The sequence below is a fragment of the Pinus tabuliformis genome, chromosome 9 (assembly GCF_031772625.1).
Source record: "Pinus tabuliformis cultivar Carrire ecotype Pingquan chromosome 9, CPIR1, whole genome shotgun sequence".
Classification (NCBI taxonomy): Eukaryota; Viridiplantae; Streptophyta; class Pinopsida; order Pinales; family Pinaceae; genus Pinus; species Pinus tabuliformis.
Window position 1 is genome coordinate 1,352,627,933 of NC_142307.1, and position 144,179 is coordinate 1,352,772,111.

Genomic DNA, 144,179 nt, shown 5'->3' on the forward strand with positions numbered 1-144,179 from the left:
AGGACCTAAGTCTAGGGTGCTTGGTCTGGCAAGCATTTCTTACTTGCTTAACAATAAGCTCTGAATTAGTAAAAACACTCAGGTTTTGAACTTTTAAGCTTTTGGCTAATTGCAATCCTAAAAGGAAAGCTTCATATTGGTAACTTCAAAATCTAATTTACATGATTGAGTTATATTTTCTTTTTCAGGTGAAATTAAAACTACTCCATCTCCTGCCCCATCTTTCGTGCAAGAGCCATCAAAGAACAGTTTCCAAATATCAGTTTGGTTTGGTTCAAGACTTTCAACTACCTCTTCAATTTTAACTTGAGTTTTATGTTGGTTTGAAGTGAGTTGAAAACAACCAAAGTCTTGATCTATTGCATAAATTGGATGGTTCCTTGGTTGGTCAGTTTTACAAACAGTATGTATAAATCTCACCTCTCTATATAATCTTAATTGCTCTCCTCCATAAACAGGGATAGTAGCATATGACATATCCATCCGCAGAGTTCCCCCTAATTTGGCACAACAAGGAGCATTCCAAACTTGGGAGGGATATCTGTGACAACAATATCAAGTACTACACTTTTCACTGGAATTTGGGCAAGGATAACCACCAGATCCTTGATCAATCCTAAACAGGGCACCTTTTTAGAATCAAAGGTGTACAGGTCATGATAGGATCTAGGTATGTCGAGTTTCAAATGGTCCATGATAGATTTTGGCATAAGGTTGTGTGATGCTCCTGAATCAAGCATACAATTATACAACATGGAGTAATTTGTTTTAAGAGTTACATAGAAAGGAGGCACTATCTCATCTATCATGTCTGAACTAGGGCCAAAAACTACTACTGGTTTTTCATCTTGTAAACTTATGACATCACCTTCTGCATCAATCGAGGTATTTTGAATCCATTTTGTGACTTGGCTTTTGTAACCAGGGTTTTTAGAAAGTTCTGATAGTGGAATGGGGATCTTAACCCTCTCTAATTCTTTTTCAACATTAAATGTAGTCAAAATGTTTTTACCAGCTTGGGTAGTATCAATTGACTGATCTAAGGGCTGAATAAGAGTTGTTTGAGCTTCAACAGTTTTGGTACGTGGTTCAATTATTGGAGTTTCCTTTGGAGGTCTCCCAAGACCAGGCCTAGGCCTAATATCATACCTCTTGTTTAATTCTGCAATTAAAAATTCAGAGAAAGCATGATATTTAGAGACTTGTGAAGCTTCCTGATCTTCTTGTACCTGATTCTGTTGTGAGATAGGAATGATGGTTGTTTGATTGGAAGATGAATCCATACTATTAATATCTTCAGTAATTGTCATAGTATTATCATCAGGTTGTTGGTCATCTATTAGTAGAGGAGTAGGAACCTGTTGGTCATTGCTAGGTCTCTGAAGAATTTGTAGTGGTGGATTTCTTTTATACTGACCTTGATTTTGATTTTGGGGTCTTGTAACTATTTGTTGTATTGTCCTAGATTGGGTCTCAATCTTTGAAATCCTATTGGATAGGTTTCTAAGAAGAGATGGTATTTCATCTATTTTTGAGTCTTCTGACTTAGTCTTAGAGGAACTAGAGGCTTCTTGAACATATTTGAGTTTTATTTGGGCCTTTTCTTCCTTAAGTTTTAAAGAAGTTGAGGTTTCTCTATTTGCTTCTACTTCTATAGCGTTTGTTTGCATATCTTCAAGAGTTCTTGAATTTCTCTCTCGTAGCATAACAACAAAGTCATCATCAAAAGCTTTAGAAAATCTAGACTTAGCTGTTGCTACAGGAGGCTTACAATCAACAAGCATTTTGTGATATAGTTTATTGAATCTTTTGTTAGAAAATTATATATTACGGAGCAATAGAACACATAAAATACTGCAGAAATATAAACACAAAAAACGCATAAAACAAGAGAGACACAGATATACGTGGTTCACCCAGTTTGGGCTACATCCACGGAGAAACAACTAGTCCTTCCTTTTATATTACCTAGCAAACTGAAGAGATACAACCTACAGCAGAACCGCTGTAACACCCTCTTCGCTCTCAATCTCCTCTCTCTTTCTCACTCAGAATACAAATATATGTAGACGCAATAAAATTCCCTCATACATAGTGAGGGGTTGCCTTCTAGGGCAAAAAACCGTAAATTAGACATAACTTCTACCGTCAGATCATCCACCTAATGAACGGCCCAAATTGACTAGAAATTACTAGAATTTTACAAGGTAACTTTACATCTATTTTTAGCTTTGGGGGCGCTGCCCCCGAACCCTCACCGGGGGACCGCTGGCCTCTAGATCCCCATGGGGGGGACAAGTCCCCCCACGTGGAGGGGTGTACAGTCTTCCTGGGGTATACATCCAGCTGAAACCTTTGAATACAGAAGATAATCAGGCTCCACACCCAACATCTTTTGATAAAATCTGATACTAGTTCACCAAAGTTCCTTTTAAGCTCTTCAAATTCTGTGAGGAAGTAAAGAGGATCCTTTTTCACACCCCATTGATTTTTAAATATGTTTGTAAGCTCTTCCCAATTTCTAATGGTAGCTGCTGGTAACTGTCTAAACCAAATCCTCACATTTCCTTCAAGTGACTGTACAAACAATCTCATATAAACATTTTCTTTTTTAATATTCATGTTGTCTGCAAAGTCAAGGAAAGCTTAAAGATGGTCCTCAACTAAGGGACCACTTTCTCCATTGTACTTGGGAAGGTATTTTAAGTATCCAGCTGGGAATGCATCAAGGTTATTAGGTAAGACTAAGGCAACATATCTAGCCTATACAATAGGTCGGAAAGCCATGACAGCAGGTGGTGTATGAGGTGCTTGAGGTATATGAGATGCTTGAGGTGTATGAGGTTGTCCAAGTGGAGTATGAGGTGTTTGTGTGGATGTAGAGGATGAAGAAGAAGTAGAGGAAGAAGATGGTGATTTAGGGGTTGATAAACTAGTTGGAGGTGAAGGAGGAGGAGATCTCCTGAAAGACTTCAAAGGAGTCTTAAGAACTACCTTTGGGACCTATAAAGGAATAACTTCTTTTGTTTCAAAGAGAGGATTGGTATATATAGAGAAAGTATCCTCAGATTGTTTAGAAGAAGAAGCTTCAGGTCGGTTAAAAATGGAAGGAAATGGATAGGTGGTAGGGGATATGAAATTTGTGGGTTTATATTCTGGTAAATCAACACCCAAGTCAGATTTAGTTTTAGGTGATCCTGGTGGTAATGTGGGTATCAGGTGAGATTCTAATGAATGAATAAGGTAGGCTGACTTAAAATCAACTCCTCTATTTAGAAGTTCAGCAACCCTAGGTGATAAATGGGAGTAATTAGGATCATATGGGATATTACTATAGGGGTCAAATGATTCTACTTCTTCAGACTGTAGGACTGAAGAGGAAGAAGAAGATGATCGATGTCCCCTTTTAGAACTGGCTTTTCTTGGAAGCCTTTCAGGATCTGACAAAGGACTAACTATGTCAGCTTCTGAACGAGATCTGGTAGGTTTAAAAGGTTCCAGCTTGGGAGTGTGGAGTCGCCAAGGTGAATGATTTTAACCTTTCTAAACCTTTAATCACCTTTAAAGGAAAATAATGAATGAATATCGTTGTCCCAAGGGAAACTTTAATGAAATTCAAATCCCTGACAACGGCGCCAGTCGTTGTACCTATTTCCCGTGGGCAGTCCTTAGCTGCAAAAACTACGCCAGGAAACCAACTCAACCAGCCTTTAGGTTCAAGCTGGCCCTTGAACCAGAGGGGGCTCCCTTAGTTGTTACGAGGTTTTGTTTAACGCTATTCACCTGTCACTGAACAACAGCCTTTGAAGCACAATGACCAGATTTATGGTTTTAATTGGGGGTGGTTGGCGATCAATGACAATCCATAATCATGATTAAAGGCCTCTCTCATAGGGTCCCTTCTGAAAGTGTCAGCTTCCAGCCTGACAAAATGACTTAGCTTTTTCAAGAATTATGGTAGAAGAATATAAGGGGATTCCTAATAATTGAGTAGTCAAACTAACTACTTAACAACTAGGGAAATTTGGATGCGTGTAGAATATTTCTACAGCCCAACAAAACATATTCAGAGTATTCAAGAAGGTCAAACTGAAACCAATTCTAAGAGGAGCTATTTTAGACAGATAGTCCAGTAAGCTAATCTCTTTTAATGGCTGTCAGAAAGCAAAAAACAAAACCAGTCAAAGAGGAGTTATCTTGGACAAACAATCCAATAAGCTAATCTCTTTCTAAAGATAATGATTTTGCAGACCTTCCTATAAACACTTTTATCATGTGTAGAAATAAGATATGAAAAACTGGAAAAACATACTCGAAGCACAAAATTTTGTCAAAACTAGAGCCGCAGGGCTTTCATTAGAAAAACTACAACAGAAGCCTTATTACAGAGTGAAGAGTCTTGGCATCAAAAGCCAACCCATATTACTTCAATTGATGAAGTATTTATACAATTTCCTCACAAAATATCTTGATAAAAATATCAAGAGCTATTACAAATATCTGAAAACTGTATTACAAAAATAGAACACAAATAAATGTAACTAAAACTATTTGAAGAGTTCTTGTACTATCCTTGAGGATTTCTGTTGATAAAGAAGAGAAATTCGAATTTGATTGCAACTCATATTTGATGAGGTGGCCTCCAAGTCACTAACTCTCTTGAGCTTTTTCCTCCCGAAATCCTGCAAAATAGGGTCCAGTAATGCCTTTGTATATCTCAATCCAAGATAGTTATGTAAAAATTGAGAGAGGTTATTGTAGATGAATATGTTCTTGAGATAAAACTCTCTCCGTTTCCCAAAATTCGGCTCCAACTGTTCACAATACTTTCTGCAAAAAGATGTCTAAAAAGGAATTTACACAGTCCGAAAAATAGGCTGTGAAGATGTACTTGTATCTCTGATTATGTAATAGATGAGTAAAATCTGAAGTAGGTTATTGTACTTGAACATCTTAGGAACACAAACCTCCTTCAGTTTCTCAAGAATCATATCTGATTATCCACAATAGTTTCTACAAAAAGGTGGCTTAAACAGGACATTGTACAGTCAGAAAAATAGGTTAAACATGATGAGAGTGTATATACCAACCCCTGCCACATTTGTGAAAAGTGAGATAGGTTTTTGTATTCTGAAATCTTATGAACCAAAACCTCTTCTAGTTTCCAAATATTAATCTTTGTTTAGTCACACTATCCTCTGCAAAAAGGTGACTAAAACAGGAAATTTCTGGAAAACATTCCTTCAAAGATGCATTTGCATCTCCCAATCCATAATAGATGTTACAAAACTGAGAGAGGTTTTTGTACATGAGGATTTTATAAACAAAAACCTCTTTAATTTTTTGAAAATTCGTTCTCATAGGTTTGTAAACCATGTTTGAATTTACTTTATTACATCATTTTAATCATGTTTAAATGCATGATTAACTAAATCAACTAGCTAATGAAACTTAAATTTACATTTTGAGGGCGCATTTACTCTTGCAGACCCATTTATTATTTCTAAACTACTAAAACCTATTATATCAACAAATTTAAATTATCAAAACTAATCATGTTACAACAAGCGCCATGTAAGTGTCGACACCTATGGAGCACTTTGTTGCACAATCAACACTTATCCAACTTAATAAGAGGTAAATGAACGACCTATTAGATAGTGCCATGAGGCACTTCAGACTCTTTGGGGGATTCACATCTATGTTTTAGAATTTTTTTGAAACAACCATAACTTTACCATGCATATTCGAAATTGAGTGTCATTTTTTTTAGGGTGTGTATCTTTTCAAGCTCTTTATAATGCACATGTGATTTTAATTTATTTTGTAATATGATGCAGTGAAGATTGATTAATTGACAAATATGAAAGGTTCAACTTCATTTTTATAGCTTTCTAGGGCCGTGACTTCATCATATGAGCTCCTTTTTTAGTCCCTTATTAAAAACAAAAACAAAAAAAGACAAAAAACATTGGCTAACTTTTTGAGATCTACGTAGTGGTACATGTTATTTTGGCTAATTGTGTGTTGTTTTTTCCAATTTTGCAAGAATGTGTTTTTATGGGGTTCAAGTAACCAACACAAACCATTTTTCTTGGAAATCATACATGGAGCACCTACTTAGGAGTAAAGGGTTGTATTGAATCACTAAATGTAACAACACTGGGTGATGACAAATGTGCAAAATGGCTAAATCATAATGACAAAGCCAAAGGTCTTATTGGCATTTCAATCTTCGGAGATCTCGAATTCCATATTGAGTCCCATAACACACCATAAGAAGCATGGTTAGAGTTTGAAAAACTATTTAGGAAAACAAGTTTGATATGTGCTCTCAACTAGAAATCAACTCATTGCTCTTGATTCGATAGAATTTTCTCAAACTAGAAACCATATCATGAACTTCAAGCTCTTAAGAATTCAACTTAGTGATTGTGGAGTCAGTAAGCCATATGATAAGGCAATCATGGCTATTATTTTGAAGCTCAAAGCTCATTTTGATATTTTTTTCTCTCCATTTTATTGCACTAGACATGCATTAGGAGCAAACTTATAAAATGGTTACTTTTGAGCTTTTTTTATGAACATTCAACACTTGAGCAAAATTGACTCTTGCATATGGATGTGTTTGAGATAATTACTAATCAGAAAGCCTTGTTTTCTCACAATAAGGAATCCAAAACCTCTAAGTAGTGATTCAAAAGACTGAAACCATAACCATGAAGTCACCCATAATGACTCCTACAAAATTTTAGCATGGGAATAGGTTAGAGGAGAAGAAGCCACTCAAGTCTTTTTCCTTTCATCAAAAGCAATGGCATTTTCATACACATTACTCGAAGAATATGCAAGCATTGGAAATAGCCATTAAGAAGCATAATATTTGATTAGATACCTCCTCCTCATCTACTTCTTCTAGATCACATGCTCTTTTTGCAATGACATGTTAGCCAAATAATGAGCGGATTTTAGACTCAAGGGCCTCTCATCATATGGCTAATAACAAGGATTTTTTTTTTTCTCTAGACTTGATGGTTGTACAACTTGGAATATTTTTTATGATGCTCTAGTTCTCTTTTATATGTTCTAGGAGTAGGAACAATAGATCTATTTGATGAGAAAGTTAATAATGTATTCTATGTTACCAATCTCTTATCTAATGTTTTTTCATTTTTTCAAATTACTCATTCTAGTGATGGCAAAAATGTCGAGTTTTCACCTCACGATGTTGTTATTAGAGATCTAAAGAATCTACTTATTGTAATAACTTTAGTATGTTTTGATGATTCCTCAAGGCTATACAAATTTGACAACTTTGAACCCTCATCATCTACCACCATCTTCATTACACATGTTGATGATTTGGACAAGCTTTGGCATGAATGGAGTGGTATTTTGAACTACCATTGCTTGCAACAACTCTTGAAGCATCAAAAGGTGCATAAATCCCCCCTATCTCATGTGATAATGGGGCTCATCATGGTTGTTTCTTGGGTAAACATCACATAAATCCATTTCCATTTGGTCAATCATGGCAAGCTTAAGCGCCACTTGAACAGGTTCACAGTGACATAAGTGGGCCTTTTCTTGTTCCATCATTTTCAAGTATATAATACATTCTCACTTTTGTTGATGATCACACTTGATGCACATGGGTTTAAAACTCAAAAGTGAAGTTTTCAATCTCTTCATTATTTTTAAAATTGGTGGAAAAGCAATCAAAACATCAAATCAAGAGAATTCACATTGATAATTGTAGAGAATATGTTAATAAACACTTGATTACATTTTTCTTTTAAAATGGCATTCGAATGCAACATATTATGCCCTACACTCCACACCATATTGGAGTTCTAAATGCAAGAAACAAACAAATAAAATTTCATGGTTCAATTAAAAAACTTAGCACCATAGTTTTAGGTAAAAATAATAAATTATGCTAACTATATATTGAAGTGTACTCCTACAAAAATGGTAGTGAATATAACTCCATTAGAAACTTAGTCTAAGATCAAGTTTGATGCAGGTTAGTTTAAAGTGTTTGGTAGAGAGGCATGGGCTCACATTCCTAATGAAAATTAAAAGACAATGCAACCTAAAAGTGAACAATGTATTTATGTTGGCTACATTGAAGATGTACAATCCTATTGGCTCTTTGTACCTTTCTCTTCGAAGTTTATCTTTCAGAAAGATGTTTGACTTGATAAACTTATGCATGCATATTTTTATTTGCCTCTTCTTCTTTAGAACTTGTAACTCTTTTGAATGTTCTCCTTTTCTTCAACTATTTAACATGAACCAGAACATTTGAATCTTCCTATAGTTTAGTTTGTTGATCCTACACCTTTAACTCCTCCTCTTATAGTTGAATTTGTCAATATTGTACCTTCAACTACTCTTATAGTTCAATCTACATATGTTGCACCTCCATCCATTCCACTTTGAAATGGATCCAAAAACAAGAGAAGTTGCTAGTACTTTAGTTGGCAATCTAATAGATCCTCACAATGCACACTTTTAGTTTTAGGTAGTTGGTTAATCTCTTATGGTGGAGAAAATTGATATAGAAGATCCTCAAGCTTATAAGGAAGCAAGTGGTATACTTTAATGGGAATAATAAGAAATTAACTTATCGAAACATGGTACTTGGGATCTTTTTCCTCTTCCTAAACATCATAAGATTGTTCATTGCAACGTACCAAGATTTTATAGATAGAGACATGGATAAGTTTAAAGCTTGCCTTGTTGATAAAGGTTCAAAAGTTGAAAGTATTGATTACTTAGATACCTTTTCCCTAGTTACATAGATGGATTAGTTTGACTCATTCTTTTGCTTGCTATTTCTGAAGGTTGGGAAGTACATAAGATGGACATCAATAGTGGCTTTCTACTTGGGGCCTTAAATGAAGAAATTTACATGGAACAACCTTTTAGTGTTTGCCACCTCAAAAAGACACTTATAGTCTAAAGCAAGCTCCTCAATCTTGATATGAAAGGATGGACATCTTCCTTCCTATTTTTTCTATGTGTCAATCTGATCCTGATTTCACCAAACATGTAAATGTTGATCTCCTCGTACTTGATTTCTATGTTGATGATCTACTTATCACTAAGAGTAATTACCCATAGATTAATCATGTGAAGTCTAGTATTATGAGTTAGTTTGAGATGTTTGAATTTGGCCTCCTTCATTATTTCCTTCGTCTTCAAATTTAACAATTTGACAATGGAATCTTTACCTCTCAGCCTAAGTATGCTCTTAACCTTATCCATTGATTTCACATAGAAAATTGCAAGTTTGTCCATACTCCTTTATAGCGAGAGTGTCAAAAATTTATGCGAAGTGTTCAACTCCTTAGGTTGATCCTACTTTGTATAGGCTATTGGTAGGAAATATTTTGCATTTGATGCATATCCAACTAGACCTTTCCTTTACTGTTGATTTAGTCTCTTGCTTCATGCAAGATCTTTGCGAGAGCATTGGAAGGTAGGAAAACATATTATTTGTTACATCAAGGGTACTTATTAATTTGGCATCAAGTATACTTTAGGGGGCTCCTCTTCTTTAGTGGGATTTACATATTTAGATTGGGTAGCTTTTGATAATGATTAGAAGTCTACTTCTAGTTACATTGTCAACCTTGGTTTAGGACCTATCATTTGGTGTAGCTTAAAATAACTTGCAATCACTCTGTCTATTAGAAGGGTAGATTATTGAGGCACTATCAACATTAGCTGATAATTTTGTTTGGATTAGAAAATTGCTCATAGAGTTTAGTTTTACTCATGATCAACCTACCACTCTTTGGTGTGATAGTCAAAGTACCATCTACATTACATGGAATCTAGTTGGGCACAAACATAAAAAACATATTAAGGTCCATATACATTACATACATAAACTCCTTCATGAGTTTTTGATTTGCGATTTCGTTGTTCAGAAGACTAGGTTGCCAATATTTTCACCAAGCCACTTAATGAAGTCAAGTTCCTCCATCTTCAATCCTTTCTAGGAGTGAAGGAAGTTGCCTTTACTCTGGGATAACTTGCATGCACATCCTCCTTCCTTTCCCTTAACCCAAAGCCAATCCTAGAAGGGGATGTTAGTGCGTAATTATGTGCATGTTATTAAATCAATTTTCAACATACAAATAAATAAATTATGTAGAATAAATAACTTGTAATTATCCATTGCGTGGATAGATCCCAAGTTTAAGTAATCTTAACTTGAAGAATCCTTTAATTATTAGATTAGAAAATTAGAAATAAAAGATTAGCTTGCTTGTAGTTTTCATGCGAGCATCTGCTTTATAAATAAAGGTCTTGGGTCCTTAATATTGTACAAGAAGAAAATTAATGAGAAATATTTGACACAACCCATTGCTCCATGAATGTTCATCTTTCAAGGGTTTTACTACGTACACGGTTAGTTAGTATGCTTGTTGTTATGCTATGATACTGTGCCCATTTTGCATTTTCTCACAACGAGAAGTATGTGTAGAAGAACATTACTTTTGTAAAAGAAGTAGGTGGATTTGAAAATTTATTTCAAACAACAAAAGCCCTAACAAGAATATCAAAAGCTTGAAGGTGAAGAAATAACATTGATTTTGAGGAACATGGAAAGGGTCATGCTACTAAGAAAAACATATAATAAAATAGGTAAGCAAACATGAAGAAAGTTGTTAAGAGTGTATATCTTCTTATTGTAAATGTTTGTAGGAATTTACAGGGTAAGTTCCTCAGACAGAACACCAAAGGACACTGCTCACAAACAGATCGCAGATCAATACACCAGTACTTTTGACGTGGTTAAAACCCTCAAAGAGGGAAACAGTCCACGGCCTGAGCCAACGCGGCCACTTCAGGGAATTTATTAATAAAATAATGAAAATTTACATAAGCTTCTCTCATGAACAGTTAACCTACAAATGACCCTCCATGCTCTTTAAATAGAGATCATGGACCAATCGGGTGTTAAGCCATGGATCAAGTGTCGATAATACCGAGGAGAGAATGAACCGTCGGATCACTACATATCGTGACCGTCGGATTGTAAGTTACAAAATATACATAGTAAATAAACACACTTTACCTAACTCTATACTAGACCAAGTTATACTTAACTATTTCCTATGTGTCGGAATATCCTAACATCCCCCCTTAAGAACAACTTGGGATAGGATTGAAGGATTTACAAATATGATACAATAGGAGAAGGAAGGAGGCACTAGAGCCTATCCCCCCTTAGTGACAACTTCCTGAACTCCAACCATAAATCGAAGTTTAGTGAACTTCACCTCTGTGAGAGCCTTTGTAAAGATGTCTGCAACTTGATCATCTGTTGAACAATATTGCACTTCAAGAACATGGTCGTGAATGAGCTTTCTGATGAAGTGCATGTGCAGTTCAATGTGTTTGTTGCACTGATGTTGGACTGGATCTTTGCATAGTTGAATGGCACTTTGATTATCACACCAAAGTGTAGTCGGATGTTGCTGCTGAAAGCCAAACTCTGACAGGATCTGACGAAGCCACAAGGCTTCCTTACTAGCTTCTACGGCACCACGATACTCTGCCTCTGCTGAAGAAAGAGAAATGGCACCTTGTTTCTTGCAAACCCATGTAATAGGTCTTGAACCAAGAGTGAACACATAACCTGCAATAGACTTCTGATCATCAGGGTCACCAGCCCAATCAGAATTAGTGAAACCAACCAATAGAGGCTCTCTCGAACTAAGAACGTGTACGTCGCTGATCTTTAGGATAACCGGCAAGATCACCTGCTGCTTTCCGAGTAGCACGGACCCATTTTGGAAGCTGAGGAGCTGAAGGAGGATCCTGAGAAGGTGGGGGAGGATTTTCATCCTCGCTTTCATCATCTGAAGAAGAAATATTTTCAAAAGTAGAAGAGATAGGGAGAGGTGGCACATCCGTCGAACTAAGCTCATAGGCCGATATATTTTCAGCACACTTTACATCTCTTCTAATGATAACATTTTTGGACTTAAGTGGAATAAGTCTATATCCTTTGACATCTTCAGAATATCCAACAAAAATACATTTTTCACTCTTAGGTTCTAAAGCTTTATGTTTCTCATCTGGAATATGGGCCCATGCTTCACTTCCAAAAACACGAAAGTGACTTTCTGGTTTGATTGAGCTCCATGCTTCTTCTAGAGTGATATTCTTTAAAACCTTAGTAGGAGTGCGATTTATTATGTAATTTGCACAGTTAATTGCTTCTGCCCAATAATTAAGACTAAGTCCTTTAGATTGAAGCATACAATTAGCCATTTCCTTTAAGGTGAGATTCTTCCTTTCAGCTACACCATTTTGTTGTGGAGTATATGGAACAGTATGATGCATTTGAATTCCATTGTCAGTGAAAAAGTTGATGAATTTGTTGTTAACATATTCTCTGCCATTATCAGATCTTAGCTTAAGAATTTGATGTCCAGATTGTTTTTCAACAAAGGCCTTAAAGGCTAAGAACATGTTAAATACTTCACTCTTGAGTTTTAAGAAGTATACCCAAGTGCGTCTGGAGAAATCATCAATGAAAGTTAAGAAATACTTGCAGCCAGAGAATGAAACAACTGGAAGTGGACCACATAAATCACTATGCACGAGCTGTAAAGGGGCTGAGGCGTGCCAAGAGGCACGTTTTTCAAAACTGTCCCGATGATGTTTTCCGAGTACACATCCGGAACAAACACCATCTCTGCAAGATACCATTGGAAGACCTGTCACCATATTTTCTTTACATAGATTATGAAGAGAGCGATAGTTTAAGTGACCAAATCGCTCATGCCAAAGTTTGCTCACTTCATCGTTATGAGCAACAAATACTGAGGGAAGATTTGATGACCCAAAGTTGTGAAACTTATACAACCTTGTAGAATCATCAGCAATGCCAGTAGCTAAAATCTGTCTAGGATCTCTTAGGTCCTTAATTAGAACATCGTGAGGTGAAAATTCAACAATTTTTACCTTCACCTGAATGAGTTATCTGATATACAGATAGAAGGTTGCAGGATAAGGTTGGAACACATAATACATCATTAAACTGACCATTGTCTATATGAACAGTTCCGGTCCCTACAACACTAAGAGATCTATCATCACCAACATATATATTTTTGGTGTTACAATCATTTAAAGAAGAAAACATGGCTTTGTTTTTGGCCATGTGATAAGAAGCTCCAGAATCAATGAGCCACTCATGAGAATGAGAAGAAGAAGATACATTTAGTGCATAGCCAGACCGAGATGCTTGACAACCACATGCAGGAAGTGCCATTCCTGAAGATGAAGTCGAAGTTGAAGAGTGCTCCAAATGGATGTTATGCTTCTTCATTGCTACTTCCAAGGCTTCCATCTTCTTAAAGCATTTGGATTCTAAGTGGCCATCTTGATTACAAAAGTTGCAATGTCTATCAGTCTTCTTCCCTTTGTTTTTATTTGTCTTATCACTTTGTTGAAATGATTTTTCATTTTGAGGCTGAGATTGCTTAGGACCCTTGTTTGGTTTAGGACCATTCCTTTTAGGATACAACTTCTTAGGATTCTTTGGAATTGGTTGCTGCTGGGTGGCTAACGCTTTCTTAGAAGAATTTCCAAGATTAAGAAGACCAAGGTGTAAGAGTTTTTCTTGTTCTCTTATTAAGGAATCACAAAAAGAATCAAAGGAAGGGGACTTGTAGTCTTGTCCTTGAGAAATGAAGGCTTCTCTTGTAGAATGGAGGGTGGAAACAAACACAGAGTAGGCTGGTCCCAACTTAGTAAGAATGGAATAGAGAAGGTTACTATCTTCTTTCTTAACCTTAACACCTTCCAAGAGAAGTCTAAGGGTCTTGAACTTGGACAAAAAATCTTCAATGCAAGAAAAATTATTGGGGTCCAATGTAAGCAACTCATTTTCAAGTTGATGGGCTCTAAGTTCATTTTTTATTCCAAAAACTTTAGTAATCTGTTTCAATGCTTCATCAAGAGTATCAAGTTCTGCAATATGGAATCTAAGATCTGGAGAAATAGACATCCTTATCAACCCACGTGCTTCATCTTGCCTATTTTCCCATTTAGCTGCCTTATCTTCATCTTTCGGTTTGGTTTCTTGGCCTGTGGCTATTCTGTAGAGACCTTTACTTCTAAGTAAATCCACAATGTAGGACCACCATTGGAAGTAGTTGGTGCTGTCAAGAATAACTTGGCGTGGACTTTCCATTTTAATAAAAATTGAAGCTATAGATGCTGAAACTAAGTGTTCCAATGGAAAGATCTTGAAAAATTAGGCTGTTTAAAAAAAACGGTTTTGAAAACAGCTTCCGGATGAAGAAGTTATGGCTTTTTGAAGAAAATTTGATGAAGATGCCGACGAAGTGCGGGAATGTGCGGAAATGAAAAATCTGCCCCCACAAAAAGGAGACTTGAACTCAAGACCTCTACTCTCATAAATTAGCTTTGGACCAAGTGAGCTATACAAAAAGTTTGAGAGAGAGAGGTGGGGGGGGGGGGAAGCTTTGGGTTGCGTGCTTGCTTTGAGAAAGCTCTTTTTCCCTACAAAACAAAAAACACAAAACCCAACACGGACATACAAAAAAAAATGAACCTTACGGCTCGAAGTTAGCTTTAGCCAGAAACTAAATATTTTCCTCAATGTTTCTGATTTTCCGAGATCACACTAAGGCGCAGCAGAAAAGAGCATACGCATGAGAAAAATCCTTCCTTTCTGTTTCTGATTTGCCCAGATCACACAGAGTCACAGGGCAAAGAGCATACGCAGAAATGAAAGGTATAGATCCGGTAATAAAAAAAGCTAAATAAACCAAAACCGAAATAAACAGAGAGAAAATAACTGTAAACTGCAAATAAACACTATATACCTCCAGATCTTAAAAATGACGTAGCTAGGGTTACCGGAAACCTTTTCGCGTGAAACGAAAGGGGTTCCTCACTGAGACAGATGCTCCCAACAAAATAGAGCAGTCTTCTCGGCCCGAAAGTAGTCAGAAACAGTAGATCTAGGAAACGACAGTCGGATGCAGTTCTACCGGCTTCAGATTTGGATCACCAATGGACGCGACCCTCAAATAGCTCTGATACCATGTAGGAATTTAAAGGGTAAGTTCCTCAGACAGAACACCAAAGGACACCGGTCACAAACAGATCGCAGATCAATACACCAGTACTTTTGACGTGGTTAAAACCCTCAAAGAGGGAAACAGTCCACGGCCTGAGCCAATGCGGCCACTTCAGGCAATTTTTTAATAGAAGAATGAAAATTTGCATAAGCTTCTCTCATGAACGGTTAACCTACAAATGACCCTCCATGCTCTTTAAATAGAGATCATGGACCAATCGGGTGTTAAGCCGCGGATCAAGTGTCGATAATACCGAGGAGAGAATGAACCGTCGGATCACTACATATCGTGACCGTCGGATTGTAAGTTACAAAATGTACATAGTAAAGAAACACACTTTACTTAACTCTATACTAGACCAAGTTATACTTAACTATTTCCTATGTGTCGGAATATCCTAACAATGTTTGTTTTGTTATGACTAGTGGAATTAACAATTGGGACAATCTTTTACTCGTGTGATAGGGTTGATTATGTTCGCTATCACTATAACTGCTAAGTGCACCGCGCCGCCCCTAACGTGGACACAGGTTAATCAAAGGGATTGAAATAAAGATTTCATAATATTTTACATAATACATTTTACTTCTTTGCCAAGAAAGCTACACCCCACAGTTTCTTATTATTTTGTTTACAGATAAATATTAATTATTCCATATTGGGAATATACATGTTCTAGGCCATTATATCAAAGTTCATCATGTCACTTGCAGGAATGGAACCTAGGTGGGGAGGATCCTAATCATTCCTCCCAACTACCCGAAATGAACCCAATTGACAAAGAGTTTTTTTTATTATTATTATAAATACCAATGAAAATAAATAAACCAATTTCTTAAATCTTAAAATATCCCACCCACGTTCAATTCCCCAATTTCTAATCTTACATATATAAAATATTTATCATATGAAGTGTACATCGATTGGTTTCTATAGAGTTTAATCCCCACTAGGTAATAAATTCAAATCTCATGGACAAAAGTTAATGATAAAAACCCCTTTTAAATGAATTCATTTAAAATATCCCACGAAACATCTTTCCACTTAAATAAAATAAAACAAGTGGACAAGTAATTCTTTGGAATATGAATAATATTTGATATTTCCATTCCCATAATATCCTAGTCGGTTGAAAGCCCACTTGACGAGCAAGGCATTGACAGTTGACAAAGCATTTGAAGAGAAAGACTTGAGAGGGTTTTGTCATCATTTCTATGTTTGACGAGTCCACAAGGTTCGCTGAAACAAAACACCTTTCGTTCCATGGAGGTGGTAACCGTCACCAATTACTGATAGATATCCACCGCTATGTTAAATTAAGTACACTTGTCTCATCTCCACGAGGCAAGCTTGCTCCACTTGTACTAGAAATACAGATCCGTGTCTGCATCTAAAAAAAATTGCACATTTGAATTTAGGTGTCTGCATGTAAAGCAAATTGAACATCTGAATTTCAGGTTTTCATATATTTGGGAAAATTTAGGTGGCTAGTTGAGAGAAACCTCGAACTTTGAAGTGGGCAAAAGCGCCTAATTTTTGATAATTTGTTTGGAGGAAATGGGGGGTTTCATGGGTTTGGTGTGCATCAGACAGGCGAATGTTGGGATTATTGAGAAGTGGGGTCGTTTCTTGAAGATTGCAGAGCCGGGCTTGCACTTCGTCAACCCTTGTTTTGGCGAATGGGTGGCTGGCACTCTCTCTACTCGGCTCCAATACCTCGACGTCCGTGTTGAGACCAAAACGAAGGTTTAAAATTTGATCTCATCATCATGCTCTGCCGCGTTTTACCTTTACCATTTAATTCAATCGAATCAAATTAGCGTTAACATATCCAGATTACGTTTTATCACCCTCGATCTGGGTTTTATCTTTGTAATTCTTCATGGATTTATTTGGTATTATCATATGAATATCAGAATATGGCATTATCATGTTTGCATCATCTTCGAACTTGATACTTTATGCTTATTTGGGTTATCTTCACATCCTGTTTGTGGGTATTCTCGTGCTTGAATTGGGTCTTGTAATGCTTGAACTTCAATTTTTCGGGTACAAAACGGGCAGACAGGGCAATAGTATAGTTTTTATTGGAGATATCGATCAGTATCCTTTATAATAGTTCCATATGGAATTTATCAGGCTCTAGGTCGTGATTTCTTCTCACTTTTTCCGTCTTATCTTGAGTTTTTGTGAACTATGTTCATCATAAGTTGGGTTTAAAGTTTTCAAAGATCCCTTTTTGTGGTACGTTAGAGAAATAATACATTTTTAAAAATCTAGAACTTCAATTGTAGTAGATTAATGATGATCTTTACCATCAACCATTTAGTACACAAACAACATTAGCAATTTAACAATTATAATTTTGTTATCAAATGATGAATGACAACATCAACTTCCAAGATACAAATAACATCAGTCATGAAATGGAATCAGCCATCATGACCAAATAATTATGGACATTGGAATCAGGTATTATGACCAAATAATTCAACTGTCATATAAAAGTTTACAAAATACATATTCAACAAAAAGTATACAGACTGTCCAATTAGTTGCAGAAGAGTATAGGACATCCCTTTTTGTGGTACGCTAGACAAATAATACATTTTTAAAAAGCTAGAACTTCAATTGCAGTAGATTAATGATGATCTTTAGCATCAACCATTTAGTACACAAACAACATTAGCAATTTAACAGTTATAATTTTGTTATCAAATGATCAATGACAACATCAACTTCCAAGATACAAATAACATCAGTCATGAAATGGAATCAGGCATCATGACCAAATAATTATGGACATTGGAATCATGCATTATGACCAAATAATTCAACTGCCATATAAAAGTTTACAAAATAGGCCATAATCAAAGACAAATAATTCTAAGTTCTAGAATCTGAACTGAACAAATAATTCTACTATTTGCTAAGATCTCCACTTGCCATAAACAAGGTCTGATTTCTTGCTAACAACATGAGTAGTAGGATCTGGTCGATGAACAATGGGATGAGCACCATTACGAGCTACAAATCCCTAATAGTTTCAAGTTTTGTAGTTTCCATAAATCCCATATATGTATATATATATATATATATATATATATATATATATATATATATATCTATATCTATATATATATATATATAATTTGATTTGATTTTTCAATGAAATATATATCCTGATAAAACCACTAAGCACTTTCCTTTATTCTGAGGATGGTAGCAGGGTAGACTGGCAATTGCAGTTTTGCAACCTAACAGGGCAGGTGTGTTGCAGGGCAGGTGTTGATTTTTCAAGTGCAATAGATACAAGAAGTAATTTCTGAAAACTGATAATTACTTCTAGTGATGTAGATATTCTTTTAATAATTCCATATTATCATTAAGCAATTATACTTCAGAAATTCAACCATAAATGCATAAAGACAGTAGAGATCACAATGAACACAGATAAGACAAGATTTACCCTGGGAAAACCCACTTGGGGAAAAACCCAACAACCTTTTCTTAGAGAATTTTTTTAGTTCAACAAGAGATACACCTAATTCTTCTAGTTAAATATGATGGTCAAATTGACCAACAATACAATGGTCAAACCTGGTCAAATTGCCCACAAAATTTGGCCCCTGCAAATCATTTGAACTTATAGTTACTCATGCGCACTCCCTGTTACTCATGCGAACTTCTTGTGCACGTCCAAATTGTGTCTTGTGGAGGAGGACGAGTGATGTATATATAGTGTTCTGGGAGGCCGAATGGGAGTCTCTCTGCCTGCCGACTTGACTTGAAGGCCGACTTGACTTGAAGGATAGCTGACTTGACCGGGCCAAAATTCAAATTTTTTCTTTTGAAATCAACATGAAGAACATGTCTTATATTTGTTATTGCATATACATCAAGGGCTAAAATATCAATCATGAAGACCGACCATAGCTACAAAAGTCAAGACTCCCTCTTAGCTAGGGACTCGGGAGGGATGCATAATGACTATCCAAATGTTATCTTGTTGACAAATTTCTCTAAGAAAACTAAAAGGTTATAACAATTCATCACCAGCATCAACATCATCCAATTACCATAATCTTGGTCAACAACTCTGACCCATGGTAAATCAACAACATCAACTAGTCACCATAAATTTGGTCAGTGCTTTTGACCATAATTCTGGTTGGTATCTTTGACCCATGGTGCATTATTAGCATTAACTAGTCACCATAATTTAGGTTGGCTCCTTTGACCCATGGTATATAGACTAGTCCTAGTTCACCATCATCCAGGTCAACATCTTTGACCCATGATGAATCTCCAAAGGCCTCACTCTAGGCAGGAGGCTAAATGTGCTCACTCAATCTGTCTAGAGAGTTTGAACCTGATGCTGAAAGGCACCTACTCAACTGAGTAATTCTGGGCCTCTAGGACCATTCTTTTGGTCAACATCTTAACCCAAGAAGAATGACTGCCCTCTTCCGGACCATTCTCCCTAATCCTGGTCAACGTACTTGACCCATGGAGAATGTCTGTCCCTGACGCTGTCACATCAACACTCCCTCTCACTGAGGGAGGCATTCTTAATAAGTCTAAGCTTGTCCTTGGAGTATACAAACTTTGTTCTTGACAGAGGCTTTGTGAGGATGTCAATTATATGCTCATATGTAGAGATGTACTGGAGCCTCACTGCTCCCTTCTGTACAATGTCATGAATATAATGGTGCTTGATCTCGATATGCTTCGACTTGTCATGGTCCATGGAAAAATGGATTTTTTGAAAGCTTCACACATCTTTGATTGTCACAATATATCATGGTCGGTTCTAACACCTGATCAAATAGTCCCGCAAGTGGCTTCCAAAGCCACACTGCTTCACAACTCGCTAAACAGGCTGCAATATACTCGGCCTCAGCAATGTTGAGTGCAACAGATGTTTGCTTCCTGCTCATCCACGAAATTATAGTAGAGCCCAAACTAAAGCAACTTCCAAATGTACTCTTTCTGTCTTTTGCACTCCCTACCCAATCAGAATCTGTATATCCTTGCAGCTGTATGTCACCATTTGAGACGTATCTCAAACCATAATTAATTGTACTAGGTAGATATCTCAATATATGCTTTGCTGCAATCCAATGACCATGTCGTGGTTCCACCTGGAACTGGCTCAGAGTGTTCACTGCAAAGCAAATGTCCGACCTGGTATTAACCAAATACATCAAGGAGCCAATCAAATTTCGGTACATATATGGATCCACTAAATCTGACTTAGAGTCTCTCAACTTCCTTAGATTAGTCACCATGGGAGTTGCCATATATTTACAGTTCATTATTCCAAACTTTTGGAGGATCTTGATAATATACTTTCCTTGACCAAGGAACATTTCACCAGGCTTCCGCCATACTTCTAGTCCTAAATAGTAGTGCACCAAGCCAAGATCTTTCATATCAAATTCAGAGGCCAACTTCCTCTTACACTGAATAATGTGATGCTCTACACCTATTAGAAATAAGTCATCAACATATAACAACAAAGTCACAAGTTCATTTTTCTTAACCTTGATATATAGGTTTGGATCAACATCAGTTTTTGAGAAACTGAGTCTTGTCAGGTAGCCATCAATTTGAGAATACAAGGCTCTAGGTGCCTACTTAAGTCCATACAAGGCTTTCTTCAATCTGCAAATGTGAGACTCCTTCCCATGAATCTCAAAACCTTGAGGTTGTTCTATGTACACTTCTTCCTTAATCGCACCATTGAGGAAAGCAGTCTTTACATCCATCTGATGTAAATTTTAACTCATAGAAAAAGTAATAGAAATAATAGATCTAATAGTAATGTACCTGGCAATTGGAGCAAAAGTTTCATTGTAATCCTCTCCCTCTTTCTGGGAGAATCCTCTAGCCACAAATCTTGCCTTGTACTTGTCAATACTGCCATCCACTGCATGCTTAATCTTGTATATCCATTTGGAGGTCACCACTGACTTCCCTTCAGGTCTTGGCACAATCTCCCATACATCATTCTTCATAATAGATTGATATTCTTCCATCATAGCATCCTTCCAAACTTGTTGACTAGCTGCTTTCTCATAGTTGGAAGGTTCATAATCAATGAGATTAGTCATCAATGTTGCATATCTAGAATACCTCTTAGGTCTTTTGCTTTCCCTGAAGGTGCCACGTGGAGTTGCATGTCCTTCTGCTTCCTGCAAGGTAGATCTAAGCCAAGCTGGCCTCTTCTTGATTTCAGGAACAACAACTGGATCCATTGGTTCACTAGGCCCTTATGGCTCTTCTTGATGATCTATGAGATGTTCTGTAGAATTAGGACCTGAACCCTCTTCCTTGGGAGCTTCATGTTCTTCATCATCATCATAATCCATCGGAGATTCTTTGGACTTCCAATAGGCATATTCTCATCAAAGGTAAAGTCCCTACTGACTTCAACTTGTTGTTGTCCTAGAACGTAAATTCGATAGGCCTTTGATGACTCACTATATCCAACAAATATTGATTTCTTTCCTGAAGGCTCTAATTTCATCCTCTTATCTTTGGGTACATGTATGTAAGTTGGACAACCAAAGATTCTCAAATGTAGAACCTTTGGCTTTTGTCTGGTGAATGCTTCTTCAGGAGTCTTATCTTCCAAGATTCGACGAAGACTTCTATTTTGAATATAGACTATTGTTATGGATACTTTGCTCCATAAGAACATGGGCAAGCCTTGATCATGCATCATTGCTTTGGCAGATTCTTCAATGGACTTGTTCTTTCTTTTAACAACTCCATTTTGTTGAGGATTGTGAGAGACTAATAACTCCCTCTTAATCCCAGTACAGAAGGCAATGAGTTCCTTGGAAGTGTATTCTCCTCCATTATCTGATCTTAAAATCTTGATTTTTTGTCCTGTCAAGTTCTCCACTTCAACCTTGGATTCTTGAAATTTGTTGAAGACTCCAACCTTGGTCTTCACAAAGTAAATCCATGTCTCGTGAGATAAGTCATCAATAAAAGTTACATAGTATAGAGAGCCTCCTAGAGATTTATCTAGCATTGGACCGCAGACATCAGAGTGAATTAGATCCAAAATTTCCTTGTACCTACTGTCACTACTTGGAAAAGACTTCTTGACATTTTCCCCAAGCACACAACCTTTGCATACTCCTTCATGCCCCATCTACAATTCTGGAACTCCTGAAACCATTTGACTTAATGCTGGCAAAGCTTTGTAGTGAAGGTGAACATATCTTGTATGCCATAGTTCACATGGATTGATATCATTATGCACTAATGCTTGAGCTGGTTGTTTCGAGAGTCTATACAACCTTCCTTTGCGAACTCCAATTATTCTAGCAGAGTTTATACTTGAGCCCCCATACAAGGATTTGACCATCAACAAATGCTACTCTAGATCCTTTTTCTTCCAAACATGAAATAGAAACCAAATTCTTTTTCAAACCTGGTACATATAGTATGTTGCTAAAATGAACATTTTCACCTGATTCCAGCTCAACAAATGTTGACCCAAACGCCTTTGACTCCATAACTATTGTTGTCTCCAAGCTCTACCTTTTGTGATGATCTCCTTTCCATCATACTTGTGAGATTGTCACGATATCCTGTCATATGTCTTGAGGCACCACTATCTACCAACCATATGTCATTGCTATCTACAACAGAACCTGTAAGAGCAGAGAAATAGAAGAAATCTTTGTCACCTGGATTTTCATTCTTGGGTTTCTTTGGATGTTCATCAATGTCTGTTGTGGTAGCATGTTGCTTTCCCTTTCTCTTTCTATCATTCAATCCTTCAGGACATTGTTTTCTATAATGACCAAATTTGTTACAACAAAAGCATTGAATCTTTGACCTATCTTTCTACCCTTGAGGAGCAGGTCTTCTACCTTCATTTCTTCTTTGGAAGCCAAACTTCTTTCTTCCTTCATCCTTCTTGGAATGTGCTGCAAATGCTTGAGAGTCAACTTCTTCAGATCTCTGAATCCTTCCTTTTGATATAAGTCTAGAGTCTTTTTGGGTACACGAGGTCCATAGTTCTTCAAAGCTTGGAATATTTTCTCTACCACAAATACTAGATGCAAACGAGTCCTATGAGCCTAGAAAACCATTAAGTGTTGTAGTCACAAGTTCTTTATCAGAAATGATTTCTTCAATTGCTTGAAGTTGATCTCTTAATTGAGAGATCCTCATGAAATATGAGGCCACAATATCACTCCTTGTCATTTTAACACCACGAAGCTCATTCTTCAAACTCATTGCTTGACCATTGTTGTTGATGGTGTATAATCCAACTAGGGCATCATACATCTTCTTTGAGGTGTCAAGATTTGAGACATATGGAATCAAACGATCTCTGATAGAGTCCACAATAAGATTCATGGCATTGATGTCATCCTTCTTGTATTTTGTTTTCCCTTCATTATCTATAGGTACAATAACCTTTCCCTTCACAAGATTCCAAACATCATTCTTTGCAAGAATGAGGTCAATCCTTGTATTCCAAGCCTTGAAATTTGTAGCTCCTTCTAACTTGTTCTCTGACTTCATAGAGGAACCCATGGTTATAGATAAACAATTAGATTGTAGATGTAGGTCTCTTCAAGAGTGATCTCAATGCTCTTTCTTTCACCAAAACTCTGATACCATGTTGATTTTTCAAGTGCAATAGATACAAGCACTAATTTCTGAAAACTGATAATTACTTCTAATGATGTAGTTATTTTTTTAGCACTTCGAGTTTATCATTAAGCAATTATACTTCAGAAATTCAACCATAAATGCATAAGGACAATAGAGATCACAATGCACAAAGATAATACAAGATTTACCTTAGGAAAACCCACTTGGGGGAAAACCAACAACCTTTTTCTTAGAGAAATTCTTCAGTTCAACAAGAGATACACCTAATTCTTCTAGTCAAATATGATCGTCAAATTAACCAACAATACAATGGTCAAACCTGGTCAAACTTCCCACAAAATTCGGTTCGTGTTGATTTTTCCACGACACTTTAGAATCAGGTTTATGTCTAAGATCACAATCACAAACACACTGAAATACCACAACACTAGCACTTTGCACAGCGGAATACGTACAACAGTGAATCAATGTAGTACACAAGACAATTTTTAACCCAAAACTTGTTATATTACAAACTTTAATACAACAAACATAGGGTTCTCGTACCAAGGATCATGGCCCTTACAATTAGCCTTGATACAAGAACAACTAGGGCTTGATGTCAACTTATGACTATCAAACTTCCCTTGAACAAAGTACACTTGACTTACTTGTTGAAGGAGCGCTCAACTCAGCCCTTTCGGTTCACGTACCTTGAACACATCTGGCAAGTCCTTTGCCACCTCTTCTGCTGCTCACAAGACTTCTACAACTTCAGAATGCTTGCGTCCAATCTGCCTCTATTCAACCCTCATGCTGCTCCAAGAGTCACTGATCTTAGGCTAACCAATCTGCCCTCTAGCTGCTCTCCTGCTCCTCCAAGATAGCCAACTCTTAGGTCTCGCAGGTCCTTTGCCACCTCTTCTACTGCTCACAAGACTTCTGCAACTTTAGAATGCTTGCGTCTCCAACTGACCAATCTGCCTCTATACAACCCTCATGCTGCTCCAAGAGTCACTGACCTTAGGCTAACCAATCTGCCCTCTAGCTGCTCTCCTGCTCCTCAAGATAGCCAACTCTTAGGGTCTTCAAAATTGCTCTCTTTCTATCTCTCTGTTGCTCTAAAGAAGACAAGAAATAGGGTTTCAAGCACAACTCACATAACAATGAATGACCTCCTACACAACAGTGATTGATCTCTTGGACTCACTGTACTTAGGGCTTCGTACAATCAACCCACATAACAATAAAACCCCACTGGGTTCACTGTACTTAGGGCATACAATTCATCCCACACACAGTCCCTTAGCAACATATAAGGTGACTGAACCAGGGCACACTTTAACTTTTGTTCAAATCCTATGAACAGACCCTCCACTTAGCAACAATACTCCACAGATATTATCCCACACATCGTAGCTCTCCCACAACCCTGTCAAACTTTGGCCTCCATGTTTTACCCTTGCAATATTAGAGCAAATCTCGTCCTACTCAACAGACCTGCGACCACCTTAAACCAGCTGGTAACCACCCTTAAACTCGACCTACAAACACTTCTTCCCCTGCGCTGTCACTTGAGGCAACTCGGGCCTCACTTCTGCAAGCACACATGCCTTACGACCTCCTTTCCAAACAGAATAGGGGCTTGATCCTTCTCCTACAAACCTGCGGCACAAAACAAAAAACTCGGCCTATTTCAGACCTCTTTCACTGAGATTGTCAGGTGCCCAAACAAGGAAACCCTCCTCAAACTCAGTTGCAAAAACCTTAAACAGAGAAGCCATGAACTTGACCAAATCTCCATGGCTAGACCAGAACACAAGAAGGATAAGTCGAATCTCTTCTTCAAGTCCAACTGCTCCTTGAGAAATTCGGTAACTTGGCTAATTATCTTCTTGAGATGTTGCACTTGGATGGTGATCAAATGAGGTCTCATCCATTTCTACTTAGTCTTCCATGAGAGCAACGATTAGCCCTCAAGGGGCACCACTGAAGCCTATGCTGACTTGAACATGTTGTCAAAACCCCAACTAACTTAAGAAAATATATTTCCTTCATTTGATCAAGACACCTCATTGTTGCCTTAGGTCCCCCTTGGTCCATTAAGGGCGCCCACATCCAAACAATGAATAAACAATTATTTCTTCACTTGGTTTTGTGCCGACAACTTTGGGTACAAAACCCACTGCTTGGGCTGCTCGGCACACTGCCCACAAACCGCTTTTATGGGTAAACTCCTCACAAACCCAGTACCCCAGGGGTTGTGTGAGTACCTCCCAAGCTACACAAATCAACTCCCTGCAAATTGCGAACTTCCTGTTACTCATGCACACTTCCTGTTACTCATGTGAACTTCCTGTTACTCACACGAACTTCTTGTGCATGTCTGAAATGTGTCTTGTGGAGGAGGACGAGTGATGTATATATTGTGTTCTGGGAGGCTGAATGGGTGTCTCTCTGCTGGGGCCAACTTGACTTAAAGGAGAGCCGACTTGACCATTTTTGGAGCTAAAATTCAAATTTGAAAATTCAAAATTTTTCTTTTGAAACCGAGATGAAGAATAAGCCTTATATTTGTTATTACATATACATCATGGGCAAAAATATTCATTATGAAGACCGACCATGGCTACAAATTTCAACAGCAAGGACATTGAATGAGGTCCTTAATATCCACCGAGGCAGCCAGCCCATGCACTTCGCCTTGTAACCTCCTGCTTGTACTTCACAGCAATCAATCAACCACTTGAGCCAAACCACCAGGCTGAACGTTTTTAATATAATATATATCTTAAGTGTATTTTTATGCATATATATTCAACAAAGGCATGCAGACTGTCAAATTAGTTGCAGAAAGTATAGGACATTCCTTTTTGTAGTACTAGTAGAGACATACTACATTTTTAAAAAGCTAGAACTTTAATCTGTATTTCATAGTAGATTAATGATAATCTTTGGCATCAACTGTTTAGTACTCAAACAACATTAGCAATTTAGCGGTTATAATTTTGCTATCAAATGATCCATGATAACGTTAACTTCCAAAATTCAAGTTTCAATAGACAGTATAAACTGTGACAAATAACATCAATCATGAAATGGAATCAGACATCATGACCAAAGAGTTTTATATGCAGTGAATAATTTAACTGTTATATAAAGTTTACAAAATAGGTCATAATCAAAGACAAATATTCTAAGTTCTGGAATCTGAATTGAGAACAAATAATTTTCTTATCTGCTAAGCTTTCCTCTTGCCATGAGCAAGGTTTAATTTCTTGTCCAGTGGTCTAATAACATGAGTAGGGTCTAATTTCTTGTCTGGTGGTCTAATAACATGAGTAGTAGGAACTGGTCATTCGACAATGGGATGAGCACCATTACGAGCTACAAATCCCCAATAATTTCATGCTTTGTAGTTTCCAAAAATCCCCAATAGCTCTTAGCATTTTTTTCCTCTGGGGAGAAAGTTCGTAATTTCCATTAACTTGTTGAAAATTACATGCTGTAGATGCCCATAGGCATATGCAAATACTGTGACCGTAGTCAGCTGTTACAGTTCCAAAATTTGTAATAGGTAGACCCAGTTGGGTGTGTTGTACATCTATAATAATTACATATTCAAAAAATCACCAGTGGGTGATCACTGCTCAGTAGCCCAAAGTTGCTAATTACAAGATAATAAAAAAGCTGTAATAAAGAGACAAAATATATGCTGCTGATCTTATGGGCTATCTGCCCGCCGAAGTTCCTGGTCTATGTATGGCCTGTGGAAGTACTGGTAGGTCCTCTCCGGTGTATGCTCTGTGATCAGCCATTCTCCTTGAGGATGATGCGTTGCCTCTTTCGATAGCTTGTCCGCACTTTCATTACGCTCCCTGTAGATGTGAGTGTATGAAATGTGATCAAAATGTGTTTTAAGAAAAACAATATCATCCAAAATAGTTCTTAGAGTATATGCATGGCATGAAGCTGTGTTGTTAAACCAATTCATGACTATTTTGGAGTCCCCAAATATTTGAATGTATCTGCATTGTTTGAGAATGGCAAAATGTATCAAATGTCGAAGGGTGATCAGCTCTGCATAATTATTTGTACCCTCGCCCAGACCCATGCATATGTGAAAAAAGTGGGTGTTTGATAGATGAAATATTATGCCTCCCCCACATCCTTGAGCTTGTGCAGCCCCATCCCATCAAAATAAGCCCAGGGGCGGGTTTTATCAATCTGTTCCTGTGTGATGTACCTGGGTCTGTTGACATATTCCTCGGCTGGGAGTTCCTCGTAGCCCGAACAGATTTTTGGTGGTATCAGGGCCCAATTTATGATCCAGTCACGAAAGATGATATTGTTGCGACCCATCCATATGTGCCATGATCCGGATTTAAACAGGAACGCAACAAATTACAGAGATAACCATATACACAAAGATGCAGCGGAAATAATACTTCATTTCATTAATGGAAAATACTCAAATATGCTTACAACAGAAATGGAAATAAACTAGCTAGGGCGATGGTAGCTTATCTCTGAGAAGAGATGTGATGGCTACATGCCTCTGAACTGTCTTACAATGAGGCTCGGAGGCCTATTTATTGTTGAGAAACAATAGAAAACCCTTCACATTCCAAAACCTAACCCTAGAAGATGAAACGCCAAATTGAGGGCCCCGTTTTTGGGTAAGTTGGTACATCAACTTCCCGGGGTCGCGAATTGGTCATACTATCTCCGTTTGACGTGCATGATAGTCCGTTGGAAAGATCTCTCCGAGGACTACGACGGAAAAGACGATTTTTATCAAAAAAATCGCTGGCGGTAGATTTCCCAAAAAACGTCGTTTAGGGCCTCAAAACGGCTCCGGAAGTTCAGGACCCGAAAAAATGCTAAAATAGTAAGTTGTGCTACAATTAAGGAAACTGAAAATGCTGAGAAAGACAATGGTGGGGGTCCAGGTGGACTTGGCAGGTGGCCACCAATATCCACCTGGATCATTCCTCCCCCCTTAGGAAGCAATGGTCCCCATTGCGTTGAGATCCTCCATGAGATGAGGAAACTTCTGCTGAACTTGTTCCCTGGTGAGCCACTTGCCCTGCTGAAGGAGTTGGCCTGCTTTGACAACTCGATACAGTTGGATATTCTGTTGGCGAGTGTTCTTGATCTGTGTGTCCATGATCCGATCAGTTGCAGCTTGTTCCATGCAATCTGGATTTAATTCTGTGGGTTTGAGCTGTTCTGCAATGTCGGATGTGTCTAGCAATGGTGGAAAGTATGGCCGAAGGCGGTCCACATTGAACACTGGGTGCAGGCCAAGGAATGGGGGAATGCTGAGCTCAAATGCATTGTCTCCCATAGCCTTAGTAATGGTGTAAGGACCATATCGGAGTGGTCTCAATTTCCGATAGGCTCCAGTAAGGCGTTCCTTTTGCAAATGCAACCAGACTTTGTCGCCCACCTGAAACTTGTGTGGCACCCGATGTTGATCATGTCGCTGCTTGTACTTGGCATTGGATTTCTCAAGAATTTCATGGACCTGCTGGCGAATATGTTGGATGCGCTCAATGAAGCTGGTGGCCTTATCTGTTTCGGACTGGACATGAGCTGAATTCATGTGAGTAGCTGCAAGTGGCATGGCCACATCAATGGGGCATAGTGGCTGGAATCCCAAACCCACCTGAAAAGGGCTATGGCCAGTGGAGCTGTGAAGAGCTCGGTTGTAGCTATGCTGAACATAGGGGAGGCTCTCGTCCCATGTGCGTGGATGCTTTGAGTTATACATGCGCAGAATGTGCACAATCATCCTATTGACAACCTCTGTCTGGCCATCAGTTTGAGGATGGAAGGCTGTGGACTTCGTGAGTTTGGTGTCCATCATTGACCAGAGACTGGACCAAAATGTGCTGAGAAACCGACTGTCCCGATCTGAGATGATAGACTGTGGGATCCCAAAGTGCACCCACACTCGTTCAAAGAAGAGTTTAGCAGTGGCTTCTGCTGTGATATTCTTCTTGCAGGCCATCATAATGGCCATCTTTGAGAACCTGTCGACGACCACAAAAACACAGTCATTTCCATGCTTAGTGGAAGGAAGGCCTGACATGTAATCCATGGAGATGGATTCCCAAGGTCGACTAGGGGTAGGCAACGGGGTGTAGAGGCCTTGCTTCTTAATGGTCGGTTTGGCAATGGCACAGGCAGTACATGATCGGATGTACTTCCCAACATCCTGTCGAAGATTCGGCCAATAGAAATAATTTTGTAGTACTGCCACTGTTTTCTCGACCCCGAAATGCCCAGCAGCCCGACTGTAGTGTGCTTCCCAAATCATCTTGGCACGCTCGCTTGAAGGAACACAAAGGTGACCCAGGTGGCATAATAGGGCATCCTGGAGGTGAAAATCTGCAACCTGCCGACCCTCCAAGAGTGTCTGGTATGTGTGGCCGAATTCTGGGTCGCTTTTGTAGAGAAGTGGCCAATCAGAAGTCTCGTGCCCGCAGGAGTTGAGCACGGTGGTTAGCGCCATGATCGGTGGTCGACTGAGGCAATCTGCAACATTATTGGTGCTGCCCTTTTTGTACTTGATATTCAAGTGAAACTGTTGCAGGTATGTAGACCACTTCTGATGGCGATCATTTTGCAATTTCCCTTGGGTCTGTATGAACTGCAGAGGTCGGTGGTCTGTGTGGATGACCGTTTCCTTCCCCAAAATGTAATGCTTCCATTGTCGGCAGGCCTGTACAATGGAATACATCTCTTTATCATAAGTGGGGTACTTCCGGACTGTGTCTGAAAGTGTTTCACTGTGATATGCCACTGGATGTCCATGTTGAGTAAGGACTGCCCCAATAGCATAGTCAGAGGCATCTGTCTCAACCTCAAATGGTTGTTGTAAATCTGGTAACGCGAGCACTGGTGCCGTGCAGAGGCGATCCTTCAACTCCCTGAATGCCTTCTGTTGAGATTCAGACCAAAAGAATTTTGCTTTCGCCCCGCCCTTGGTGACTTGACTCAAGGGCCAAGAAATATGAGAAAACCCCAACACAAACCTGCGGTAGAAGTTGGCAAGACCTAGAAAGCTGCGTAGCTCTGTTAGAGTGGTTGGAGAGGGCCAATCCCGAATGACTTGGACCTTGGCTGGATCGACATGCACCCCCTGTTCATCAATGATGTATCCCAGATACTGAACCTCGGTCATGCCAAAAGTGCATTTCTCCAAATTGGCACATAGCTTGTGTTGCCGCAGTGTTTGGAGAACCTGTCGGATGTGGTGGAGGTGCTCTTCCCAACTCTGGCTGAAGATCAGAATGTCATCCAAGTATACTACTACAAAGGAGTTGGTGAATGGCCGCAAGATGTCATCCATTAGCCTCATAAAGGTTGCAGGAGCATTCGTCAATCCGAAAGGCATGACCAACCATTCGAAGAGGCCCTCCTTGGATTTGAAGGCAGTCTTCCACACATCTGAGGGTTCGATTGGTACCTGGTGATATCCTGACTTCAGATCGATCTTGCTGAAATATTTCGCCCCCTTTAGTTGGTCTAGGAGGTCATCAATCCGTGGGATCGGGTACCTATTACGGACAGTGATTTTGTTCAGCGCCCGATAGTCAATACAGAGTCTCCACGTCCCATCCTTCTTCTGTACCAACACGATCGGGCTCCCACAGGGCGATGAACTCGGACGGATGTGACCTTTCTGCAGGAGCTCCTGAATCTGCCTCTTGATTTCATCGTTCTCCAGAACGGAGCGCCGATAAATTGGTCCATTGGGTAGCGGTGCACCTGGGGTCAGATCGATGGAGTGCTTGACTTGACAGTGCAGAGGAACCCCTGCCGGGGAGGTGAAGATGTCCTCGTACTCCTCCACCATCTTGTCCATCTGTAGTTGTCGTGCAGAGGGGCCCCGTTTGGAGGCCGCGGCCACTGTCTTCTTCTTTCCTTGAGGGCGTATCATCAGGAAAACAAATTTCCTGGTTTTGGAAATGATCTTACTGCATTGTTTTGCAGTAATCAAAGAGAGGGCGGCAGGTGGTGCTACCTCTGGTATCCTGAACAACTTATTTCCCAATGTAATAATAACTGCACGGGGCCTTGATTCATACACAGCATGTCGCTTCCACAAGTATGGTTGTCCTAGTAATACATCACAAACTTCAAGGGGAGCAATGTCACACAATACCTCATCCGTGAAGGGCTTGATGTTGTATGGAAGGCGACACTGCTGGCTCACGCGAAGATCTCGTCCTTGGTGAAGCCACCCAATGGTGTATGGTTGTGGATGTGATGTGGTCGGTAAGCCCAACCGCTTCACGACCTCTGCCGAAATGAGGTTCTTTTGACTCCCGCTATCAACAATGAACTGTATCGGGGAGCCCTTTACCCACATCTGGTAGTGGAAGAGACGCTCCTCCTCCTCTGGATCTTCGGGTTCATTTTTCTGGATCTTTGCGGTAGCAACAGTGGCGCTGGGGTCCGCATCAATGATCTGCTTCCCTTTTTCATACCCCTTATCGGGTTCTGACTCCGTGTCGGAACATGCATCTGATTCTGAAACCTTTAGCTCAGACACCAGTGACTGCTTGGCCCGACACTCACTTGTGTTGTGAGTGGAGCTCTTATGGAACTCGCACCATTTTCCAGTGTCCTTTCTCGGCTTCGCGGCGCTGTTCTTTGCTTGCAGCTTCGGCTGGTTGTCTTGGGCTGTCCCGCCTTGGATTTGTCCTTTGTTCTGTGGTTTAGGGGCACCTTTCCCCTGCTTTGGATTCGCAGATCCAAAGTCTCGCTTCTTTTGTTTAAACTTCTGCTCGACCTTGACGGCATACCGGTATGCTGCGCCGAGCGAGGGGATGTTTAGGAATTGTATTTCTTCCTGGATGTACTTGTGCAGGCAGCCACGGTATTTGAGTATCAAATGTTGCTCCGAATCCTTGATACCCAACTTTGTGCGAAGGGTATGGAAAAGATTGGTGAACTCCGGCACGTCTTGGTCCCTTCCCTGCCGCAGCGTGGTCCACTTTATGTATTCATCCTCATAGCTCCCGACAGGGTAGTACTGCTCCTTGATAGCATCCCGGAACGAATCCCAGGTGGGTGCGGCTGAAAATAGTGAGCCAGTACTTTCATCCTTCTGCTCGCAGTAGGTTTCCCACCAGTCCTTGACGTGGGGGGCTGCTTTGAGGAGAGCAAAAACAATCTTTTCCCGACTCGAAAATTCATGAACAGAAAAATAACCCTCTAGCAGATTTAACCATTTATCTACGGCATCTGCGTCTATCTGACCTTCGAATATGGGGATTTCAAAATTAACTTGTACCTTAAAGGGTGTGGCGTTTCCAGAGTAGCTGCTGGAAGCCGATGCGTTGCTTCTCGGTAGCCGCTGAAGGATCTGGGCAAAACTGTCCATCATCGCGTTCCGTTGTCGCTCGAGGGCTTCTTCGAGCAAGATTTTGATGGGATCTCCTGCCCCCTCGTCTTTCTTCTCGTCCGCCATGGGAGGCCGTCGGGATTTGCGAGGCTGGTCTTGCAAAGGTTCAACCAGTTCAAGCCCTAACTCCTTATATCCCGACCTTGTTGGGGACATGCAAAGAAAAACAGAGAAAAAGCAGACCGCTCTGATACCACTGATCCGGATTTAAACAGGAACGCAACAAATTACAGAGATAACCATATACACAAAGATGCAGCGGAAATAATACTTCATTTCATTAATGGAAAATACTCAAATATGCTTACAACAGAAATGGAAATAAACTAGCTAGGGCGATGGTAGCTTATCTCTGAGAAGAGATGTGATGGCTACATGCCTCTGAACTGTCTTACAATGAGGCTCGGAGGCCTATTTATTGTTGAGAAACAATAGAAAACCCTTCACATTCCAAAACCTAACCCTAGAAGATGAAACGCCAAATTGAGGGCCCCGTTTTTGGGTAAGTTGGTACATCAACTTCCCGGGGTCGCGAATTGGTCATACTATCTCCGTTTGACGTGCATGATAGCCCGTTGGAAAGATCTCTCCAAGGACTACGACGGAAAAGACGATTTTTATCAGAAAAATCGCTGGCGGTAGATTTCCCAAAAAACGTCGTTTAGGGCCTCAAAACGGCTCCGGAAGTTCAGGACCCGAAAAACTGCTAAAAATAGTAAGTTGTGCTACAATTAAGGAAACTGAAAATGCTGAGAAAGACAATGGTGGGGGTCCAGGTGGACTTGGCAGGTGGCCACCAATATCCACCTGGATCATGCCAAGAGACTAGTAGCAGCAGATTTCTAATTTTTGGATCAGTTGCAACTCCCCACCAACTCTCCCAGGCACTTGGGATATCTGCACCATGCCAGATTTGGTTAATACTAAGAGTATGCAATACTTGTGTCCATAGCAGTTTGGTTGTAGAACATGTGAGGAATAAGTGTTGGTTTGATTGCTCCTCTTGATGGCAAAGTACACACCAAGTTGGTCCTGTGAAAGCCCTTTTTCTGAGATTAGCTCCTGCGGGGGTTTTATCCTCAATAATATTCCAAATTAATAATTTTGTGCGCGAGAGAGCATTTAACTTCCATAGTTGACTCCACCAGCCCATCAGTGTGTTCGGTTTAAGCTCAATTTGTATGAGGTCATACCCTTGCTTGGAGGAGTAATGACCATTTTTAGATAGACCCTAAATTAGTTCATCCTCGTCATCATTGAGGCAAACATGGGATTCTGATAGAGCTTGCAGGAAGATTTTCCACTGTCTTTCCCGTTGAATCGGGATATTCCATTCCTCACTTGTGTTCCAGGCTTGCTGAAGAAAAGTTGTGTTTCGATGGTCTCCTAGTTGAGATATGTACACGACACCGATATTGTTGAGGTGTGTGATCAAATCTGGTGGTAGTTTATATACATTCCCACTACTGGTCTAGGGATCAATCCCGATACGCACTGATGCCTCATTCCCAATCTTCCAGATAAGTCCTCTTTTGATGATGGGCAGGGTATTTAGTATGGCCCTCCAAATGATTGAAATTCCTTTTCTGTTCCAAGAAGGTCATCTTATCCAATCAAATATGGAGCTGGGCCAAATGTATTTATGGGTGACCACCTCCGACTAGAGACTCTTATGCTTCAGAAGTAACCATCCTTGCTTTGTAGCCAGTGCTTGTGCAAAAGCCAGGAGATGCTTTAAATGCCATCCTCCCATTTTTTGGGGGTCGCAATATTGCTCCATTTGACCCAAGCATATGGCTTCCCATCCTTTTGTCCCTTCCACAGGAAATGGTTGCAAATTTTTTGGATCCTATGTAGAATCCCCAAGGGAATCCAGGCCAAAGACATCCAAAAGGCAGGGGTAGCTTCTATTACTGCTTTGATGAGTATCAGTCTTGCAGCCTTGGATAGGTAGCAATGACACCAGATATTTTTTCTTTTCTCCACTTTTCTGATCAACCATTTCCAATCTGCTATTTTGTATCCATCCGCTTTGATCCTAAAGCCCAGATACTTCAGTCCGTCTTGTAGATCCAACACTTGATAGGGAAAATTTTGTAGGGAGAGGTAAATTTCTTGTTGGGAGCATTCAGAGAAATATACAGTGGACTTTTCCCTATTAATTTCCATTCCTGTAGCATCACTGAAGAGTTTTAATGACTCCTTTAGAGTAATAATATCCTATATGCTCCCATTGAGGAAGATAAGGATGTCATCCACAAAGAGAAGATGGGTCAATAGGAAATGATCAGTAATCTTTAGTCCCCTGAGTCTCCCAGCTCGCTTCTCCGAATCTAACAGTTTACTCAGGCCTTCCATGAATAAAAGGAATAGCAGGGGGGATAAGGGGCATCCCTGCCTGATTCCCCTTTCCGACTGAAATGGATGGGAGGCTGACCCATTTATAAGAATTGCGAAGGATACAGATGTTATACAACCCATTATCCATCTAATGAGCTCTAGGGGAAACCCAGGTGAGTGAGAATCATTCTTAGATATAACCAACTTACTTTATCAAAAGCTTTGGATAGGTCAATTTTGAGTGCCATCCCTTTGAGCTTTCTCAATTTAATAGAGTGGAGGGCTTCTTGGGCAGAGCCAATGGCTTCATGAATATGTCTATTGTGGAGGAAGGTGAATTGTTCTTAAGAGATGTGTTTAGAGAGGATAGGCTTAATTCAATTGGCTGTAATCTTGGCTATAATTTTGTAGAGACAATTGCAGAGTGAAATAGGGCGGAAATCATGGAAGGAGGAGGGGGAGTCAGTCTTTGGAATGAGGGCTATGAAGGTGGAGTTTAAGGGGGCATATATACGACCAAGAGTCCATTTTCCTTCGATCACTCCTAGCAAATCCAGTCCAATAATGTCCAAGAAAGCAATATAAAATTCCACCGGCCAGCGATCCGGGCCTGGGCTTTTGTCTTTCTTGAACCATTTGAGAGTGCTTTCAAGTTCCCCCATAGAAACAGGTTTAATAAGGTCCTCAATTCCATCCGGTTCCAAGTACCCAGGGAAGTGGCCAGCAAGGTTGATGATTTGAGGTAGAGAGGGGGCCGAGGGGGCTTTGAAGAGCTGCTTGAAGTGGGAGATACCTAGATGGGCGCGCTGTGAGTGAGTGGTAGCCAACTGATCTTGTTCCATGGGCATCTGCCAAATAGTATTGCTGGCTTTCCTTCCATTGGCAAAGTTGTAGGAAAATTTTGTATTGCCATCTCCTGCTTGCAGCCAAATTGCTCTGCGTCTGAACCTCGTTAATTCTTCCCTATCCAGTAGGATCTTGGATCGCTGAGATTCCAAGTCCACAAGGCGAAGCTTTGTTTCATTGGATAAGTGGCCAAGCCCACGATCATTAGTTAAGGAGGCCAATTGTTCTTCGATATCCAGAATGGATTGTTCATCCCTTTCTTTTTTCCTTTTAGACTAGTCAATGGTTAATCCCTTGAGCTGATTCAAGTTTCTGCAGAAATCCACAGCCTTTCTCTGATCTCTGAGGGGTGGCTGGGCTTGCCAGAAGTCCGAGACCATCTTGACATAGTCCGGGTATTTTAAACAAGATGAATTAAATTTTAAAGGGGCCCTTGGCTTCCTGAATGGACCGGCCACTTCCAAGAAGATGGGGGAATGGTCCGAGATTTCCCCCGAACCAACCCATTGTCTGTATAGGGCTAGGGTTCGGAGTAGCTCTTCATGTATGAGGTATCTGTCCAACCTTCTTCCAAGAGCAGCTTCGCCAGTGCGCCTGTTATGCCATGTGGGCATCTTCTTGTTCATGGGGACATCTATAAGGCCATATTGGTCCAAGGGAGAGCTCAGCTGGTCTGAGAGAGGGTCAATCTGTGAGTGATGACCCCAGGATTCCTCATTCCCAATGGAGAAATTTAGGTCTCCCCCTATAATGGTGGAACTATTGATCAAGGGGTTGTCCAGTAGGGATTGCCAGAAGGCAAGTCTGTTTTGGTTGGGGGCATAGATATTGATGATGCGGATGTGTTTGCCTAATTCAGCAGATAGAATGTCCATGCCCAAGAATCCCAGGCCACCCCAAGAGGATATCACCTTGATAGTTTTTGGATTGATACCCATGGCTAAACCCCCAGATCTGCCCACAACATCCAGGCCTTGAAAGTGCCAACCTAGAAATAAAGCATGTAGGATCTTAATGATCTGATCAGAGGGCCTTAGGGTTTCTTGTAGAAGTAATATGTCACAGGGGGAATGGTTTAAGAGATGCTTGAGAGCCAGTTTTTTCTTAGGGTTGGCCAAACCCCTACAATTGAAGGAGAGCCAAATCATTTGGGAACAGAGTCAAGGGGTTCAGATGCTCTAAGTGCCCTTTCAATGGTGGTCTGTCGACCCTGCGCCACATCTGCCACCGCAGATTTGATGGCTTTTGCAATCTTTGAAGGTCTGCCTCTGGTGGGTTTAATCTCTGCAGGTTGGAGGGGGATGCCAAGTCCAAGCGGGGGGGTATTGTTCAATGGACGATATCGGAGATTGTAGGAGTGCGAGCTCGATGCAGAGGGGGAGGGAGAAGGTTGAAGGAGAGGGTTAAGTGCTTGTAGGGACGGTGGGGTAGTGGAGAATATGGGGGAGGGGGGCTCAAAACCACAGTTAATGGGGGGATGTGTACTCGATAGGGATGCAGAGTGAGACACAGGAATATGTAAAGATGAATTTAAATGATTGAAAAGAAGAGCAGAGAAACAAGAAGTAGGAGCATTACCCAATGTAGGAGCAGCTTCCACCGCAAACCGAGATCGAGTCAATGGAGGGGATGTAGGTGGTATCCTTGGAGCACTGGTTTGCTGAGCAATGACTCCATCTGCATCCTTTGAGTGATCCTGACCTGAGGGTTGATCGTCCACAATCGGGTCTTCAGACAGTGAATGTTTCACACCCCTTGCAGTCTCCTGTGCAGAAGTAGTGAGCAATGGGCAATCCTTGTATAGATGTCCGACCTTGTGGCATCTTCGGCACCGAAAGGGCACTCCTTCATAATCCAGATTTTGACGGGGCGAGAAGTGCCTCTAGTGGAGGGTTATCTTTTCCTCTAGCCCCTCCTCGGTATCCAGGTGAACCAGGATTCGCGCCGTTGTCACAATCCTAGATTTTTCAAATGATTGGTCATGTTTTAAATATGTACCTAGCGCATTTCCTATACGTTTGAACACAACAGGGGTCCAGAACTACATTGGGAGGCCCGACAATCAGACCTAGATCGACCCTGCACCCAATTGTTCCTGCTCTGGATCAAATAAAGGGTCCCATATTTTTAGCAGTACTGGTGCAAGCTCAATGTGCCAGAAGCGGGAAAGAATCTAATTAGTGTATTCTTTCCTATGGAAGTGAAGGGCAAACCATCCATGAGCCAAGACCCTGATAATGTGTAATTCTTTGAGTAAGGAGCCCTATATCTTCGAGGTCCAGAGGCGAAGACGTTCCACTGAGTAGTTTCTGCCCCTTACTCGGCCCACCAAAACCTTTTTTGCCGTATTTGCAACTTCTCCCATCGGAATGTCCTCGTCAAGGGTTAGGTTGATGTCCCTACCCACCGCTTTTAGGCACCTTCCTTTCTTGGGTTTATTTGTACGCCGGGCAGTCGGATGCTCCTTGAGAAGACCTTTGCAACCCTGGTTGACAGTTTGGGGAGTGGACGGGGTAGATTTAGGGTTTGGGATCGGGGAGCTGAAGCAGCCATAACGAATAGGGGTGTTAGGGTTTGAACCTTCAAGAGCTAGGGTTGCATTGGTGAAGGCAAGGGTGGAGAAGGGAGGGGGTCCGGACGGGGGAATACGGGAGGAAGAGGGTGCACAAGAGGGCACTGAGGTCTGAGGAGGGTGTACTAGGGGAGCATCGAATGTAGGAGAGGGTTGAAGACAGGTACCCAGCAGGTTTAAGGTCGCTGGAGAGAGCGGGGGGCAATCTAAACCAGGTGCATCATCAATGTGGACTGAGGGTGGGGGATGTATATCAGACAAACTCGGACGAAACGGAACGGTCTGGGCAGCTGTCAACGGTCGTAGAGTGGCAGCAAAGGGGCCAGATCCCATCACTGTTCGGTGGTGCACCCAGATAACTTGGTCGGGGTGGGGGTCCGCCTTGTAGTCTACGTCCAACTCCATCGGAACTGACAGTCACGGTTAGCGGAGCTATAGTTGTCGAGGAAGCAACGAAACAGGATGATAGGTAACCAGCAGTGCTTTGCGGTGAGTCTCGAATGCTAAGGACCGCGGCTGAGTGAGGGTGAAGTCAGGCAAGAAGGGAGATAGATGGTAAATCAGGCCAGCCCAATGTGAGCAGTGGCTATCAATCCCCGGGGTTATGGCCCCCGAGGCCTCCATGGTTACCCGCTGTGGTCTTGCAGAGCTCCATCCTCCTCTATCATCACACGATGCGTGTGATGGTAATGCAATCTTCAAAAAAAAAAACATGAGTAGTTATTAAGTAGAAGATATATTTTTTTTTTATATTTTAAGTAGAAGATTAGCTATTAGCATTATATATATGTCTATATTATTTTATTTTATTTTCCGTTGAAATTTACATATAGAGAACCTACTAGGTACTTCCTGTTGGAAATTCGATTGAAAGATTGAGTTTCTAATCATGATAATTATTTGTGACTTTTTCTGTATGTTTTTCTATTTAGCATTTACTTCATTGATTAGGTCATCAAGCAATTATACAAATACAATGCACAAAAGACAAGAAACACCAGAAATTAGGCCAGAGGCCAGGGCAAAACCCATCAATCCTTTCCTTATAGATTCTTTGTCAACAAGAGAAATCCAAGTCAAGCTAATCAGTGATTTGAGTGCCAAGTCAGCCCTCCAAACTCTGCCATGTTTTGTCCACAAGATAGTCAACAAATCTGCCACATGTCTTTCCTTTAGATGCCTCGTCCCACACAGATAGTAGTCTTCCTGTAGCTCGCATTACACATAAATCACAGTGTTCCTGTAGCTTGTACTTCACAGAGATTACAGTCCTCTTGTAGCTCACACTTCACAGAAATTACAGTCCTCCTTTAGCTCGCACTTCACAGAAATTACAGTCCTCCTTTAGCTCGCATTCTTCAGAGATTATGGTGCTTTAGTAAGTTCGTATACCACAGAAAAATATGCCTCAGACATCTGAATTCACACCACAGATGAGCACTGAATTAGTTGCCAAAAGCTGGAGAATATATGCCAATATATAGTTGTTAGTTCATGCGAAAGGACACGTCCTTTGGGCAGTCCGACTTGTCTTCTGGAGGGCCGACTTGGCAAATTGGATGGACTAATGACAGTTTTTTAAAATTCAAGTTTTCTTCTTTTACAAGGGTCACGAAGAACATGCCTTTTTACATTTTCTTTTGACCAAAACAAAGCATGCAGATAAAATAATTTTCTTCTTTTTGTTTTTACATAAAATACATATTGATACAATGGCAATTATGAAGACTGAACCTAGTTACAATTCCAACACTTTCCTTCATTTTGAGGATGGTACCCAGGGTAAACTGGTCAATTGCAGTTTTGGTAGCCTAACAGGATGGGGAAATCGAGTGAGGTCCTTAATATCCACAGAGACAGCCAGCCCATGGACTTTGTCCCCCTGACCTTTTACTTGTACTTCACAGCAATCAACCACTTGAGCTGACCCAGCAGGCTGAGGGCATTTTTAATATAATATATATTTTAGTATATTTTTATGCGTAGATATTCAACAAAAGCATGCAGACTGTCAAATTAGTTGCAGAGAATATAGGACATCCCTTTTTATGGTACTTGTAGAGAAATACTACATTTTTAAAAAGCCAAAACTTTAATCCGTACTAGATTAATGATGATCTTTAGCATCAACCATTTAGCACACAAATAATATTAGCAATTTAGCTGTTGTAATTTTGTTATCAAATGATCAACGATAACTTCAACTTGCAAGATTCAAGTTTCAACGCAGTATAAACTGTGACAAATAACATCAATCATGAAATGGAATCAGGGATCATGACCAAAAAGTTTTAAATATGCAGTGAATATTGTTGGAAATAATACTGAGAGGGGGGGGGGGGTGAATCAGTATTATCAACTCAGATACTTTTCAATTTCATACTCAGATTCATATACGCGGCTTCAGTTCAGTATATCAGCGTATATACGCGACTGTGTTAAATGCAACTAGCGTATATGCAGTAATCTTATGAATCAGTTAGCTTATCTTCAGTAAATTTATCAGAACATTATTAACCATAATAACAGTAATCAGGTGCAGTAAAATAGAACAGATCATCACACATAAGAAGCACACATGAACACAAGATATAAGGTGGAAACCCAATGTGGGTGAAAACCACTTGCTGCAATTCGTCTCTTTCTTCCTTTAATAAGAAACTTCTTTTACAATGTACTGGTGCAGTCCTTTACCAGCACGCAGGCTTCAACCTGCAGAGGGCTACAACCCTCTTAGCTCTTGTACTAGCTAATATACTAGTACGTAGGTGTTGACCTACAGAAGGCTACAACCTTCTTTTCTTCAGGGACCACGTTTCATTAATTTTCAGACTGGATCCATGAGTACAAAACAATCACTGCTGCAATACAATCATCAACTTATACTTGCATCATAAATCTCTAAATCACCCAATTCTGAATCACTGAAAACCCTGTCATCAAAGACACAGAACCCAAACCAGAGCCCAGAACTCTGCAACAACCACTAGAATCAACAGCAACCTGAAACACCAAATCTCATAATGCATACGCTACTTGACTATATCAAAACCGCGTGTGTACGCGCTTTTACCAGAGACAACCCGCGTACAGATCTAAAGATAATTACTTATACCTTCGCTGTCAGATCCAACCTTAGCCAAGCGTCACAAACAGATAACCAGCAATACTAGATCTTCCCACTTCGTCAGACATCCATTCCTTGCTCCTCCTACTTGCCTAATGATCTTCTCCTCCTTTTATAGTCTTAGGCCTTGCTCAATACCACGGTCCAAAACCATAATAAATCAATACCAAGAGCCCAATACTTGGGTTCAACACACTTGTTGAGATACCATGGTCCAAAACCATAGGTTCAAATACCGAGGACTAACTAACACGGACCAAGACATAAGTTTTCCCACCTGTACGCGCTTTTCCTTGCGTTAAAGTGCGTGTATACGCATACGCGTCTTCGGCACGTCCAACCCGCGTGTATACACTGATTTGTCACAATGAACCTGCGTATATCTCTTTCTTGACTTGCTGTACTAAGATATGTCCTCTGATTAAGTTGCCATCACTTGTATCAACCTCTGAGTGAGTTGCCATCAAGGACAACACTTGTATCATAATGCCAACAAATATTTCAACTGTCTTATAAAGTTTACAAAATAGGCCATAATCAAAGACAAATAATTCCAAGTTCTAGAATCCAAACTGAAAACAAATAATTCTCCTATCTGCTAAGCTTTCCTCTTGCCATGAGCAAGGTTTAATTTCTTGTCCCGCAGTCTAACAACACAAGTAGTAGGAACTTGTCATTGAACAATGGGATGAACACCATTACAAGCTACAAATCCCCAATAGTTTCATGTTTTGTAGTTTCCAAAAATCACCCATAAAATTGTATATATATATATAATTTTATTTCTCAATGAATGTACATCCTGAGAAACCCACTAGGCACTTCCCTTCATTTTGAGGACAGATGAAGCTATATTGAAGGAAGCTCCCACAGATTCAGGCAAAAATTCATCCGTTCATAATGTGAAGGAAGTGAAGGAGCAGTTAAAGCTTACTGATCAAAGGCAATAGATGGAGGTCAATGCCGATTTGGATGTGACCAGTGAAGCTTTGGAAGCAAGGTTGAAGGATGACCATCAGGAGGAGGAAGTGCATCTTCAAGTTGACAGTCCTGGTAACTTGAATCCCCTAACATAAAATTTATTCATGAACTCAAATAATGACAATTTTGATGTTGGGGATAAGGGAACTAGGTCTCCACTTACATAGGATACCTAAAAGGCCTAACGAAAATAAAAATCACAAGGGGGGGGGGGTGAGCGAATATAAATATCTGTTAGACAGAGGAGAAAGATCATCAAAGGGGGAGGTTGTAAATCGATTCTTGTGCTTAGAATTTTGACTCCTGTGAATCCCTATGCAATAAGTCCAATCCTAAATATCTTTTAAGGCCTAGGGAGGGAGAAAGGGACTTGAGTGAATAAGTTAAAGAGATCAAACAAGGGAGACAAAAATAAATTACAGGGATCCTTAGAGCAGGACATAGCCCCTCAAAGCATTCCATATGCTTTGCCTTTCATTAAATGTGAGAGATCTGGGTAGCCCCTCCAAAAGGCTAACCTTTGCTAGGCTTGTGGAGTTTCATAGGCCAACAATCATCCTATTACAAGAAAGCCTCAGGGAAATTGCTGAAGGATTGGAAATTTCTTGCAATTGATTTAAATGGAAACTCTTGGGGATTAATTAGTGGATGGAAGAGTAACATGTACTTAATGAATTCTACGTTTTTTTGCAGCAGGTATATGTACAAAGTTCATTTCTCAACAAATAGGGCAGAGTATTTTGGTGATTGATTATTATGGGCCTAATGACGACAGGAAGATATTTGAGGAGGCAGTTTGTGCATAGGGTACTTTAAACTGCCAAAGGATTATAATAAGGGGAGATTTAAATTTCACTCTCTGTAGATTTGAGGCCTGGGATAAGGCTACCAGGCTGGACAGTTTGTCTAACTTGCTAAGGTACAAGATAGAGGAGTCTGGTTTAGTGGACATTGAACTTGTCAAGCTTGTCCCAAAATGGAGGAATAATATAAATGCAGGAGTATCTGAAAGGTTGGGTAGATTTTTGGTCTCGGAAACTCTTTTGATGGAAGTTGAAAAGATCAGAACTTGGGTGGAAACAGGAGGGGGATCTGTCCACTCATGTATCATTCTGCAGAAGAAAGAAAAGACTCAATGCTAGCAGTCCTTTTCAAGTTTAACCTTGAATGGTTAAAAGATGAAGAGTATTTGAAAATAGCAAATGAAAAATGGACAGGATATGATGCAAGCTCAAGGGATTCAACCAATTTTCAATTTATTGAAGCATTAAAAAAGATGAAAAAGGCAGTAGCTGCATGTCTTCAAAAAAAATCTTAGATATGGACAAACCTCTTAAAGGGGGTTGAGAATAAGCTTTCAGAATTGTATGCACAGAACAAGGAAGAAGCTTTTGATGATGAAGAGAGGGAAAGAATTAGGAATCTGGAAATCACTAAACAAAAATTGCTGGAAAGAAGGGAGGCTGACTGGAGGATGAAGAGCAGGGCAGTATAGCTGGAAAAAGGAGATGAAAATACTTCATTTTTCCACAATTATGCAAATCACAGGAAATAATAAATACCATATGGGAAATGGGAAAACCTGATGGCAGCTGCAGAGCCTAACAGAGCAAATATTGCTAAGATTCTGAAAATAGAAGAAAACCAAATCTTAATGGAGGATGTGTAAAAAGAAGGGACAAAATCAGTCCCAGTTTTTTAGAAGTGATAAGAGTCATTGGCTAGTTGTGTAATATTCCTAGTGGAAATATTAAATGATAACAACAGTGAAATCTCAAACATGCAACCAAAAATTAAAACACATGCAGAAATATTAGCACACCAGAAATTCACACCAAGAATGCTGAGCCATTTTATTAACTTTGATCAAATGGAGTACAATGGATAGGAACAGGTGAACCTGGCCTTGCTACAACAAGCTAGACAAAATCCAGGTGAGAAGAGTGCTGCCCAAGTGCTAGGAAAGTGTCTCCTCCAACCCCTGCGTTGGCCCAGTAAATTTTGCTACTTCTGGCTAGAATGGAACTAGTGTTTGACCCCTCTAGAGTGCTCAGAAAATTCTGCAATTTTGGCTGTAGACTCCTCACAATAGACCCACAAAAACCCAGGAAGGGTTTGAGCTCCTTCCAACCACCTTCGGGACCCCTCTTCTAGAGCGAATTCCTCTTCAGCTTGGCAATTCACACTCCCTGGAAATTCTGCTCTGATTGGGTGCCAAAATATCAAGAAATCCTCCCTAAATTTCCCCTAATGACTCCTTGCAAAAAGCAACCCAAAAATTCCCTGGCTTGTTCACCCACTTCAATTCAACTCCCTCATTGTCTGCGCAGGCCTTGCCGGTCAACCTCTGCGCACTAGCTGGAAATCAGAAATTCGGCCTGTGTGATACCCTCAAGCTCAGCCCTGCTATCCATTGAAAATATCCTGCAATAAACTTGTAGAATGATTCTCCAAAAGCCCGGAACTTGACCTGCATCGTCGCTGCCTCTCCAGTCAGTGCGAGTTTCTCTCTCTGTGCCCAATCTGCTCAGAAAACTTGTTCATACCACCTATGAACTACTCTGGACAGCTCCAAAATGGCGATGAATCTCTCCTAGGGTGGCACTCTAGGTTCACCGAAGGCAGAGTTGGAAATTTCCGCCTGGAAAGTCCCTTGTGCTAGCAACACCTTTGTTGACTTGGCTCAATAGCTCAAGCAAACAGTGATATAATTTTCAGATTGACAAAAAGCCCCAAAATGAGGTAGCTCTCTCCTATTTATCTTGGCTGCCTCCCTTCCCTTGTGGACTCCACCAATTTGACACCCTTTGCCTTCTTTCTCCCTCCAATTCGACTTGCCTCCAAGGGAGCTCAAATTTCTCTCTCTTGGGGTGGCCCCCACACTCTACTAACTTCTAAATTTTCTTCCATCCTTCTAATGTTTGCCCAAAATTTCGCCTAACTTCCCAAAATTGCGAAACTGTGTGGCTGCCTTGATAAAATTTAATTGGAGGAAATATAGTGCTGGGTGCTGTAATTTGTGTTCTCCCTCCCATGTAGCGTCCTCCTCTGGCAACCCATTCCACCGAACAAGATACTCCTTGATGACCTTGCTCCGAAGTCTCCTCTCTCTCACCTCCGAGATGGCCTCTAGCTCTAGATCCAAATGCCCCTCATCATCCAGTGGTGGAAACTTGGTGGCTGCTGTGACCTGTTGTCCCAATGCCTTTTTTAGGGAAGAGATGTGGAATACATTGTGCACTTTGCTCCCTGGTGGGAGCTCCAACTCATATGCCACCTCTCTAACTCGTCTAATTACTCTATAGGATCCATAAAAGCGCAACTTCGATTTCTCTACTTCCTCTTGCTTAAGAGTGGATTGCATGTAGGGTTGGAGTCTTAGAAAGACTAAGTCCCCAACCTCAAAGTGTCTCTCTACTCTACCCCTGTCTGCATATAACTTTTGTTGGTTCTGGGTTGTTTGCAAATTGTCCTTGAGAGCTCTAAGGATGTCTTGGCTCTCTTGGATCCAATCTTTGGCCCCTGGGGCCCTGCTATCTCCAAAAACCATGTCAGCAAAAGTCAAAGCATCGTAACCATACAAGGCACAAAATGGAGACATACCTATAGACATGTGGTGGGTGGTGTTGTAACAATGCTCTCTTAGATGAAGCCACTTCACCCACGCATGCCGCTGCGTGGTCACATAATTGCGTAGGTAACCCTCCAACCCAACGTTGCACGAAGCGGGGACGTTTTTTGGAAGCGGGGACGCGGAAGCATCATTTTCCAAAAATCTAGGAAGCTAAGCGTCTCAGAAGCGTCTACTATATATATATATATATTTTGCATTGATATTCAAAACAAACTTCCCAAATACCAAATTAGTTGTAGAAGACATGAAAGCATGCATATTTTTACATAAATCAAGATAGATATGGCATCCATGATTCCATTGTACATCAATGATTAATTATTCAAGCATCAACCATCAATATTCTAGTAATTACAAACATACATCAATAATTTAAGCATATTATAAAACATAAAACATTTAAGCATATTATAAAACATAAAACATAAAGCATATTATCTAGCAAGTGAGCAACTGTTAACATTAGTCATGTCCAAAATTCAAATAATAATGTTTACAAAATAGGCCACTTGGCCACCACCAAGACAAAAAAGGTTCAAATTCACAACAAGCCAACAAGTCTAATCTATAACAAAAGTAGTATATTGTGAATATATCTACTAATCTCTCCTCCTTCCACAACGAAGAGTACGTGGCGGTGGGCCTCCATGTGGTGGCAATGAAGAAGATGATGGCTGTGGAAATTATGGCACTGAAAGTAATGAAGACGAAGCCCCTGCTGTTGGTGTTGAACCATGGAACCTAGGAACCAAGGAGATGGGGGTTGCATGATGCATCTTAACTCGATCATCATCGTCCTGGATAAGAGCATCCTCTAATTGCTCTAATCGTAACACTCCATCCTCCAAATTGGGCTCCTTTGGATTCCTGTCCCAAACCTTAAGGTCTTTATTAGTCTTTGCATCATCACAGTAATGGGACAACAATTGCAAGTTGTAATGAATATAAACCAAGCTCTCTGCCCGGTCTAAACTCAACCTGTTCCTTTTAACACTGTGGCTGAAGGAATAAGAACTCCAACACCTCTCTGCAGAAGAAGTGTTTACCACCTGTGATAGCACCCGCAATGCCAAAGTCTGTAGAAGTGGAGTAGCACCTTCATGCATGTTCCACCACTCAGGGGAAGAAAAAGTCTCTCAATCTCTAATTACATGCATGCTCCCAAATGGACTAGTGCTAAGCGTAGAGTTGCTCAACTGTTTTCGTACCATTGTAGCCTCCTACTCATTAGGGACTAATTTATCTAATGCGATCATATATTTTTCTAGAACCTCTGGATCTAGGTGTGGTTTTCTCCTACTTTCCCCCCTAGGTGTTGGTGTTGAAAGCCCATGATGGATGATAGTATTTAGGTGTCAAAACATATGCTAATGCATGCAATGGAACTTTTAGCATATCCCATCGTTTTTCCACCTCTACACAAATGTAATTGTACAAGGTGATATCTCGAGGCTCAACAATGTCTTTAATCTGCCCCAACATGCTATCCATTTACTCATACACCTCCCCAATTATTGGCCGATCTGAATATGCAAACTTGATCATGTAATAAATTGGTTTGGTAAATTGCAAAACATATTTAACCTGTGACCAAAAGAACATGTCAAGAATAGTGTCCTTGGCTACATTAGCACCATCTCTATCAGTGTTAATTTCCTCCCATGATTCAAAGGACACCATATTAGTTAAAGCTTGTCTCACCTTCACTAGTTGCCTAAAGGTGAGGTAATAACTTGCAAATCTTGTTTTTGCAAGTTTAAGCAACTGCAACTTGGAGTAAGTAACATAGAATTAGTTTACCCCTGTATGCCGTGTGATAAATTTAATGAGTTGCTTCCCTTTCTTGTAAAGCTCATTAATCCAGCCACATTCTTTATGCTTCACAATATCATGCATCAAAAGGTTCAATGTGTGCACCAAGCACCCAAACCAAAAGATGTGTGGATGAGTATGACCAATAACTTTTCCTGTTGCTTTACAATTTGCTGCATTATCTGTGATCACTTGAACCACATTATTAGGAATGACATCTTTGATTGATTGCAATAGGAGATTTGCAATGTTTTGGGGAGTTGCACTGATGGAGGAGTCATGACATGTAATAAATACTGCACCACTAGCAGAAACACCAACAATATTTATCAAATGTTGGTTTCTAATATTTGTCCACCCATCTGATACAATGGATACCCCACATTCCACCCACTCATTTGTAAAACGTGTCAAAGCTCTTTGAACCTTTGCTTTTTATCTTTCTAATAACACTGTTCTAGCTTTCTCATAGTTGGGGGCCTTGTATCCTTTTGGGGCTTCATTGATGGCCTTTACCATTTCATGCCAATAGGGAGAGCGAAGCACATTGAATGGTACACCGCAAGCACAGAAATCAGACTATCTTTCCATCCAGATTCCACATCATCCCTCCTGAAAACATTCAGGAAATACCATATTGTTCTTTTACCTCCAGAGCTTGCAGAAGTACCATGAGGAGATGAGCTACCAAATCTAGAGGTTGCACTTGATTCATATTGAGTTTTTTGTTTCTTGTTTTTTTGTTGTGCAACCTCCTCTATTTGGATGTATTTTCTTCTTTGTTCAACTGAAACCTTTGGGCAAATTGCTATCCCCATGACACCCTTTTTATCATCACTGTCCATCACCCCACAAAGATGCCTCCTCACATGGGTATATGAACCACTATATGGTTTTCCTCCATGAAAACCATGAGGGCACAAAAACTTTTTGCTTCCACCACCTTTTCCCCTTCAAGTTTGGTCACATAGTTCACGAGGGTGTCAATGCAGCTTCGCCCTTTAATGTTTCAATGTTTTCATCATGTTCATCCCCTTCCTCCTCATCATACATTGGGTCACTCAAATGGGAACTACTATTCTCTTCTTCTTCTTCTTTCCTTCCCTTCCTACTCCCCCTTGCCATCATGAAAACCAAAAGTGGAACGATACGTATAAGCCAAAAAAACACCATCTTGGAATATGAATATAGGTGGTGGACAGCCTGCAAATAAATGAGCAAGAAGAAAGAATGGGAAAGAATAGGAGAGGGAGGAGAGAAAATACAAAAAACAATGACAAAAAAATGAGGGAGTTTGGTGTTTGCACTTACCTCTTTAGCTCTTGTAGATGGAAGCCCTTATTTACTCCTCCAAGCTCCTCTTTCAATGTTGCTAGCCCCTCCTTCACTCCTTCAAGCTCTCATTAACTCTCTTCTCCAAGCTCTCCAAAAACATAAGAGTGAGCAAATGAGAGGTGAAAAGGACTTTTATCCTTTTCATTCCATCCCTAACCCAACACTAACCCACCCCCCAACCCAACTTAAGCCAAAAAAAGAAAAAAAATAGTTTAAGTGGGCTGCATGGCGAGCCCACGAAAGTGGTCAGGATCTGCCCGGAAGCAGCTCCGATCCGTGGTAGATCCACGGGCCGATCTGCCCTCCGAAATGCAGATCCGGCGTACGGAGACGTGGATCGGGCCTGCACAGTTCCCACAGGCCAGGAATCGGCTGGCCCGACCCGATCCGCATTTTGATTTTTTGGACTGCATTTCGGAGGGCGGAGAGACCATATTTCCATACGGGACGCGGATCGGGCTTTGGAGCTAGGAGGGGGGGGGTTGGGAGAGACGTTTCTCGCAACACTGCTCCAACCACTTGTTCACGATCTTGGTCTGATCGTCTGTCTGCGAATGGTAGCTGGTGCTAGGTGTGAGAGCTCAGTCCCCACAAGGCGAAACAACTCCTACCAAATCCTCCCATGAACCTACTATCTCTGTCACTAACTATGGCCTTGGGGAGACCATGTAGCTGGAACACCTCCCTGAAAAACAACTCGACCACTTGTGAGGTCGAATACTGAGAGGGTATGGCAAAGAAATGGTTGTACTTGGTTAGCTTGTCAATCACCACATAAATGCAATCTTGCCCATGCACTATCGACAACCCTGTGATAAAATCCATAGACATGCTCTCCCATTTCCTCTCATGAATAGGGAGGGGCTCTAGTAAACTGGCCAGGTGTGTCAGCTCCCCCTTGTTTTTTTAACAAGTGTCACACTCCTAAACGTGCCTCAATACGTCCTCCTTGAGGCCCTTCTTGGTGAAGCGCTCTCTGATGGTCCTGTATGTCTCGGTGGACCCTTGATGTCCTGCTAGTGGGTGATCAAGTGCAACTTGCATAATCTTCTCCCGCAATTGAGAGTCGGGCATTGAGTAAATCTTGTCCTTGTAGTAGATCAAGTCGTTCATCACCCTGTATCTGTCATCATCTGCTACTCCTCATCACCCTGTAAACTGGCCGGGTGTGTCAGCTCCCCCTTGTTTTTTTGACAAGTGTCACACTCTCAAACATGCCTCAATACGTACTCCTTGAGGCCCTTCCTGGTGAAGCGCTCTTTGATGGTCTTGTATGTCTTGGTGGACCCTTGATGTCTTGCTAGTGGGTGATCAAGTGCAACTTGCATAATCTTCTCCCGCAATTGAGAGCCGGGCACTGAGTAAACCCTGTCTTTGTAGTAGATCACGTTGTTCATCACCCTATATCTGTCATCATCTGCTACTCCTTATCACCCTGTATCTGCTAATCCGTGGAGTACTCGACCAATCACTGCTCTCTCCAATCTGAAGCAATGCTCATGAGTGAGACTGTTGCAGGCCTCCTGGATAATGCGTCATCCACCACGTTTTGCTTGCCCTTGAGTCAATGTTTTAAAACCCCGACTCCGATTCCGACTCGGCCGAGGGTCGACTCCGACTCCGACTCCGACTCGGTATCGACTCGGCCGGCTCGATTTCAATGACTCGGTCATTGTAAAAAATACATTAAATATTTATTTTTTATAAAAACATATAATTTTAAAGATTTTCATTCATGTTTCCAAACACACAACATTAGAATATAGATAGAAGACAACATATGATCAAAGTAGGCTCATGAATATATCCATTATATCAAAATGGCACCCAGTGCATTGTCCAATACATACACGATGATGATATAGAGATCAAAACAAAAACACATAACCAAGGAGGCTATAAATGGCCTCTACAACAAAAGTCTATGACTAGTACTATTGGCTACTGCTAGAGTTGCCAACATCAACTGCCTCAGTATTACTTGGGAGTAGGAGCGAAAGTGGGGAGCGAGAGCGAAAACGGGAGCGGGAGCGACATTTTAAGAAGCTCCTGGTTTGGGAGCGAATCCCAGAGGAGTTCGACAACCAATGTCACTAACATAAAAGTACATAGAGGGATTGGTGCTCTTGATTAAATACAAGTTCCATACCCTAATACATGACAAAAGTCAATGGAAACATTGCAATCCTGAAATCCTGAAAAATTGATAAGTATGCTGGATTTTGAATGAAATCTAAAATTCTACTTTCTCCGTATGAAATCCAATGAGGCCGAAACCACTCTCAAACATCCTGAGTCATTTCATGGTAATGTTAAAAATTTAAGTAAAAGGATGAAAATGAAGATTAAGGAGAATGTCACTTTTACTTTAAGAATTTAACATTACCATGAAATTTGAATAGCATATCAATAGTACAGAGCATTTCAGTGTGTTAAATAGGTTTTGGAGGGGGAAATGGACCCTAAATAACATTTAACTAATTCATACAACACATTGGAGTCCAAACCAATCAGCAAACACCTTAAAAAATCACTAAAAAATTGTTAAATTGCTGTTTTACTAGTGTTACAGGCCACTATTTGTGACTCGGCCGAGTTAGTATGGAAACGGCCGAGTTGGCCGAGTCAGCCATGACTCGGCCGAGTCATTCAATGACTCGGCCGAGTCATGGCTGACTCGGCCGACCGGACCGTTCCAAAGGCCGTTTCAATGTTTGAGGTGCCGGCTCGGATCAACCCGGCCGTTTCGGTTTCGAAATGGCCGTTTCTTAAAACCATGCCTTGAGTAATATATGTCAAAATCATACGCCTGGATCTCTTATTTACCCACTTTTGCTGCCTCTCATTCAACCCCTTCTGCTCCAGGAAGAACTGAAGGCTGTTGTGGTCGGTTTTCACCTTAAACCTATTGCCCACCAGATACTGCCGCAACTTGGCCAACGCATGCATGATGACCAACATCTCCTTGTCGTATATAGAGCACAATCTCTCTTGCTTCTCCAACTTCCCGCTCTCAAATACGATGTGGTGCCAATACTGCATTAAAACTGCCCCAAGTCCCTCTCTAGATGCATTGCACTCTGGGAAAAAGGGCTGCGAGAAATCGACAAAGCTAACACCGAGCAACTGCTCATCACTCCCTTGAGGCGCTCAAAAGCCTCCTTTTCCCCCTTATACCACTCAAATGCCCCTTTCTTCGTCAAATTGGTAAGGGGTGCTGCTAGCTATGAGAATCCCCTCATAAATCTCCTGTAATAATTGCACATGCCCAGGAATCTCCTCAACTCTGTCACATTCCTGGGTGTAGGCCAATCCAAAATGGCCCGAATCTTCTCTTGGTGTGCTCACACTCTATCCTCCCCAATGACATGGCCAAGGTATAACATCTCTGTTATCCAAACTCACATTTGGACATCTTGTCATACAACTGATGCTCCTCTAGGATGCTTAGTACCTCCTCCACATGCTGCATGTGCTCCTCCCATGTCCTGTTGTAGATTAGGATCTCGTCATAGAAAACCAAGACGCATTTATGCAGCTACTTGCGAGACACATGGTTCATGCAAGATTGGAAGGTAGCCGGTATGTTGGTTAGCCCAAAGGGCATCACCAAAACCTTGAAGTGTCCATAGTGACACCTGAATGCTGTCTTCAGGATATCCTGCTCTCTCACTCGAATCTGATGGTACCTCGAACATAGGTCTATCTTGGTGAAGAACTTGGCCCCTCTGAGCTCATCCATCAACTCATGTATGCGCGGAATCGAGTACCTATTCTTCAGGGTCCTCTTGTTGAGAGCTCTGTAATCAATACACATACGGAGGGTCCTGTCCTTCTTCTTCACTAACACCACTGAAGAAACAAAAGGACTAGAACTGGGGTTGATGTGCCCCAACCTTAGTAGCTCCTGTATAGCCCGCTCTATCTCATCCTTGTAAGCCTTGGGATGTCGGTACGGTGTGGTGATCATTGCATGCACGCCCTCCTCTAGCTCAATTGTGTGCTCAAATCCCCTGTCGGGTGGACGACTTGGTGGGATGTCTCCAAAAACAACGGGGTATCTGTCTAATATCGCCTGAATACTTGGGTGAGGTGGTTGTGGCTAAGCCCTCGCCTTTGAAATCCTGAGCTCCACAACCCACGTATATTGCCATTTCTCAAATTAGCCTCCATCTTGTGAGTTGACACTGTCTCTGGCGGGTACAAGTATATGCCCCTCAACACAACTAGTTTCCCATCTGGACCGAGGAACTCCATCTCCAACTTCCTCCAATATGTAGTGACACACTCAAGGGAGTAGAGCCACTGGACACCTAGATAACCGGATTCGTCCTATAGGCCCCACGAATCCCGAATCCAGCGTGTCCGATGCGATTTTGTCCAAATTCGTGTCCAAAACCAATGACACGTCGTGTCCTTTTCTGACACGTCGAATCCGACTGCGTGTCGCAATTTTCATCTGCATGTCACGATTTTGGGAATCATGTCCTGTTTCCAGGACTCTCTAAGCTCAAAAAGCGACCTGCGTGGGTATGAAAAGGGCGTGTTTGCTCATTACAGCCACGCATATTTTCATTTGGCAAGTGTTTTGTGAGTTGTTGGCAAGTGGAGAAGGGTTTGCAGCAAGGAGTTAAGGGAGTAGAGCATTCAGCAAGGAGAATCGACCACCAGGTAAGTGCATTTCTGATCTCACTGTTTCACTGTGTTCTGTATTTGGCACTATTTGGTTTCTCTCATATAGGTTGTGGACTATGTTAACTGCTTTTATAGCTATGTCTGTCCAACTGTGTTTTCTTGATTAAAATTTATCACATCTACTCCCATCATGTATGTCTTTTTTCCGTGCTTTTTGTGGAGTTGTGGTTGTCCTGAGCAAGTATAACTGCTGCTATGGTGGTCTGAATATGTGGTTTGAGTTATCAAATATTATCCAACTGTGCTTTCTTGATATGGTCAACCATATCTAGTCTTGTCATGTATGTCTTTCTTCCATGCTTTTTCTGGCAGCTGTTGCTGTCCTGAGCGAGTAGCACTGTAAATTGTTTCCATTATTTCCCCGTGTTTAAAATACCCCCCGCAAGAGAGTAATTTTGTTCTAAATAGTTCCATCTCTATTCACAGCGATTGCTTATGATTGCAAGGTGACCAATACAGGGGGTTTTGTGAGTTTGTGTGTTAAATGTGACTGGCATTTCACCTCCATTTTTTTGCATTTCTTACAGCAGTTTGTATATGATTTTTTATTTACAAATTTGTGCATGCTTTGTTCATTTCTTTTACAGTATTCATGGCTCAATCAAAGGCAGTAGTTAGGGGGCAAAGGAAGGGCAAGAATGTCATGGGTGGAAATGCCCCTCCTCCCCCAATATCATCAGAATCTGCTGCAAGTAATGTTGAGGGAAGAGGACCTAAAGACAATGATAAATATTCATTGTGGAAATATGTTACAAGAAAGGATGGGCCAAAAACCAAGGGAAAGGGAGGAGGAAATGTGCAATGGAAATGCAACTTTTGTAACATTTCTTTCAAAAGCACATATTACCGTGTGAAATCACATTTGTTGGCTTTACCTGGTTGTGGGATTGGAGCTTGTAGAGCTATTTCTGCACAAAAGAGAAAAGAATTGGAAAAGGAGGCCAATGTTGGTATGGAACATGTGGCTTCAAAATAAAAAAACCCAAGAATGAAGACCCCCTTCCATTTTTGAGGAAAACCACCACCAAATTTCCATTTGAGAGTTCTACTTCTACTGGGGGACAAGCATAAAAAAGAAGAGCACTTGGTCCAATGGACAAGATTTTCCAAAAAGAGAGACGGGAAGAGCTTGATCTCACCATTGCCTTCTATCAAAACTTCATATCATTTAATGTTGCACGTTCACCTCTATTTATTGAGATGTGCCGAGCTCTAACTCAAGGGGCTTCAGCAAGGTATGTGCCTCCTGGGTCAGAGAAGCTGAGAACCACATTGTTGACGAAGGCAAAAAAAGAGGTGCAACAAATGCTTGAGCCTATTGTAACATCATGGCCAACATCTGGGGTTACCATTGTTTCTGATGGATGGACAAATCCAACACGACACCCAATCATCAATGTCATGGTGTCTTCCTTGAGTGGTCCTGTTTTCATGAAGGATACACTTGGCGAATACAAGGATGCACAATTTATGGGTGATTTATTTATTAAAGTTATTGAAGATGTAGGTGTTGATTCTTGTGTGCAAATCATTATAGATAATGCACCTGTTTGTAAGGCTGCTGGCATGATTGTGGAAGCTAAATATCCACAAGTGTTTTGGACACCTTGCATTGGCCATTCATTGAACTTAGCATTGAAATCCATTGCTTCTGATGTGCTTTGGATTGGAAGCATTATTGAAGATGCAAGACATATCCGTAACTTTGTGCAAAATCATACAAAAGCCCTCACTATCTACAAGGAGTACAACAATCTATCATTGTTGAAGATTGGTGATACACGGTTTGCATCTTCATTCATGATGTTGAAGAGGTTGAGGGAGGTCAAGACCGCTCTTAGGTCCATGGTTATTTCTGAGTTTTGGTATTTTTGGAGAAAGATAGATCAGGTAGCCTCTAAAAGAGTGAAGGACAGTGCTAGATGATGCTTGGTGGGAGAGGGTAGATCTAATTATTCAGATCATGGACCCTATCATTTCTTTGCTTCGAGTCGCAGATACAGACAGATCCATCCTAGGAGAGGTTTATGAGGGATGGGATTCCATGATTGAGTCTGTGAGGAGCATTATTCTACAGAGTGAGTGCCCCGAGTATAAGACATCACCAGAGGCCTTCTGTGATACCATACATGATATTCTTGTCAGCAGATGGGACAAGAATTGTACACCTTTACATTGTTTGGCTCACTCATTGAACTCCAAATACTACAACCATGAGTGGCTGAATGGTGGACCTTCCCGCAGATTCCCTCCTCACATGGATGGTGAAATCTCACAGGGGAGGAAAGAGGCATTCAGGCGGATTTATCAGGATAGTGCATTGCCCGTTGAGGTGGAGGATGCCTTTGCAGAGTTTTCCACTGGCAGTGGTTGATTTGGAGGTTATGATGTGATTAGAGATAGGGGGGCTAAGAAGCCCTATTCTTGGTGGGCAAATCATGGGGCAACAATCCCTCCTCTTCAGTAGTTAGCCATGAGGCTCCTCTCTCAGGTGACTTCATCCTCTTGTTGCGAGAGGAATTGGAGCACATATGGGAATTGTCATAGTGTGAAGAAGAGCAAGCTTGAGCAGTCCAGGGCAGAGACAATGGTGTATGTGCACACCAACCTTCGTCTTATTTACAGGCAGAGGGAAGAGTGGTTGAGGGGAAAGACAAAGATGTGGGATGTCTTTCCTGATGATATGGGTCTGGACACCATTGTTGAGTTGGCATTGGCCAACATGGATCTCAATGATCCAGTGCTAGAGCCTGTTAGATTTGATGACTTAGAGGGGTCAACCTCCACACCAGTAGATGCAGAGTCGACTATGGATACAGGGGAGGAGGAGGATGCAGAGGAGAGCAGTGGGGACCATGATGATGAGGACAGTGATGCTGATTCTAATGCTGATTGATGCCTTGAGGCTTGTATACCTGTAGTTGTTTTATATTTTCTATTTCTATTTGCCATTGGCATTTGCACCAGCACTACCTATGTAACGCATTTTGAATTGATGACTTAATGAGAAAACTACAGTTGTTAGTGTGTTTATCTTACTATCTTGTAGTTGTAAGTTGTCTTTAGTTATGAATTATGAATCATGATTTAAATTTTTCATAGATTTATCATTTATGTGACTAGTACCACTGACATTTATTTGAATTTTGTATGTACTATGCATGCTAATAGATATAGATGAAGATCTATGTTTGAAATCAATAAATTTGTATCATTAATTAAAATTTGTGTAAGAAATATCTAATATATATATATATATATATATATATATATATATTTTTTAAATATATATGTATATATATTTTTAATAAAATAATATATAACGAATCCTACGTGTCCTGTTCCGGGGGGTCAACGTGTCCGAATCCAACACCACGAATCTCGAATCCTATGAATCCTGAATCCCCGTGTCAGGTGACTTCGTTGGACACCCATCATTACATTGGTGTTTGGAACGTCGACTACAAAGAAGTGATTTGCCATGGAATAGTTACCCATTGTCACAGTCATGCTTGGGACATATTTGGTGCACTGCATGGTTCTGTCCCCAAGTATCAAAACTGAAAAAATCTCTAAGGTCTTCGTGTGTATACCTCTCCTTTCCACCATCCGAGCATCAACAAAGTTGTGGGTAGCCCCACTATCACCCAACACTAACACACGCTGCCCTTGCATGGTGGCCCTAATCCTCAGCGTCAAATACTTCGACACTCCCTGAAGTGAAGCAATAACTCCTCCTGTGGGTAAGAAAGGGCCTCTTCCTCCTGTGGCTTGTGGCTAGCTGTCTCCTCCTGCTACCCCCTACTTGTCCTCATCCTTAGGCTCACTGTTTGAGAACACCTCTATGTAGCCATTAATGCATTTGTGTCCAGGGGCCCATGGCTCCTGGCATGTGAAACACAACTTCCTCCTCCTGAGGTCCCTCATTGTCTCATCATCCCACTGCCTATGCCTCGATGTCTCCCTTGGTTGCTGGAATCTAGTGTCTCTACCTTTTTGTGGAAAGGTGGGTCTCGTGGGTACTGGTGCTCTAGTCTTGGGGTGGCACCCTACGAATCCCGTGCCTTACTCATTGCATCCTGGAGTGTAATAGGTTTATTCGACCTCACGAGCACATGCAAAGTCTCAACTAAGCCCTCCACAAAGCCCTCCACAAATAAGAAAACCCTCCTAGCCTTCGACAAGTCCAACACCATCAATGACAACCTTAAAAACTCCAATATGTATTGCTCTGCGCTGCCTGTCTGCTTGAGATGCGTTAGCTCCCTGAAGTGCATCTCAGGGTCTCTCTAGTCAAAATGCTCCATCACCCTCCTAGTAAACACTTCATATGATGTCACACCGCCATGACCCAACGTGGATAACCCATGGAACCACTAGTCATGCGCATTGCCCTCAAGGTGCAAGGTAGCCATCTTTAATTGCCTCCACTTCTGTCAGTTGCTTGAGGTGGACATAGGTGTCAAGTTTCTCCACCCATGCCCTTGCTGTGCACTTAGAAGTACCATCAAAAGTGGGAAGGTATAGTCTACCAACTGTGCGCTGCAAATCTAAACTCTGCGCAGTGGATCCACCTACTCCCTTACACTCTGTTCTGCTTGAGTTGGAAAATATATTTGAAATTCAAGGCAACTTGGAAATCCACCCCCATGGATTGCCATTCACGAAAGTAACCACCCATAGGCATCACCTCCTGCTTTGATTGCTCTCCAAACCCTGCAGCTAAAAATGTGGGTGTGGTAGACCTGGGTGGTCCACTGTAGATGTGGGGGTGGCTCATAGTGGTAGCGTACTTCGTCTGATGAGATGCTTCTGAACTCTTTCCTCCACCCATGAAATCCCTATGGTTGTCCCTTATGTGCTGTTGTTTCATCTCGTCCATCACTTCCTTCTATCCTCTCACCAGGTCATTTAAAGTGCTCAAAATGCTTTTGAATGTGGTAGCTATGTCCTCGTTGTGGCTATCCCCCATGTTAGCACCCACTACTTCTCACTTAGGGACCTATGAGTTTGGTGTGATTGGCAGTTCACGCTCTCTACTTCTGTACCTGTACCTCTAGTAAGTATTATATTGCTAGTCTTTTGGTGTCATAGACTAGTTCACTTCCCACAGTTGGCCAGATCACAACTCTGATACCACTGTAATATTCCTAGTGGAAATATTAAGCGATAACAATAGTGAAATCTCAAATGTGTAACCAAAAATTAAAACAAATGCAAAAATATTAGCACACCAAAAATTCACACCAAGAACATTGAGCCATTTTATTAACTTGATCAAATGGAGTACAATGAGTAGGAACAGGTGAACCTAGGCTTGCTACAACAAGCTAGACAAAAACCAGGTGAGAAGAGTGCTGCCCAAGTGCTAGGAAAGTGTCTCCTCCAATTGCTGCGCTGGCCCAGTAAATTCTGCTACTACTAGCTGGAATGGATCCAGTGTTTGACCTCTCTAGAGTGCTAATTTTTTTTTGCAATTTTCACTGTAGACTCCTCACATAGACCCACAAAAACCTAGGAAGGGTTCGAGCTCCTTCTGACCACCTCTGGGACCCCTCTTCTAGATCGAATTCCTACTTAGCCTAGCAATTCGCACTCCCTGGAAATTCTGCTCTAATTGGGTGCCAAAATCTCAAGAAATCCTCCTTAAATTACCCTTGATGACTCCTTGAAAAGATCAGCCCAAAAATTCCCTGGCTCTTCAACCACTTCAATTCAACGTCGTTACTGCCTATGCAGGCCCTGCCAAACCTCTTCTCACTAGCTGGAAATGAGAAATTCAGCCTGTGTCATACCCTCAAGCTCAGCCTTGTAATCCACTAAAATATCCTGCAATAAACCTGTAGAATGATTCCCTAGAAGCCCGAAACTCGACCTGCACTGTAGCTGCCTCTCCAAGCAATGCAGGTTTCTCTCTCTGTGCCCAGTCTGCTTCGAAAACCGGTTTGAGTTACCTGTGAATTGCTCTAGACAACTCCAAAATGGCGATGAATCTCTCCTAGGGTGACACTCTAGGTTCATTGAAGGTAGAGCTAGAAATTTCTGCTTGGAAATTCCCTTGTACTAGCAACACTTTTGTTGACTTGGCTCAACAACTCAAGTGAACAGTGATATAATTTTCAGATTGGCAAAAGCCCCAAAATGAGGTAGCTCTCTCCTATTTATCTTGGGCCTTGGCTGCCTCCCTTCCCTTGTGGGTCCCACCAATTCAAGCCCCTTTGCCTTCTTTCTCCCTCCAATTCGACTTGCCTCCAAAGTAGTTCGAATTTCTCTCTCTTGGGGTCACCCCCACACTCCACTAACTTGTAAATTTTCTCCCATCCTCCCAATGTTGCCCAAAATTTCGCCTAACTCCCCAAAATTGCAAAACTGTGTGGCTGCCTTGATAAAATTTAATTCGAGGGAACATTACAAGATGGATGACAAGTGGAGTTTTATCTAGGGTTTATGAATCTCTTAAGAGTGATTGAGGAAGTAAATTCATCAGGGAAAGTGCTTGGAGTTTTCAATGCTACTATTTTAACACTAATTCTTAAAATGAAATTACCCCAGGAGTTTTGATGTGTTTAGATAAATGTCTTTATGCAATTGTATTATTCCTTATAGAAGATATTGGCTAGAATCCTATTATTCCTTATCAAATTTTTCTTTCAGCGGCAATCTTTCAAGAGCAATTTGGCTTTTCTGGAAGGGAGACAAATGCATGATGCAATAGGTTTAGCCCAAGAGGGATTACACTCTATCAAGCACAAAAACTCCCAGAGATGGTAATGAACTTATATTTATCAAAGGCTTATAACAAGTCAAGTTGGTTGTACATTAGATTACTACTTTCACATGTTGATTTATTGTTGTAAAATGTATAATGGGATGTAATTAGTTCACCCCTCAAGGGGTTCAAGACAAGGATTTCCCTCATTCTCTTTGTTGTTCCCCCCAAAAGCAGAAATATTAAGTAGAGTAAGAGCTAAGAGAGTAAGTATAATATTTGGAGTGCATTTGGGAAGAGAGAGAAATTAGACCGATCTTTTGTTTGTTGATGATGTTTTATTGTTTATCAATGGATAAGGGAAGCTAAAAAGCTAAAAGAGATCTTGCATGTCTACTGCCAAGGTATATGTATGGACATATGTGTCTCTAAAATGCAATATGATTTGGTCGTATGGAAGCAAGTAAAGTTAGATGCTACAAAATAACAAAACGGATTGAGTATAGTGATTCTAGGCGCAAAGAGAGCAAGGGAAATCACCAGTGTAGTTGGAAAGAGAGAAAGTCTAGCCCATGTTTTGTTTGTTATTGGCATTTTATAAGTCATCAATGGATCTTTGAGGGAAGCTCAAAGGCTAAAGAGACCTTGGATCACTATTACGAAGCTATAGGTATGGAGGAAAATGTCTCTAAATTTGCAAAATCGGTAAATGGTATGGAAACAAGTTAGGAAAGGCAAATGTTATGATTGTTCTTGTTTCATTGGGAGTTTCAAGCATGATTTAAATATTTGAGGTTTCCCCTTAAGGCAAATGGTTATGGTAAAAAGGATTAGGAGTGGCTTGTTACCCACCACCAGTGGGTGACCTCTATAGGAGAATTTTTCTCCTAGATTTGTCTTCGACCAACAACCCCTTGCAGCCACTTGATAGTTCACTGTGCTACTATTCTCTGCCACCTGAGCCAGTCATTGTGTGCCCTTGCTCATTTGTTATGATCGTATGTTTGAAGGTGGGCCATCCAACCCCGAAGGTATGATTTTTCATTATGTGATTGGGTGCTTACACTTGCTTTTCTTGAGCATATTTGGCCATGGATTAGTGGGGGGATTTGACGGAAAGAAAGGGCTTTGATTGTACTCTTGTTCTCTGACCTCAATTGGGGGGGGGGGGGTTAATACTGTATCCTAGTCTCATGGGATCTCCTTTATTGGCTACTAGCTTTAGGAGTTGCACTACATGGGAAACCCTGATTTTGGTTGCGTGGTCTCGCTTCCCGATACCATATATCTCACTTCTCTCCACTCATTACAATCCCTTTTCACATTTTCCCCATCCGGGTCCACATTTGTGCATTAGCTCCACAAAGTGTTAGCGTCCCCCTCGTCCACACCTTGGGTTGGGCTTGGAACGATGCCCTGGAGGTTGATGCAACTAAAAGGAAACATAAAAACATAATATGGCCACATACAACAAGAAATGTACCACAAAATGCAAAAGATGGCCAGAACAATAAATTTAGCACGTGGGCAAAAGGTAAGCATGAACTCTATCCCCTATCATTATGGCCATCATCCTGGTTCCTAGGTTCCCTATGAAGCCCCTTTCATCATCAAGGAACCCATGATTGTCCCAAACCCTTGTGGGCGATGAATTGCCCCACCTTAAGGGGTTACTCACTGTTATATCTTACACATCATGTTCTCATCCCCTCAAGCCTCAAGCAGTAAAATGAAGAAAAATCAATAAAAGGCAAAAGGCATATGAAGAAAGGGGAAAAACAAAGGGCGGGGTAACTGTTAATTTTAGTTAACAATGGTATGTTCTATGCTTAGCACAATTACTTCAATGTTCCTCTAACAACATTTCCAATTTAGATTTCCAGTAGCAATCACATTAACCATTAATCACATTGACAGTAAAAGTAGATAGAACATGAAACAAAATGCAAAAGACAAGCCAAGACAAGAGGACACCAGATTTCGCGGATGCTAGGGAAAAACCCCAATGTGGGGAAAACCCTTTGATCAATTCTTCTTATTATTATATCAAAATGTTCAACAGAGAGAGAGTACAATAGTCAAAACTGACTTGCCAAATTCAAGTCAAAACAATGCTGTCAAAATATGTAGTCAACTGCAGTCAAACTTCAACCCCAACCAGATCTCACAGATGGTCAATGCAATAGTCAAACTCCTCCTTTGAATCTTGGTCAAAGGCAGTCAAACTCGTCCTCTAGCAATGGTCAAATTCGGCCTAAAACAATCATAGAATCTGTGGTCAAACTTGGTCAACCTGTGGTCAAACAGGGCTATGGTCAACACAGATCAAAGTCCTCATTTTCCTCGGTTTTTGTGCCCAAGAATGTGGCTTGTTGACCCAGAGAATCAAAGTCAAATGATGCCCAAAAAGTCAAAGTCAACATTGGTCAAACTGCAAATTTTTTTGAAATTTTTGGCCCTACAATTCTGTCTTGTAATTTCGTCCTCCTTGTGCCACACGTGGGAGAGAGAGAATGCCCAATGTTGTACGAACCAATGAGAGGAGAGAGAATGTGTGAGTGATGAAGATGCCAAATGAGGTGAGTGGTCAGTTGTATTTACACAATTCGTTGTGAGTGAAGAGTCACTTCCATTGGGCTTCATGAGCCTACATGTTGATGTCGCTGACCTGAACAATTTACACGTGTGGGCATAAATTCAAAAATGCACTTCCACTTGTCCAAATTGGATGATCTTTATATCAATTTTGATCCTCTCAAAAAGTGGAATTTAATGCAATCATCATCTCCATCAAATGAGTTGTCCCAAGGTGGAATTTGGCCCTAGTTTCCAATTTTAACACTCTCTCTCAACTAGGGAGAATTCCACTTGCCAATCCATGCATCATCATCGTCGATCATTTTGCCATCTTGTCGTCATGTACCATCTTTGTCATCTCATCTCTGCTCTGCTAAACCATGATGTAATAATGAAGAAGAATTGATCGAGAGTGAGTCACAAGACCTTACCACTTTCCACTGACAAAAGTCAGTCCAGAGGTAGAACCTCAATTGATCCTAGATCAAGTTGTTGAACACAAGCATCCTAGACATAGGGAATACGACAATACACGTTGCATCCATCGGTAGTGCTATGGTCCCTATCCACTTTTCCCAACTCATTGGCTAGATGAGAGGTACTTCCCACAAGTCCCAAACTACATGGGTAGGATGTATGCTGGGGCATTAGCAGGAGAAGATGAACCACTCATCTTGCGCATATGCCATAGGAGAAGGTGAACCACTCATCTTGCGCATATGCCATAGGAGAAGGTGAACCACTCATCCTATGCATATGTCAATCATAGGGTAAGGTTAACCACTTAACCCTACACACGTGTCATCATACGTAGGGGAAGGTGAACCACTCACCCTACACACATGTCAACCATCATGGGGTATCACAGGGGAAGGTGAACCACTCACCCTGTACATAGCACACCAATAGGGGAAGGTGAACCACTCACCCTATGGTCGCTCATAGCTCCAAGAAGTACCCCAAGCCCCCAGGAGCTCCCAGAGCTTAGTGTCCAACTCAAGCGAGACCCTCATAGGAGGGTCTTTCCACGACTCCAAGTCTCTCTCGGAAGGCTAAGAATTTGACCTTCCCTAAGGGCTTCGTGAGGATGTCTGCGACCTGCTCATCAGTCTTGATGTGTTGGAGCCTTATTGCTCCTCGTTGTACCATATCCCAGATAAAGTGGTACTTGATATCAATGTGCTTGGAGCGGTCGTGGAACACAAGATTCTCTGAAAGGCGAATCCCACTTTGGTTGTCGCAGAAGATTACGGTGGTATCCAACACGTGCTAAAATATCTCACTAAAGAACTTCCTCAACCAAATAGCTTCACAACAGGCCATACTAGCGGCAATGTATTCAGCCTCGACGGTGCTTAAAGAAATCGATTTCTGCTTCCTTCTTATCCAAGAAATTGAAGTAGACCCCAATGAGAAGCAACATCCAAACGTGATTTTACGATCCAACACATTGCCAACCCAGTTAGCATCAATATATGCATGTAGCCTAAAATTCCCGACAGCGTATCTCAGACCATAGTTGGTTGTGCCATGAATATATCTCGAGATTCCAAGCAACAATCCAATGCATGTGATGAGGCTTGACTATAAATTGTCTCAATGTATTCACGACGAAGCATATGTTTAGACGAGAGTTTACTAAGAACATCAGGGCCCCCACAATACTCGGAAGGGTTTGCCAATTCGGGCCTATTAGCACTTCCACATAGCTTCTTGAAGTTGAGTTCCATTGGAGTAGACACAAACTTGCAATCCATCATCCCATATCTCTCAAGCAGCTTCACAATGTATTTTTCTTGAGAAAGGAAAATCTTACCTGGCTTTTTGTAGACCTCTAGGCCTAGGAAGTAATACATCAGACCTAGGCATTTCATCTCGAATTCAGAAGCCAACTCCCTCTTGCATTGATAAATGAGAGGGTCTGTACCTATTAGAAAGAGATCGTCTACATAAAGGACCAGAATGAGAGGCATGTCTTAATCAACCTTGAAATATAGATTAGGATCAGTGTCCCTCCTTGTAAATCCCAGCTTCATAAGATAGCTATCAATCCTCTCATACCAAGCCCTGGGGGTTTGCTTCAACCCATAGAGGGATTTCTTTAACCTGCATATGTGTGTCCTTCGATCTTGTACTCCGAACCCCTCAGGTTGTTCCACGTAGACTTCCTCCTTAAGCGAGCCATGTAAGAAAGTAGTCTTAACGTCCATTTGGTGTAGGCTCCATCCTTGAGAGGCAGCAAGAGCAATAATAGATTAGATAGTGGTATATCGGGCAATCGGTGCAAATATCTCGTCATAGTCAACTCCTTCCTTTTGAGAGAAGCCTCAAGCAACGAACCTGGCCTTGTATTTTTCAGCACTCCCATCAGTTCCATGCTTGATTTTGTAAACACATTTAGAAGTGACCACATACTTGTCCTTGGGTCTAGGGACCACATATCAGACATCATTCTTCATGATTGATTCGTACTCCTAATTCATTGCATCCTTCCATACTTGGTGTTTCATAACTTCTTCGAACATACATGGCTCAAATTGAACAATAGTACTCATAGCAGCTAAGTACCCTTGATACTTGTTCGACTTCTTACTTTCATGAAATGTCCCTCTTAGAGCAATATGTCTTTCAGCATCTTTGAGAGTGTCTTTGAGTGAGAAAGGTTTTTTCCTTGAGGTAGAGGGATTACCAGGAGGTGGATCAATGGGATCCATTGGGCCTTCAACATCGAGCATCGGTTCATTTGTCGGAGGTTCGTCTTGCTTTCTTGGAACATCATCATTATCCTTCCTTGGGATAGTGAGATCTATGGCTTTTCCAAGGGCATAATCTTCATTGAAAGTGGCATCATGACTTATTTCCACTTCTCTTTGACCAGGCACATAGATTTTATATGTCTTTGAATTTTCACTATAGCCCATAAATGTTCATTTCTTCCCAGATGCTTCTAACTTGTTTATTTTCTCTTTAGGCACATGAAAATACATGGGATATCCAAATATTCTAAAATGAGAAACATTAGGTTTCTTACCAGTGAAGACTTCTTCGAGTGTCTTGAAATCCAATGCTTGATGTAGGCTCCTATTTTGAACATATACGACAATGTTTGTAGCTTCTCCCCATAAGAACTTCGGTAGGCCTTGGTCATGAAGCATAGCATGAGTGGCTTCTATGATTGTTCGATTCTTCCTTTCAAAAACTCCATTTTGCTCAAGAGTACATGGAGTGGTGGTCTCCCTCTGAATGCCAGCCTCTCTACAATATTCATTGAATTCATTTGATTCATATTCGTTCCATTGTTGGTCCTCAATATTTTGATCTTCTTCTCTGTCTGATTTTAAACCTAGGCTTTGAAAGAATGGAACTATTTGAACACTTCATCCTTCTTCTTCAAGAAATATATCCACGTTTTGCGAGAGAAGTCATCCACAAAAATTGCATAGTATAAGTATCCTCCTAGTGATGTTACAGGGAACATACCAGATAGAATTTCTGCAACTTGAATCATAGTTACAAAGAGATGAGTTACAACAACATAAGCATCATGACACCCATCAGCAACCAACAAGTGGTCAAATCAGTAACATTGAGGTTGACTCCTATCATATGCCCATTCCAACAACAGATTTGCATACAGATGTAAATGTTTAGTTTACACTTCCCAAGTCCATCATCAGACCTTGGGAAGAGCTTTTCCACAACAAGCACAGAATAGGTCTTCGATATGATAAGGAGGTTTCCTTTCATATTCCAGATTACTCAAAGCCCATTCAATTTCAAAGTGCTGGATTCCTTCATGACAAGTCACCTTCACCTGTTCCAGATTCTGGTCCTCTTCCACAGCAACAACAACAGAATGTTAAATGCCAACATTGTGATCGAGTTGGCCATGTGAAAGATCACTGTTTTAATCTTCATCTGTGCAAGCATTGTGGTTAACGTACTCATTCTTCACGTAGATGCTTCAGAAACAAGCCTCTTGCAAGAACAAAGATTCATCTTGGATGGATCGCTTCTTGGCAATGGGTTTCAACAACCAATAAGATATTTCAGTCATATGTCAAAACTTGTTCTAGAGTATTGAACAGTCTTGCAGTTGAGTTTTCTCCATCATCTCACCTTGTATCTGATAGGGGGGGAAGTGATGATCATCTATAAACTTCAAAGCCACATCAAGCGAGCCTGAGCCACAACCTGCCATACCAGATTCAGAGTTGTAGCCATAGACAAAGATGCCCCTGAGCATGCCTTCGGTTGATGATCAATCTTAAACCGTCTATGCGGCATTGAGACATCTCTTCAAAGAATTGGGGACAATTCCTCTAGCAGAAGGCTTCAGCTCCTTGCTAGTTTTGGAAGAGTTCCAGGAATTGCATTAAGCATTCCAGAGTTGGTGGTCATCCTTAAACCATCAAAGGTTGAGACTTCCCTTTTCGGGTTGAGATTCTCCCTTTTTATGTGGGGTGAGACCTCTCTTTCAAGGTTGAAGGTTTCCCTCTTCAAAACATCAGGAGCACTTCCTCTAGCAGAAGACCTTAACATCATGCCAGACTTGGAAGAGTTTCGGGAATTGCACTAAGTGTTCCAGTGTTGGTGGTCATCCTTAAACCACCCCCCTTATACCAACATTTCAGAGAGCACATTTAGCCTAGTGTTGCCATGCATTTTTGCACATTTTGTATTACAACTCTCTTCTTGGACTCATACATACCCCTTCGGATTAGGGGGGGGGGAATGCTGGACACTTAATCCTCTAAGGGTGTGTGGAAGATAAATAGTCAAGGGGAGTCCAAGAGACTTTGGAATATGGAATCCAATGGTCACTCCCATGTATTATAAATATGTATCATTTGTTAATAGAAAAGGTATTCACGCTTTACCTTATTTGGCTGTCCACATTCCATGTGCATCTGACATAATGGACTAATTTAAGAATGTCGGTAGTTTAATTTTCACTTGAAGGGAATGGTTCCATTGTAAGCTTTCCAGCTGCACAACCCTGACAAACACCTTCATGATTTATGTTGAACTCGGGCATACCTGTGACCATCTTCCTTACTTTGGGTAAGGCTTTGTAATGAAGGTGGGCAAATCTTCGGTGCCATAATTCAGATTGAAGAGAAGTATCACAAGTCAAAGCTCCCAAGGACTTCCTCCAACTTAATAAAGACCTTCAACCCTAAATCCAAGTGTAAATGCATCTTTCGGGTTTCTTTGCCAAATACGTACCTTCCCATCAATGAATGCTACCTTGAAGCCTTTATCTTCCATCGTAGAAATAGACACCAGGTTCTTTTTCAAATTGGGTACATACAATACTTCTTGTAGATGAAGGGTTTGACCTTGATTTAAGTGAAGAGTGACAGTCCCTATCCCTTTCACGGGGTAGGTGGCATTGTCTCCAAGTATGATCTCCAGATTAGCCTTCTTTTCAATTAGATTTGAGAGGGCCTCCTTGTACCCAGTGAAGTGCCTTGAGGCACCACTAGCAATCAACCAATGATCCAAACTATCCAAAGGAGAAGCAGTAGTGAGGTTGGAAATAAGATAAAATTCCTTTTGTTTTTCTACAACATCACTTTCCTTATACTTGGAGTTTTTTGTCCTTTTGGGAGGTTGACCATTACCAAATCGAGCAACGAGAGCATTTTGTTTTCCTTTATTGTTGAACTTGTTGTTCCTTTGATTGCCATTGCCTTTGAAATTGTTGTGGTTGTTGTTGTCGTCGTCGTCATCCCGTGGAGTATCCTTCTTGTGAAGACACTATCTAGCACAATGGCCAAACTTGTTGCAATTGTAGCACCTTCCTTTTCTTCCTAGTTTGAATTCCTGCTTGAACCCTCGACCTTGTCTTTTTGGACCAGCATTGTTCTTCCTCTTTGCATGAGCGGAGAAAGCAGTAGGTTCATTTCCATTTGAAGGCTTGTCTCTATCCATCATCCTCATCTCTTCTTGAGTGCATCTAGCCAATAATTCATCGAAACTAGGAATCTTGTCATTGTTAAGAATGGTGGTGTTAAACACATCCCATGCTCTTGTGAGACCTCCAAGAGTGTTCAGAGTGAGCTCCCTGTCAACAAAAACTTCTTTAATAGATAGAAGATCATTCTTGATTTCTGTAATCGTCATGAAGTAGGACTGGATAGACTTCCCTCTATCCATTTTGATGCTCTTCAACTTGTTCTTGGGAAAGAGGATTTGATTTGCATTGTTTAATTTGAACATCCCAATCAACTTATCATACATCTCTTTAGATGTTCCCATATCAGAAATATAGGCAACCAAATGATTTTGAATGGAATCAATGATAATTCTTTTAGCTTTGACCTCACCTTTCTTTTACTTTGTCTTTGCAGCAGCAGGTGGCATTTGAAGGAGGCTCCACCACTTTTCCCTGCACATAGTCCATAAGCATCATTCTTTTCCAAAGTCATCTTCCATGCATGATAGTCGGATTTGTCTTTGAGCTTATCCTCGGATTTGAAGTATTATGTAGTCGCCATTGAAGCTAGACCAATATTCTTGTCCAATAACTCTTTCTTAGTGATTTCTTTTCTCTCTCTTGCTTAGGCTTTGTCTTCACTTGGCCTCTGATACCATGTTAGTTTAGTTAACAATGGTATGTTCTATGCTTAACACAATTACCTCAATGTTCCTTTAGCAGCGCAATATTTCCAATTTATATTTCCAGTAGCAATCACATTAACCATTAATCACATTGACAGTAAAAGTAGATAGAACATGAAACAAAATGCAGAAGAGAAGCCAAGACAAGAGGACACCAGATTTGGCGGATGCCAGGGAAAAACCCCAATGTGGGGAAAACCCTTTGATCAATTCTTCTTATTATTATATCAAAATGTTCAGCAGAGAGAGAGTACAATAGTCAAAATTGATCCAACAAATCAAGGATAACCAATCTTTATCAATAAAATTGATTGGTAACCAACGTGCTATTAAAATCCTTCGAAAGATTCACCTGTACAAACACAACCCCAATCAATAATATACTTTCACATGTACATAATTAAATACAAATCTCTGGCGGTCTTCCAAACAACTGATGTTGCTCCTCATCACAGTAGGACAATCAACCGAATCTTTGACAGAAGATCCCTCAATCATGCACTTTTCTCTCCTACTTCATATACAACAACGTATCTTCCAAAAATCATTCTCCAATCAAAACTATGCCCTCCCTCTCAACCAGGGAGATATCCAGGCTCTTTCTTAATCTCAGGGAGATTTCCGGGCTCCCTCTTAATCTGGGGAGATTTACTTCTTTACTTCGACATCGGAGAGACTTTTGTGGCTTCCAACCATTTCATTAGAGTTATCATTCCCATCACCAACCACATCATTTTTATCACATCAACGAACATCTTCACCATATTGCAGATTTGTACCTGCACAACTTAGATAGCAAGTAAAAAGAAATCTATAGAAGCATGAAGTTAGTTATATCAGAATTACAGAAGCATTTCAACCTTATATATATCAAATACCAAATCAAACAAGAGACACATACTCTTCAACATCTTACTAGGGATTTAGTCATAAACCCTAGACTACTTCATAACAACTTTCATTATATCTAGGGTTTCAATGTTTCTTCTAAAGGTATGACATACCTTACCACATAGAAAACCCTAGAAACAATTCAAACAAATATAGATCAACAAAGCATCTAACAACTTTCAAAATTCATATTTTAGACTCTTCACACAAATCCTAGATTTCATACATCAAATACCAATCATAGCTTAGTCATCAACATGACCAGCCTCCACTAGGGCTAGTTGCAAACCCTAGACTTTTAATCAAACATCAGTCTCAACTAAAGCTCAGATTTCAACGATCTTACAAAAATCTCAAATTATCACATTGTCATCGTACATCAAAGATTTTCACTTCAACTAAGGTTAAACTCCAAAACCCTATAATTTCACAAATACTATTATCCTAGAGAAACAAACTTTGACTAGGGCTAGTTGCAAACCCTAGACCTTTAATCAAACATCAATCTCAACTAAAGCTCAGATTTCAACGATCTTACACAAATCTCAAATTATCACATTGTCATCATACATCAGAGATTTTCACTTCAACTAAGGTTTAACTCCAAAACCCTAGAATTTCACAAATACTATCATCCTAGAGAAACAAACTTTGACTAGGGCTTAGTTCCAAACCCTAGGATTCATGATCGCCGATAAACAGATCAACTCATACATCTAGGACCTCATCATGCATAGACATTTCATATCATGTGTTAGTCAAACCCAGTATCAGAAATATGAATATAAGTTAGACAAACGAACTTGATTAGTCTAGGGCTTGATCGGACAAACACACATTCCAAGGAAATCATTTCTAAGATATTATCAGGGTCTTGCTTACACATTCCACCAAACCCTAATGAGTTAGGGTTTCAATATAGGAGCAAACCCAAAACTACCAATACTTCAAAGGTTTGGGGTTTTAGACTTTACTGTTCAACCCTAACAAGTTAGGTTTTCCCAATCATACCAAAATCCCAAACATGACATCATCAATAAAACTTCAATAACATTTCTCAATAACCCTAAGCAATTTTAGGGTTTCAGACATTCACATTAGCATACCCTTAGGTTAGGGTTTTCCAGAGAACTTGTCTAGGGCTCTATAAAATATGAGTGGGGTAGATTTATCAAGTGATGAATCACCCAAAATAAGAATCAATATGATTCAATATAGCTAGACATAACAATGTTAGTAATAGATTGTCAAATGAATAAACATTTATTATAAAGAAATCAATGTTTTATAGTTTAAAGCATACCTTTGTTTCTTGACAAACTTTATCTTGGGTGGCTCTCTTCAAACTCTTTGAGGATATAGCAGATGTTTTCCTAATCAAGACAATAGAGGGAGAATGGTGATTAGTATTAATATAATCAAAACTTAAACAAGTACATGAAACCAAAAACTGAAAGGAAATGAGATACTTATCTTTGGGAGATGTTGGGGGCTCCCTCCAAAGCTTGAGGGATACCTATAAACTTATCAAAACAAAAGAAAATGTCTTTTCCAAAAATCATGTTAAAACCTATAAATTCTAAAACACAAAATAAGACATCTAAGACTAAAAGCAAAGGACTTAGTAGTGTAAGTCCCTTATGTCAGATTCTTCGGGTTTGGCTTTCTTTGGATCTTCTTCTTCAACAATGTTAGCATGATCTCTTTCTCTTTTCTTATTTCTTGGATTGTTGGGACAGTCACTCTTGTAGTGAACCTTCTTAAGGCATTGACAACATTCTGCCTTGGACATGTCAACTTTATTCTTTGGTCCTTTTGATTTCTTTCCTTTATGTTGAGCAATGACATTTGAAACATCTTCAAAATTGGCAACTAATGAGATCCTCAAGTCTTCCTGACTACAGGAAGCCCATAGTTCTTCAAAAGTGGGAGCTTCCTTCCAATTTTTAAGTCCTGCAGCAAATGCACCCCAAGAAGGTGGTAGACCTAATAGAGCAGTGATCACGAGTTCTTTGTTTGGAACAATTTCATCAATGGCCAAAATATCATCCACGATTCTTGCTATTTTCACAAAGAAGGAGGCCACTGTGTCTTCTTTAGTCATCTTTGTGGTCCACAGCTCATTCTTCAAACTTGCTACTTGATCAATGTTCTTAATAGTGAATAAATTTGACAAGGCTTCATACATTTCCTGAGCATGATTGATGTTGGCTAGGAATGGGACAAGGTTGTCCTTTATTCCTTCTACCATTAGAGTCATGGCCACCAATTCTATTTCCCTAAACTTTACTTTGTCAGCGTCACTGGACTCTTTTGTAGGCTTCTTTAATTTTCCTTTGACCAAGTCTAGAACCTTGTTCTTTTCAAGGATGAGGTCAATCCTCTTTTACCAAGACCTATAGTTAGAGGCTCCTTCAAGTTCGCTGTGTCCCTTGATTGTGTTAGACATTGTCTTTGAAGATGGTAGACTTCTTCCCTTGAATAACCCTTTTGAATGATTCCTTGATCAAGTGCTTGAGACTGCCTTTTTCTTCTTTCTTCACCAAAGCTTTAATACCATGTTAGAAAATCAGAAAGGCAATTTTTTTTCTTATTCTTGATAATTACTTATGGTGTTCTTGAATTCTTATTAAGTTTTCTTTATATCTTCTTTCTTTAGTTCATCAAGCAATTACCAAAGCGAAAGCACATAAAACAATGGACACCAGATATAGGCACTATGTCGGGGTAAAACCCCCCTCGAGGGGAAAACCTAGTCAAAATTCTCTTCCTCTCAATAGTATTCTTTGAGACTCTTCACCCTAGACAAAGACCAAACCTTCCCTCCACACCAAGTCAACCTTTTAGATCTTCGACCTCTTTTCCAACAACTTCGACTATGTAGCAGCGTTCGACATTAGACAACTTCCGCCATCAACGAAACTTGGAAGACTTCGATCTCCCAAACTAGGGCACAAAACGGAGAGAGAGAGGCACCAAAATTTTGTTTGTCTTCTTTTCCTTAGACCCCACCCAACTCGCACTTTCTTTGGCTTCCTTAGACCCACTTCGCACTTCTCCAACTTCCTTAGAGATATCGAACTAGCTTGAGATGAGATGCTCCAAATGAATTCAACTTGCTTCTATTTATAGGCTTCAAGGGTGGTCGAATTGATGTCCTTACACTTGGTGTGGAGGATACATAAATTACATTTGACTCAATACTAAACCGTTTTACATGATTCAAAAGCCCAAGAAGGGTCTCTTTAAAAGTACAATGACTCTATTGACTCAAAATAAATCCTAGAAGTTCTCCACGGGGATTTTGACCTAAAACATGATGACCCAAGCAGGAAACCCATGCTTTAATAAGACATAATAATAATAATAATTCTTTTTTTTCTTTATTCTTTTGACAAGTACATTACAATATGACTCAACATTAAATGAAGACCACTCCTAGTTACATTTTTCAACAAAGAGCATAATGCATTGTGTGTGCAATATGTGTCAAATGAGGTTAGAGCCTTACCATTAAATAGGTTTAGGGTTTACCCCTAAGGTCATATTAACACTTTCTTGGTATGGATGAGTGATTGGTAATCAACATGATGGGAAGTGGTGTGTGTTGGCCCATGTAATTTTTGGGTGAAGCTTTATTTTGTCCAAATTACATTCTTTGACTAGCAAATTTGTTCCACTTTCCCTTGATGGAAGAGATTAGTTGTTAAGCATTGTCATGCTAAATAAGAACTAATGCAACCAAATGAAAAGTAATAAGGACAATAGTTCAAATAGTAGCAAGGTCAAAGGTTTGAATTAGTGCTCGTGCTGAGCAAGTGGAGTAGTGGGTGAAGCACATAGATTGAAGGTAAATACCTTGTTGAACATGTATGTGTAAAAGGATCATGTTATTTTTTGCATATTTTGGTTGATATTGCATTGATATCTTGGCAATATTTGGAGAATATTATATGCTTTGGGAATATCTTGTTCTTGGTGGGCTGTTTGTTTAGTGTAAAGAAATGTTGAGGGGGTAACAAACTTGTCCACTAGACCTTGTTTGTAACTTGGTGTTTTCTGTAAGGGGGAACATTAGTTTAGTCCCTAGGAAATTTTTAATAAGTGTTTTGTGGGGGACCTCACACTTCATGTGCCCTATTCACACACCATGAGCGTCTTTGACAAGTATTAGAAGTTGAAGATGAAATATGATATTCTTCTTTCTTGGGTGGATGATAAGGACAAGATGATCAAGGACTTGTGTGACCTCAATCATGGCCTTATTCAAGAACTCATGAAGTTAAGAAGCATTGATGGTAATTTGAAAGATTGTGTTAATAAGTTCGAAACTTTCTCTTTTAAGAAGTATTTTGACCTTGTTGAGAGTTGGGCATCTTGTATATGTGAGATACACAAAAACAATAAAGACTGTTGTAAGGACCTCATAAATAAATTTTGTGATAAGTAAGATCTACTTGATGCTTTGGAAAAAGGGGTTAAATGTCCTTTTTAGCATTCTATTGATGATGATGATGCTTTTTAATTTGTTTCTGATGATACCTTATATTCTTGGTAGTAGTAATCCTTGTATCGATTAGAAGGGCAATCTTGGTCTTTATTCTTGCATTTTTGCTATAAATGAAGTAGTTTTTCTTGAGTTTGAGAAACATATCAGAGGTATTGTGTCTCGTGTCTCAGCTGTTGTGCTAGATGGGATATATAAGTAGAGGCCTTGGGAAAAGTGGATAAGGTATTGTTCTTCTAATGGAGCCTAAGATGAGAGTGATTAGAGTAGGACTTTGATGTGGTGAGACTTCATCGCTAGATGTAGGCTATCTTATTCTCAATGTTCCTTTTATTGTTGTAGGTGGAATCTATTCTATTGTGTTGTCAAGATCACACCTTATATTGACTAATGATTTGGTTGATTGTAACATCCTCGATTTGGAGATAATTGATAGTTTTATTGAATTACAAGGACAACCTACCCCTTTGGTTGGGCATGAATCGTATCCTACACCTTCTGTCTAGTAGGAACATGACTCTTTTCCATATCAACATCCTCATCATAGATACAAGAGGAATTCATCCGAGAGTTGAAAGTCTTGGTGTGGTTATAGTGATGCTTGTAGATCTTTGTAGAAGAGGTGTAAGAGGTAGAGTTTTGGACCAATGCTGACTACCATGATTGATAATTGGTTGTGGTTGGATTGATAATTGGTTGTGGTAGCATTTGAACAGGTGCTTGAGGACTTTGATATAGGTGTGCATCATTGACTGTACACTTGTGCAATTTTCCTCGTTGTTCTTGTTGATTGATTGATTGACTGACTACGGCATGTGGGATAACTTTGATTACAGGCCTTGTATGCAAGCCTTATTCACTGTTGTGATCCCCTAACCTATGTTTGGCGGGGGCGATTTTGTTGAGCTTGTTTAGATGTGCAAACCTAGTTGGATGTTGTTGAGAACCAATTAATGATTTTGATTGTTCAAGAGGAATCAATAGAGTTGTTTGATAATGAGATAGTGGGGGGAAGTCAAAGAAGAAGTGAGTGAAGCCCTAGGCATTGCAAACCTAGTTTGATGTTGTTGAGAACCAATTGATGATTTTGATTGTCAAGAGGAATCGATAGAGTTGTTTGATAATGAGATAGTGGGGGGAAGTCAAAGAATAAGTGAGTGAAGCCCTATGCATTGTTGAGATTATTAATAGACCAAGGAACTTCTTTTCTATACACATTGAGAAACCAAAAGGGATTTTGAGCAGAGAAAGCTAAGTTTATTTTGTTTTGTTTTATATTATTCTAAATAGTGTTTTTTTTGAAACTTGTTTTGATTGTTTGTGCATAAGATTTTGTTGCTCCACCTTTGTGTGTGGATATGTTGGGATGTTCAAGTTCTAAATATTTCCTTAATGTAAGCATATTGCACATGTTTGCATCGCTATATTCCAAAGAGGATCGGGTGGAGGTGTTGTTGAGGTAATTGTTTTGTGGTATCTTGTCATGGTTAGGTAATTTCACTATTAGTATTCTTAGCCTAGTTGTGTTTAAGGGGGGTTGATGGGAGATGTGATATCTCTAGATTTTTTACAAGATGGGATATGCTAATGATGCTCACTGGGATAATGCCACCTTCATAGATCCTCCAAGTTGTGTTTAAGGGAGGATGTGAGAACATTTAATGTAAACCCAACAATAAGGGGTTTATTGGACCATTGGGACATTGCACACACAATGTGTTGTGCTCTTTTGGATCTTCTTACGAAGATACATTTCATTGTTTAAAGGTGTTTTTGAACACTACTATCCTACTTGGTTAACATGGGCTTATCTTGAAACTCTAATAGTTGAGTCAAAGATGGCATTGAGTGCCATGAGGGCCACAAGTCAAGATTACTAACATATCTTGAAAATCCCCCCCTTAAGATTGTCTTGGAGACACATAATGGAAGTTGGAATCAAACCTATTTGACCAAGTAAACATCCTAACATCTGTCTTTGATATTCACTCGGGAAGAATGTGGAAAAAATGATATATGGCCAATTAAACATTACAATGGCCCCTCGTTAATGTTAGATTTGATATAGAAGTAAATGATCCCAATGTTGACAACATCTTGACTAGGACAAGGTGTTTGTCCTATAGCTTGCAACAAGGAGTCCTTTTTTAGAACTGTAGCCCTGAACAAACCTAAATCTTCTCAAACAAGGTGTTTATAGCTTGTAACAGGGAGTCCCTTTTTAGAACTATAGCCTTGAACAAACCTAAATCTTCATACAAGTTATTCCAAACCAAGGAAATAGAAAAAGGTTTCCATAAATGAGCATAGGTACAAATGCTCAAGAGCGGGGCTGAATTCCTACTATTGCCAGTGAATAATTCCTATTATTACTAGTGAATAATCTCTAAAAATGGCTTAGAAGATGACAAAGAGCATGCTAAAGTTGAGAGAGATTTGATGAAGATGCAATCAATGCCAAAATGTCAAAGATCAATAGGAGTTATTCAATCATGCAAATCAAGAATCTTATTGAAGTTGACAATGATCTAACAAAGCTCAAGTGTCAAAGATCAATAAGAATGCTTCAAAACAAGGCACTGAGAGAGTTGATCACATGCCTCTTTTTATGGGAAACAAGGCTAAAAACTCAACAAGTGCTCCAAACAATACATGCAATAAGATGGTTTTCCCATCATAAAAAATCTTCTAGCCACACATGTATTATAAAACAATTTAGTCATTTTAACAATGTAAGTTCATAATGTTCTTGCACTACAGAAGGAAGAAGCGCAACCAATAAATTAATTGCTTCTACAGGTGAAGGGAAGCTTGATCTCCATCAACAAAGTGAATTTCTTGTTGCTCTTTATCTACTTCTTTCTTTCAAACCAGGTTGTCATCTTTGACCTACTCCACTTGGCGAAGCTTATCTGTTTCACATTTATGTTATATGAGTGGCACTCTTTGGATCTATTGATTTTTCATGTCAGTATCCCTTCGTGTAGCAATAAACAACTACCTTGGTCTTCTTCATAAGCAATGACTGTCTCATATGGCATCTTTTCCAATAATATGTATTGACTTGCCCATCGTGAATTGCACCCCTATCACATTGCTAAGGCCTTCCCAAGAGCATATATCAAAGCACTCATGTGAAAGAATTTAGAAAACATGTTGCCCTCATAGAACCCACGTTGAAAGTACTGAAAAAACATCACGAGTATCTTGCATTTGACCAAACTCATTTGGATGAGGCTTCTTGGCCAAATTCAAATGGGATACCATATAAGTGCTAATCAAATTTTCATTGCTACAAGAATTTGAGTAATGGAGCATAATCTATACTACATCTTGCACATGGTGCTAAATATGTAGCATGCCCCATCTTGTGTCTTGCATGTGGTGTTAAATATGTTTTTATATCATCTTAGCTTTGCGAATGAATAAAAATGGAGCATACCCCATTTTATGTCTTGCACTTGGTGCTAAATACGCTTATATTGTCATAAAGTTTGTGAATCAACAACCATGCCCTCTCTTGGACATGGTACTAAATATTTTATTGAATTCAAAGAAAAAGTTCAGTGTTTCCTTTGATCTAAAAAAGCAAGAAGTGCACATAATGTATACATCAATGGGAAAATTCTAGTGTTCCCTTTGGATTTTAAATCTAGACCATATGAAAAAACACCATAAGGCATATTCAACAATAATATGTGAATATTTGAAGATATGATTCTCCTAGGTAGGGTGATTATCATTGATAATAGTGGCTAATCAAGTCCTCAACACTATTTAACAAAAAACAAAACGAATAGACCACCAAAAGGCATAATATGCACTAGTTTTGATAATATTGGCGATATTTTGCGAAATATCGTGATATTTTCAAGGAAATGATATATCGGCAGGTAAATATCGCGATATTTTCGCCTTTGAAAATATCACGATATTTACAAAATCTCAGCGAAATCTCATGCAACAATGGTAAATATCGCCGGGCATGTGGGGCTGCGGCTACAAAAGCAATTTGTTTGGTTTTATTTGGTCATTTTGCTTTGTTGGTCTTGGAGAAGGAAGGGGAAGAGCTTTGTGGTGGTTTTCAAGGAGGGATTGAGGATCAAACAACCATTATCATCACCAACCAATTTTTTTTTGTGGATCAAAGATTCAAGATCAGTGAGACAAACTTCATTTCTTCCATTAATAAGTATGTTCTTAAAAACCCCTATGTTAATGATTTTTTTCATAGATTTAGGCTTATGCTTGCTTGCCTCTTTGCCTACCAACATTTTGCTTTGTTTTTTTGTCATTTGCTATGATTTTCATGCCCATGAACCAATGCAAGGGTTTTCTCCATATTTGGACAGCAAGCTTCATTTTTTTTTTTCAAACTTTCTTATGCACCCTCTTATTGCCATTTTTCATTGCAAATAATGTAGTAAAAAATGATTTTTTAAAATGAGGTGGCTGTTATTTTTTGTGTATGGGGGGGTTTAATGCTAATATGTTTTTGTCTTATTGGTGCCCTAGGTCTGAATTTGACGCTGTCCATTAATCCACTACAAATATGCCAAAGCCCTTCGACCCATTTTGGTAGTATGTGGAACCTGATGGTAGGACAAATCGGGCATATCTCAAATGCAAATGGTGTGGGGACAAGATGACAGGGGGGGTTACGCGATTGAAATACCATCTGGCTAAACTCCCTAACGTGAAGCTTATAAGACCAACACTTGAAGCAATTGAGTAAAAAGACAGAAAGAAAGAAGAGGCAGCTATAGACAAGGCTGAACGTGTAGGAAAATCTTCAGCGATATCTGCGTTTGAGATTAAGCCTGATGGTAGTGGGAGGGGCTCCATAGCTTCACCTACATATGTGACTGGGAGTGGGAGGTCATCATTTTTTGTTCCACGAATTGGACGTGGAGCACAACCTTCCATAAAGCCAGTGGTTAAAAGAAAGGAGAAGCAAGAAGCAAACATAGTTATGGGGAGGTGTCTTTTCCAGAGTGACTTACCTCTCATCATCACCAAAAACAATCCATTTTGGCAGCCAATGTGTGATGCTATTGCTATTTTGGGCCCAGGGTTCAAGAGTGCTACATATGAAGAGTTGCGGGGGCCAATCCTTCAAGTACAAAAAGTAGGACATCAACTCTAGATTGGCTGAGTTGAAGCAGACATGGGAGGTGTCTGGATGCACAATGATGTCTGATGGCTAGACATATAGGAAGGGTAAGGCCCTTCTAAATTTCTTGGTACATTGTCCTAAAGGTACCATGTTTATTAAATCAGCGGATGCATCAACACATATAAAAGATGCAACATTGATATGTGATTTGTTAGATGGGTTCGTTCAAGAGATTGGTGTGCAGAATGTGGTGCAAGTCATAAAAATAATGCAGTTAATTACGTGGTTGCCGACATGATGTTTATGGACAGGCATCACACATTGTTCTGGACTCCATCTGCAACACATTATATCGATTTGCTGCTTGAGGATATGGGGAAATCTCCTTCATCAAGGAGGTGATTGATATGGCTAGGAGCATCCCCAAGTTTACATATAACCATGCTTTTGTTAGCGTCATGAGGAGATACCATAGAAACAGGGAGTTGTGGCGTCCTGCATGTTGAGAAGGCTAGGGGCAGCTAGATTAGATGATTTCTCTTAATTTGATAACTGATTATGATGTATTTTACTTAACTTAATTAGCTTCTTCTTTCACTTCATTCTAATTAGTGTTCTTATCATCAAACAACTACCAAAACAATAAAGAACAATGAGACAAGAGGGCACAAGATATAGGTTATCAGCAAGGGCCAAAACCTCTCTTCTTGAGAGGAAAACCCACAAGAACTATTCTCTTCTTATAGAACTTCAAACGACGAATTCCAAGACTTATGACCCTTGACTAAGACCCCTCCAAGACCAAGTCAACTTCCTCCTTGAAGAACTTCCTTCTTTGAACTTTCAAAAATCAACCAAGTCAAACTGTCCTAGTACCTGCAACTTGTCAAGACTTCAGACCTGTAAGTTATTTGCAACTTCGACCTTTCTCTTACCTGCAACTTTTTGACCTTTTGTACTTTTCGCACTGTGGCAAATCTGGGGTAATTTTGATCTCTTCTTCCCTTCGCTTGGAGAGTGCTTACTTTCTTAAGAATTCGGCTTCCTAAACAAGTCTCTTTGGCACCAAAACGAGACTTCTAGATGGCTCTGTAATTCGGTCTACCTATAGCAGACGTATGCCCTAATTTTTCTTTGCATGTGAGGTATTTTAGCCCAAAACAGTTCCTTTGATTCTTGGTTATTCGTTCTTTTGTCTTTTCTCAACTTCTCTGGCTATGCCTTGTCTTCTATTGCTAAAGGTCGAGCTTCTTGTCCTTGTCTAATCTCTTCCAAAGGAGGCCGATTTTTGACTTATATATAGGCTTCTTCAAGAGGTTGAACAACCCTTTAATAGGTCGACATGTCTTCTCAAGGAAGCCGACTTCACATTAGATAGGTCGACATGTTGACTGCAATATGACAAGGTCTTGGAGGGTCTCCTTGACATTTTGACTATACAAAAAATTCTTTGACTTGATACAATAAGCCCAAATGGGTCTCCATACATGACAATGACTCGATAGACTTGTTGACTCAATAATAAGCGCTAGAAGCACTCAATGGGTGCTTGACCTATAACCTTGAGCATGAAATCCATGCATCAAGAATGAAAATAATTTTATCTTTCTCTTTACATAAAATCATGACTACATATGTCATTATGAAGACTGAAGCTAGTTACATATTTCAACACTGCAATCACATGTTTTGCCACCAACTTTATTACTCTTCAGTCTTTGTTTCGATGCCAGTTTGATTTGAAGCAAATGTTTGTTTTTGATGAGTGGCGTGATTGTAGATAAAACAAGAGACAAGATGGGAAAGCTATTCCAAAAATGGTGTACATTGACACATTTTGGTAAGGAGGAGAAGTGTGCTCTATTAGTGAACGTATAGTAAAGGTTCTTAGATTGGTAGATGGGGATAAGCCTGCAATGGATTATTTGTATGAGGCCATGGATAGGGCCAAGGAGACCATTCATGCTTGTTATGCAGACAAGGGTTCCACTGGGTTTAATAGATAGATGATGTTATGTGATGCAATTGATAGTTGATGGACAGGGATGCTTCATTGACCCATTCATGCAACAACACTTTTCCTCAACCCCACATTTTCATACAAATGCGACTTTGATTTTGATGGTGAGGTGATGGAAGGGCTCCATACCTGTATTCATAGGATGGTACTTGATCCCGAGCTTTGCAGCAAAATCAATCGCGAGATACAGATGTATTAGGATGGTGTTGGCCTATTTCGCTTTGATGATGTTATTCGTGAAAGGACCCTCTTCATGCCACGTAAGTGACAAATCATGACTCATTAGAATTTTCAGTTTACTAATTTGTAATTCTAGATTTTTTAAATCCAATTATGTTTTATTTGAAAGTTTAATTATGTTTTAAGTTTTCTTTATTTTGTTGTAGATGTTTGGTGGCGAAGCTATGGTGCAAGGGCACCAAATTTGCCGAAATTGGCCATCAGAACCCTGAGTCAGACCTGTTACCCACCACTTATGAATAATGTATATGGGAGAAATTTTTTTTCCTAGATGGTCCTCAGTTGGCAGCCAACAACCCCTTGCAGCCCCCAAATAGCTAGATGTGCCATTTTCTTCACCACCTGAGCCGGCCATGTGGTCCCTCACCCATCTGTTATGAATGTATGTTTGAAGGTGGGCCTCCCAATCCTAAAGGTATGGCTTTTCATTGGTATAGTTGAGTAGTTTTCCTTACTTGTTATGGGCACTTTGGGGCATGAATTGGTGGGGGGATTCGGCAGAAAGAGTGGGCTAGTCTTGTATTCTTGTCTCCATTGCCCGATTTCGTGGTTACCTTTGTATCCTAGTCCCGTGGGATCTCCTTTACTGGCCATTAGCTTTAGGGCTGGCACTACATGGGAAATCCCGATTTTGGTTGCGTGGTCCCGCTTCCCGACACCACCTGCATTACTCCTTTTCCACTCATTTGAGCCCCATTCATCTCTTTTCTCGTCCAGGTCTGCATGTGTCCACTAGGTCCACATAGGGTTAGTCTCCCCCTTCCTTGTCCACACCTTGGGTCGGGCTTGGAATGATGCCCCAGAGGTTGATGCAACTAAAAAGAAACAAAAAGCGTAATTTGGCCACTTTCAACAGGAAATGTACCACAAAATGCAAAAGATGGTCAGGACAGACAAATTTAGTGCATGGGCAAAAGCCAAGCACGAGCTCTACCCCTTATCCATGGCCATCACCCTGGTTCCTATGGGCCTTATATGAGCCCCCTTTATCATTAAGGAACCCATGATTGTCCCAATCCCTGGTGGGCGATGCACTGCCCCACTTCAAAGGGGTATCCACTGCTACAGATTGCGCATCATGCTCTCCATCCCCTAGAGCCCGGAGCAGTTATAAAGAAAAATCAATCAAAGGTAAAAGGCATATGAAGAAGGGTGGAAAAACAAAGGCTGGGGTAACTCATATACCACAATTTGCTCCCTCCTACACTCATATACCCAGGTGTGGGCTCCCCTTATTATAGATATCCTTGCACCTTGACATGTGGTCTAATTGATTCCCTTGATCCCCACTCCATTCCATTATTATATCATTTTCCACCTACCTTTTAAAGGATGTACCATGGACATGCCACCCCCTTTATAGGTTGAAACCACCTAATAGGGTCCTTGGTTAACCCCCTATTGAGCTTGGAGACACTTGTACATACCAAAACTCACTATGGAAGGGCATGCCACAATGAAGTGTCCCATTGATCCCATGATTTTTAAGAATTATTGCTTGATTATTCTAATGATCGGTTGTATTGGAAGGTAAGGGGATGCATTGGATCTTATGCAGGATTGCAGGTGGGTCTTCATTTAGGGCTTGGTCTCCCTATACAGGGTCATAGCTCTCCAGAGGGCCACATTGGCACTTGTAGGGTGAGCATTGAGAGCCATGGGCTTCCACCATAGCAGATATTACTTCATGGATCCCAACAACGTTCATTGACTGCTCATGTTCCACCTTTTGGATGAGAATGATGCACCTGGTCCACATGCCCAACCGGCTCCACAGTTGCACCATACACTTGCCAGATGTTCCAAGATGCTTTCCGCTGCAAAGGGAGGGCTTATGTCATTACTCTAGCCCTTACAGATGGTGTACATGCATATTTGATTCATTTGGAGACCTATGAAGATGTCCTTGTGCCCCCACGCCCACTTGGGAGCACCACAAGTTCTTGATTGGATAGAAGGGGCCAACCCTTTGTCCACTATGTTTGGAGTCCATTTCTTCATTGTGGCACCCCTTGGACTTCATTAGGTCTCCTCAAAGGCCGAACGACTCACTTGGTTGATCATTCGACCCTCTTGAGAGACTTATCTTTACATTATTGAGCTATTTGGTGGGCTTGTCACCAAAAGTTTTGTTATTATGCACATTATTTTATTTGAGGGGCTAAATTAGACCTAATTAGCTAAATCGAATTCATTAGGAAGTGTATAAAAACAAGTGTGATGAATCATTTTCATCATCATCACTTGGATTGTATCTTTCTATCTTGTGAGAATTTCGCTATCTTTCTTGTAGGATGAAATTAGATGAATGGATGAATTTTGATGTTTGGATCTCTTCATTTTTGTCTTGGAGATTTACTATTGGCATATAATGATGATTCGATATACTCTTTCTTACATGTAAGTACTCTTTTAATGCCATTTTGTCATTTTTTTGTCACATGCATGTTGTTGGGGGTTTTCGCTATACTACGCTGAAATTTATTGCTTTTCTTATGCGAAATTGTGGAAATGTCTTTTTATAGCGTTGCATTATGTCATGGGCCATGTATGAATGAGTGAATGTTCCTAGTGATATCTTGTCAAAGTTTTATCTTGATAAGTCATCATATATTGCATATCGAAGTGTAAAGACCTTGAAGCAATTGTCCCATGCCCTAATTGCCATGCAAAATTGGTGTAAATTTATTGCTTTTCTTATGCGAAATTGTGGAAATGTCTTTTTATAGCGTTGCATTATGTCATGGGCCATGTATGAATGAGTGAATGTTCCTAGTGATATCTTGTCAAAGTTTTATCTTGATAAGTCATCATATATTGCATATCGAAGTGTAAAGACCTTGAAGCAATTGTCCCATGCCCTAATTGCCATGCAAAATTGGTGTAGGGGCTTCCTTGACTAAGTGAATCCATTCCAAGCATTGATATATCCTTGACTCCATTTCTCCCAAAGGATTAGGCACTGATCCTCCATAGGTGATCACCTAAAAGCATATGTTTCTCACCTTTCTCTCTTTCTTTCTAGGCCTAACCTCCACAGGTGACCTAGGGCATCATTTTCCTCACAATTCAGCCATCAAAAAAATTCGATCTCTTGTCCCCGACTACATTGTTGTGTCTCCTAAGAGCCCTCCAAATTTGAGACAATTTCGACGACGGGATCTCGAGGTATTCCAAGCCCTAACTCTGAGATCGATTCTTGCTCTTTGTTTCCCTTGGCTAGTGACCTCGTAGTGATCATTGCATCAAAATCATTGAAAATTTCTCCTCTGATCCCCTTCTCCCCCTCAATTAGGGCAAACACACCCCTGATTGATCAACTCCACCCACTTGACCTAATTTTGGGTCCACTTGGTCCCAGGGGTCCCACAACTTTTGAAGATAATCTCGCAAAAACCAGTTGGAAACCAAGTTTTCACAAGAGTTTTTAGGACTAGGTTCCTCTTTTATAAGGCTTGCTTCTCAAGCAAGTAAACCATACATTTGAGTCTCTCTTGTGAATAGGCCCTTAGGAATCACTCCTTATGTTTTCATTGACTCGTTCATCTAGTGATTCCATTTATACTGAGTCTCCTCCCCTCGGTGAAAATCCGTAAAGAGCAGGGAGCTTTAGTTGAGGTGACAATGGGCTATTGCTCCATTGTTGCTCTTGATCTAATAGTTGTCCCTTTAGGATCCCCTCCTAGGACCCCTGCTAGTTTGAGTGGTAACATTTTGGCGCTGTTTTTGGGGAGAAAGCAGGTCTACCTCCCTAGTGAATCATTGAGGAGTTGATTCATTAACGACATTTCTAATATTCCTCTAGTGACTCCATTCATTGTCCAAAACCCTAGTTTGCATGAAGTTGACAATATTCCTCCTTTAACTAGGGCCGCAACAAGAAGGGGAGAACAAACTTCATCACCTGTTAGAACTGCCCTTCTCCCTGAATTTGAAAAGGTCGGTGATCCTACCCCAAAGATGGCAACTAGTTCTAGCACTGACCCAAAACAAGACCAACCCAAGATGACCAAAAGTGAAAGGCATTTGGTTAGCATCTTTGCCCCTTTGGAGTTGAGTGATGATCCCAAACCATTACCTGAAAAATACAATAGATGGTTGCCCAAATTCAATGGCGATGCTACCATAAGTGCCCGTGATTTTGTTGAAGAGTTCTATTGGCACTTGTCACCTAGGATGAATTTTGATGAGGATAGGCTTATGATGCTTTTCACTTTGTCTCTTGAAGGAAAAACAAGAGAATGGTACCTTAGTCTTTCCCCAACATGCATAGATGATTCTGATCAGTTTGAAGACATGTTCATGAGAAGATGGTCATGTAATGCGCAAGGGACCTTCAACATTGAAAAGTTTTATCAAATAACTAGGGGAAGGTAAAACATCTGTGATTTCATCCAAAAATTTGATAGGGTAGTCAGGGACATCCCCAATCATTTGAAGCCCCCAAATGCTAATATTATTGACAAATTCATCAAAGTTGTGGGTGGCCACTTGACTTATGCATTAAGGGACAAGAAACCTTCAACATTAATCGAGGCTAAAGAGATAGCAATGGAAGTTGAGGAAAACTTACAAATCTCTAGAATGGACGTTAATGACCACCCCAAGGCTAAAGCTGAGGTCAAAAGGGAAAAATCCAAAGATCAACACGAAGAAACCCTTCTGGCCATCCTCAAAAAGATGGAAAAGCTTAGTGAAGAAGTGAACTCACGAGATAGGCTCTACATGAACAAAATCACTGCCTTGGAAAGGGCCCAAAAGTCTAGTTACATCCCAAAAGGAAAACCCTTTCCTAAAAAGCAAAGTGAAGAAGACAAGCCTAGCTCATCTCAAGTCCCAAAGACTCTGGCCCCAACTAATGCAGTTGAGCAGGATTCATCTTCCAAAGAGGAACAAAGTGATGAGGATGAGAGTGATAATGAAGAAGTAGATGAGTGGCTAACCTTGTAGAATCTGATGTCTTCAACATTTTGTTAGGAGGTTCATATACTCATCCTCCCATTAGTGAGGTCACCTTCAAAGAAGAAAAGGAAGAGCCAATCCTTAACGCTGATGAAAATGGAAGATTCAAAGGGGTCCAATATTCACGAAAGGACAACAATAAAGACCCCACAACCTCCAAGGAACCCAACAAAGATGACTCAATTCCCAAGCAAGTCTCCCCTAAGGAACCTCTCCTTAAAGATCCTCCTAAAAAGGATCCCCCAAAGAAGGCTAATCCCAAAAAGGATCCTCAAAAGAAAGAAACCATCAAGAAGCAGGAAAAGGGCAAAGAGGTTGGTCTTAACATTGATCTAGAGACTACTTTAGGGAAAATGACTGTGCCGGTTCCATTAAAGGAGATTGCGAAACTTCCCAAGCAACAATGGCAAATCAAGAAATCCCTGGGTTTCGAAGAGGAAGAATTACCCGAAGACTTGCAAAACATTCACCTTCCTAATCTAAACCTTGGACATGAGCCATTCATGCTTACTTTAGCCATCAATGACCTCCTATTGCATAATTGTATGTTAGACTCAGGGGCTTCTGCAAACATCATGCCCCTAAAAGTCATGAAGCAATTGGGTCTTAACATCACTTGATCATATAAGAAGGTGTGTGGTTTTAACTCCAAGCCTGTGGAAGTAGAAGGCCTCATAAAATACCTTAAGGTTTCTTTGGCTATGAACCCTAATATATCATTGCTTATGGATGTCGTGGTCATAGATATCCCTGATGTATGGGGTATGCTCCCATCGAGGAAGTGGGGAGCCACTGTTGGAGGTCGTCTCCAAATGGACTTGTCATATGCCACTATCCCGCAATTTATTGGAAACCCCTTCACCCTTTATAGAGAACCTACTTACCCTTGTAATGTGGTCAAGCCAGGACCAGTCCCATACTACAAGACACATGAGATTGAGAAGCCTTCTCCCATTCTCCCTTCACAAGAAGTCCATATTCTCAAGTGACCAAATCACAAAGCAAACAAAAAGTGGAAGCCTAAAAGGGAATACAAGGTTGGGGATTTGGTCTTGGTAGATAAAAATCCAATGCCTGTCAAGATCCATGGGAAAGTTGGGGAGGACTATTACTACATTGCTAAACTCAATAACGAACTTTGGCTGCAACCGGTCAAGTTAAGTCGTATCACCCCTTTCCTTGACACTTGACATTGTACTATATGCATGTTAGAGTAGGATGCATTGCATGCTAATTTTCTCATTAGAACTAACATCATATGATATTTCTCATGGTAGATTAGTTGCATTTAGATTAAATTTGCATATTTTTACTTTCCTGTTGATTTTACGACTTAATACTAAGCATGGGTGATCATAAGACATCACAAAAACATGTTGCCCCATGTGTTTGGTCTTTTGATATGTGCGAGTAATAGGTCTACGATAACCAAGAGATTGTTGGTGTTCTCGTGACCTCTCGTTCGAGTAGTTTCGCACACTTTCCCTGTTGAAGTTTCTAAGTCTACTAGTTAGAGACCCTCCATGCACTTTATTTGATTTATTCCTACCTACTTGTTCCGTTAAACAAGTTATTTACAATTTAAATCTTGAAAATAAACACTAGTGCATGCTCAACATATTATAGATCAACAACTAAAGGAAACAGAAACAATCACACCAAATGACACCGTTATTTTTGGACCAATGTCCCTGGAAAAACCCAATGTGGGAAAACCGGTGCAACTATCTGAGGGTTTTCTTATTAAGCAATATCAGAGTACAATCTGGGTGCTAAATCCGGCTTATCCAACAAAGGATTTCTTTGGCAATAATACCTTTCAGTTTGAGACAAATGTCTCGGCTAAAACCCCGGATAAACCTTCCGGCAGCTCCTTAGCACCAATCTGCCCCAGAAACCCCAGTGTTCTCCTTTCTTGATCGCGTCAGCCTGTCTTTGCCCAACGCTGGCCCTGCGTCAGCCTCAGGAGGCCTTGCGTCAACCTTCTGGTCCTCTACGTCAGCAACGCTGGCCCCTCTGAAGCACTGCGCAACTCCCGACTACCTCTGCGTGAGCCCTGGTTGCTACTGCGTCACTCTCTCTGGCTTCTGCGCTGCTCTCTCGACACTATCTCTGCCTCTCTGTCTCTCCGTACTCAATGCTCCTCCGCTGCAACTCCGATCACTGATTCTATCTCTCTTAGCAAACCCCTCTCTAAAGAATAGAATGACTGATCACTCTAGTGTGTTCTCCAAGTGACCCTTAAGCCTCCTCTTATACTTTTCTAGTTGACATATCAACGACCAAGATTAAGTCCCTAATCAACGGCTAAGATTAGATCTGGCTTGATCCATGTCTTTTGGACCATTCTAACACAGTTTCATATTAATTCACATTAATATTTTAACTCCATTAAAAATATTAATTATTTTAATATCTCCTGAACTGTTTAGAATCTTCCCAAACCCTTTCTGGGTATTGGAGATCTCATGTGCCCCAACCTCTCCACCAAATTTCGTGGCTAGAGCCTAGAGCACATCCGATGCTACCCCAAATCAACACTCCCTCTTAGCGAGGAGTGTGCTCTAGTAATACTCCTCATTGAGTATCACCTTGATCATCTGGCATCAGTCCCTGTGTTGATGCTAGGCTTGTTGCCCACCATCCTCTACATTGTTGTATCCTGTACTGCTACCCATGGTTCTGCCACTGCCACTGCTGCATCTGTACGACAACACCCTCTGCATTCGTGCTGCTGTTGGTCCTTTCTCCCAGCACCGCATCCGCACTGCACCTCCTCTCATCATGCTGCATCGTGCTGCCCACTGCTGCACTGCAACTCAGTTACTAAGAAGTAAGTAACTGATCTCCCAACTCTGACCTCTCTATTGGGCTAGAGACCCTTTTGATGCTGAAGCACGCTCTGTCGCTGACAAGTGCTCCCTATCTGACTTTTGCGTTGCTGCAACAACTCCCGACATCTCGCACCGTTGCACACCGCTCTGTGCCATCTTGCATTGGTGCAACACTCTTGTGCCTCTCGCATTGCTGCACCCTGCTAGCCTCGCGCTGCCTCGGTACTCCTGCACTGTAACTCTCTCTGTTGCTTCATTCGCATCCATCTCTATCCACATCAACCAGTCCTTGCTACTCCTCTTCGGGGCTCCTGTAGCAAGGTCTAATCCAAGAAGCTGGGTACCTCGAGGATCTTGCCCCTCATCGCCTGTAGTCTATCTGACTACAGCTTGATGTCTCCCCACTTCTGCTCAAGTGGTGCGTGTGCACTCATGGCACAGTCATCATCTGTCAACACTTCCTTCTCTGCCCTTGCTGGCGCTGCCTTAGTCTCGGAAGACTCCCTTACTCTTCTTCCTTGGACACTGGGTCGCATAATGACCTTGCTCCCCACAGTGGAAGCACTTGATCTTTGAGAGATCCTTCTTCTTCCGCTTTTCTTGCTTTCCCTCAGATGCTAGGGCAACATCTTCCTCCTCTTGCTTGACTTTGATCCCCTTACTGCTACTCCCGCCTTTGACTGTCGTCTGATCTCTTCTTGGCGAAGATCTGCCCACATCTCATCCCAAGGTGGAAGTATCCCTCTGCCCAGTATACTTTGGACAATACCTCCCAGTCTTCTGAGACAACATTCAAGGCTGTCCTCACCATCAATTCTTGATCTGGTGTGGCTTCTATAGCAGTGAACTGATCTCGGATCTCATTTAGTCCTTCGAGGAAGGTGTCAATCGGTTCTCTCTTCTTCATCTGATACGACCTCAGCTGATTCTCTAGTAACATCCTTCTCTGCATAGAAGTATGTTGGTACAATTTCTTCAGGGCCTCCCACATCTCATATGCCGTTTCCTTCTCGGCAATGTGTGGTACTACATGGTCCTTGACCCCGTCAAGGATGATGTTCTTGGCCCTCGCCATTGCCTCCTCATACCTGTCATTCTCAGCCGGGTCGACTGGGATAGCTATCGTCTTCAAGGCAAAGTGCTCGACACGATTTCTGTCAAGTACGGATAAGATTCTGGCCTTCCAGACTGCGAAGTTCGACGCTCCGTCTAGCCTATCTTGGTCTCTTACTCCGTGTAGTGCCATGATGCTCTACTACTTCCCTCTTAGAAGTTCTCGATCTGACTCCCTCTGAGCCTTGATTACCCTCCTGGAAATCCTTCTGCCGATGTCGAGATGCCCCCTACTCTGATCGTCTGTGCAACCGCACCACTGATCCGAGTTTCTTGGCTAGAAACCCTCGGTAGCAACTCCCTCCTCTTGGCCTTGCTCTGTCAGGTACTATTTTGACTAAAGTACCTCACCAGCTCCACTCTGCAATGTTCCCACAGCCTTCTAAACCCCAGCAACTTGAAGGTGAGAGCTCCTAGGCTCTACGCAATCCCAGCATCAGCAACCCGGCCTCCTCAGCGAATTGCATCAGCCTTCCTAGCTTCTGCGTGGCTCTGCGTGAGGCTCCCTTTGCATTCCTTAGCCACTGAGCTGCCTCTTCCTAGCTCACCCTTGATGACGCGGGCATTGTGTCACCCTTCCCTTGTTGCTGCTCTGCTAGAAACAACTTCTGTCACCTTGGGACAATTGTTTTCTGCTGCTATTGCTCCGCTCCGCTCCGCTGATGTCCTCAGTTCTCCTGTGATCTGCAATTACGCTTTGCTACCATGTTGAAGTTTCTAAGTCTACCAGTTAGAAACCCTCCATGCACTTTATTTGATTTATTCCTACCTAGTTGTTCCATTACTTAACAAGTTATTTACAATGTAAATCTTGACAATAAACACTAGTGCATGCTCAACATATTACAGATCAACAACTGAAGGAAACAGAAACAATCACATCAAATGACACCTTTATTTTTGGACCAATGTCCCCAGAAAAACCCAATGTGGGAAAATCGGTGCAGCTATCTGAGGGTTTTCTTATTAAACAATATCAGAGTACAATCTGGGTGCCAAATCCAGCTTACCCAACAGAGAATTTCCTTGGCAGTAATACCTCTCAGTTTGAGACAAATGTCTCAGCTGAAACCCTGGATAAACCTTCCGACAGCTCCTTAGCACCAATCTACCCCAGAAACCCCAGCGTCTGCCTTTCTGGACCGCATCAGCCTCTCTCTGCCTAGTGTTGGCCTTGCGTCACCCATAATGGGTCTGTGTCAGCCTCAGGAGGCCTTGTGTCAGCCTTCAGGCCCTCTGTGTCAGCAACGCTGGCCTCTCTGAAGCACTACGCAACTCTCGACTGCCTCTGCGTGGCCCTAGCTGCTATTGCGTCACTCTCTTTGGTTCCTGCACTGCTGTCGCGGCACTATCTTTGCCTCTCTGTCTCTTTGTACTCAATGCCCCTCAGCTGCAACTCCGATCACTGATTCTAACTCTCTTAGCAAACCCCACTCTAGAGAATATTCAATAGAATGATTGATCACTCTGGTGTGTTCTCCAAGTGACCCTCAAGCCTCCTCTTATACTTTTCTCGTTGACATATCAACGATTGAGATTAAGTTCCTAATCAACGGCTAAGATTAGATCTCGCTTGATCCATGTCTTTTGGACCATTCTAACACAATTTCATATTAATTCACATTAATATTTTAATTTCCCTAAGTTTAGACTTAGGGATTCCATTAAAAATATTAATTATTTTAATATCTCCTGAACTATTTAGAATTTGCCCAAACCCTTTCTGGGTATTGGAGATCTCATGTGCCCCAACCTCTCCACCAAATTTCGTGGCTAGAGCACATCCGATGCTACCCCAAATCAACATTTCCAAGAGCTCATGTCCTAGTTGGAGCCATATATTACCCACCACCTATGGGTAGTGTATATGGGAGAATTTTATTCTCTTAGATGGTCCTTAGCTGGTAGCCCCTTGTAGCCCCCAGATAGCTTGATGTGCCATTTTATTTGCCACCTAAACCGGCCATGTGGTCCCTCACCTATCTGTTATGAATATGTTTGAAGGCGAGCCTCTCGACCCCAAAGATATGGCTTTTCATTGGTATAGTTGAGTAGTTTTCCTTACTTGTCATGGGCTTCTTGGGGCATGAATTGGGGGGAGGGGGGGGGGGGGATTCGGCAGAAAGAGTGGGCCAGGCTTGTATTCTTGTCTCTATTGCCGGATTTTGGGGTTGCCCTTGTATTGTAGTCCCGTGGGATCTCCTTTACTGGCCATTAGCTTTAGGGCTGGCATTACATGGGAAAATCCCGATTTTGGTTGCGTGGTCTCGCTTCCCGACACCACCTGCATTACTCCCTTTCCACTCATTTGAGCCCCATTCATCACTTTTCCTGTCCAGGTCCGCAGATGTCCACTAGGTCCACATAGGGTTAGCCTCCCCCCCCCTTGTCCACACCTTGGGTCGGGCCTGGAACGATGCCCCGGAGGTTGATGCAACTAAAAAGAAATAAAAAGCATAATTTGGCCACTCTCAATAGGAAATGTACCACAAAATGTAAAATATGTCCGAGACATACAAATTTAGCGGGTTGGCAAAACCCAAGCATGAGCTCTACCCCTTATCCATGGCCATCACCCTGGTTCCTATGGGCCTTAGATGAGTTCCCTCTATCATTAAGGAACCCATGATTGTTCCAACCCCTGCTGGGCGATGAACTACCGCACCTCAAGGTGGTATCCACTGCTACATATTACGCATCATGCTCTCCATCCCTTGGAGCCTCGAGCAGTTATAAAGAAAAGTCAATCAAAGGTAAAAGGCATATGAAGAAGAGTGGAAAAACAAAGGTTGGGTAACTCATGTACCACGATTTGCTCCCTCCTACACTCAGATACCTAGGTGTGGGCTTCCTTTATTATAGCTACCCTTACAACTTGACATGTGGTGTAGATGATTCCCCCGATCCCCACTCCATTCCATTATTATATGATTTACCACCTACCTCTTAAAGGATGTACCATGGACATGCCATCACCTTTAGAGGTTGAAACCACCTAATAGGGTCCTTGGTTAACCCCCTATTGAGATTGGAGACACTTGTACATACAAAAGCCCACTATGGAAGAGCATGCCACAATGAACTGCCTCATTGATCCCATGATTTGTTAGCATTATTACTCGATTATTCTAATGATTGGTTGTATTGGAGGGCAAGGGGACTTATGGATCTTATGCAGGATTGCAAGTGGGTCTTCATTTAAGGCTTGGTCTCCCTATATAGGGTCCTAGCCCTTTAGAGGGTCACATTGACACTTGTAGGGTGAGTGTTGAGAGCCATGGGTTTCCACCATAGCAGATGTTACTTCATGGATCCCAACAATGTTCATTGATTGCTCGTGTTCCACCTTTTGGATGAGAATGATGCATATGGTCCACAATGCCCAATCGGCTCCACAGTGGCACCATACACTTACCAGATGTTCCAGGATGCCTCCTGCTGCAAAGGGAGGGCTTATGTCATTACTCCAGCCCTTATAGATGGTCTACAAACATATTTGATCCATTTGGAGACCCATGAGGATGTCCTTGTGCCCCCACACCCACTTGGGAGCACCACAGGTTCTTGATTGGATAACAAGGGGCCAACCCCTTGTCCACTATGTTTGGAGTCCATTTCTTCATTATGGCACCCCTTGGACTTCATCAAGCCTCCTCAAAGGCCCAATGACTCACTTTGTTGATCATTTGACCCTCTTGAGAGGCTTATCTTTACATTATTGAGCTATTTGGTGGGCTTGTCACCAAAAGTTTTGTTATTATGCACATTATTTTATTTGAGGGGCTAAATTAGGCCTAATTAGCTAAATCAAATTCATTAGGAAGTGTATAAATACAAGTGTGATGAATCATTTTGATCATCATCACTTGGATTGGATCTTTCTCTCTTGTGAGAATTTCACTATCCTTCTTGGAGGAAGATATTGGATGAATGGATGAATTTTGATGTTTGGATCTCTTCATTTTTGTCTTGGAGCTTTACTATTGGCATATAAGGATGATTGGATACACTCTTTCTTACATGTAAGTACTCTTTTAATGTTATTTTTTCATTTTTTTGTCACATGCATGTTGTTGGGGATTTTCCCTTTACTAGGCTGAAATTTACTACATTGCTTATGCGAAATTGTGGAAATTTGTCTTTTTATAGCATTGCATCATGTTATGGGCCATGTATGAACGAGTGAATGTTCCTAGAGATATATTGTCAAAGTTTTATCTTGATAAGTCGTCATATCTTACATATCGAAGTGTAAGACCTTAAAGCAATTGTCCCATGCCCTAATTGCCATGTGAAATTGTTGTAGAGGCCTCCTTGACTAACTGAATCCATTCCAAGCATTGAGATATCCTTGACTCCATTTCTCCCAAAGGATTAGGCACTGATCCTCCATAGGTGATGACCTAAAAGCATATATTTCTCACATTTCTCTCTTTCTTTCTAGGCCTAGCCTCCATAGGTGACCTAGGGCATCATTTTTCTCACAATTCACCCATCAAAAAAATTCGACCTATTGTCCCCTACTATGTTGTTGTGTTTCTCGAGTCCTAAGAGCCCTCCAAATTTGAGGTAATTCCGATGGCGAGATCTTGAGATATTCCAAGCCCTAGCTCTGAGATCGATTCTTGCCCTTGGTTTCCCTTGGCTAGTGACCTCATAGGGATCATTGCATCAAAATTACTGAAAATTTCTCCTTTGATCCCCTTCTCCCCCTCAATTAGGTCAAGCACACCCATGGTTGATCAACTCCACCCACTTGACCTAATTTTGGGTCCACTTGGTCTTGGGTGGTCCCACAACTTTTAAAGATAATCTCGCAAAGACCACTTAGAAACCAAGTTTTCACAAGGGTTTTATGACTAGGTCCCTCTTTTATATGGCTTATTTGCAAACCCTAGCCCTTGAATCCCTCTTGGCCCTTCTTAGAGAGCCTTACACCTTGCTTCTCAAGCAAGTAAACCATACATTTGAGTCTCTCTTGTGAATAGGCCCTTAGGAATCAGTGCTTATCTTTTCATTGACTCATTCATTTAGCGATTCCCTCTATACCAGGTCTCCTCCCATCGGTGAATTTCCGTAAAGAGCAGGGAGCTTTAGCTGAGGTGACAGTGGACTATTGCTCCATTGTTTCCCTTGACCTAGTAGTTGTTCCTTTAGGATCCCCTCCTAGGACCCCTGCTAGTTTGAGCGGTAACGGGACATGTAGCTCTTTAGGCTGTGAGCGTTATTGGAGTGTAGTTGAGAAAATGCACTCAAAGAAACGCAACAAGTTATAACTTTGAGCTTCAACCTACAACTGAGCAATTGCATTTATTGTAATTTACTAGTTTATGATCCTCAAGTGTCAAGACTCGTCATTTTTTTTGACACTCTTACAGGTTGGATTTCTCATGCCTCAATGACTTGGTGTATGTGCATTACAATATCCGACTACAAGTGGAGCAAATAGAGAAACCATTAGATGTGGATACCATTTTCTTAGACAATATTGATGTATTGTCTAAGTGGAGGGTGGAGTCTGAGGTTCCCACCATGGAGGAGTCACCTATATGGTTAGAGGAGGAACCATTAGTACAGGGGCATCAAGAGGAGGATGACTCGGGGGAGCAGGAGAAAGAGCAAGAGGAGCAGGAGAAGGAGAAGGAGGAGACTGTGGGAGCATCAACAACAACACCATCTGCTACAGATATAGTAGAGCACAACTCCATACCTAGTAGTCATCATTTGACATTAGGTGTAGGGCCAGGGCCTTCTATTGCTAGGGGGAGGCATAGCAAACAAGCCATCGTCTTTTCTCGTAAAAGGGGGAGAGGGCACTGATCTCAGATAGCTAGCTGCTAGTTTTGTTTGTTTTGCTACATATAATTCATGATGATTAGATACTTTTATATGTGTGATGTTTTTTTGTATTGGTTCTCCACATTTGAGTCTTTGATTGGACAATTATCAGGGATCAACAAGATTTGGTATCGCCTTTGATGTATCATTTTTATTTGACATCCACTACTTCAAATATATCAGTGCTTTCTTCATATTAATGTGCCAGTGCGTTTATTTCATGTTGTTGCTTTATATGTTTAAAAATCTGAAAAAAATGAATATATTATGCATTTTTTATGTTTTGCTGATATTTTTTGATATTTTGCCGATATTGCCAAAAAGATGTTTTCAGGACCCTCGCTGATATTTTGCCGATACCGATATTATCAGCATTGATATGCACAACATGAAGGATTAATCCTCACCAAAAGGGGTGATTAGTACCATATCTAATACTAATCCATCCCATGATTTAAGCAACACCATAAGCATATTGTCACTTCAGAGAGCCATGGGGAAAGGCAAATAAGAGATTTTGTGAGCCACAAATTGTAGGGAAACAAGTGAATCATAGGAAAATCATAGTTATGTACAGAACAGAATTGCTCAATGCTACTAGGAGAAAGTGCTATTTTTTCTTTCTTTTTCTGCCATGCACTCCAAGTCATGGAGCTGGGAGGAGAAGAGAGAGCCTTGACTGCTGGCACTACATGTAATGATCATTTCATACCTACCTCCTGTTACAAGTCACTTTTACAATTCAAAGATGACGAAACCACGGTTCTTTGGAGGTGACAAGTGCTTGACTGGGATAATTGGGTTGTGAGAGATCTAATGTTAAATATCTAATACCAGGTCTGATTTATTTATACCTCAACAATTATTTTATACCCAGAAACTATTTACTCAAATAAAATCTGAAAACTGTTGGAAAATAAAATCACTGGTATTTTAACTTAAATTTGTAGTGGAAATAAAATAGGGAAAATCAATCACACTACAAGAGAAAAATTCTACCCAAAACAATGTTCTTTCACTTTATATTAGACAAATTAGGGCCTAGACCCACAGAGAATACACAGAAAAATTACAATTGTTGGAACGTGGAAATCGACCCTTCTAGAAAGTCAGCCTCAAGGAGTTAGAATCTCCTCCTGGAGCTCGGCCGTCTTGAGGATTTCAGGTCTGGAAAATCAACCTCCTCTACCAGCTCTAACTCGAGACCTCTTTTTCCCTTTGTACAGACCTTGCGCACTAGAGAAAAATCTGCCCTTGGTTAATTCGGCCTCCCTTCAAAACTCAGCCCTCCTCTTCAGTAATTCGGCCTCTCCCTCCTACACTCAGTCTCCCTAAAATTTGCTCCTGAAATTCCCTTGCTGCAATTCTTTTCTCTTCTCTTCAGTGATGGAGTCTCTCACTCCTTGAGAAAATCTCTATCTCAACAATAGCAATTTAATGTAATGTGTCTTCATCCTCTCCCATAGGTTCTCTTTATAATTTCTCCATGGGCCAAATCCTTAATATCCAAGGTGATTGAGGGATAGGATTAGCTTTCTTTGATCAATGGTGGAGATTAGATCTAAGTCACTTAAATAATTAATTATTTATCCTTAGAAAAACATTAATTCAAAGTCAACATTAATTAAATAATTAATCAATGTACTTTTTCCTAAGTTAAAACTTAGGAAGGAGATCATATTAGTTGCTCCTCTCGAATAACCACCTAAAGAGGACATCTTCTCTTGCATGTTAGACACAAGCCCATGCAGAAGACCACCTTCTGAAGCTACAAAATCAACATCTCATCCAGCTCACAATTTTCCTCCTTGTGCCCCTTCACAGCAAGCTTAGGAAACACGTGTTCATTTTCCATGTGATCCACTGTTGTTAATGATCTAACTTCAGACATTAGCTGAGAAATCTCACCTAAGAATCCCCCTTGGGTGAACTCATCCTTGGTTTGATCTGCATTCCCCTCAAAGTGGCCATCCCTAACTTATTTCCATTTCCTAATAGCCTCCTTTTGAGGGTAGTCCTGAAGCAAATGTCGATGGTGAGGCAGCAACAGCATTGAAACAAGATATTTTCATAGTCTATGATATGCATGCTCCTCTCCCACACCACACTTATCCTTGGATGATATTGGTAAGCCTCCATTTACAAACATCTACACTAGTAAACAGGGAACTCCCTCCATGGCTAGGGTTTCACAGTACTGAAATGTATCCAACTTATCACTGGTTGCTTTAATAAGCTTCTCATTGTAGTGGCACAGCAACAGCCCTGAAAGATGAACTTAGATGTAGATCCTATCTCACAAAGCTGAACTCGAGTTAAAAGAGTCATACCATGGACAGAGCACCAGTCCTGAATGTTGAAAAAGCGGTGGGCCTCCCATCAAGACTGCAATCTTTCTATTCGGCATTCTGGACTTCAATGACTTAAAACATTACTGATTAAACCAACAAAAACTTTAGTAAACAAATAAATCCAAGAAATCTGCACTTCTTAACACCGAACTGTTTGCTGCAATTAGATTGTGGGGCCTCCAAATCACATTGGCAATCTCCTTGACCAGTTCCAAGCTAAATTGTCTACTTCAGCAATGGATGGCAACTCCAAAAGTGTGAAATGACAAAGTGTTGGCAGCTCCAAATGTACACAAGTGGGGTGGCTTAAACGGTTGGCCTTGTTCAGAACCTCACAGTGAGACGGTTCCAAAGAGAATGAAATGAGAATAATAGTTTAGAGTTTGTCATGTTCTATTTTATAGGATGAATGGGGTCCACATGAAAAGATTTAGCTTTTTACTTTATTTTCCATTTTTCAGCATGACCACAAAAGGTTTCCCACAACGTGGGGTAAGAGCTTGAAAAGCCCCCAATTTTATAATGGAATGGGTTGGGTACAGCGAGGATGTTTCCGAAGTCTTTGATAGAGTTCTCACCAGTTTCGGGACATTTTGGTGTACCAAGGTCCCCAAAATGCTGCATTGTGCAGAACGTTGGTTTTTAGGGTGGGAGAGGCTCCTTGTGCAACAAAGGCATATATCAATTATACTTTTTCATGATTAGAGAAAATTGTATTAAAAGACTTCTTTACAGCTGTAATCCAATGATGTAGAGTTTCAAGTCACCTTAGGACTTGGATGTCTCTTTCCTAAGCTTCAACATCTCTCAAATACCCCAAATGATGCTTCCCTGCATGACTTCTGTTGAGAGTGCTTTCCTCAGCTGTTGTCCTGCATGCACTATTCTGATTTTGTAATCCAGTAGTCATCAACTTTTGCATTTTATCCAAAGCTTGATGTAGAATCTCAACCAAGTCTTTCAACTGGTTAATATCTTTTTACAGATTGCATCTTTTTGCCGCATATTACAGTGACAAAATAATTTCAACGCCAAGCTTTCTCAAAAGCTGTGCTCTGATACCCCTGGGCCCTTTCTATTACTATCCAAGGAATCAGTCACCTTATTACTTCTTTGAGATATCTACTGTACCTCTACCGCTCCACTCAAGAAGTCGCAATATCATCTTGTTTGGAGGTATCTGCTCTGCTTCTACCCAAAAACTGCAACTGTTTTAAATACCCAGAATTATATAGCATTGAACCAAAGTTCATGCAGTAGCCATGACAATAAATCTACAAATTGAGAGAGAGAGAGAATTCTAAATATGGAGTGTTCAAAGCAGACGCAATTTTCCCTTTGAAGCCTAGCAGGCTAGCACACACTCCCATTTGTTTATATACAGCATTCTTGCTAACCAAGTTGTCCCAGTAATTTTAGTCACACTATCTGTTAATTATTTTCTTACGTCCAAAGTCAACACAAACTCCAAATTATATCCTCACTCTAAACACATCACATCGAAAATTAGATCCTCTTACCAAAAGCACACTTTTCCTTAGCTAACCTTACGCTTTACTTTTCATGGCTTTCCTTTTAGTTGGTGCATGCTTGTGTATCTGTCATCGCCTGTTTTATCCTGTATACTTTTAAGTTTTTGCTTTACCTTTCTAAATCTAGTAATACCTGTATTTGCTTGAGGATTGAAGGATCTACATCTGCTTTACTCTTGGAATATTCCTGATTATATTAGCATATTGTAGTTTTGAAATACCAGGTTACACATCACATTTCAAGCTTCAGTTTACATCAGGCTTACTATTAATTGCATTGCTGCTTTTTCCCCCGATAACAATTGGTTTAATCCATTTCCATGAGCAGTTCTTTTTTGAATAATATATCTTTCAAGCAGCATCTCTGTGGAAGATATTCTGGGAATAAACTGTGTTTAAGTTTTGACATTCCTTTCAAGTAGACACTCCACTCATCATTAAGGGATTAATCAATGTTCCACAAAGACTCCGGGACGGGGAGACGCGGGTGCAGGGAGACGCACAAAGGGGAAGTGTGGGAGTACCTTCAAATTTTAGGGAAATATAGGGGGGATGGGGGAACGTCGAAGTATATAATTTTTTTCCTTTTTAATATATATATATATATATATATATATATAAAATTCATATTCTATAATGAAAGCATAAATACAATAATACATCCATATTTGAATTAAATAATGAAATACATTGATCCATACTCATCATCCTTACTAATACATACATGATTCATCCATAGACCATGAGATTCCATAATGGAATACTCTGATCCATATTCATTATTCATTATTCACCATTCTAGAATCTACATTGATTTAAAAATTAAATTCATCATTCTAGATTCTGAATTGATTTAAAATTTAAATTTATCATTCATCATTCTAGAATCTAATTAGTACTAAGAAAAATAGACTATAATAGATACTGAAATCTAAGTGTGGAATAGTAAATTGATATAGCTAAAACTCAAAAATAGTGGAGTTATGAGTCTAAAAGTCACTCTAAAATACACAGAGGGCTTGTTGCTCTTGATTAAATACTAATTCCATACCCTTGTACATGACAAAATGCAATGGAAACATTGCAATCCATCGAATCCTGAATTCCTGAAAAACTGTTAAGTCTGCTGGATTTTGAGTGAGATCTAAAATTCCACTTTCTCCATATGAAATCCAATGAGGCCAGAACCACTCTAAAACATCCAGAGTCATTTCATGGTAATGTTAAAAATTTAAGTAAAATGAATTTTTACTTTAAGAATTTAACATTACCATGAATTGCATAGCATTAATAAGGAAATATGGTCAAATACTAGGTTTTCCCTGTCATAAATCATTGTTAACAAGCAAATTTAAGTGGGGGCGCATAGCCCATTTTGAGGCACACTCGGGAAACATCCCCCCCTGCGTCTCCCCAAAAGGGGGATGTGGGGAAATGTTTCCCCAGACGTCCCCCGTCCTAGGTGCGTGGGGTGTGCATACCCGACCTTGGGGACGTGTCCCCGTGGAACACTGGGATTAATAATAAGCTTAGAATAGTAGAGGAGTAACCCACAATGAGATTAAATAGGTGCTAGATGGAGGTAGCTGTTATACTAGGAAATAAATCGGTCAGCATAATATTATAATATCACTAAAATTATAAAAGATTTGATCAAATATTAATTGCATATATATATATATAAACAAACAAATGAATAATAACAATAATTCCTTTGTGATGATGATAGTGCAGCATATTACTTTGTAATTGTAATTCAAATACACTCATACTTTGATGATGTGCGAATACAGTGTCTGCATGTGTTAGCAATGTATCATCTCTGCTAAATCTCTCAAGAATACTTATTAGTTGTGTTGCCTTATTCCATTAACGAGTATTTCTGATCAAATTTGGAGGAAATTAATGTGGCAATTAGCCTTCTGGAAGCAGTGAAAGTATCAACATAGTTTTCAATTTTGTCATAAATCCAAGACAGATTTGCATAGTTCTGATTGATCCCACTGTTATGTGTATTTAGTTGCGAGTGACCAGATTGAGTATTAGAATATATAATTTATAACATGGTTGCTGATCTCTAAGCATATAAGTTACGTGTATTTGTTTGCAGGACAATGTCTTTGTGCAATTATTTTGCTCCATCCAGTATCGTGTTGTGAAACAGGATGCCGACGATGCATTTTATGAGCTGCAAAATCCTCAAGAACAAATTCAAGCTTATGTGTTTGATGGTATTATTCTGAGTTATAACTTTTTTCTGCCTTTTGTCTAATAGTTTTTTCTAAAAAATAAGCCACTTACACAGGTTCTTGATGTTTAAATTGCAGTGGTTCGAGCAAATGTTCCAAAGATGAATTTGGATGAATTATTTGAGCAAAAGGGCGATGTTGCCAAAGTTGTGTTGGAAGAGCTTGAAAAAGTATTATGTGCTCTTTAGCGTTGTTTTCGTAATTCTTGAAAATGTTTATTTCCTATATCTGCTATATTAAGAATTTCATGGCATATCTGGTTAAAAACATTATTGTGAGCCTCATTTGAAATCTGATTTTTGAAATTGAAGAGACTTGCAGCAGAAATCTGGAAGTTGAAAATAACATGAAATCTGAAAACCAATAGGGAGCTAACAGTGGTAAACAACTGGAAAAATCAGCAGTAACACCAGTTTTTTCAGCACAACTATAACAATTTCAGCAATATTGAGCAGCACATGTGATAGCAAATTCTCAAGTGCTTACAGCAGAAACAGTCCAGCAGTCATTTTAAAGCACTTGAATTATATATTAAAAAACTACATCACATAAAGACTGGAACTTTCTTGAGAAGGTATGGATGCCAACTCAGGTCTAAATACAAGGGTAGTATGGACACTACACCTGACCAAGAATAGTCTCTTATAGCTACCTTCAATAACACGTTCTTGATAAAGGGCCTCACTTTAATCCCTAATAGCCTTATAACTAAATTACTAATGTTCCTACTATAGCTTGATTATCTTTGCATGTGGATATCTAGACTCTACATAAATCTCTAATATCTATTAATTAATAGAAAAGTAAATCGTTTGTCAAAAACTTTATCTTAACATAAAATCTGTCAAGTAATCTAAAGTATAAATGACTATCACAAATTCTAATGACCCAAACAAAGTACCAATAACATAAGCTTAAGCGGGTTATCTTTAGACGTCATAACAAACCTGTAATTAGGTTTTTTTTTTTGGTGGATGTAGTTTTGAAATAACCTCTATTTCAAAACGTTGGCCATTCCTCCCGTAGAAAAGATATTTTCTTAGTTTTGTCAATCTTATCATCATACCAACTTACAGTTTACTGCATAAACTAAGCCTTCTATATGAAGATAAAGATATAGATATGTAACATGGCATGTGGATAGTGGGTCTTAGACTCGAATTATTGTCATTAAAGTTGTGCTTTCAATTTTTACAGATATGTATTCTGTGAGTGGCTCTTCTTTGTGCACATTTTGGCCAGTGTGTAGCTTCTATGTTATAGTTGCCTCTGTGCTTTGTCATGCCCCTTTTTCATAATTTAATTGTGAGGTTTGGCAGACGTTTTTATGACCTATAATGGGATTGCATTTTGGTTACTATTTCTAAAAAATGAGCACCATTTACCAACTTTTACCAATTAAAGACAGGAAAAAAATATGACAATGTAGATTCTTGAGAAAATATGTATATTAACATGGAAGCCTTAATTGATAAAATGTATATATATATTTTTTAATAATTAATTCAAACTAGTGAAAAAGAAGTCATCATTTAATTTAAAATCATGGGTTTAAATTATGTATTTAACATAATTTGCTGGGATGTAAGGAATATGTGAGCTCTTTATTTTGAATGCCCATGCCTTTCTGTTTCATAAATTTGGATAGTCTCAACAAGCTTACTGTAGAACAAAATGCATATTTTTGAAGGCTATCTGATATTTGTGGATGTAAATTTCATATCAGGCAATGGGGTCATATGGGTATAACATACAACAGATACTTGTGGTTGATATAGTTCCGGATCCTTCAGTACGGAAGGCAATGAATGAGATCAATGCAGGTTTGGTCACCTTTTATCCACTTTTTTTTTTGGTTGGTTTATGTTGTCTGAAGAGAAGCATTAAGATTGCCCAAGTATTATTGCATTTAATATTTATTCATTTAAGGTGTCTTGCCGGTTTCAACTTTCAAATGTTTAGTGGATTCTGTTGGAGCAAAATTGGTAGTGATATCATCACTATAAATGATTTTGTGCATTCATCTTCCATAATCAAGGGGCATATATTAACTCATAGATTTTGAGTGATTCATGGTTGCAGCTCAACGACTTCAACTTGCAAGTGTGTTTAGAGGTGAAGCAGACAAAATACTACAAGTTAAAAGGGCAGAAGCTGATGCAGAGGCAAAATATCTTGCTGGTGTTGGGGTTGCACGACAGAGACAAGCTATCACAGATGGGCTACGAGAAAATGTGTTAGAATTTTCCCATAAGGTCCCCGGCACTTCTTCGAAGGATGTCATGGATTTAGTCATGATAACTCAGTACTTTGACACAATAAAAGATGTTGGGGCATCATCCAAGAACACGACTGTCTTCATTCCGCATGGTCCAGGGCATGTGAGAGACGTCAGTGAGCAAATAAGGAATGGACTTATGGAAGCATCAAGTGTTTCTCAGGATTTGCTTTAGAAAATTGCGAAGGATTTGATACTGTTTATGGTGCATGAAATATGCTTGGTTCCTTTACTTTCTGTGTGAAAACGGGAAAATTTTTATTATGAAAATAAATTATGTATTTGTCTTTCATTTGAAATTCCGAGCGTTCGGCTTATACTTTTTATGTAGATGAAAAATGAACAGTCCAGCTATACACACTTCAGAGTTGAAGGAACAAATCCTCTAGAGAATCAACATAATAATAGTTTTATTATAATAGCCTTGCTTAACATATTGAGAGATATTTATTTACTACCCTGTTCGTTTTAATGTGGAATTACTTCCACCATATAAATGGCAGCTGCGGTTTTCCTTTTGCAGGGAATGAAACCAGGTTTTGTAATAATAATTTCCCATTGGAGATTTTAAAACAGAGCGAAGAGAGAGAACGTAGATATTTTCCATTCTAATTTTACTTAATAATCCCTCCATGAAAGAGGAGCAGATTTCCCCCTTTTGAGTGGGGTGGGGAAGGAAGGGCAACAAGCCCACCTCTTAATGCGTGGGAGGGAGTCAGTAAACCTTCGGGACCTTATATGGAAAAGACCAGAGGAACTCAGGCTGTTAGAAGAACAGCATAGGAATCTGCTATCATCAGTCCAAGGATATTACAATTGGAAGAGTGCCAAGAGAGAATATGGTGGCAGGCTATCATGCAGATGTGCCATAATAATAATAATAATAATAATAATCATGCCATAATTATTATTATTATTAGATTCATGAAGCGTAAGGTCACTCACCCGTTGTTCTTGTGACTAGTCAATGTATATTTATACACTGTCACTGGGCTCATTGTAAACCGTCATCCATTATCCAATCTTTCATTAATATTTGCAAAGAAATCTCTGTTAATTTCATAATGAACAGGAACTGTTTATTACGTCACATGTGAAACTAGGTAGATTTCCAGGTCATTCTAGCCAACGATGCCTTGTCAGTGGTTGTACTTTCAGATAGCCAAAAGTGGTGCTTAAAATATTGGTTAAAACTTTTCTCTGATTATCTCTGTACCTCAAAAAATGGTCAAAGTAGATGTCACAAGCCATTGGGAAGGACCACCGTGTGCACCCTCATAGAGGAGATTTACGGAGTCTCTTCAACGTTATAGACAAGCTATGGAAAAAGGTATACTTTTGAAGTGATCCCATGCAACCCACAAATCTCCCTCGCACAATGCATTTAAAGGAAGCTTTAAGAGTAGCGGGGCTGGTCAAATTTAGGTTTACTTAGATAAATCAAACTGGTGCGATACTTCATTCAATCTTTTTAGCTCATGTATGAAAGTTAATATCTGTAGAAAGCTTCCCCAGTGAGGCCGAAGTGCACGAACAAGAGGAAAAATTCCTTTCTAAAAGCCGATTTCAAATATATACACCCTCTTTTCAACAAAATAGTTGTATCAAGACCATTACATATGGTTTGGTTTTAGCGTTGGCAACTTCTATTCCAATTTCTAACCGAATGGGTATGGTGGCAAAATGCCTTGCCCAAAGGCAATCTCAGCAGAATGGGTATGGTGGCAAAATGCCTTGCCCAAAGGCAATCTCAGCAGAAAATCTGTGGTGGAAAAGCAAGGGTCGTCAATGTGCCTTTGTTTATGGGGCATTTGAGAATGACAATCCTCTTTCTTGCTTCTGCAACTGCCACATATTCCACCTCTGTTGTGGAATTTATAGGAACTGACTGTTTGTGTGACCTTTAGGAGACAACTCCTGATCCATGACTCATAAGATATAGCTTGAAGTAGATGCTCCATTTTCTGTCTCTGTCAAACTTTGAATCAAAATATCCAAGCAAGCTGAGGTTATCTAGATGTGAATATTTGAGTCCAAAGTCTTGAGTTCCTTTCAAGTAGTTTAAAACTCTTTTTTACGGAAAACTAATGTTTGTCACAAGGCGTTTGCATAATTATGGAAAGAATTCACAACAAATGAAATATTTGCTCTAGTAGTTGTGAGATAGATAAGACTTCCCATAAGCTGTCTAGACTCTATACTTGGTTGCATCGTTAGATTCATTCCTTATTTTTGATGTGAAAGGCATTTGCATAATTATGGAAAGAATTCTCACAACAAATGAAATATTGGCTCTGGTAGTTGTGAGATAGATGAGACTTCCCACAAGCTTTCTAGACTCTATACTTGGTTGCATCCTTAGATTCATTCCTTTCTTTTGATGTGAGCTTCATATTTTGTTCCATTATAGTAGATAAAGGATTGCATTCAACTATGCCAAACTTCAACAATTCTCCAATGTACTTCTTTTGGGAGAGGGATGTATACTTTTTGGATGTTGAGTTACTTCAATACTCAATTAGTAGGGAAAATTTTTCAAATCTGTCATCTCAAAGCCCTTCAACTCTTTCTTTATGAATGCAGTATAGTTTTCATTGTTACTTGTTATCAATAGATCATCTACATATACCACAAGATATATGATGGTTTTGCCAACTTTCTTGACAAATAGAGTTGCATCATTGAGATTAAAGTGTTTGAAATTTAATTTCTAAAGATGTTCAATGAAGTTTTCACATTGGGCTTGTGGTGCTTGTTTTAAGCCATACAAGGATTTGATGAGTTTGCATACTTTTTGTTCTTGTCCCTTCACAACAAAGCTTCTAATTGAGACATGAAGACATAATATTTCAAGTGTCCATTCAAGAAAGCAATTTCCATGTCCATTTGATGAAATTTCCATCCATTATGAGTTGCCAAGTCGAAGGGAGTTCGAATGATGGCCCATTTTATTGTGGGAAAAATGGTCCCTTCATAAATAACACCTTTTTGTGCAAATCCTTTTGCCATAAGCATTGCTTTGTGCTTGTTAAGTGAGACATTTAATTTGTACTTGTTCTTGTAGGCCCACTTGCACCTAATTGGTTTGGTTTCAAATGGAGTGTCCACCCACTTCCATGTTCCATTCTTTATGAGAGCATCATACTTCCTCTTCATTGCTTCTTTCCATACATCATGAGAAGCACCTTCTTCGAAGGAAGCTAGTTCGAATTTAGTAGATAAAGTCAATCCAGAACCATATGAAACGTCCATATCGTTGGTGTCAATTCAATTAGAATTATCTACATTACCTCCATCTTTTGTAGAGGAACCTCTGAATTCTTTTTGACCTCATTAGGACGATCACTTACAAGTGTTTTGGTGAGCCACTTTGGGGGACCTCTTTGAGATGGTCCAAGTTGCTTTGTTGATTGAGATAGGGTTGCCTCAAGGTTCAATCTTCCAATCTTATCAATCACCTCACTCAAAGGGTCTTCCTAATCTGATGAACTGGTCAGAACTTCACGAGGGGGAGATAGTGCTTTAGAAGGAGATTCCAGAGATTAATCCAAAATAGGGATATCTCCCCTTCAAGATGTCGAATCTCATTATCAAATTCATAATATGCCTTTCAATGAGATATCTTATCCAAGCGATCAAGTTGCCGCTCAACAATATTGTTAGTCTTGGAAGATTCAAGAAAAAATCCATTTGTTGAAGGAATAGATTTCTTATTTAGCTCATCATAAAGACATTATGCCTTGGTGGTATCTGAATATCCCAACAATATGCACTTCTGACTCTTTGCATCAATCTTGCTCCTTTTTCCCTTGGGAATCAAAACATAGTGGGTGAAACCAAAGACCTTGAAATAAGCTTGTCAAAGTAATGCGGCCCTACCACATTTCATAAGGAGTCTTATTTTTAAGAGCATGAGATGGACATCATATACTGCTTAATGTAGAACCACATCAACCCAAAGCATCAACTTTGCATTTTTGGAAAACATCATGGAGTGAACCATATTCAAAATAGTTCTTTTCATTCTTTCATCTAAACCATTTTGTTGAGGATTGTATGGAACATTGGTTTGATGTTGAATTCCATGTTGGACAATATAGTTTTCAAATTCATTAGAAATATATATTTTTCCATTATCAATGTGAACGTAGCCAATATGTGATTGTGCATAATTTTTGATCCATACATGAAAATTTCCATGAGTTTCAAAAGCTTGTGATTTGCTTTTCAACACGTATACCCAACACATCTTGGTGTAGTCATCAATAAAAGCCATCATATGTTATTGACATTTGCAAAAGGAACATGCATAGGGCCACAAAAATAAGAATGAACCAATGCAAGTTTTCTACATGCTCTGCAATTAGGATCATCAAATGATTGTTTGTTATGCTTTCCTAGGATACATGCATGCCATCATATGTTATTGACATTTGCAAAAGGAACATGCATAGGGCCACAAAAATAAGAATGAATCAATGCAAGTTTTCTACATGCTCTACAATTACGATCATCAAATGATTGTTTGTTATGCTTTCCTAGGATACACGCATCACATTGCTTTAGTCTACTAGGAATAGTTGGCAAACCAAAAGCACTGTTCTTTTTCAATAAACGAAGGCTGTCATTATTAATATGTTCAAATGTAGCATGCCACAAAAGACTAGATGACAATGTATATTCATCACAGTGAGAGATGCATGCATCATTCTATGTACGAGCAAATGCTCCTTTTAGGTTCAACAACCTTTCATCCTCCACTCCAATCATGACAACCATGTTGTCAAATGCCTTTCTTATTTCTACTTCGCCATTGAAGATATGAATGGAGTGGCCTTGCTGGTGAATGTGAACAAGGGACAACATATTTCTTCGCAACTCTAGAAGGTAGAGCACATCATGTAATAGAAAATCAAGAAATCCAAGGAGTTTAACCCTGGTTTTGAGGGCTTCAGACTTGATTTATCTACAAAATACATTGTTACATTTACATTGTCACCGAAGTCTTAAAATAAGTCTCTTTGGAAGGTCATGTGGCATGTTGCACCTATATCAAGCAACCATGCATCTTTCCAAGAGAAAATGAAGTGTGAAACATATTTTCAATCACTCCAATATTGCAATTAGAAACAATATAATGAGTAGATTCAAGTGCTTTATCTTTAGCTGGATGTGATGTTTTACCTATGTCTTCTTTCTAGTTTTGATTGTCTTTGGTTTTCTCCCAAGGGATTTTTCATGTTGATGCATTATGTCCATCTCTGCCGCAATGAATGTAGCGAAGATCAGGTCTCTCCTTGATGGTGTTTTAACTCCCCCACCTTTTGAGATTATGTAGTGAAGATCTAGTCATTCTCCTTGATGGTGTTTTAACTCCCTTGCCTCTGAGATTCTTTCTTCCACATCCTCTTTTGTTGCCACTTGCTTTAGGATAATCATGTGACTGATTCTTCCCTTTCTGAGCTAAGGCACACTGCTTCTTCAAGGGATTGAGTCGTTGTCTTCCACTTCTCGAAAACATTCTCTTTCTGCAATCTTCTCGTAAAGAGTCAAAATTAATGGAGTTGAGATGGTTACGAATTTGTAGGGATTCAAGATAGTCAGAGTATGTAAGGTAGAGGGCCTTGACAAATGTTGTGAGAGGAATGTCTATCTTCACTCCAATAGCACATGTATCTTGCATGATGGGTTTGATTTTAGATGCTAGAACCAAGAGATCATCATCTTTTTACTCAAGCTTGAAGAGTTTACCATTAATTGGACAAGCTCTAATTCAAAGCATAAGTCATGTAGGTCATTCAACTTCTTTAATGCACCATAAGAATTTGTAACATAAACTAAATGACAACTCACCTCTTCGCTTATAGAAGCAACAGTAAGGGCAAAGGCTTTTTTATCCTTGTTCTCCCAAATGGGTAGCTCCTTATTTGATGTGAGCTTGGTAGGTGCGTTTTCTTCCTCTCTTTCACATATTCTTTCCACAAGTCATTGAAAATGAGGGTTTTGTAATCTATCTGAACCATTATCAATAGTTCTCCTTTCTAATGAGCACTATGCCGACAATGGAGATGAGATAATGCATTTTCAATAGAACTTCCAGTGGAGTTTTAGATAGGCAATATCTCACAACAATGATGCCTTAAGTTCGCCTTCGGATTCTTCTTCAAATTATGAATACATACATGATATAAAGGAGAATCACATAATTAGCCAAGGAAAAATGAAACACAACAGCGGGAAATCGAAGATGAAGATGTACTTTGATGCATAGATGAAAAAAATCACAAACAAGCAAGCAACCTCGGTCCAAAAAGTTCCAGACATGTTAAAGCGTAGAGAAAAAGAATAAGTTAGAGGAGAATAAGTGTGGAGACGTTAAGAAGCAACTCGTCTGGAACACAATCATCGATTCCGGTCTGACTCTGGTTCGATGAACAAGCCTGTTTAGTGATCTGAAATGTCGCATTTATTTTCATGCTATAGAATATCACTGGGCAAAATCTACAGCTCTAAAGAATATTCACATTGTCATCTCCTCAAGCTAACATGAATCTAGAACCTCATGCCGACAGGACATGGTTAACAGAGAAAAAAACTTACGATCCATGATAGTCAAAACCCAAAATTGTGAGCTTAACTTGCCTATGTATGAAAATGGAACGTAGGATTTGAAAAGTTGGCACCAGGGGCAGTGCAAGAAAGAAAACACCAAGCAATTGTACTTCAAGGTAAATATTTTTCCAACACTTATGTCACAAATCCCAACACGAATCATATTTGAGATTACTTAATTACAACAATTTTATTGCCGCCCTAAATTTTCTCACTTAGCATCTATATATTTGTGAAATCACTTCACATAATCTAGTTCATGATAAATCTGCATATAAAACAAACTTAGAAATAATCAATACAACATGGGAATATAAATTAAAAACAAGATCTACAACTACACAAAGTTTGTACAAAAAGCATACATTATATATACATTATATACAACATAAGAATAAAGTTACAAATACATACCAACAAAATATTCCAAGCTCGTATAATATAGTACTTCAATCTTAGCACAAACTATTGCTTTCCATTACTCTCAAGTAACAAACAAGAAGATGGCATCACACCTTGCCAAATCCTAGCCACCAACAATCTAACATTCACACCACCAAGTCCTTTTTGGCAAAGGCTTGCATCACACAACTGTACAAGAAAAAACAAGATATTCTTTCACTATCTTCTCCATATCTAACAAACCTAGTAGCCCTAGGTTTTCAAGTGACACAAACTTTGGTCTCCTTCTCTCATAAGAACCACAAGGAGGAGAACCACAAGAACAAGTATTAGGCTTTGCTCCTCTATCGTTTTTCCAAAACCCTAGATCCCCCTCTCGTTATGGGGAAAATTGTAGCCCTAGCACCTTCTTTGCACTAACACAAGAATCCTAGTGCACTAGACCAAATAGCAACACACAAAGAAAAAGAATTACATATGAAGGATACAAGTTCACTCTTCCTCACATATCTAAGACATTATGTGAATGTAATTATTGAATTAAGGCTTCTTTGATCCATATCAAATTTTTGAAAGATGTTTTTGGCGATAATCACATCAAAATTCATTTGTTGACGCGTTTCGAACCAGCAAGTGTCGTTCATCGTCAGGACAAGATAGAATCACATCATGGTAACTAGTTAAATAAAGAGATCGACCATTCAAACAATTAGAAATAAACAACTATTTTTGACCAAAAGAAACAACTACATTTGACTGGGCTTCAACTATAATTTTTTTCCCCTACTCCTAGGAAAATCCCCGTGGAAAAGATTATGTGTGATGTTGAGTTTGGGATTAGGGGCTTACCTAATAATATTAAGGACACCATCAGACAAGACTGTGCTATTGTCCTCAGGAAAGCAAAGCCCCCTAGGAACAACAGTAGCAAGGAAGAATTTAATGTCCTAAAATCCTTGAACCAGAATAAGGAAATCGTTGTTCTTAAAGCTGACAAAGGTGGCACTGCTGTGATGCTTGACAAGGTGGATTATCGTAGGATTATGTTGGATCACTTGTGTAATAACGGTAGCTATAAAAGGCTTAATATTAATCCCCTGAAGAGGATCTCCAGAATAGTCGCTCTAGCCATAACGTCCAGTAGCACTGTGGGCACTTTTTGCCACAAGCTTATTGAAAGTAGCCCAATCACTCTTAGGATCTATGGGCTTCCAAAAATCCATAAAGATGACCCCCCCCAAAGACCCATTGTCAACACCATAGGAGGGCCTACCTACCTCTTAGCCAAATACCTAGCCTTGAAACTTAAACCCCGGGTTGGTCATTTAGAGTCATTCGTCAAAGACTCTTCTTCGTTTGTCAATGAGTTAAAGGGCTTAAAGTTTGATCATAGGAACACTCTTGTTAGTTTTGATGTAGTCTCCCTTTACACTAGCATCCCCATTAAAGATGCCATTGATGCCATTAATCGCTTCACTGATCCTGATACCGCTAAGTTAGTAGAGATTTGTCTTACTTCTACTTTCTTTTGCTTTGAAGGGGAATTCTATGAGCAGACTTGCGGGGTTATGGCTAAAGATGGCCCCACCCTGTCCCTTGTTGTGGCTAATATTTTTATGGAAGACTTTGAATCCAAGGCTTTGACCTCAGCTCGTCTCTAGCCTAAGCTTTGAAAAAGGTTTGTAGATGACATTTGTGTCGTCTAGCCTCATGGCCAAGAAAAGTTAGATATTTTTTTTTCCAGCATCTCAACAATCAATCTTCCTCCATAAAGTTCACTATGGAGCAAGAAGTTGGAGGATGCTTGCCTTTTCTTGATGTTCTCATTTCAAAGAAGGATGATGGTTCTTTCTCCCACCAGGTGTTTCAGAAGAAAACTCACACTGAGCAGTATTTTCATGCCAAGTCTCATCATTTAACCGCTCAAAAGCTTAGTGTTCTCAACACGCTAGCTACTCGTGCGCTGAGAATCTCTGATGAAAACCACCTCAATAAAGAGAAATCCCATCTCCTTAATGTTTTTGTTAAAAATGGTTATAGTAAGCACCAAGGTCTTAAAGCTTTCCTCAAAGCTGGCAGAGGTCCCAAGGTTAAAAAAGACCCTAAATATCAAATCTCAGGGGTGCATCTCCCTTTCATCTAGGGGACCACTGACAAGATTGCGAGGATCTTAAGAAAGCATAATGTTCCCTCAACCTTTAGACCCCTTAACACCATTCAGAGCTCCTTAAGATCTGTAAAAGACCCAGTTGACCCTAAGGATATGAAATGTGTTTATGTTATTCCTTGTTCTTGTGGGACCCTCTATGTTGATGAAATTGGGCACTCTATTAATCAGAGAATTCTTGAGTACTCAATGGACATAAAGCATGGGAGGACTCGGTCTTCAGCGTTGGCAGAACGTGTGGTGAAGACTAAGCATCACATATGCATTGAGGAGGCCCGGTTCATCGCTAGAATTGCTCCTTTTCATCACCGGAAGTTTAGGGAGGCCATTGAAATCGAAAGGAGGCCAAGTAATCTTAACAGGGATGATGGATGGAAAATCAACAATTGTTGGATCCCTTCCCCTTCCTCTTAAAACGCCTCACTCCCCTCCCCCGCTTCCCCCCTCTTTTCCTTTGTCTGGTGTTTTCTTTTCGGTTTTGGTTTTTTTTACCTCGTCTCTTGAATTGTTCGATTTTCCTCTGTGTTCCCTTCTCTATTTATTTGTTGTTTTTCCATTTTTTCTGTTATTTATTTAGTATTTATTACTATTATCTATTTATTATTATATTTATTAATATTATTATGATTTATTTTTCTAATTTATCTCATAATATTTCTATAATAATATTAAAATTATATAAATTTTATTAATGAAAAGAGAGAATAATTTCCCTTAATAATTATGTATTAAGTTTAATTTCTTCATTTAGTTTTTATTTAATTAATACTTGGTATTTTTAGATAAGGATACATTTTTAGTTATATATAGTGATAAATATAAATAAAATCTAATATATATATATAATTAATTAATTAATTTAATATATATTTTAAGTTTTTATTCAATTTTTAAACCTCATATTTATAATAAATAAATTTAAATATAAACATAGTTAAAAGATTTTAATTATAAGCATGTATATTCAATTATATATATATATATATATAAATTTATAATATAAATAACTTTTAACTAATATATATTTTTATAAATATATATAATGTTTAACTAATATATTTTTAATTAGTTTTTATTAAACATAATATTTATAATAAATAAGGTTATATATAAACTTAGTTAAATGATTTTAGTTAATTTTAAGCATTTAATAAATAAAAAAAATAAAAATAAAAATAAAAATAAGTAAATAAATAAATAAACTAATTTATAATTAATTAATAAAAAATTTCCCTAACTCCTGGTCTAGTCTTTTGTAGCTGAAGCCCAGTTAAATGTAGTTGTTTCTTTGGGTAAAAAATAACTGTTTCTTTCTAGCCATTTGAATGGTCGGTCTCTCTATCTAACTGGTTACCATGATTTGATTCTTCATCTTGTCTTGACGATGAACCACACTTGCTGGTTCGAAACACATCGACAAATGAATTTTGATGTGATTATCGCCGAAAATATCTTTCAAAAATTATGTGAATGATTAATATAATCAAGTTGTGATGAAAACAAAATGCTCTTTCCTTCCTTTATATGGAATAAATGAAAGAGGTCAACAATAATAAAGTTGATTAGGTCGATAACCATCTCTAGAAAGCTAATTGATCGTTAATGAGGCCCAAATGTGAATTTCTCCAACTCTAAGGTGACACATGTCTAGCTCCATGATAAGCACATCCATTATACGAAGGCCCCAAGGTGATTGCTCCATAAGACAAGGTACAACACTCCTCCAAAGGTTTCAAACACTTCAATGCTACCTCCTAATCCATGTGCTCCTTTGAGTCCACCACACTTCCATGAACACTCTTAAACCCAAGTTCCTTGAACTCAAATAAAGCTTCTATGTAAGTAGCCATGTGATCCTATGTTATCTAAGGATTAAGTCCCTCTTCTTAAATTTCTTAACAATCCTCCAAATGAGTTCTCCTCCCAAAAAAACAACCAATCCCTGCATGTGAGCATCAGAAAAAATGTCACCATGCCACATAGGAATCCAACCTCTTAAGGAAGTGTAATGCACAAGAATCAAGTCAAGGTATATCATTCCATGAGTAAGCTATCCAATGTCTAGGTCTACTAAGGTACAGCCAAGGGTAGGCATCACACCATGCACTTTGCATCACATGAAGCACCTACAAGCATGGTGTAAACACTTTTGGACTAACCCCAAAAACTAACACTCCCTCTTTCTGAGTGTTTTCGTAAACACTAGTATTCTCCCATCATATCTCAACTAAATTTTCCATTTGCGAAATATGAATTTTTTGTAGTATTGGAATAAATGATTGGGCCCTAGAAACGAATTGTCACCAAAACATCATTCTCCTTCATCAAGACATCACACCTCACCTCCTCAGTCAACTAGAAGGATAACAAATTGAAGTATCTAATGCAATATGGTTATAATATCTCTAGGAGGTATACTTTTCCTCATCGAAGTTTTGGCTGCCCCTATATGTTCTTGTGTATCTTGCAATGTTTAAGTAGGCCATCTTGGCTTCCTGTAAGCTAGAGTAGATGAGGAGGAGGCACCCTTTCTTAAGCTCTCATCACTCACACTTATAGTTCCCTATAAGATTTAAAAGCCTCATTGTATGTGATAAAAAGTAACCTCGATACTGAAGGGTTCTAGCTAAGTCCTCTTCTCCTCATGAACATAAATATAAACTAGAAAAGTTAATATACAAAAAATATGTATCTTATAATTTTAATTTAAAAAATTTCTTTCTTTATATATAGATATTCATAATTAATGTTTATTAACCTCCCATCATTCTTTTATATATAGATGTAATAAAAATAAAATATTCTTAGGAAAATATTCTTTATCACTTTAAATTTTAAATCTTTCTAGGATTACTATATATTTTTATATTTTTTATTCATTTTTTTTGATTTAGTCAATTGCCTTGGTATTAATCTTCCTTTCTCCTTTTTGATTATATCGAGGATTATTGGTATTACTAATTTATTCATTATTGACCTTGATTTTGTTTTGACCATCTTTTATTTGACCTATAATAGGTTGGCCCCCTTTTCTATTTTATTTATTTATTATTATTATTTTTATCATTTAATTTATTAAATTTTCCTTTATTAATTAATTATTTATCTTCTTTCAAAATTAAGGGTCTTTTCCTAGCTGTTAGAACTAGCCTTTACTTTCTAGCCGTTATAATTTTCTTTGCATCAATCTCTAGCTATTTAATCTAATGCCAGGATCTGATTCTCCATCTTGCCCTTGTGATGAACTACACTGGGCAGTTCAAAACACGTCGACAAATGAGTTATGATGTGATTATCTCCAAAAAATTTCTTTAATCAAGAGTTAGATTCGTAAGCCATCTTATAAGCTATTATTTAAGCTTATCTCATTGCATCTCATAATACCAACTGACATTGTCACATAGAAAGGCCTTGACAAACAACTCTATCTCTCCACAAGATCAGAGCACAATGTTGGCAAGACAATGGCTGATAGACACCATCATCATTGTCTATCAAAGAACATACCCCACTCGAGTTTTCACAAGGTATGTCCTTTTAGGACAATTCTTGTCTTGGAATAACACATCCTCAAGGAATTTCCTCTTCGACTACTCTTACCTATTGGATGCTCTACCTCATCCTCAAAGAGTATCAAAAACTAGCTGCTTACTCAATCCTCCATTCTTTCTTCACAAAGTGAATAGAAGAACGATATGTCTATCTTTCCCTCTCAACTAGGGAGGAGATATCAACCAATCCAAGCTTGTCTCTCAAATACACAAACTTCTTATTAGGAAGAGTTTTTATCAAAATGCCAGTTACCTTCTCCTTGGTGGAGATATATTGTAGCTACAACACTCCATCTTGCACCAACTTCGTATGTAATGATACTTGTTATTTATGTTCTTTGTCTTTCCATGGAATACTATGTATTTAGGCAACCTTATGCAACTGGTGTTATCACAATGTATAACTGTAGGGTCCATTGGTCCTTCAAACAAGTCAAACAACAACTTCCTCAACTATACAACTTCTCTACTAACTTCACATGTTGCAACATATTAAGATTCATCACTACTCAAAGAAATTGCCTCTTGCTTTCTACTCATCCATGATATTATAGAGGATCCCAAGCTAAAACATCCTCCAGTAGTGCTTCTTCCATTTATCTCATTCAGCCTCCCCAATCAAAATTTGTATATCCAATCAATTGTACATCATTCTTTCTATCATACTTCAGGAAGTAATGGATTTTTCCTCACAAATATCTTAGTATATGCTTGGATACTATCCAATGGTCATATTTAGGCTCTATTTGAAATTTACTGAGAATATTCACTGCAAAACAAATGTCTGGTGGAGTGTTCACAAGATACATCAGTGAGCCAACCAATTTTCTATACCTTGTAGGATCCACGAGGCTTGAATTATAACTTCGTAGCCTCTTCAAATTTGTGATCATGGGGGTTGTCATAGGTTTGCAGTTCATCATGCCAAACCTCTGCAACATATTAATCACATATTTTCCTTAACCTAGATATATCTCACCAGGTCCTTGCCAAACTTCCAACCCCAAGTAATAGTGCATCAACCCTAGATCCTTCATATCGAATTATGCTGCCAATTGCTTCTTGCACTCTTGAATATGACCTTCCACACCTATCATGAGAAGATCATCCACATATAGAAGAATTATTACAGGTTCATCCTTCACTACTTTTATATAGATATTCAGATCAACAAAACATATTGAGAAGCCCAATATTTGTAGATATGTGTCCATCTTTGCATACCAAGCCCTTGGAGCTTGCTTAAGGCCATAAAGTTTTGGCATTATGATTCAAGTTTGGCGCTATGGCACAAGTGTTGTACTTGATGGCAACTCACTCAAGTGGAACAACCCTGTTCTGGCTCTCAAATGGCTCTCAAAATGATGAAAAATAAGGGGTTAGCAGGTACACCGTTCAAAAGGTGCGGACCCGCAGGCACGCCGTTCACCAAGTGCGATCATGTCCACAGGTTATCCAAACAGAAGGTGCGGACCCCAGTCCACTCACTCCAATGCAGAGAAAGCGCGCACACGTGGGAATTCTTATGTCTGGCCCATGGTATTTAGCTTGACGTTCATGATCCTATGGTTTTGGCTTGTGGTATAGGATCTAAATTATTGAACCCCGGTTTGGATCCCTTGTATTGGTTTTCGATGGTTTTGTCCCATGGTGTGAATAAGGGCTTGCTTATAAAAAGGAAAGGAGATCACTTGGCTAGTCACTTGTGAAATTTGAATATCTTAAGATCTAAAATTTTGGGTGATCGGTTTTAAAAGCTAGATCTAAATCAAGGTGAACTTTAAGGCGAATCTATTGATAGGTCGTGATATCTCGGGCGCATGATTAGATCTGTGGATCTGACTGTCTGAGGCACATTGGAGGACTATTAATTTGGCTCTATTCAGAGGTCCGCAGGCGATCCACAGTGTAGCAAAAGGCGCAGGTGCGGGGGTCTGCAGTGAAGCAGAAGGCACTGGTGCGAGGTACGCAGCGCAACAGAAGGCACAGTGCGGAGGTACGCAAAGGAACAGAAGGACCAGGTGCAGAGGTACGGTGCCAGGAAGACAGTGCAGGTGCGGATCTGAGCAGAGGTATGCAGTGCAGCAGAAGGAGTAGGTGCGGAGGTACGCAGAGCAGAAGAAGGACCATGTGCGGATCTGCGCAGTTTAGACACAGAAGAGCTGCAGATATTCGCAGGCTTCTATCGGTGAAGTTGCAAACTTTTTTTGAAATATTTGTTGCTGTCTTTTATCTTTTGCTGAAGAGTTCCGGGTTTAGATTAGTGGTATTGCTGATCTGGTTACTGCATTCTGAGAAGTTATTGGTTGATTCATTGGTTGATTGAAAAAGGAGATTGGTTGATTCACATGTACTTGATGATTATTTGATGTTCATGGATCCAGTTTGAAAATTTATGAAAAGTGGTCCTTGGAAGAAAAGAAGTAGGTCATCACCTATGTACTAGTAGATCAGCTAGTACAAGAGCTAAGGGGGGTTGTAGCTCCCTTCCAGGAGAGACTGGAAAACGAGAGAGAGTTGTAGCTCTCAGCAGGTTGCAGCCTGCATACTGGTAAAGGACTGCACCAGTACAAAATCATTGTAAAAGAAGTTTCTAATTGAAAGAAGATAGAGACATATTGCAGCAGGTGGTTTTCACCCACATTGGGTTTCCACCTTATATCTGGTGTTCTTTGGTGTGATTATTTGTTTTTCTTGTTCTTGCTCATTATTATATGGTACTGAAATACAATCTAATGATCAATATCTGAAGAATAAATCAAAGTATAAATCTGGAAGATATATTGAAAAGAATTTGATAATACTGATTCACCCCCCCCTCAGTATTATTTCCAACAATTGGTATCAGAGCAGGTCCTTCTGAAGAAGCTTGATCGCTTGGAGGAAGATCCATCATCATGAGCAACTACGAGAGAGAAGCATCTATCAGGCCACCGATTTTTGATGGGACAAACTTCGTATATTGGAAGGTAAGAGTTACTGCCTATCTTCAATCACTTGGTACAAAAGTCTGGGATATCATAGATACAGGGTACACCTTTCCTTTAGCAACTCCTACAGATCTGGATGAGAAGAAGAAATATGAAACAAATGCAAAAGCAGTCAGTACCCTATTAGGATGCCTATCTCAATCAGAATTTGTCAAGGTAATGCAGTATAAATCCGCAAAGAAATATGGGACAAGATTGTTCTGAGCTATGAAGGAGATGAATAGGTAAAACGAGAAAAACTTCAAACCCTAAGGGTTCAGTATGAAAATCTCAGAATGCACAATGATGAAAGTGTAGCTAACTATTTCCTTCGTGTAGATGAGATTGTTAATTGTATGAAAAACTTGGGTGAAGAAATAAAAGAGGCTGTTGTGGTTGAAAAAGTTCTAAGATATTTGTCCCCTAGGTTTGAATCTAAAGTTTCTGCAATAGAAGAAAAGGAGAATCTTCGAAACCTTACCATGTCACAGCTACACGGGATTATAACTGCTTATGAAATGAGGAAAGGAGGACCATCAGACAGGAGAGAAGAAGCTTTCAAGGCTTCAGGCAAAGGAGACTACTATGAGTTAGGACATGCGTCAGAAGAGGAAGAAGAATCAAATTTTGTCAAAAACCTTCAACGGGGTACTGGAAGATTCAGAGGTAAGTTACCTTTCAAATGTTTTGCTTGTGGGAGAGTCGGTCACTATGCTGCCAAATGTCCTCATAAGGATAAAACTGACAAAGGGAAGGAACCTGTTAGATGGAACAAGAAACAGAATGTAACTAAGAAAAGTTACTACACTCATGAAGATAGTGATGGTCTTTCAAATAGTGATGAAGATGAACGAGGTAATAACTATAAACTTTTAATGGATTTTGAAGATGATGATTACATGGATGCTATAGATGTGGATGGTTTTTATGAAGAGATTTCTAGACTCAAAACATGTTTAGAAGAAAAGAATGTGATCATTGATACTCTGCAATTCCAACTTGATGAAAAAGAAAAATGTCTTGAGAAGTTAGAATGTGAAATTGTTGGCCTTAGAAAAGAAATTGAGAAAACAAAGGCTCTCAATCTTAAATTTGTTAAAGGATCTGAAACTCTGGATGAGATTATCAATGTACAACGTTCTCCACTAATCAAGACAGGTCTGGGGTATAATGGAGAAGCCTCTCAAGAATCCACCTCAAAGAGTTATCTCAATGCAACAAGGAGGAATGAGCAAAAGCCCAATGGAGATCACCAGGTCAAACAAGGAAAAATTACATCAAGAATAAACAAAGACTACCAGGTAAAACAGGGGCAATCCACCTTAAGGATGAACAAAAGCTACAACCAGCCACAGGTAAAATCTTCTCAATTTGCCTCAAGAATGGATGACAATAGAAACTACAATCATTTGGCAGGTAGATTTGATAATCACAGAAGTTTCTTCAATGGCCAATGTTTCTCTTGCCATAACTTTGGCCACAAAGTAGCTCAATGTGTTGCCTATAAAACAATCATGACTAGAGAAGCTCAAAAACAAAGGAGTATGACAGGGATCACAAAAAGGACCTATAACAACTTTTTGGCCCTTGAAGATGAAATTGAGTGTTCTATTTGTAATAACTTTGGTCATGAAGATTTTGAATGCAGGAGTAGGTTTTGGCAGACAAAGGAACAAGCCTAAGTACCAGAACATGGAGAATAAAGGAACCACAACTAGAAAGATGTGGGATAGCTTTTTATGCAAAAGGACAGGAAAATCAATGGTACATTGACAGCGGATGTTCAAAGCATATGACAGGTGATAAAGAAAAACTTGAATCATATAGTGCTTTAGAAAAGGGAAAGAAAGTTTCTTTTGGAAATGATACCCCTGCAGTCATAAAAGGAAGAGGCACTGCTCAGTTGAAAGAAAAGGTCGAAGCTGGAAATGTTTTGTATGTTGATGGCTTGAAGCATAATCTACTGAGTGTCAATCAGATGTGCGATCAAGGAACTGAGGTAATATTTCGATCAAATGGATGTAGTGTTCGTGATCTTGATACAGGAAAAACAGTGATCAAAGGCAGAAGAACTCCAAATAACTTATACATATTTGAAGAAGGACAACAACAATGCTATTTGAGCAAGGATGATGAACAATGGTTATGGCACCAGAGGTTGGGGCATCTAAGCTTTTCACAAATAAGGAAAGCATGTAAATACCAGGCAGTTCGTGGTCTTCCAGATATCAAAATTCCAGACAACACCATATGCAAATCATGTCAGTTTGGTAAGCAAACCAGAACTAACTTCCCTAAGAAGGAAGGATCAGCCAGCAGGCCTCTTGAACTAGTCCATACAGATGTATGTGGTCCATTTAGGACAAGGTCGCCTCAAGGAGAAGGATACTTTATATTATTCATTGACGACTTCTCTAGGATGGTTTGGTTAGGACTTATGAAACACAAGGACGAAGCATTCGAAAAATTCAAATATTTCAAAGCCTTGGTTGAAAACGAATCAAATCACAAAATTAAGTGCCTCAGGTCTGATAGAGGTGGGGAGTTTACCTCAAATGAATTTTTTGATTTCTGTGAAGAACATGGAATAAGAAGGGAATTCTCTACAGCTAGGACTCCTCAACAAAATGGAGTGGTGGAAAGGATGAACAGAACGGTTCAACAAATGGCTCGTGCTATGCTTGATGAGTCTGGAACTCCCGCAACTTTCTGGGGTGAAGCTGCATTTGCTGCAGTTGTTATTCTCAACGAAACAAATGTCCTAGTGAACAACACTCAAACTCCTCATGAGCTATAGTATGGTGAGACTCCTTCGGTAAAGCATTTCAAAATTTTTGGAAGCAAATGCTATATTAAGAATAATGATGAAGAGCTTGGAAAACTTGAACCTAGAGCAGATGAAGGCATTCTCCTTGGTTATTCTCCCCACAGAAAAGCATATAAGTGTTACAATAAAAGACTTGGAAGAATTTTTGACAGCATTGATGTGGTGGTTGATGAAAAATGAACCATTCCTAGGCAAGTAAATTATGAAAATATCGAAGAGGGTGAAGACTACCCTCCAAATCAGACTGAAGATGAAGAAGAACCTCAAGAGGCACCAAAGGAACAGACAAGGATAGAAGAGAAGACTCCATCCAGGTATGTTCAAAAGAATCATCTGGAATCTCAAATCTTGGGGCAAAAGGAGGCAGGCGTACAAACAAGAAGAACAATTGCAGAAGCTTCAAGCTATTTGGCATTACTCTCCTCCACTGAACCACAAAATGTAAGAGAGGCATGCAAAGATGAATGTTGGGTCAAGGCAATGGATGAATAACTTGAGCACATCAAAAAGAACAACAATTGGGAGTTGGTTCCTAGACCAAAAGATAAGAATGTCATAGGGACAAAATGGGTCTTCAAAAATAAGTTGAATGAAAATGGGGAAGTAATTAGAAACAAGGCCAGACTTGTTTGTAAAGGGTATGCTCAACAAGAAGGAATAGACTTTGAAGAAAATTTTGCTCCTGTTGCAAGACTTGAGGCCATCCGAATGTTCCTTGCTCTCTCAAGCTTTCAGAAGTTCAAAGTATTTCAAATGGACGTGAAATCAGCCTTTCTGAATGGAGACTTAGAAGAAGAAGTATACATTGAGCAGCCAGATGGTTTTATTCTTGGGAATGATCCAAATCTTGTATGCAGACTGAAAAATGGTCTCTATGGTCTTAAATAGGCTCCAAGGGCTTGGTACTATCGTTTGGACAAATATCTTCATCAACAAGGCTTTTCAAAGGGATCAACAGATAGCAATCTTTATGTAAAAATTGAAAATGACAAATTGCTAATACTTGTTGTGTATGTAGATGATATTATCTTTGGTAGTAATGAAGAAACTATGAGTCAAAACTTTGCCTTGGTGATGCAGGAAGAATTCGAAATGTCATTACTTGGAGAGCTGACATATTTTCTTGGTCTACAAATCCAACAAAATGAAGGCGGTATCTTTTTGTCTCAAACCAAGTACCTCAGCAGATTTTGAAGAAGTATGGCATAGAAGATTCAAAACCAGTATGTACCCCTATGGTTATAGGATGCAGCCTCAGTGCAAATGATGAATCAGCAATAGTGCATCAACCAACCTATAGATCCATGATTGGAAGTCTACTTTATTTGACAGGTACTTGACCAGACATCATGCATGCAGTGGGAATAGTTGGAAGATTTCAAGCAAATCCCAAGGAAACTCATCTTCAGGCAGTTAAGAGAATCTTCAAGTACCTTCAAGGAACTCAAAACTATGGCTTATGGTATCCTAGAGATACAGATCTCACACTTCATGCTTATACAGATGCAGATTGGGCCGGAAGCGTGGATGACAGGAAAAGCACAAGTGGTGGTGCATTTTTTATGGGTTCCAGATTAGTATCTTGGTTCAGCAAGAAACAGAGTTCGATTGCTTTATCTACAGCTGAAGCAGAATATGTGGCTGGTGCATCTTGCTGCACTCAACTCCTTTGGATGATGCAGACCTTGCAGGATTTTCAAATCACTTGTACACCACCTATCTCCATCCTATGCGTTAATACAAGTGCTATCAACATTTCAAAGAACCCAGTCATGCATTCAAAGACCAAGCATCTACCTATCAAATATCATTTTCTTCGGGAACAAGTGCTTGAACAAAAGGTCAAGTTGGAGTATGTTCCTTCTAAGGAACAAGTTGCTGATATACTCACCAAACCATTGCCCAGGGAGACCTTTGAATACCTCAGGAAAAAGCTGGGGGTAGTTGATGCATCATCTTGTTGTTGAATCTCATCTGTTTCAGAGATTGTTGGTTGTACGCGAGTTTCATATGGGGTATACGCGTACATTTGCTGGGTTATGGATTGATCGAAGATCGAATTGCACAGGTTCAGGGGGAGCATATATTCTTCTAATAATGCATTGTTGGCATTATGGTAGAAGATCTTGGAGGAGAAAGTACAGAAGGAGAACATGGATGCTGATCTGAATATTGATGCTAATATGTCTCTATCTCTCTTGTCAAGGTCATGTATGGTGTATAGTAGATTATGGTTCTTCTTGAAGAATTTTTCTTTTGCAGATCTGGTCTATAGTCAGGGGAGCTCATTCAGAAATTTCAGCAGGCACTCAGGGGGAGTATGGACAGAAAAGGAAGAGAATATCTTGGTCTGCCCTTTGCCCTTGATGTCAAAGGGGGAGAATGACTTTGAGGATCTTGGGGTTGTCATCAAGTCCAAAGGGGGATATTTTTGGCATTATGATTCAGGTTTGGCGCTATGGCACAGGTGTTGTACTTGATGGCAAATCACTCAAGTGGAACAACCCTGTTCTGGCTCTCAAATGGCTCTCAAAATGATGAAAAATAAGGGGTTCGCAGGTACACCGTTCAAAAGGTGCGGACCCGCAGGCACGCCGTTCACCAAGTGCGGTCATGTCCGCAGGTTATCCAAACAGAAGGTGCGGACCCCAGTCCACTCACTCCAATGCAGAGAAAGCGCGCACACGTGGGAATTCTTATGTCTGGCCCATGGTATTTAGCCCGACGTTCATGATCCTATGGTTTTGGCCCGTGGTATAGGATCTAAATTATTGAACCCCAGTTTGGATCCCTTGTATTGGTTTTCAATGGTTTTGTCCCATGGTGTGAATAAGGGCTTGCCTATAAAAAGGAATGGAGATCACTTGGCTAGTCACTTGTGAGATTTGAATATCTTAAGATCTAAAATTTTGGGTGATCGGTTTTAAAAGCTAGATCTAAATCAAGGTGAAATTTAAGGCAAATCTATTGATAAGTCGTGATATCTTGGGCACATGATTAGATCTATGGATCTGACTGTCTGAGGCACATTGGAGGACTGTTAATTTGGCTCTATTCAGAGGTCCGCATGCGATCCACAGCGCAGATGTAGGGGTCCACAGCGTAGCAGAAGGCGGAGGTGCGAGGGTCCGCATCGAAGCAGAAGGCACTGGTGCAAGGTACGCACCGCAGCAGAAGGCATAGTGCGGAGGTACGCAGAGGAACAGAAGGACCAGGTGCGAAGGTACATTTCCAGGAAGACAGTGCAGGTGCGGATCTGAGCAGAGGTACGCAGTGCAATAGAAGGAGTAGGTGCGGAGGTACGCAGAGCAGAAGAAGGACCGGGTGCGGATCTGCGCAGTTTAGACACAGAAGAGCTGCGGATATTCGCAGGCTTCTATTGGTGAAGTTGCGGACTTTTGTTGAAATATTTGTTGGCTGTCTTTTATCTTTTGCTGAAGAGTTTTGGGTTTAGATTACTGGTATTGCTGATCTGGTTACTGCATTCTGAGAAGTTATTGGTTGATTGAAAAAGGAGATTGGTTGATTCACATGTACTTGATGATTATTTGATGTTCATGGATCCAGTTTAAAAATTTATGAAAAGTGGTCCTTGGAAGAAAAGAAGTAGGTCAGCACCTACGTACTAGTAGATCAGCTAGTACAAGAGCTAAGGGGGGTTGTAGCTCCCTTCCAGGAGAGACTGGAAAACGAGAGAGGTTTGTAGCTCTCAGCAGGTTGCAGCCTGCATACTGGTAAAGGACTGCACCAGTACAAAATCATTGTAAAAGAAGTTTCTAATTGAAAGAAGATAGAGACATATTGCAGCAGGTGGTTTTCACCCACATTGGGTTTCCACCTTATATCTGGTGTTCTTTGGTGTGATTATTTGTTTTTCTTGTTCTTGCTCATTATTATATGGTACTGACATACAATCTAATGATCAATATCTGAAGAATAAATCAAAGTATAAATCTGGAAGATATTGAAAAGAATTTGATAATACTGATTCACCCCCCCCCTCTCAATATTATTTCCAACATAAAGTGCCTACTTCAACCTGCAGACGCGCGTCTCTCTATCATTTACTTCAAATCCAAAGGGTTGTTCAATATAGACTTCTTTAGGAATGTTGTCTTGACATCCATTTGATGGATGTTCCATCCCATAGATGTCGCCAAAGAGACCAACGATCGTATAGTTGTGTATCTAGCTAAAAGTGCAAATGTAGCTTCATAATCAATGCCTTCTTATTGGGAGAAACCCTTAGTCAGGAAATTTTCTTTATATTTATCAATACTTCCATCTGCTGCACGTTTAATTTTGTAGAGCCAGTTGGAAGTCACCATAGATTTGTCTTTCGGCCTGGGAACGATTTCCCAAACTCCATTCTTCATTATTGATTGATGTTCTTCATTCATAACATCTTTCCATTCACGATGATTGACAACTTCTTCAAAAGTGGATGGTTCTGTTTCAATCAACTTTGTCATATAGGCTGCATACACTGAATATCTTTTAGGATTCTTGCTTTCCCTGAATGTACCCTTAGCTACTGTATGTCCTTCTGCATCTTGAAGAGTAGACTTCAACCAAATAGGTATCTTTCTATTTTCAGAAATGATGACTTGTTGCATAGGTTCACTAGGACCATCTTCTTCATGATTGGAATCCTCTTCCTCCCTAGAAAATTCTTCAAATATCGGTAGTTCTTCATCATCAGAATCAATTGGGAGATATTTAGATTTCTTATATGCAACACTTTTATCAAAGATCACATCTCGACTTACTTCAATTCAGTACCCTTCTTTTATGTATATCCTATATCATATATGCCTTTGAAGTGTTACTATAGCCAACAAATATGCCTTTCATGCTTGTAGGATTCAACTTCATTCTTTTATCTTTTGGAATGTGAATGTAGACCGGACAACCAAATATTTGGAGATGGTCTACACATGGTTTATTCCCAGTGAATTCTTCTTCAAGAGTCATGTTGTCAAGTGATATGTGAGGACTTTGATTTTTAATGTAGACAATTGTTTTAGATGCTTCACTGCACAAAAATTGAGGTAAGTCTTGATCATGTAACATAGCTCTAACACGTTTTTCAATTGAGTGATTCTTTCATTCTGCTACTCCATTTTTCTCTGGATTATATGGAACTATCAACTCCCTCTTAAGTCCAGCCTCCTTACAGAAAGCTATGGGCTCTTTAGATGTGTATTCTTTTCCATTGTTAGATCTTAGTACTTTCATCCTTCTTTTTGTAAGGTTTTCTACTTCTGCTTTGAATTCTTGAATTTTTCGAATACTTCATCTTTGGACTTCAAAAAATAGATCAAATTTTTCCTTGAGTTGTCATCAATGAAAGTTACACAGAATAGATGACCTCCAAGAGACTTTGTAGACATAGGAACACAAACATCAAAGTGAATGAGATCCAAGATTTCTTTTGATCTTGAAGCACTGCTTCCAAATGGTTTCTTAACATTTTTACCCAATGCACATCCCTTGCAAACTCCTTCGTGATCATCCTTAAGTTCAGGGATGCCATTCACCATTGTGTTTAGAGTTGGTAAGATTTTGTAGTGAAGGTGTCCAAACCTTCTATGCCAAAGTTCACATGTGCTGACTTCAATATGAACCAAGGCTTGAGAGAGAGGTGTAAGTAACCTGTAGAGTCTTCCTTCATGAACCCAAATGATTTTTGCATCGTTAATGCTATAGCCTTTATCCCATACCATACTTTTCATTTTATTTAATTTATGTATCTTAAAATTCTAATTTTAAAAATTTCTTTCTTTATATATAGATATTCATAATTAACGTTTATTAACCTCCTATCATTCCTTATATATATATATATATATATATATATATATATTCTTAAGAAAATATGATTTATCACTTTAATTTTTAAATCTTTCTTGGATTACTTAATATTCTTATATATTTTGTTTCATTTTTTTTTTTGATTTAGTCAATTCCCTTGGTATTAATTTTCCTTTCTCATTTTTGATTATATTGAGGATTATTGGTATTACTAATTTATTCATTATTGACCTTGATTTTGTTTTGACCGTCTTTTATTTGATCTATAATAGGTTGATCCCCTCTTCTATTTTATTTATTTATTTATTATTATTATTATCATCATTTAATTTATTAAATTGTCCTTCATTAATTATTTATTTCTCTTCTTTCAAAATTAAGGGTCTTTTCCTAGCTGTTAGAACTAGTCGTTACTTTCTAGCCGTTATAATTTTCTCTGCATCAATCTCTAGCTATTTAATCTAATGCCAAGATTTGATTCTCCATCTTGCTGTGATGATGAACCACACTGGATGGTTTGAAACACTTTGGCAAATGAGTTCTGATGTGATTATCACCGAAAAATTTCTTTAATCAAAGAGTCAGATTGGTAAGCGATCTTATAAGATATTATTTCAGCTCATCTCATTGCATCTCATCCTACCAACCGATATTGTCACATGACCTTGACTAACAACTCTATCTCTCCATAAGATTAGAGCACAATGTTGACAAGACAATCACTGATATACACCATCATCATTGTCTCTCAAGGCACATACCCCACCTGGGTGTTCACAAGGTATGTCCTTTTAGGATAATTATTGTCTTGGAATAACACATCCTCAAGGAATTTCCTCTTTGACTACTCTTACCTATTGGATGCTCTACCTCATCCTCAAAGAGTATCAGAAACCAACTGCTCACCCAATCCTCCATTATTTTTTCACAAAGTGAAGACAAGAACGATATGTCTATCTCTCACTCTCAACTGGGGAGGAGATATCAACCAATCCAAGCTTGTCTCTCAAATACACAAGCTTCTTATTAGGAATATATTTTGTCAAAATGTTAGCTACCTACTCATCAGTGGATATATACAGTAGCTGCAACACTCCATCTTGCACCAGCTTTCATATGTAATGATACTTCTTATTTATGTGCTTTGTCTTTCCATGGAATATTGGGTCTTCAGACAACCTTATGCAACTGGTGTTATAACAATGTATAACTGTAGGGTCCATTGGTCCTTCACCAAGTCGAACAACAACTTCCTCAAATAGATAGCTTCTATACTAACTTCACATGTTGCAATGTATTCAACTTCAACACTACTCAAAGCAATTGACTCTTTTTTTCTACTCATCTGATCCGAATTGGATCCATATAAGACTGTCAAAGAATCATGACTGTATTAGGTCGAACAAATCTCTAAAGAAATCCAAAACAACGATCAAAACACCCTGAACCAGTGGCAATGGCAGTTGACGTGGAACGACGAGGACCTCGGTCAAAGCGCGCTGACCGAGGCCCATGGAGACCGCACAGGAGGCCAAAGTAGCCCTTGGGAGCCCCGGATTGGGAAACAGAGGTGTATTTTGATGTGCGCCTAGCACTAATCGCGCATTGCTAGGCAAACAAGGCTGAAATGGGGAAGCCCGAGCACTCGGTCGCATCGGGAGCCGGAGAACCGCGAGCTGAAAAGGTGAAAGTGCTAAACGTACAAATGGTGGGACCCGCGCTTTGGAAACCGGTGGTTTTGATCGGGGTTCCCTTGAATGGTAAGAGGTTTTGGATGAGAGTGGATCGATTCCATACACTGATCGACGCGTGGCAAGAAGAGGTGAGAGAAAACCGCCGTTGATCGTGTGCTATCGATCGAGCAAGTCAACCGCGTGAAACGTGCAGATGGCGTCAGATCTGGAGGGCTCAGATCGGACGGCTGGGATCGCGCCCGACAGAGGAAGCGAAATCAACAAGGGAATACACTGCATTTTAGAAGGGATTTGGAATTCGTTTTGCCCGCCATGGTGGAGGAAAGATTCATCCACGACGTAACTGAAGAAATGAATCGACGAAGTATGCTGGCGCCGTTTAGAAGAGGACAAGTGGCCACTCCCTGAGCGTTCATGATGACGTCGAACCAGGAACTCCAAGCATAACTGCAGAAGGTGAAGAGACAAAGGCAGAAGAGGAACCAAACGGGCATAGAGTTCGAATGGCTAAAGCCATGAACAAAGACAGTCGAATAAAAAAAAGAAAGAAGTAAGGCAACAAAAGTCGAGAGATGAAGAAGTGGAACAGTGAACCCAGAGAGGAGGAATGAACACAGAGAAAAGTAAAGCAAAGCAGGAGAGGAAAGAGGGCCGAGCTGACTAGAGGCAGCATCGTGCACTAGAGGCTTTAGAGATCCGAGCTGTCCCAGAGAGGATCTGTCCGTGTTGAGCACCACATTGGGCTCTCCCCTGTAGACTAGAAGGTCACAGAGTTGGTAGGAAGAAGAAGTCTGTGTACTCAAGTGGCTTGGGGAATCCAAGAACCACCCTGCCAAGCAAAACCTGCTTCAGGAGAACTCACATTGAGTCCCTGTATTGTAATTTCTCTGCTTAAAGGCACAACAAAACAAGGCCACCACTAAAAGCTGGACCAGAGATGTAGCCCTGGAGAATAGGGTGAATTCCTTATTAAAAATCGCTTGTGTCTTTATGTTTGCTTACTGTATTTCTCCGTTGTCTTTCCATTTTATTGTCTGTGTATTGGCAATATGATCGATCTGTTGCTTCAATAACACAGAACATACACACCGGCACATGAGTCTGTAATACCTTAGTTTAATAAATATTTAACTGATGTCACTCATAGGGTGAATATCAGATCATCATCCATGATATCATAGAGGATCCCAAGCTAAAACATCCTCCAATAGTTCTTCTTCCATATGTCTCATTGCCTCCCCAATCAAAATCTGTGTATCCAATCAATTATACATCATTATTTCTATCATAATTCAGGCAGTAATTTCTTGTTCCTCTCAAATGTCTTAGTATATGCTTGGATACTATCCAATGATCATATTTAGGCTCTATATGAAATTTACTGAGAATATTCACTGCAAAAAAAATGTTTGGTAGAGTGCTCACAAGATACATCAGAGAGTCAACCAATTTTCTATACCTTGTAGGATCCACGGGGCTTGAATCATAACTTCTTAGCCTATTCAAATTTGTGATCATGGGGGTTGTCATAGGTTTGTAGTTGATTATGCCAAACATCTGCAACATCTTCATCACATATTTTCCTTAACATAGATATATCTCACCAGCTCCTTACCAAAATTCCAACCCCAATTAATAGTGCATCAACCCTAGATCCTTCATATCGAATTATGCTACCAATTTCTTCTTGCACTCTTGAATATGACCTTCCACACCTATCATGAGAAGATCATCCACATATAGAAGAATTATTACAGGTTCATCCTTCACTACTTTTAAATAGAGATTCAGATAAATTAAACTTTTTGAGAAGCCCAATATTTGTAGATATGTGTCCATCCTTGCATACCAAGCCATTGGAGGTTACCTAAGGCCATACAATGCCTTCTTCAACTTGCAGAGATGTGCCTCTCTATCGTTTACTTCAAATCCCAAGGGTTGTTCAATATAGACTTCTTCACCAATAGTACAATTTAGGAATGTTGTCTTGACATCCATTTGATGGATGTTCCATCCCATAGATGCCACCAAAGAGACCAACAATCTTATAATTGTGTATCCAGCTTAAGGTGCAAATGTCTCTTCATAATCGATGCCTTCTTGTTGGGAGAACCCCTAGCCACAAGCCTTGCTTTTATATTTATCAATACTTTCATCTGTTGCATGTTTAATCTTTTAGAGCCACTTCGAAGTCACCAGAAATGTGTCTTTCGGCCTAGGAAGGATTTCCCAAACTCCATTCTTCAATATTGATTGATATTTTTTATTCGTAGCATCTTTCCTTTCACGATGATTGACAACTTATTCAAAAGCGGATGGTTATGTTTCAATCAACTTTGTCATATAGGCTGCATACCCTTAATATATTTTAGGCTTCTTGCTTTCCTTGAATGTACCCTTAGCTGCTGCATGTCCTTCTGCATCTTGAAGAGTAGACTTTAACTAATAAGGTCTCTTTCTATTTTCAGGAATGATAACTTGCTGCATAGGTTCACTAGGACCTTCTTCTTCATGATTGGAATCCTCTTCATCCCTAGAACATTCTTCAAATATCGGTAGTTCTTCATCATCAGAAACAATTGGGAGATATTTGGATTTCTTATATGCAACACTTTCACCAAAGGTCACATCTCCACTTACTCCAATTTGGTGCCCTTATTTTATGTATATCCTATATCATATATGCCTTCGAAGTGTTACTATAGCCAAAAAAAATGCCTTTCATGCTTGTAGGATCCAACTTCATTCTTTTATCTTTTGGAATGTGAATGTAGACCAGACAACCAAATATCTGGAGATGGTCTACACATGGTTTCTTCCTAGTGAATGCTTCTTTAGGATTCATGGGTTCAAGTGATTTTGTGAGGAATTCGTTTTTGAATGTAGACAACTATTTTAGATGCTTCACCCCATAAAAATTGAGGTAAGTCTTGATAATGTAACATAGCTCTAACACTTTCTTCAATTGAGCGATTATTTCATTCTGCTACTCCATTTTTCTTTGGATTATATGGAACTATCAATTCCCTCTTAATTATGTTTTAAAATGTAACTAGGTTTGGTCTTCATAATGACATGTAATTATCATCTTTGTGAATGATGAAAAGAGGAGAATAAAATTATTTTTGTAATGCCTTGCTTCATAGGTTTCATGAGCAAGAGATTTTATTTAGATGGCTCCCATTGAGAGCCTTACGATTTATCATTAGAGTCAAAGAGTTAATGTTAGGTATGAAGAGCTCTTCTTGAGCATATGTCAAAAATATATATGTCTATAAATCCCTCCAACGACAAGCACAAGCCTCTCTCATGAAGTCGGCCTCCAAACGAAGTGAAGATCAAGTCGACTTACCTATTTAAGAGACACATTGGTTCACATGGATCAAGTCGGCTTATTTATGAAGATGAACCACCATATATAGGGTTAAGACACTTCACATAAATTACAGTTTAGAAGTTCGAATTCTTTTGTAGTTTCGATGGGCAGTTACAGTGAAGAATTCATATGTCTAATCGTAGTGTAGAATTCAGATGGGCAAGGATAACAAGGAGATATAGGAACATAACCTCGCATATCTCTATGGTTTTCGGATGGGTAGCAGGAGATTCAAATCATGACATTTATCTCTGAGATTTCAGGATCAAGCATAGAAAAGATAACAGAAGTTCGAATCTATCTAAATGCAGAGATGGAGGAATAACGAAGAAGTTCTATGGCCAATCACAAGAACAATAATTCAGAAGGAAGAGTCTCAATACCACTATAGAAGATCACCAATTGATCAAGGGTATAGATAATATAGAGACGATCTTGGTATAATCTCTATCTTACAATGAAGAGGATTCGATAAGCATGCGGTAATGTCTCGGTATTATCACTTGTGGAAGGTCTAGATACGAAGAAGATCGAAGTGGAAGAGAATCGAAGAAGAAGGTTGATTTTCAAGAGAGATTGTGTCTTATCTTGGAGAAGATACTAAGTTAAGGGTCCTGGTCTTGGTATTCATCAATTGGAATCTCTATAAGAAGAATTTGTGTGGGTTTTCCTCTCAAAGAGAGAGGTTTTGGCCCTGACTCATAGCCTACATGCTGTGTCTCTTGTCTATTTATGTTCATGCATTGGTTACTGTTTGATGAAGAAGAACACTAATAATATAACATGAAGAAGATCCTAATCTAAACAAGTAAAAAACATTCACAAGCAGTCACTAATAGAAGAGAAATCACGTAATGCTAATGCCCTAGATTTATCAACAAATTCCAACCTCCTTACATAAATCTATGAGCTATTTAGATGTGTATTCTCTTGCATTGTTAGATCTTAGTACTCTTATCCTTCTTTCTGTAATATTTTCTCTTTCCACTTTGAAATCTTGAAATTTTTCAAATACTTCATCCTAGGACTTCAACAAATAGATCCAAGTTTTCCGTGAGTGGTCATTAATGAAAGTTACATAGTATAGATGAGCTCTAAGAGACTTTGTAGACATAAGACCACAAACATCAGAGTTAATGAGATCCAATATTTATTTTGATCTTGAATAATTGCTTCCAAATGGTTTCTTAACATTTTTACCTAATGCACATCCCTTGCAAACTCCTTCGTGATCCTCCTTAAGTTTAGGGATTCCATTCACCATTGTGTTTAGAGTTGGTAAGATTTTGTAGTGAAGGTGTCCAAACCTTCTATGCCAAATTTCACATGGGCTTACTTCAATGTGAACCAAGGCTTGAGAGAGAGGTTTAGTAACCTATAGAGTCTTCCTTCATGAATCCCAATGATTTTTGCATTGTTGATGCTAGAGCCTTTATCCCATACCATACTTTTCCATCTATAAAAGTGACTCTATCTCTCTTATCTTCTAGACCTGAAATATAAATTAGATTATTTTGCAAACCTAGTACGAATAGAATGTGTTTGAGATGTATGTTTCCTCCATTTTCTAGCTTCAACGTAGTTGATAAAATTTCTCTTACATGATAACTTCTCTTGTCTCCAAGTTCAACATAGTATGAATATTTTGCTCTTGATAGGATCTTTAGTTGTTTGTGCTCACCTATCATATGTATGGATTCTCCACTGTCAATTACCCATATAATTTCATCTTCAAACGTACTTGTAAGTGCTGAGAATAACCCTTTGTCCTCTGCAGTAGATGTCTTGGTCATATGATTCTTGATATATAATAGGAGATTCCAAAATGATTTTATGCCTTGCTTGATATGACTTGCCATCATAGAAAACTACTTCAAAGATGTAGTGATTTTCATCATGCCCTTTGTCAACCTTAGCTCTGATACCATGTTGAGAAATTGATAGGGCTATAATTAGGATGGTTTATCTTATACTTGGTAACTGCTTGTGATGTATTTTTACTTTTTTTCTTGATTATTAGCTGTCAGACGGAATGAGTCGTTAGTGCGGACACAACCGACCTCCCTAGAAGCCTAAGACTTTCTAGTGACAAACAAGACAAATAAGAGCAATCCTTCACTAAATATGCCTTTACAATATGAGAAATCAAGTGTTTAGATCCTACTTGTAATCCAACGCTGTTGTAGTAGTCCAGCTTCGTTGATCCGGATGAGCTCCTCCTTCCCTTCAAAACCTGCATTCACTAACAATCAAACGATTAAATAGCACCTGAATATCACATAAAATAAAACATATTTAACATATAGACCAAGGAGTATATGAAACAACTCATAAATAACAAATTGTTGAGAAGAATGGACTAATTTGTATTAAAAGGTAACAAAAGGAACCATTACAACCTGAGCCTTGGTGTTGTGCAAGTCTCTCCCAGGGTCCACAAGAGTCCTCCTTTACTCTGATCAGCTCACCCACTTCCAAGTAGAACAAGCAAAGATGGTAATCTCTCCTCACAAGCTTCTACAAGGAAGTCCTAATTCCAGCAACATCTACCCTTAGGAATGTTCAGCTTTCAACCTCCCCTCCCTTTGGCCCAATGCCTGTATTTATAGTGCTCTAGAGGAAGTTATTCAGATCCACCATCAATGGGATAAGCCCCTCTTTGGATGGGATAGCTCCCCTCTTGATGGGATAAGTTCCTCTTTGGTAGGGATACATGAACCATCTGGAGGCGCTTCATACACGTCAAAAAAGCTTCTAGAAGACTCTAGAAATGACCACAAGTAACTTTTTTAGAGTGAAACTTGCGCCTTTTGACCTTTACAGGAGTACGCACCCACCCCTTTACATACAGAGCGTACAAGTACGCAGGTATTGTTAACTTGGGTTGCGTACACGCAGGTAAGGCTAAGAGAAACTGCGTACCAGAGATAATTGACTTTAAATGACTTTTCTCTTTTTCTTGAAGTTTGACATGAAGAGCAGAGGCATGAGACTTGCCAAGGAGGATAGTATGACAGTGGATGGAGCCATACTAACTACAAATAGTCATGGTGACATTTTTTAATGTAACAGATTGCCCCCTAAAGTGCGAAGCCTGTAGTAGATTAGGGTTTTATATGATCTAGGAAGGGTGAAGTACTTTATCATTTCAAGGAGTATCTTGCGGAGAGCCCGGTCAGAACCTGCAAATATTCAACACAAAATACATATATAAGATGATATCATTGCTGAGGTAGGCATTCCCATACTCAGATTGAAAACTTTAACTAACAATCTAACTACTGCTCTGATACAAGAATGATTTTGCAGTACATCACAATGGTAGACTTTTGTAAACACAGTATGGACGCAGCCATCTGTTTATGGTTAGTCTACTATATAATGAATACAAAACTCCTCGCAGCCTGGATGGTGGAAACTAGATCCAGGGTCTTCATCTCTACTTCCTGAATTGGTACGATTCTATCCATGCGAATAAATGAGTTGATGTCGAACATGGTAGAAACCACTTGATTACCAGTCGATGATGTAAACTGTTAACAAGTGTGAGAGAGACCACCAGTGATGTCAATGGTTCTCAAAGTACCCAGTACAATCCATGAAATGTGAATGAATGAGTTGATGTCGAACACGTCACGGAATCCTTCGATCGAAAGTCAATGATGTAAACTGTCGTCAAAGGCGAGAAACCTGCCATTGATGCATGCAGACTTCAAGGTACTAACGATTTCTAAGTCATCTTTCTAGATAATGTGCAGATGTCGATAGAAAGCGACCCGTTCCAGGCAAGCCCACAACACGAAATCATTGTTCAAGTTGAAGAAATGTTGCTGTAAGGACTGACTCAGGGATGGTCAAATGGATGACAAGTATTTTGCATATGAATGGTTTATTTGCAGAGACCTCTTGAACACATAACGACACGACAGATGGCTTGGTGATGATTGACCCAAAGTTAATACCCAGAAACGGTTGAAGACTTTCAAAGTGGTTTTATCAGCTTTAAGGCAAAGGATTTCCCAACCCAGGTGAATGAAAAGTGTCGTGTTCAAGAGCGGTGATAAGGTTCTTCTGTAACAAAGGATAACAAATAGGTTCAATCTTCTCTCTTTTCCCCCACCATTTCTGGCAAGTACCTCTTTATTTTTTACAATCTTGAGGAGGATAACATGTGCTTGATTATAAGCTCATCCTTCGGATGAGTCCAACTTAGTTTAGATTCGGACCCTAAGAAGGAGTGGTCCGTTCCTTTTTGTAATCGAACAGGTCCTTTACTGTGAAATTTTAACGAGTCCAGTATAGGGAAAACTCGGCGTTTTTCAATTTTAGAGAGTCTGAAAAAACTAAAGAAGACTCCAAGGTGAACTTTTTCGTAAATTTGTGTCTCCCAAGCCCAAAAAAGTATAAAATAATACCTAAGAGAACCGCTTGATCTTGCGACCAAGGAGTACTTTCATGATTAATGCCTTTGACCTGAAAAGTAAAAAGTGATCAGAGGTATGTCGTTTTATTTCTAGTATCGAATTTGAAACGACAAAAATCTGGCAATTTTTTCTTGTTTTTACGGTCAGAAAAGGGCTGTAAGAGGACCGTCTTTTAATTCCGTTTTAACGAGTGTAAAAGAAATGCTCGGCAATCTTTTCATGTTTTAGGAGTCAGAAAAGGGCTTAAAAGATGACTCTGATGTCTTGGTTCGTGAAAAATGATGATTTTACCCTAAAGTCCTTTTGTCCTGCACAAAAACAACACATTACTCATACCTGTTTAAGATGGGCAAAAATACATTGAAAAACATCCTTTCATGGTGAAAAATAAACAAACTTAGCATTCATTTATCCAAAAAACCTATAAAAAGACTTTTTACCACATTTTTACCATTTTACTGTTGAGGGTGAGAAAAGGGCTTTTGGCAAGAAACTTCCCGTGGACTTTGCAGAGAATCCGACCGTCGGAATCGAGCGCCGTCTCTTTCAGGTATTTCACAACATCCTCCTCTTCAATTTCATCCGTTTAGAATTCCATTTTAAGTTCTAGTTTGATTTTTTGGAAGGTTTGGGGTTTTAGGGTCCGCTTTTCGGGGGACGCAGGTGCCCCATGGGTGACCTGCGTACCCCGACATTTTCGTATATGGGAAAATGGTCGGAGTACGCAGCCCACCTTCAGAACAGCTGCGTACCCATGCTCTGTTTTCTGAACGCGGGGTGTGTACTCCGCGCAAAGCGGATTTTCAAAACCCAAACTCAAAATCTAACCATCAAAATTTGATTTAAAGAATTCTAATCAATATTTTTTGGTGTGTAGATTGCCCACCATGCTAGATTGGCGTGAAAGAGAACACGAAGATGTCGATTTGGCCGAAATAGGTCATCAACCTTCCATTGATGCTTTAAAGGCATGCGGTCTTTACAAGTACTGGGCCATACCTGGCATGAGGGCCTAGGTGCCATTCTTAGAGTGGCTGGTTGAAAGGTGGAACATTCAGGATCAATGTTTCTACATCGGAGAACACCAGCTCGAGATAGAGTCCTCCGACATATATTTTCTCACTGGCTTGCCTAACAGGGGCGAGCAACTCTCTCTATTCGGGACTAGGCCGGGTGGCCAATCCCTTGCTAGTCTCCGGCTAGAGTGGTGCAACAATCAAAACCAGGAGAAGGGGATAGAAATCAAATACATATCCCGACCTGAACTTATGGTAATTGCCTTTACAGTTACCAGACTTTGCGGTGCTGCCGCTTTGCACATAGCCACTGGTTCCCAAATGCGGATGGCTATAGATTGCTTCCGAGGCACCATTTTCAACTGGTGCGATGCTGTGCTGGCCAATATGAAAGGCCAACTGACTAGGGCAAAGAACGGACAACTGAAGACCTTTAGATATGGGCCTTTAGTTGTGAGCTTTGCCCTAGAGAGAGTTCCAATGCTGATCCCCCAGCATCTTACTGTTCCAGTTGGGCCTCCTCGGGAGCCTAAGTTGACGCGGTGGGTTTCGGTAATGGCCCGGCATCCTGATGAGGGAGCGAGAGTTGTCCGATTTCCTGCGGGTTACTTTCACTGGTTGGAGAGCCAGGTCTTTGCGATTCAGGATTTTCCTTATGCCGGAGTAGATTTTCGCAATGATCCGGACATGGTTCTTCCACAGGGAGAACAATGGGACGACAGAGGTACTTCATTTTTCACAAGTTTTTAAATTATCTACTTTTTTTGTTTTTTATATATCGTCTCAAAACTGACAGCAATTTTTTTTTTCAAAATGCAGATGTAGGTCCACGGCGTCCGACCAATCTCTGAGCTTTTGAGAGAAGAGTACTAGCTGTACCAGCGCCAGCCCCACAGGATGCGGCCGCAGAGACCTTAGCCGAGCTGGAACAGGACTTAGAGCGTCTCACGGCAGGCATACCAGAGACGACTATAGACGATATTCCTATCCGACTTCAGCGCTATGTGGTCGCAGTCCCAGGACCTTTCAGGAGGTTCCTGTGTAGGGTAGCGCGGGCAGTGGTCTCATATAGAGAGCACCACCAGTGATTGGCTAGTCACTTTTTGTAGACACATGTGACATTTTTGGTATTTTGTACTTATCATTTTTGCCGATCATAAGGTGTTTTTCAACCTATGATCGAAGACGATGTATATTTTTTTGACACACTCCTATCTATATATATCATTATTACTGGCTTATTTTGTTAAACATGTGTGATGAAATGTTTATAAATTTACATTTATCATTGTTACAAATGTCTATTTAACATTCGAGATGCCATTGCATCTGCTAATGTATTTAAAGACCTTGGAATATGCTGATATTCAATGTAATCAAATTCACGTTCCAAGAGACGCACCCTCAAAAACAATCTTAATAACACTGGATTTCTAATGGCATAAACTCTATTAAGCTATAATACAACGAGTTCAGAATCTAACCTCACTATCAAACTCTGAATTCCAAATGAAATAGATTCAGATAATAATTCAATCACTGCACTGTATTCTGCAATGTTGTTTGTTGTTTGACCGAGGCTCACCCCATGCATAGAAACTAACTCGTCAGAGGGCGAATAGATAACCCAAGCTGCGGAAGAGATATTCCGTGTACTACGACAAGCACCATCAGCAAATCCAATGTACGTTTGGAGAGGCGTCAACATCTGCAATATCAAGAGTAAAACCAAGATAAGCCAGAATAACGACGAAAAACACACTCTCTAAGCTAAGAACACTGTCTAAATTAACAAAACACACCAGCTATAAAGAAAAATTAACCTAACTAAACTAACTGAATCTCCATACCCACCATTTAAGCATAATACCTCTTTAGGTAAAGTCCATTTCTGGGCTTACCCAAAGAGTCCCCATCAAAATCTACCAGCTCATAGGCCCCTTTTGCTAGCTTTCGTTTGACAATGTAGGGCCCATGCCACATGGGAATGAATTTTCCAGCACCTAACTTATCGTTAGCTTGATCATATAATAGCACTAGGTCTCCTTCCGAAAAATTACGAGGGGTCACGTTACGATCATACTGAGCTTTCATTCTTTTTGCGTGAGTCTCGATTGCCAAAGCAACATCACGTCGAGTCTCATCTAATTTAGCTAAGTATAACAGACGCTTCTCCTCTTCGGAAGTAGCTGGGAGTAATTCGATAGCCATTTGAAGTGATGGGATTTCGCATTCAATGGGCAACACTGCTTCCAAACCATAAACTAGTTGGAAAGGAGTGAACCCTGTTGATGTTTTCACTGAGGTTCGGTACGCCCAAAGCGCTGAAAATAACATGTTATGCCAATTCAACCGATGAATACCAATGATTCGTCGGATCATGATAACTAGAACTTTGTTGATGGATTCAACCAAACCATTTGCTTGAGGATAATAAGGAGTAGAACTATCATGGCGTAAACCAAGCTGGCTTGTAAGTTCTGTCATCATAATGTTTCGAAAATGGCGCCCATGGTCAGTGATTATCGCTTGTGGGACACCAAACCTAGCAATAATATGATTGAATACGAAAATCGCAGCTGTCTTGCCATCTGCCTCGAATGTAGGCATCGCCTCGGCCCACTTAGTAAAATAATCAACCGCAAGGATGATATACGCATGCCCCCCGGCCGAGTGAGGGTTACATGTAATAAACTCGATACCCTATTTAGCAAAAGGACCAACGACAATTATAGGGTGGAGAGGAGCAGGTGGTGCGCGCATCTTGCGATCAAACACTTGACAGTTGTGGCATTTCCGGACCGCAATGATACAATCTTTAAACATGGACGGCCAAAAATAGCCAGCACGCAACACCTTCTGAGTTGTGGCATACCCAGACATATGACCGCCACATGCTCCAGAATGACAGTCATTCAAAACCCTTTCTGCCTCTTCATGAGTTAAGCA

At 39.9% G+C, this 144,179-nt stretch overlaps 1 protein-coding gene across 1 annotated transcript; it reads left to right on the top strand.

Moving 5' to 3' along the window:
* The first annotated feature begins 16,312 nt into the window (after positions 1-16,312).
* On the top strand, positions 16,313-106,799 carry LOC149153519 (SPFH/Band 7/PHB domain-containing membrane-associated protein family). The gene is made up of 5 exons (XM_089445994.1): positions 16,313-16,889; positions 103,962-104,082; positions 104,179-104,270; positions 105,827-105,923; positions 106,183-106,799. The coding sequence occupies exons 1-5, from the start codon at positions 16,701-16,703 to the stop codon at positions 106,551-106,553; spliced, it is 870 nt and encodes a 289-aa protein (XP_089302120.1). The 5' UTR covers positions 16,313-16,700; the 3' UTR covers positions 106,554-106,799.
* Positions 106,800-144,179: the final 37,380 nt, after the last annotated feature.

Coding starts and splice junctions, on each gene's coding strand:
- LOC149153519 (XM_089445994.1), top strand. CDS start 16,701: ATGGGGGGTTTCATGGGTTTGGTGTGCATCAGACAGGCGAATGTTGGG. Junction 104,083..104,178: donor TCAAGCTTATGTGTTTGATG/GTATTATTCTGA, acceptor TTTAAATTGCAG/TGGTTCGAGCAAATGTTCCA. Junction 105,924..106,182: donor AATGAATGAGATCAATGCAG/GTTTGGTCACCT, acceptor TCATGGTTGCAG/CTCAACGACTTCAACTTGCA.